Raw genomic sequence first — 126,822 nt, forward strand, 5'->3', positions numbered from 1 at the left:
TCTTATGCTGCTGGTGTGGGTAGCACTGTAAGATAGATGTCAATATTCCGTGAAATATGATCCCACAACAATACTAAAAATTCACAAAGGAAGCTAAGAATACCTCATGAGAATTTCTGGAGACAAGGAATTACTAGGAGAATTTTTCTTGCACGGAGGTTTTTAACTTTTTTTAAACATCAGGCATCTGAAAATTGGGGATGGAATAGCTCCATGAGATTGAATGTATCCCCACTGATGGAACTCAACTTCAAATTTCTTTACAGCTAGAATATGACAAAGTCTCAAATCTATATCTTCCAAAAGCAACAATGCCTCTGGAGTAGATTAATTTTAAGTAGAGCAGAACCATTTACAACTTTTGTCCAAATAGTAAAACTAAATATGTTTAGCAAGTAGGGTGTTTTCAGTGACACTGTAACTAAATGTGTGCTGAACAATTTTGAGGCATTGTTCAAATATGTGCATGTGTTTCACAGAAATGAACAGTGAGTGATGCATTCATGAGTGCTGGCCATTGAACATGAGCTGTGTATCAGCAATGAGTAAATTTCACAACAGATTCTCGCTGTTGTGAGCTCTGAGGCCTGGGCATCAGGGGCAAATAGATCTATTAGCAGCCATCATTTACAGTTATTTAAGGTCAAGTCACAAACTGCTTAACTGGTGAAGCAATCAAAGATACTGTCTCCAGGCTTAGCAGGCTTATTCAGGCTGTCAGCTGAACTCAGGGAGGCTTAATTCTGTACCACCAGAGCATGATCCCTTCAAATGAGGTCTGAACAGTACTGGAGAAAAATGGTGTGAAGCAAGTGGTGGAATTTTATAAATGACTATTCTCTGGACATTTCTGTAAGGTCTATCATTTATATGATTATCACAATATGATCACAATAAATATTCAGTCATAATTAATAATCAACCTTAACAATCATTACAATTAGGACCATATTTCTGAACTTTAAAATTCAGAAAGCTGCTGGCCTCAACACCTCAGGAAATAGACTGATAAGGAAAAATACTGTGCATTTTGCACACTATTCTCTGTATTGTACAAAAGATACACAGAGCTGAATAGCTTTAAGAGGAATTAGTTTTCTCTGTAAATGCAGGAGTAAATAAATGAAACTTGAATTAATTAGATATCACAGGCCTTAAAATCTTAGTGTATGAAGATATTTAACCATATCCTAATATGAATCACACAACCTATTCCTTGCCTGTACAAACTGAACTGATTCCTTCTGACGTAAACACATGAAGATGCTGGGATTCTGTTACCTTTTCCAACTGCACTCTGCAACAATCTGCTTATCCAATGCTAAGCTTCACTGCAGCTGGGGACCCTCTACTGGGTCAGTGCAGCCCTACTTCTGTACAGCTTGTCTGTGCTCAGGTGTTTTTCATGCTGTTTTTGCTGATACAAGTTTTATTCAGTAATAGCATCCACTAACTTAGAGATATATAAGCAGCATGATATTTTCTATTTCCCCAGATTTACAGGATTACACTTTACTGTTTATAAATGCCATTGTATTACTGGAATTAAATTACCGTATAATTATATAATGCAGAGTTTTTACAATATAAAATCACTCTAATGAGAGTTGCCAAAGGAACAAGACAAGCAAGATTTCTGGAAAGAAAAAAGAAGGCTGTATATATGTTTATTCATCTTTTGAACAGAAACCTGACCATAACACAGGAATCTAATAATAATAAATACGTGTAATTGTTAAAAAAAATAAAGGCAACAAGTAGAAGGGAAAGATGCTGGGAGTCATCTGAAGGGAAAGGTAGCAGACCAGTTCACTTTTAGATATCAGGTCTGCACAGAAAATTGGTCTTGACAAAAATTCATAGGAATCCAGAGTCTCTGTTCATACTATTCACTTATTTTTAATTGCTCTAGCTGGTCCTTAGAACTTATTTTTTTAAAGTGATTCACATTGTTACAAAATTTAAGCAATAAATTTCACCAGGGCACTCCCTTGGCAGGACTCAGAGTGCGTGAGGCTGTACAGGAAGTTCTTTTGTAGGCTCTATAAATACCTGGTCAAACAGACAGTAATCTCTCTCCCTCTTCTTCAGATTTCCACTGCACGCCTTGGATCCATGCTCCTAATCAGCTTATGAGCTTCCCTTGACCTACGCTGCTTTTCCTAATGCGTGTCTGACTATGGCTGTCCTCAAAGTCAAATTCACCAAAACCAAGAGGGACAAATTGGCTCAGATCTTATGGATCCTCAACTGGGTTTCTGTAGTGAGTGGGATCATTCTCTTCAGTCTTGGCCTCTTTCTGAAAATAGAGATCAAGAAGCGCAATGAAGTGATGGCAAAAGGGGACATTAACTCTGTCCCCAACATGCTGATCTCTGTAGGGGTCATAGCATGTATCATCAACTTTCTGGGTGGCAAAATCTGCTATGACTGCTCAGATGCAAACAAGTTCTCTCGCTGGAAACTAGTAATGCTGCCATACATCGTATGTACCTTCTGTTTTACCTTCTGCATCCTGGTGGGTGCTCTCATGTGCTATACCATGAGGAACGAGCTGGAAGAGTCTCTCTATCTGGGACTGAGGGATGCCATTAAGTTCTATAAAGACACAGACATACCTGGACGATGTTTCTTAAAGAAAACAGTGGATTTGTTACAAATTGGATTCCGTTGCTGTGGAAACAATGGCTTTAGAGACTGGTTTGAAATTCAGTGGGTCTCTCCTCGGTATCTGAATATGGCTTCCAAGGAGGTTCTGGAGTAAGTATTTATCAGTCACAGCAAAAAAATCTAGAAGAAAAACTCTTTTGGGACTGGAAAGCCCTTTTTTCTGGACCTTTGCATCATAATTTTAAAAAATGTAGAATGACTAGGTTACTCACAAAATATGCTAAATACATGCACAATCAAAAGCTGCCCTTTGCTAAGCCTTTAGGGATGCTAAACAAAGCAAAGATGTATTTCCTTTTTCAGTGTGGTGAATTAGCTACCTCAAATTTTGAATTTCATTTATAGTGAGCTGATAACAGTAAGAAAAAAAGGATTGTACTATCAGTACGTTGCACAGTCAATTCTAAGCACTGAAAGACCCCTCTTCTTCAAGGTATTAGACTTTGCAATCCCAAGTTCAAATCTGTACGTTCACATGTGAGAAACTGCCAAATACCACATACACTGCATAAAAAGCAGAAATCTCCCATTTCTTTCTGCTGGTGGTGCTTCACATGATGTAGCAACTGTGAAATTATATGCACAAAGAGTGGTAATACTTACAGAAAAGGTAAAAATCTAAAACTTACAAAAGTAAACAATCCAGTCTGTAATAATTCTTCTAAAGCTGAAAAAGGTCTTCACTGTCAAGAGAATAGTAGCTTCGTATTCCCAGGAAAGACAAATGGAAAGAGCTTGACTGGCATTTGTAAATGCTACATTTTGTTGAACTCAAAAATCAGTGACAATTTAAAGCCAGAGAAAGGGAGGCCAAAGGTCTTAATTTTACAGAATTTGCAATTTGAAACTGCCAGCATAAGCAAAGCATATATAGAGAGCTGCAAATATACCAGAGGGCAGGACCTAGGAGAATAGGAACAAGAGGGCATCAGTATACAGAAGACACTTGTCTGTGGAAATAAACCAATACAGGCATTCTCAAGAGAGAGAAGTTAGAAAGTGTCACACAGAACAGACTGACCAGAGCTGTTTCAAGTCTTGGGTCTATGCTGAAAAGCAACATGACAACAAAGACTATCCCTGGGAATTTAGGAGTAGTAGCTTAGTGTGAGGTCAAAAGTAAAATATACTTCCTTTTATTTCTGTGAGAGAGGCAGAAACAGTAATGTTTTACCCAGGGCTTTAATTAAGTTGTGTTTTATTCTGAAGGCTCCTCTGTGCTCTGCCATTGTTTTGAGAATACACTGTCAGTTAGGTTTTGCCCATTTAGGCAGAAGGTGGCAGTGAAATGTGTGTGAGGAAAGTAATTTGTAAATGTCTTTTGCTGTGGGTAGATTGCTTAATATTATCTTGAGTGGCAAAATCCAAGTTGGTACTGTATAACAAAACTATACCATGACTTCCAAAAATCTACTAGTGAAACATTTGATATGAAATACTTGGAAGCAAAGCCCAGCTGGTGATGTTCTGAAAGGATGGAGAAGGAACCAAGTCTTTCTTGGTTTCAACTTGTACTCTGTGTCAGTAGTTTGTAGATCAAGAGGCAAAGCAGGTGAGATCTGACATACTGTGAACTCACATGTAAGCTTTGCAAAACTGAACTTTTCACCTTCCTGCAAAACCCTCTTCTACAGATCTCTTGCCAACACCACAATTTAACAAGGCATGGAAACAGTCAGTGGGAATGGTAGCAACATGAGGTTACAGCAGTACAATGCTACCATTGCTTTGGTTGGGTAAAAACCATCTTTGCTCAAAAGCAAAGATTTGCTTTACAATACCATAATTACTTTGAATTGCAACAGCAAATAGCAGTGAATGTGTAGCTCCACCAATTCTTTTACTGAAGTCTTCCCTTCCAACAGTACCAAGACACAAATGAAATATTTTTTTAATTTGCCACTAGCAGAGGAAACACAGTGGCAGGAGGATATAACCCAAGTCTGAAAACTGCTACTGTTGGCAGTAGAAAGGACTCCTCTTTATACCACTCCCAGAACAAAAGAAAGTGTTTTAATTGATGCTTGAAATCAAAAGAGTTGAAGAGATTGTATGTCAAGCATCTTAAATGCTGTACTATATTGGGGTCATTAAATATATATAATACCTTGAAACATGGAGGGCCTTTTGCCATCCCAGGTAAGATCTTCCCTTTCACAATGTGCCAGTCTTCTCTCCTCTGTGAACTTTCTCTTCTCCTCCCACATTGGAGCCCTCTAGTTTGTGCCTCTCTGGCTCCCTTCCCTTCCAGTGCTTGGTTTTGCCTATGCCCACAACATGGCTCACACACTTCAGTCAGGGATATGGTGGCAACAAAATGAAAAGCTAGACTTGAAAATGGAGAAAAATTCATGCCTATCCCACTCCTTACTGGAGCAGGAAATGGCAGGTGAACTTCCTGGTTTACCTGGAAAGAACTTTGAGGAAAATGTTTTTGAGAGAATTTTAAGTAAAACAAAAAAACCCACTACAATCCAAATTAGAGGAAGAAAAGAAGAAGAAACAAAAAGGGAGGTTGTATTTAGTGGGCTCACAGCAATAAAACAAAAGCAATTTTTCTGCCATCATAGCACTGACACAAATACTGAGCTTCCTAGCAACTTGTGTTACATTTGAAGGTCCCAGATTCCAGGTCAAGACTGGACCACAGTGTTTCTGCTCTGTTTACCTAATGAGCTTCTTTTAATGATTTCCTTCCCTCTCATTTAGATCAGCTGTACTGGAACAGAAAAATATTATTTGCAAACATTAATAAATGAGTAAGTTTTGGAAAATACTAGAAAATTTACTATTGACAAATAGTGAATGCTGTATATCTAAGTGGAATTATCTATCCTGTATTCCGGTCCCCTTACAAAGGGTAAATGGCCTGGACTTGATAAATCAGAACATGGTTTTCACCCATAGGGCTGTCTCAGGAAATCAGCCTTTTCCACCAAGCATAAGAATAGATACATGCTTAGAGGCTGCTTCCCCAAGGTGTGAGTGTGTCTCTCACTCAGATACTGTCCAGTTTCTGGAAAATCTCTTTCTCGGAAGAAAACAGATGCTAAAGATTCATTTATCTTCCAGAAAATCTTGGTTAATTTGAGACTGTGTTCTCTGCCCATCCTATAATTTTTTTTCCTATTCCCCTTTATCTTTCTTCTTTCACCACTTGTTTTCCACCTGATCTTATAGAGGAGGGAAATGAGTATTTTTAGCAACAAATACATTTCTTAAATTTACAGAAAGTGAAGTTACAATAAGTAGAATTTTCCTTGTGAATTAGTCGCAAAACATGTGCTGGACCAGCCCTTGCAATGGGTACAGTGGCAAAAGGCCAGCAGATGATTTCCAGTGCTTCCTGTGGCATACAAAGTTGTTCTTGTATTAGGATCCCTCTCATGGAATGATTATGCTGAAATATTAATCCAGAAGTAGTGAAATACAGGATTTACAGGGATATAACTTCCATTAGATATCCACTAAGATGAACAAGTCCAAAAATTGTCTTTAGTATTCAGCACAAAGATACCTAAAAAGGCAACATCTCCTACACCACACTTGAATCCAATATTCAGTGTTCCTGCAGTAAACAACTTTGCCAGTTGAAAGCATATCCTCATTTTCCTTTTGTTATGTTGGAGAGGCCTACATTGCAACAGAGTTGTGTTATTCTAAAATCACAGGCACTGCCTGCTGCTGCCACCAGGTTTGTAACGCCCAGACTTTGTCCTGTTGCAGCCGTCTGAAGAGCAACGTTGACGGGAAGTTCTTGGTGGATGGAGTCCCCTTCAGCTGCTGCAATCCCAGCTCACCACGGCCCTGCATCCAGTACCAGCTGACAAACAACAGCGCTCACTACAACTACGATTTCCTCACAGAGGAGCTCAATATCTGGATGAAGGGGTGCAGACAGGCCCTGCTGGATTACTACACTGGTATCATGAGATCCATTGGCATTGCAGCATTGCTTATTTGGTTGTTCGAGGTAAGTCTCACAAAAAAATGGTCTTTATCGGATTAATAAGTCTTCTGTCTCTCCAGCATGAAAAACAATGACAGTGTAACACATGAGAAGTGCCTCAGCATCCAGTATAAAGGCCACAAGCACATCAGGAATGTTGAAGGATTTCTTTTAGCAAAGACAACTTTTCCAAAGTCCACAGAGTAGAAGGAAATCTTGTTGAGGACGAGAACTATCAGAAACCATGTATATAATTTATAAAGCTTTTTCAATAGAATATAGCATAATCCCTTCCCTGATGCATTTATGGGATCAGATACAGGATGATAAATGCAGTGACACAACTTCAAGGAAATTTGGTGAGAAGGTCTGAGTGCTGTTTTAAGAAATATATAAAATATGAGTAGGTCTTTGGCTCAATGCACTAATTTTGTTTATAATTAAAATTGAGCATTTTATTAATATCTCAAAGCCTCCTTTTCATATTACATAGTTTCACCATATAGACAGTACTTGCAGTAGTAGCATATCATCCCTTTAGAAGTAGATTGGGCTGCTGGTTATGCAATCAAAATAAGCACATCACAGGCAAGCTACATGCCTGCAAAGCTGCAGTGCTCCTGCTGACGTCTATAAGGCAGAGCTCTCTGGATGTTGTCATCTGCGGGTAAAGGACTCCCCAATGGCACAGGCTCCAATACAGTTTTCTTACCTTTTTAGCATGTTTTAGTTTTCTGACTATTGCTCTATTTATTACATAAATATTAACATTGTAATTTAAGTAGTTCACAACAGTTCTCAGGCAGTTCTAGGAGGGGCTGTGGTGGCAGAAATAACCTGAAGCATGTGAAAAGCTGTGAGGCAGCTCTCTGTGTTCCCTTAAATATTGACAAGCTGATCCTGATTCCAACAGAACAATGAAAGTGGAACTTTTTCCTAAGCTTAGACTTCAGCCTCTGCCATCCTTCTTAATTTTCATGCCTTGGCATGCTTGACACATATGGCTTACAAGGGAATGATTAAACCTCCTTGGAAGAAATATTGATTTAATCAATGTCAGTGGAAAAGAAAAAATCCACTGAAATTAACATACTACAATTTTTTCTTTCCTAGTGACTGATGGATCCATTAGTTGATCATCCATTTGACATCAGTTAGTTGCAGTCTCTGAGGCTACAAGGTTCACGAGTAATTCTAGGTATTTATATGCAAGGAGGATTGCTACCTGAAGAATGAAGAGAGAATCAATCCATCTCTCCCTGCTATCTTTCTTTTAAAATGTAATTAACTGGAAAAGTGGTTAGACATATTGTTAGGATAAAGAGTCTGTCTGCTTTACACAGTTATGAGGCCTGTAAACACACAAGTCAGAAAACTGAGCGATAGGACAGGCTGCAATTTCAGCTGTTTAACCATGAACTGTTTCTTACAGCTCTCTGTACTCATTGGTGTCCGGTACCTGCAGACAGCCATGAAGAATGTCCTCCTGCTAGGAGATCTGGAGGGTGAATCAGATGGTTGGTTACTAGAAAATAGTTTTGTGGAAACTGCCAAATACAACATCAACATCATTAAGAATCTCGGCAAAGCCAACCAGATCTCCACTGTCTCAGGCATGAACGACCCCAACATTAATGTTCAAAACACAGACTGTGACAAAACTAATATTACAACAAAATCTATCCCTGCAGCTAGGTAGGCAAATCTTCCAAGAAATGGCATCAAAAGTGTAGCTTTGCTCTATTACAGTCCTACAGTCACCAGATTTTATCTGGTGGGGAAAAAAAAGTAGAAAAACTAGTAAATTGAACAAACCAGACTGGTGACAGCTCCAAAAATGCTGATACTTCTTTGTATGGATGTGTTTTTACTTGTAAAATTCCTGATTCTCAACACTGCAAGAAATTTCTGGAATCTCCCCCACTTTCTCTACTTTACTTAGAGACTTCTATCATGGTCTGAATGCATCACAATAATCATTATGCACAAGCAAATATTTCAGACAAGGTGAGTCTACAAGTACAAACATACAGATTAGTTGACTAGGAACCAAAGATGTCATTACACCTATAAAATCTCAGGAGCAGGGAAATCCCAAAAGAAATTATTGCACTGGATAAAAAGCTTATTTATAAAAAAGAAGACAAAACCTGAAGTGAAGATTCTGCTGGTGCAAGTTAGGAAAGGGGAAATTTTAACAAAAATATACATATATGACAGCCTACAAGAATCCACCATGTATATGAAATTCAGGTGAAATCAATAAAAGTTACCACAAAAGTATTTCACTTGTTTTTCCCAAAATGTCTGAAGTACCTTTTCACTTTCCCCTCCAATAGTTTAGAGAATGCTAGTTGCCCCACTTCCCTGAAAGTCAGAGTACAACTGAGAGGAGTTCTCTGCTTAAGAAAACTGCTGGCTTGTGCAGGGGTATTTAAACTTCCAACTAGCACAAGTTTAAAATCAAGTAGATACTTTCTATGAAACAAAAGCTGATGATCCTAGATGCTTGAAAGCTCCTAGTTTCAAAAGTACTTAGCACACTGATCCAGGGGTGGGAAGGTAAGAGGTTTGTAATCAATGAAGGCAGACAGACTGACAGCTTGCACATCATGTCCCTGCTACAGTCCTCAGGAGCTCTGTCAATGCATGGAGTGAAAGCCTTCAATGCACAAAACACCTGAAGTTATAGGATGCCCTAGGACTGTAACTGATCATTAATAGTCAGCAGGAGAAAAGTACCAATAAAAAACAGAGGTGGAAAGACCAAATGAAATATTTTGCACGTTACTGCTGTGAGTGCATTCTTTACATAATCAAGTAAACAAAATTTTATCACTGAAATATTTTAAATAAAACCATTCCTGCTTTTGAAACTGTGCAAAATAACAGTAAAAATTTCTCTACCTAAATATTGTTGTATCCCATGAGAAAAAGCAAAAATTATACTATAAGGATATATTGTAAATAAATTGTGCAATGCAATAATCTGTAGTGTAATTCCAGGAGTCTATGTGCATGACCATAATTTCAACTGTAATTCCTTCACTGCCTAACATGATAGGCCTACACTTAAGTATGTTAAAACCCCTTCAAAGAACTAGATTTATAAACTGAGACTTCTTTCTACAAGAACTGTTAATTCTCCCCTTTGCACTGCACTTACCTGTATGCCTACTTCTTGTCTTCATTGCAATCACTTTGCCCAGTGGGTGATTAAAACTTAACTGGTGTGTAATTCCTTCAGCCATTTCTGGAAGCCAGAAGTACTTACCAGCAGCTCTATAATTAGCTGATGATACAGGCTGGAAAAGAATGAATGCAGAAAGTTGTGGTTCCTTGAGAGATCAGGGAAAAGACACTCCTTGAATTGCTAACTAATCAGATTTTGCATGTTTTTCTTTAAATGCAGTGTAATTTTTTTCAGATAAGTATGCCAAGTGTCATCTGTGTCAGTCAATAGCAGTCACTTCCTCAAGACAATTTTATTCTATTTTGGTACAACAGTCCTAGACCTCAATAACTAAAGCTTGTAGAATTATAAGAACCGTAAGCTTACTCATTTGATAGCTTTCTAGTTAATGGGTTTGTCAAGAGTCTGCTCTGAAAAAACAGATTTGGAAGGAAGAGTGAACTGATGAGCCAGCCTCAGCATCTCTGTCAAGACAAAAAAATGCCATCCAGCAGCAGCTGTAACACATTACCACAAAGAGCAGAGGTGTAAGTATCCAGCTATACATTTTCTCTAGCCCCCACATAGCTAATTTACTTGCATATGAACAAAACACATTTGACCGTAAAAGATTAAGCAGCATTTAGCACATTAAACTTTGTCTCTCAGCTAACTGCCCCAAACTGCAGCAGTGGAATGTGACTGGTTTTGAAATTAGCTTACTTTCAGCATACATCTCACAGGCAACAGTCTTCGTCTGACCTATTACCAGTAATCACTAAGTCATTAGACTGCTAATTTCTATCCTGTCTAGGCATTCAGAGTCTCCACCGATAGGGATACATTACAAAAAGATAATAGCTCACTTCACAGTATCAGGATAAAATTTACTTTTGTTAATAAATACTTTCTTCTTTATTTCCTCAGAACATGGAAGTGCTACACCCTACATATCCCAGCTTCCTTTCTAGCACCTGTCATGACCATTTAGGTTTCCTGTAGTATTTAACACCAGAGGCACTGGATCAAGGAAACAAACTCAGGCAGCAGCACAGACTCCATCTTTAACTCTCCGTAATTCATAAAGACAGAGATGGCATTAGTGAGCCAAGCCTTTAAGCCAGGGCATCTGCTCAGATACAGAAATAAATACGATTCAGGGGACACTTGTTATCCTATTTGTTACTAATGCCTAATCCAGCCAAAATTTATAACAATACAGAAAATTCCAGAGTAAGGAACTTACCTATGCATAAAACTGTCTTCTTTATCAAGTTATTAATTTAAAAAATAAAATAAACACTGTAATGTTCAGTTTCTGATGAAGGCACAATGAGAGTTTCTTTAGAAACTGCATGTACTATGCTCTTCCTTAAAAGCTTGCGCATTGCCACTGAAAACACTTGCTCTATGTTGATCACAGAGAAAAAATAGTAAGAAATATAAACATGCAGCACATCTAGGATTTTGTTAAAATGAACATAGTTCAAGCAGGACCTTGAATGAACTAGTTCAAGCAGATCTTCATCACCTTGGGATGAACATCTCAATTCTTGTACCCAAAGAGGCCAATATTAAATTTCAGGCACAATTAAGGAGGAGATAAAGTTCTGCAGTCTTCTGAGAAAGGCTAACAACACATCTTCACAAATACAGCAAGGACTTTGTTGTTTGACAACCTGTACTTATACAGCACAAACTATACTCCTTTTTGACACTGATCTCATGAACAGGAAAAACAAAAGTCAGGTCCCATTTCAATGTCTCATGTTTAACTCTGTACCTGGTCTCTTACTCATGGTTACACAAAACCACATATATATCACCTCTTGGAATTTCAGCTTGCTCTCCTTCAATGTAAATTTCCTTTACATAACTTCACTTTTGCGAACGATTTTGACTGTACTGAAACCAACTTCAGAGAAATGTAGCTAGGATTAGAAACAACTAGATTTGAGACACATGTAAGGAAGTCGATTTTCATTATTAGCCATTTTTTCCTGTATGAACCTTCCAATTTAGCCTACCTGGAAAACACTGATAAAAACAAAGAGAAGAGATTGTGCCACAGAAATTAAACTACTTCTATTTTTGATAAAATCTTTGAACACCTTGTCAAGTAATAGGTTAGAAGAATCTAAGTAACAGCATAGATGCTGTATTATGAATTTGAATAGTTTACATTGGAGATTATTCAAGGTTGTTGTCTAGAAAATAAGTGGATTTCAACCATAATGCAGAGCATATAATAGTGAAAATACTCCTCTACATAACTTTATATATTGAGATTTTTATTACACAAGAAATACTGCTGTGTCTTTTCTTTTTTCCCTTAATTAACAGGATTCCTCTTCTAATTTTCTTCAGAAAATTTTTGTTAGTAGACTTCAACCTATCTACCTCTACCTTTCACCTTTTCAGGAAATCAGTTCTTAAAAACCATTTACTGAGAATAAGCATAAAGAGCAACATCATTAACACCCAAATGGTGCCCAAAGCTTGAACAAAGCGGTGAGAACATGATGACAACCAGCAGCCTGTAACTTTAAGAGCAAGAAGTACTGGCCATATCTGTGTAAAAGATGTCTTGACTGCTTGCTTAGGTCTATAATAAGTCATTTTTTTTTTTAAAGTATGTATCACACAGCACATGAGGCCAGCACCATAAAGTTTCCCTTTCTAGAGACTAAGTATCTGCCAAACAGTACAGCCAGTTATTCAAGAAGATACAAAACCAGATGCACTCAACTAGATCAGTTTCAGGGCATATAAATATTAAATTCTGTACTTTTAACTTCTTTTAGAAATTTATGTAGACAGTGTAGGAATTTGCATCTGTAAAATACTAGGACAGGTTTCACGTGGAGCGTATCTTTACATAAGAAAAGGCATCCTATCATTCCTTACAGTATGACCAAGATACAGCCTACATGGATAACTGATAGTTTACCAACCATTTTCCAGCTCTTCTCCTTTCCCATACTGACAGACACCACTATAACACACTTGGTAAAATGAACTGTGCGGTGCCAAAGGTCCTCCAAATAAAAACTGAATAATCTACAAGAAGTTACTTTATTTCCTTTTTTTTTAAATATACATATACAAGATATTTTATTTCAAAAGCACAAGAACATTATACAAGTTTCAAATTTACATTTTTGCAATTTAAGATACCAGTATGTGCATTATCAAATAACTTCTGTCAGCTTGGATGGAACAGAAATAAGTGGCATAAGCATCTTGCAGTCACTAAATACAGATTATACTCACAGTGAACAAAACTGCATAGTAATTTATGAAATGAAAGATGACCACGCTAGTCAGTGAACTATAGGGGAGCCCATTTGCTAAATTAGTATGTGCAAATGTAGACTCAACTTTCCTCTCCCACTTCTTTAACTACAAAGAGATGTCCAGAGCTTTAAAGAAGCTCACTTGCTCTTATCAGCTCCTGTCCTTGTATACTACAGTTCAGACAGAAAACAAAATAAAGTGATCTCACTGTATACTGGATAATGGAAATTTTGTATCAGTGAAGTGCAAGATAACTGAAAGGTCGTGATAACTGAATATGTAAATATCAGAGGGAAACAGTAAGAGAATACAGGTTTGGTACCAATGAGGCATTTGCCAGTCTTAATTCAGTATTTTTGTTTGTAAGCAGTGTTTTGATGATATAAAAATCACCAGCGCATGCAAGTTTTCATGACAACTGTTCTAAACTCAGTATGTGTTTCAAACATGTTTTAGAGAAGACTAACAGCATTACCATTTGGCTTCTAAGAGTTTAATATTCAGGTTTAAAATCTGACAGAATCAAAATAAGGAGAACGGTCTTAATTTCAAGAAAGAGAATACCTGGAAAATATATCAAAGCCAACTTTTTATATCACTGGGGAAGGATTACAGCAGAAGTTTTTAAAAAGTATTTGAAACCAGAACAATGCTTGAGATCATTGGTATTCCATATTTAGATTCATTATGGTGCTGTGCAGTGCACTCATACATACATACTCAAAAAACATTTTTAAAAAACCCAGAAGAATGGTATTTAAATCTAAATCATTAATTGTGATTCTACTATCTCTCACGTAATTGTGGGGAAAGAAAACAAAAAAGAAATCACACAAAAACATTCAGACATTAATTTGAAAAAGTCCCCTTGAAAGCCTAATTTAAATGGCACCAAAGAATCTACAAATAGCAAAGGGGCAGGGAAATGAAGGATAGTGACAACTTCAAACTTTCTCAGGAGATGCCATTTCCATGTGAAAGAGTTTGTATCCATCACATTACAAATTCTCTCATGTATATTATGGCTGAAATTCAGAAAACAGAGCAACAAACATTTAGAACTGAAGCACAATCACATATCACTGAGAGAGAGTTCAATCACAATGTGCTATTAACTACTGAAGGGCAAAGAGACAGATTTAGCCACCTTTTCTTCCCTTTTCTGGTCTACCTGGCACTGAACCACTGAACATGCCTCCCAAAACACACAATTTCATTTATGCAGACTCCAAAACATGCTCAAACAACAGTGACAGAGGATAACGAGTGGAAAATCCCTTAGATAAGGGCAAACTTATTTCTGATTCTAAAACTTGCTGGTTTTGGGCCTTGATTTAAGTCCAGTGACAGCTTTGAAGGCTGTTTACTTCACTGAGGTCTCTGGCTCGGTAGCTTACAGAGCTACACCGCAACTACATACCTGCAGTATTTTCTCTTTCGATTCTTGGGGAAGGCCTCAGAAGATAAACTGTAAAAGAAGTAAAACTAACCATAACCTAGGCAAATGGTGAAGCCCCAGACCTCTTATGATATACACTAATGGAGGATAATTTCATTAGATAAAGTGCAGTTCTGGCAATGCAAAAAGCACAGACTTAATTTTTTGATGCAACAAGCAAGATGGTTATCCCTCCATGCACTTTCTATTCCACACTTTTAAAGAATTCATCAATGAAAACTCTTCATTAAATCCCAAGGTATATCTGAATACAAGCTTTTTCTGTAAAATTTATTTTTTATTTTGCCGGTTGCTGCAGGTGACTAAAGACCTTGCACCACTTCCACTCCAATATGATCTCGATCTATTTAAAGCTTCACTAAGCTTGGGAAAAGAACCCAGGAAGAAGGTAAAGGAGGCTTTTTCTTGGCAACACCATTTACATATGTTCTCAAGTCATGGAAGAGACAAGTGTGGTCTGTGCTCTGAAAAACAGCATTTGGGAACTGTCCTCATGAAAACACATAAAACAATCTGAACTTCTGAAAAAAATGGAAATATTTCTGGTTCAGTAATAATTACAGAATGTGATTTTCCTTTTTTTGGAAAGGAAAAAAGAGAAAAATATGTGATACGAGTTTCTGTTTCAATGAATCACTGTTATCAGTGATACATCCAACCTAGAGAATCCATCAATTAATTGTCTGAACTACAGAAACCACTTGAGTAGATATTTTTACTGCCACCTTCCTTTCCTTTTCCAAAGCATTGCCACAGGTCAGAGTTTTCCCTAAAATCAAGAGACTCAGAGCAGCTGCCAGTTGAATCCAAAGAAGATCTGATTTGTTTCTTGGCTCCTGGCAATCTCCTCTATGATGCAGTGCTGCTGCCACAGCAGATGGAGCTTCCGGTAACGCTCCTGACACAAGTGCAGGGGATTTCCTCTTCTTCAGAGGAAAAGAGAACAACCAGTTAGCATATCAGAATAGCAACTGACAAACTGTCCAATTAATAGGCTAACATTAACTCTAGACTAATTAAATACTAATTAAATTCCAAACAAGTCTATCGGAAATGCAAAAATATCTCTACTTGTGACAAGCAATGACTGCCATTTCTGTGATGATATTTCAGCAATGGCAGTTCTCATATGTTTCTGATGAAATGCATAAAAGCATTCTTGAGACAAGTAAGAAAGTTTAACAGTACTAAAAAAGTGTATTTTCTCATTATAAACTACCCACTTCTGACTGGAAACTGCCATCAGTTCCCCAGGTCAAGATATGCATTACATACAGTGTTGTACACACTAGCCAGAAGAATGTGTTGTCCAATGAGTATAAGAAGGAAAAAAAGATAAAAATGGAGAGGTAGGAAGTCAGGCATTTACTTACTTCAGACCTGGATCTGTTTCTCCATATTCATCCAAATAGGGTGCAGGATATAAGCAGCCCCTGGTTTTACCTTCAATGAGGACAACTTTGCATTCCCTGATTCTTAAAGAAAAGAATAGCTACATTTAAAATACAACTCCAATCAGGATCTTCCCTTTCCGGTGAGCTATAATTTATGTCAAAGTATTGTTTCTTTATCTCAGACAAAAAGAATCAAATGCTTTGACAATGTTGTGACTTCTGGCTACTTACTTGAGAAACATGCAGACTCCAGCTCCACATTGAAGAGCATGAGAAGTACAGGCTCCCAGCTCCTCCCCATTCACCAGCTCCTGACAGCAAGTGTTCTGGGAACACAGCATTGCCCCACAGAATAAACACAATACTGGGTGCTTTTGTTCATCATCAGAAGACCGTGGGCATCTAAAAGAAGCGTAACCAGCATGTCACAGCAGAAACCAAAACTTTAAAAGAAATTTTAACTAAAGGTTAATGTTCCTTAAGAAAACCCCAAAAAGACCTATCCAACCAATTTAAAACCCCAAATCACAATCAAACAAAAGCCTAAGACATATTGTATCACAACCAAATAACATATCTGCCTCCTCATGTTGTATTTTCACACTGTTTGAAATAATTATCTGCAAGATATCTCCTTTGAGTAGGAGATTGAACTAGATGATCAACAGAAGTCCCTTCTGACCTCAATTATCCTATGATTCACACTTCTTGGCAAAAAACAGTGCCATCATCTGAGCTTGTTGTGTCCAGTGCAAAAATAATTTTTGGGCTTATGGCCAAACCAAATGCACATTCTGCAGGAGAAAAGTGACCAGCAGACTAAGCTATAAAAATTTTATATGCTGCCTTATCAAACACAAGTGACTTCATTTAGCAAGCTGTTGTGTTTCACATTTAAAATGAATAGGTGCTAGTATAGGTCAGTATAACCATAACAATGCCCTCACTACAAAATAATTTCTGTATTCTTTCAATACCAGTTACAGTAACTGCAAGAATATAAAATTCACTAAAAGCGACAAAACACCTAAGAAAGCAACTAAATATGCCACATGTTACCTAAACTGAGAGGCTTGATTCAGAAGGCAACTGTAGTCTTCAGGAAGCTCTATTAAATGATTTCTTTTCCTAGGATACCTGGGTAAGTGGAATAGAAGTATTATGAGAATAATAAAGATCAAAGCAAACAATGGACTAAATAACCACAAACTCCTGCTAAGCTTTTGGTCATTTCTGCAAAAGTCTACAATTCTAGAGCAATTCTTCAGTCCCAGAATCCCAAATGAGATGCTCCACATGGGAGTTTCAACATTTCTACATTCCAGCAAAGGTGCTGAACTTAAATTTCACATATAACATACATGTATGAAGACATTTCCTATTTCATTTAGCTATTGGTCTTTCCTACAGCAGGACAGATTACTTGTCTAACAATGTTGTACAATCTCAATAAAGAGTCAATGTATGAGGAATAATAAACAAGAGATTTAAAGAGAAATGTACTTCTAGCAGTAGGGCAGAAGGAATAAAACATGAAGTCTCTGACTTGCCCACAATAAGCATTTCATTCTTTCAAGTGTTTTAAGTCAAAATCAGAAGAAAAAAACAACAACAAGCTTACCTTATTGCAATGCTTTTCCCTTTCAAACAACTTAACACCACTGGATCAGCACACCACCTATTTCAAACAAACATTTGCAGATTACAGTATTTGATAAAAATATACATTTAGGTTCATTAAATTAAACTAGTAAGTGATAAGCAAACACAAAACACTGATAAAAAGCACTGACAGCTCTACTTAAAACTTTGCAAGATAAAAACAGGGGTGTTTTTTAATAGTTTTCATCAGGAGAATGTTTTGCATACAGGAGGAAAAACCTATGTGAAAGAAGACTTAAAAATACTATCATGCACATAAAACCACTAGATTTACACAGAGTTAAACAACGCAAGTAGTCTTCAGACATATTCAGTTCCTCAAAGAGGGCTACAATACACAGCACCTTTTGAAATACATATGCTAGAAGATACAGCAGAAATAAATATTTGTGCATTCTAATAGAAAAATATTTGCTGCTTTTATTAAATAACCATCACCTAATGGCTATTTTACAATGGTTTATTACATAATTGCTTAGAATGGCCAAATGTGTCTATCAAAAAAATGGCAGGTAGTGGCCAGCTACAGAAGAGAGGAACTGATATGTTTAAGATGTCTTTTAAGTTATTTCTACAAAAAAAAAAAAAAGAGAAGGGAGAAAGAACTGCAGCAGATGGTCAATCTAGTATGCTTCATTTAACACATTTCTCAACAATCATCAAATTCAGCCTTCTGAAATAAGAATCTGTGAAAAAACATATGGGAACCTGCATGATGATCTGGCAACTGTTACTATTATGTTAAATACGCAGCCTCCTACTTGAAACCTCTTTTTCTGTAGCACAGTAACTATTTGCTAATCCTGCTTCTAGTGATCTTTCCCCATGTTCACAAGCATCATATTTTTTGTGTTCTCTTAGAAAAACTTCTATGTCATTAAGCAAATATGTAAGAATAAGTAAGAAAAAGTAATTTAATACTTTACTTGTAAAAACGAATCTATAAATTTATATGTAATAATATACACTACAAATGGAACTGATAATAATAAAACTGTATGTAGGGAACTGTTTAGGTCAGCTACATGGACTGTTGGAAATCAACAGTTCAAAATGTAATGTCCCTAAATTGAAGAAATCTAGACCACAAAGATGAAAACAACTAGAGGTTAAAAAACCCAACCAAACAACAATGAAGTAAAAGCTAATGTGAGTCAGAGAATTCTGCCAAGAACCAGGAATAATCATTATTGCCATCAGGTGCTCAAATGGTCATGTTAAACACACATTCTCCAACACAATATAGCTGCTCTAGTCTTAACTGAGGATGAGGTATGGTGTGTCCATTCATTTAATTTGAGGTTTTGAATGCAGAATTTAACCGATTCTTTCTTTACTGCTAAAGAAAATGTTTTCTTTACTGCTACTTTCACAAACTGAAAGAAGTGAAATTTAGGTTAGAAATCAGGAAGAAATTCTTTCCTCTGAGGATGGTAAGATACTGGAGCAGGTTGCCCAGAGAAGTTTTGGATGCCCCAATCCTGGAAGTGTTCAAGTCCAGCTTGAATAAGGCTTGGAGCAGCCTGCTTTAGTGGAAGGTGTCCCTGTCCATGGCAGGGTGCTGAGATCCAGATTGTCTTTAAGGTTCCTCCCAACCCTCTAACATTCTATGATTCCATGACTGCACATGGCAATGTACATAATGCTCAAATTGCACCTTTTAACCATTAAGCCAGTTTCAACATCCACCAGTCTATTTTGCAAATGTTGAGAAGAAATAATACAAAGCCTCACCCTGCCAGCTACATGATTTTCCACACTCTCATTTTATAGCTCGTGTAATCAGCACTTTTGCTGAGGACAGATTAAAAATAGGCAAATGAGCACTGAGTGCCATATCAAACACACAATGGTTTAAAATAACTTCTGTCTGTATGGTTTCATATGGGTCTGCAAGCACTAGTCCCTTAAACTATAATTAGTTAATATTGGAACTATCATAAAATAGAGAGTGCTTTATGTTTCTGAAGTGCTTTAAGAGATTTAGTGTACCTGTAGAAAATGTATACAACTTCAGTATGAGTTTGAGCTTAGTCATTCCCTAACAATTTTGGTCTAGAATTCCCACAGGGCCATCACAATAGAAGAACATGGCCTGTCCAGTCCCAGTTAGTACCTTTGAAGCAGTGGATTTACTGTGTCCCAATATTCATGGAAGAGCTGGAACAAATTTGTAGGTAGACAGAGGTAACTACAAAGTGCCTTGAATTGCCCTTCTTCAGAAACTGCAAAAGAAAACACGAATGAGTGCTCAAGTGTTTCAGCACTGCTGAATAATTCACTCAAAACTAGAAATCTCCTGATCCCTTTTCCATTGAATAGTCTGTATCCTGCAGCTTCATCATAGTGCCTACATCGTACAACTGGGTATTATTCTGCCAACTTAATCAGAGCTATCATTTGGATTAGTTGAGGATCTGTTTAAACAAATTTGACATATATAATTAAGTATTTTTAATACATAAGTTACTGTAATAAAAAAAATCCTTGCTTAAATTACTGCATAAAATGTCACACAAGTGCAGAAGATTTCTGTACTTGCATTTTATTTTTTCACTACCCTTACGATAGTCCTCAATGATATTAAATTTTGCTGTAATCAAGTCAGTGCTAACATTACATGACATTGGGCTAATTTTATAGTTTGCTGGGTGGTCATTTATTGTCTCTCCTACAGAAAATTACATTGTTAGTTCACCAGAAAGACTCCTCCCTACAGAATCAAAGATCCAGACCCCTGGTAAGGATAACGGCATATCCCAATGTGCAGAGATTTTGACTTGCATATTCTAATAAAATTCTAATTTAGTTCACAGTTTATAGAAATAATTTTTTCTTTTTTGTTGTTATATATGTGTTATATTTTGTCTCAGTTATTCATAAAAATTACTGCTCTTCTTTCCAAATAGTTGATGATTCTGTGTTTCACTGGATTTTGACACATAACAAAATATTTATTTTTGGGGTTAGTAACAGCAATGTATTAGGATCCTTCAAGGAAGAGGCTTAAATTTGTGCTTTGTACCTGTTTGGTTTTGTTTGGCTCAATCCCTGTATCTTTAGCATTTATCAACATTAGCACTACAAAAAACACTGGGCTTTCAAAATACATTTCAAGCAATGTAACCTAAATTCCTGAAATTATCTTTAAACTGCTGAATCTTTATCAACAAGTACTCACTATCAATACATCACTGACCATTCACATATTTGCATCTTCTGTGCAGGTCAGGACAACTCAGCTTCAAGTGCCTGTCCCTTCCTCTACGAATTAGTAATTCCTTTACCTTCCAAGTCTTACTTTCATGTATTGACTATTGTTAAATTATTGTGAACATCTAAAAATTCTTTCAAGACAGAGAAGGTCGTACATTTGTTTTCTCATATTTACCTTGTAATAGCTCCTCAGGTGGAGAAACTCCCAGCAAATAATGAAAAAATAAAGCAGCACAACGAAGGTAAGGCATGATGCCTTTTTTAACACAATCCCACACAAGCCAGCCTGGAATATCCTGACTGAAGCAACTGTAAAACAGAAATGAGAAAAAGCTGCAGTAGTTCATAGTGCAAATCATTCTAGCACTATCATATTTTGGCTAGCATTGGTAGAATGGTAGCTGTGTAGAAGCAAGCCTCATGTGTCCCAAATTCTGTGAAACACAGCCACCAGCGCTTGACTTCCAACCTCCCCTTTTCACAAGAAATGAGTACTGAGTTTATGAACCACACTTGTAATAAATCTTCAAATTAGACAGCTGTACCTGTCAGAAAAGTCTGAAAATGGGCACTAACACTCAAATAAGCCACAACGTTCAGCTTTACACTTATCCCCCTTTTGTAGTAGGACCATTTCCTTCTTTCTTGTTCCCATTTATAACACAAGAGATCTAAACCAAAATAATCAAAGCAAAGAAAAAATAAATACTGCAGCTGGATGTATTTCTCTCCACAATGGATACAGGTATTTTTTCATCCTCAGGCTAATGATTAACTCTGCTGTCCACAAAAAGCAGCCACTTTAACTAAAAGCATTTCTTTTACCACTTGCAGTGTTCAGGAGTGTGGGAAGAAAGCACAAGGCACTGTGCTACTCCCTATATGAAATGAGTAATTTTTTCCTGTCTTCTGTGTTGTCCTGGTCAATCCTGTGGATTGCTGTCTTTCCAAGAAAATTTAACAATACAATTGAACTGTTACTTACCCACTAGTGTATTGGCAAACCTCTCTACAGAAAGATTGTGCAGACTGTGCCTCCTCACTATTGTCAGATGAGTGAGCAGTAGGGGATTCTGCACACAAAAAGAAGAGTCCACTGTAAATGCACTACATCCTGACATACTTCTCTTTTACAAATACTAAAACCTTTTTTTTAAATTCAATTACAGAATTAATTCCACTTTAATTTGCCTAATTCTTTTCTATTTGCTGTTTTCTGTCTTAAAAATGTTCTCCCGAGACTTAATGCTGTAAGGAAGAATCAGGATTACACTCTCATTGGTCATCCTCAGTAAAGAATTGCTTCCTTCCCTTGAACTTCTGAAGTTGTTCTACATAGCTTAAGCTACAGAAATTTTTTTAAATGTCTGGATTTTTTTTAAAATTCCTATCATACTGAAGAAAAAACAAAGTACTAGCTAGAAAGTCTATAGGCAATTTTTAACTATGTTATGAAATAGAGAGAAAAATTTAATTCTCTCCTATCGGTTTACAGGATTCTGTATTTCGTATCTGGGTAATTACTAAGTTGAAGAGCAAAGAAAATTTTATTTCCCAAATCCATATGGATTATCACTGTGCAGCTCAGTGATGCTGGCAGAACTTTGATTCTCTTACGAGGAGTGAAGAAGGGAAAGTTACCCCTCTAAAATGACTGACTGGAGCAAGTACTGATATATCAGTAACTATTTTGGTTTCTTAGCCTAAGCACACAGAAGTGATATAATAAAATGCTCTGAACTTGATGTAATGCTACTTCATTTTTACCAGAAAACAGTTATTACTACTTAGGTCTAAGTGTCACCTCTTATGAGCACATTTATACCTGAAAGACACTAATGGTATCAATCCATTATTTTTAAGAAACTGTGCAAAAATGCCAGAAAAATGCAACACAAATATACACCTACCTGTTGCTGAAGAGATGACTATTTGCATTATGTGTGCCAGTGTTGTCAGATGGAAGAGGTAGAGGTGGTTATAGGCTGAACTAACTGATGAAGGTTGCAAGTCTACAGCATCTTCCCAGTATAAAGATGGAAAGGATAATACAGCTGCCACCTACAGTGAAGAGGAATAGACAAATATTAAAGCGCCAAAAATTTGGTAATAGATACAACGGTAGCAACTGTACTCTCACTATACATTTGTATTTTATTTCTGTATTCTGAGTATGTTAATCTATCTTACTAGTTTTAATGCAAAGTGTAGCAAAAACTCACTGGAAAATATCAGCCCTTTGAGCACTAAGGCATGTAGGAAACTCAGACAGAGTTGAATAGTAACTGTCAGTTTAGAGATATACCATGCCCAGTTCCTAAAAAGCTTGATTTCTGTTCTTTGACACAAGACAAAGCACATTGAAAAAAGTGGGAAGTGAGACCAAACATTAGATAGAAGGACAGCCAGGGCAAGACAGATTTTATTTGGTGAGTGGTTTTATTGGCCATTTTCTGCGTGCTTTGGATTTTTTGAACGGCAGAAAAATCTGTAACACAGATTTGTATTAAGAACAGAAAGAAGAGGCTAAGAAAAATACAGAAGGTAACGAGAGTCTATGTAAAGAAATCAGAGTATGAGATACTGATTGAGACAAAGGGAAAGTGAGGGAAAGAAACTGAGTGCGCTTCTTAAGTTGTTTTTTTTAATCCTTAGTAACAATGGAAGTGGAAAAAAGAAGATTGAGATTGCAAGAAGGAAATTTAATAAGAACAAGACAGCAAAGATTTGAAAGTTAGCAGAACTAAAAGTAAACGCAGCGGTCAAATGCAATCATTTGATGGTTGCTCATATATAATCATTTGACTCATGCAAGTGAACAGATACTATTTACAGAGTACAGTACACAAAAATTTGTGCTCAAAAGAAAGTATTAACATGAAGAATAAAATGAACCTGCTTACCAAAATGTGGAACATATCTACTTCTAAGAGTGATGGAGTGTCCTCCCCTTTATAGTTTGGTAGAAGAACTACAAAATAAAGGCATCAGTTAAATATTTAGCACGTATTTTCTTCTTTTGAGTTGAACTGTAGTATCAGAATCTGATTTTAGAGCCTCTATCATTTCTGTGTTTTCATCAAACAAAAGTCCAGATCCTTAAGTAAGGATCTGTTTAATTAACTGCTTACCACTGGTTTGATTGTGCATGTTTAGCTATTTCCACATGCACTAACAGTTAACAATTTTAATTAATATATCTTCAAAATTCTGAGACATAAATCTTTATTTCTCCACCTCTAATAAATCACACATAGTGTTAAAGGTGAAGGTCCTTAGGCCACCTCAACACTAGATGCCTCACAACCTTGCCCAATACAAAAGCCTAAGAACCCCATATAAGACTCTTAGACTAACCCAATCAATAAGAAACTATGGGGAAACTACATGCCTCAAACTAGCTCTCCCTGGGACTGAAATATCTTAAGCTAGGCTTCAAGCAGACTTTTGAAAGTACTGAAAGTCACAGAATTATAGAATGGTTTGCATTGAAAGGGAGCTTAAAGATGATCCAGTTCCATCTCCCCTGCCAAAGGCAGGAGTGTGACTCAGTACACCAGGCTGCCCAGAGCTCCCTCCAATCTGATCTTTAACACTTCCAGGGATGGGGCAACCACTTCTTTGAGCAGCCTGTTTTAGTGCCCCACCACCCCACAGCACAGAATTTCTATGTAATAGTTAACCTAAACCTAGTTTTTTTCAGTTTAAAACCATTCCACTTATGTCCTGCTCCTATCTACCTCTCTAATAAGTCCCTTTCTCTCCTTTTTATAAGCCCTCGTAGGATACTGGAAGGCTGCGACGAACCTCCCCAGAGCCTGCTCTTCTCCATGCTAAGAAGATGAGGTCTCACAATTAAGAAAAACCTATTTTGTGGCTTTATTAATCTGTTTAGAAGAGAATTTGAGTAATTCTGAACATTGCCAGAGACAGTTGTTCCCATCTTTTCCAGACTTGAGTATTTGTAGGTCTGGGTAACCCGGGGTGAGTTCCATCTACACCCCATGATTTCAGGCAACTGAAGTGAGCACTGCTGTCAAGTACTCCAGCCCTGGCCTCTGTGCTGCGCTAACCTGTGTGCCACTTTGCAACAGAAACTTCCACAACACAAAAGACAGGAAACAAAAGGACTACAGTACCTCCTAGAAGACGAATCAGGTGTTTCTGTATCAGAAGCTGTGGGGATGTTGTTCTCTGAGCAGCTGCAAACTGCACTAATGCTTTAAGGCCACTGTGCTAGAGCGCAAGAGAAAAGGGTTGAATGGGAAAAAAAGGCTAAATATAAGAGTGATATAGAACTGTAAAAACATATCTACTTCTACATAAACATAAAAGACATGCATAAATTAATTTAATATGAACATCCATATACAAGCAGATATTATTCTTTCAAAGTGCTCTTTATGCTATGAATCCAAACATTGAGAGATATCCCTCAACAGAGAATGATCTTGATCTTAACAGTTTTGACAGGTTTATAGATGCATGTATATTAGAAATACTTTTTTGTTTAAAATATATTGCATGTCTTACTCATCCATACCTGTCTATTTTGTAGGGATCCAAATAAAGGCTTGCCCTCTGTTTCCAAGAGGTTTTCTTAAAATTAAACACAGAAAAAATTAAGTTTTTTTTTTTTCTACACAACCTAATATTAATTTATTCTTATTATATACACTCCTTTTTAAAGCTCACCCAAATTGTTATAACAGAATTCTCTTGAAAAAAACCAAATCTGTCTTAAATGGCACTGATCATTTCCAAGATAAATTATTGCAATAAGCAATTTTAAAATTTTCAGTTTTCAGCCTTTGCAAACTAAGGATTTAAAGGAATGTTGCTTCACATGAATGATGATAAAACATTCATTCTATGGATTCAGATTTATTTTCAGTTACCCTTATGAAATGCTCAAATCCATCAAGTTACATTTACAGAGATGCTATGCAGCCATCTTACCCTCATATTTATCATAGAATGTTAAGGAGCTGAAATGGACCCTTCAAGTTCATCTAATTCCCACTCCCCTGCCATGGGCAGGAACACCCTCACTAGACTACACTGCTTAAGGCCTCATCCAACCTGACCTTCAACACTGCCAGGGATGGGGCAGCCACAATTTGCCTTGGCAACCTGGCAAAATTTGCACTACTGCATTTGACTCCAGTTTAACAGAAATACTTTGAAAACAAAACTCCCAAGTTGGAATACAGCTCATCTTTCCTCCCTAAGTGCTTTGGTTTTGAAGGAATAATCAGGAAAAAATAAGCCAATAAAAAAACAAGAAATCAAATTAACTCAATTGAGTAAAAAGGTATCAGTTCAAATGGTTTTGTACTTCAGTCGCTTTCCAGAGATGAAACAGTACACCTGGAATTTTTAAAATTTTATTTCATTGGGAGATTCTGGTTTGGAGGCTTTTTGTTGTGGGGTTTTGGTTCTGGCAGGTTTTGAGTTTGTTTCTTTTTTCAGGAGTCTGGCTTTTAGCAATGAGACCAATTCCCTTCCCTTAGGTCAATGATATTTTGAATCTCCTCTAGAGGTTCCTCTGAAGTTCCTTGTCTAGGCAGCTCAGCTATATGCCCATTAAATGGTTTCAATAATACACTATAACTAGACTCTTAGACCAGCATACTGAAACTATGCAGGCAGTTTTGCTTTACAATTCCACAAAAGTCTGCTCCATTTGCAAACAAAAACGATTCCAAGGAAGTGGTGTGGCCAAGTCAAACTGTCACAGTGATCCCTCTGGCTTTATACTCTTCTCCTCAAGAGTACCTGAATTTTCTTTTACTAACACAGGCCTTCAATATCAGACCTGTGACAACAGTTACTGCATTTATGCACTTGCTGGCTAACTCCTCCTTGACAGCCACAAATATCCTTTTTCATATATCAAACAAAACCAATCTGCACAGCGTTAAGTACAGTAATGTTAATAAAGTGGGTGACCAATTTCAACCTATTTGAAAATATAGAATCCATCACTAAAGACGCAATCAGTTCCATTTCTGCTTTATCAGAATATTCCCAATCCACCTAAAAACCTTCTGAACTCCTGATACTCCATTAGAGATTCGAGGTAGACTAAACTTGTACTTCTACATCTTCATCAAGAAATACTTGGTATAGTTGACAAATCACATGTATGGACACATACAATTATGTTCTCAATCCCTTCATCATGCATTTTAGACCTAGATCTTGCCTTTTTCCCTGTCTGGAAGCATCTACAGATTTATCCACAGCTTCATGTTCATTACACAAACTTAATTGTGTATGTAGTACAGAAACGAAATAAAATTATCCCACATAATGAAAATTTTTTTCTGCTAATTTTTTTGCCTTGAGAGATTCATGGCAGAGAATGTTTGGTAGTTTTTTTGGTGGGTTTTTTGTTTCTTTTTCTACCAGGTATCTACTTAGCAGTTTCAGAATACAAGGGACTTTCTTCTACAAATCCCATGAAAATTTTTTAAATAATATAGATAAAACCAAATACGGAGACAGAGTAGTATTTCACAGCTACTGGACATTTAGTGTAGGAGATGCCTGCAAGTCAATGATCTTTAACAACCTGAAAATATTAACCGAACATGCTTAGTGTTACAATTAGTAATGTGGAACATGATCACTAACTGCTGTCTCAAATTAAATTCAATGTTGGCATTCCATACCATATTTCATGAGCTACTATGTAAGAACAACATCCTACTATTTCTATTGGTTTATAGATAATAATTCTGCTATTACATATGTAATTACATATAATTTAATTTGCTATACTATTACATATGGCTTGTACTTATGTAGAACTATTATTTGTACAATCACATTGTATAAAATTAAACAATCAAGCTGTAACATTTTAAATTAACGAGAAGGAATAAGCTGAAATTACACTTTACCTATACACTGGATGGTAAAAGCACAAGTGCTCCAGGTCATCATAGGAATCCGGGAATCAGCTTCATTTGGAGCAACTTTGAGCCCAACTCTGTAAATGGTGGTGGCAAAGAGAATAAGCATCTCTTTGATACTGCTTGAGTACTTGGCTCTGCAAAACCAACATGAGAAAATTTCAGTCTCAATTATTAATAGTGATAACTACTTACTGGTTAATCAATCACTAGCAAAGTCTAAGTCCAAACCAGGACAGTTATTTATGAAAGAAATATTGAGAACAAAGACTCTTTGTCTGGACAGAGATAAAAAAAAATCCCTAGCTTTCAGTAGTAAATCAAGGACTTTGGCAAAAAAGACTTTACAAATTGAGAGATTAAGAGCTGCCAGGCTGGAAGATATTATTTCTGTGTATGACATTATAATTCACATTAAAAAAATGCAAACATTTTAAAGTAAAATACGATGAAAATAAACATTGTAAGAAACAGTAATTTTAAGTCCTGAAGTGAAAATAGTAAAGTGCTGAAAATGGAAGACCTTTCAAGTGTGTTTTTAAACACATTTTTTAGCACTTAAGCGCTTTCCTAATTACATCAGGTTAGTTTCTGTAAATGTAGTTTTATGTAAACAAGTGTTTAGCAGTTTTAATGGCTTGTGGGTTTTTTTTCAAGTCATACATAGGATTTTCTAATAGAACTATATGACATTCATAATAATTCTCTGTATCTCTATGGACAAAACAATTGTACCCAAAAATCTGGGGTTTAGCCAGGTTCACACTTAAACAACACTGTTTAACTTTAAACTACAGAATCTTTCCCATCAGTTATCAAGAAAAAATTTGATTCAGGTTTCTGACAACAGAACATTTTTTTATTTTTGTACAAATAAAAGATATACATGGATATTTTGCATAGCTTTGATGTCAGTCTGAAGTAGCAGAGTACTTACAGCATGATTTAAAATGAGATAAGGGACAGTTGAGCTCACTTGATAAGCATCTACCATTCATTCTGTTTTAGTGGGCAAATGCTTTTGCCCATGGGAATTGAACGTGCTTAGTGTTACAATTAGTAATGTGGAACATGATCACCAATTGCTGTCTCAAATAAACTCAATGTTGGCATTGAGTTTAATTTAGAATAGAAGAGAAACAGAACAAGACAAGAGCCCTATCCCTCTAAGTGATCCCCATCCCATTATCATGTCCAAAACCACCTGAAATCCATGCCCAAAACAGATGTATGGCAGAAAAATTAAGGCAGACAAACAATAAATAACATGCCTAGAGGCACAGCAAGTAACCCAAATCACTGGAATTGTAGATTAGAAGATTCCAGGCTTCTAGCTTTGTACCAAGAACATAAGAAGTACCAGACTGGACTTGACCAAAAGGTCCACCTAGCTCCTCACAGATTCAATATTCAGTGAATGCTTATGGAAAATAATGAGTAAGCCCCTAGTCAGACCAAACAAAGCACTGCTTTCCTTCAATACACATTCTGAAGTATACCTGGGATATTGAAGGGAAAATTAATATAATGCAGAGAACACTGCTAGTAACACTTACGACGACTGAACTCCAAAACTAAGGATGGAATGGAATTCCAAAGCTGAGCTCCCAGTTCCCTTGTTGGTGAAAGGTGGAAGACTTTGTTTCTCTCCTAACAGGAAAAAAAAAATACATCTGCATTAAAAAGCAAAGAAGCTGCTACAGTTTTTTAAGCAGTCGAAAAAAAGGGAGTAGTGTTTTTATTTGAAACTGATTTCAAAATAATTGCAAACATACCTCACAAGCTAGACTATATTCCATGATTCCTCCTTTAAGTAACTTTTGCCTCTATTCCACAAAACACTAGACTCTCTGTGCCTCCTGTTTTCTAAATACTCATACCTACTTTCATTTTGTCCTTTATAATTTAGTTGTTCTATTTTTAACTACCTCACAGTCCACATAAAAGTTTATTAACCATGAGCATTAGTCTGTCGGCATCCTCTCCAAGTGCGCCTTTTTTTCCAAAGGAAAGATGGAAAATAATTAACAAAAGCCAGAAAATTGGTGAGGGGACTGAAATCAAGATATCAACTCAGAAAGGGCAATAATTTTTATCCCCAGCTTTATTTGATACTGTCTTGATTGAGAGCAAAACTCAATTCTTTATTTGAAGTTTTCTACTGGTACTAGTTAAGACATACACTGATGTCTATCCCACAGAATAGCTTAAAAATTAAGATAACAAACCTTTAGCATTTTTCACACTGTAGCCTGATATCCTGACTGTGACAATCTCCAGCCACCTAGCTAGGGACAGGATTTGAGCTACTGCGTCTGCATCCTCACTGAAAAAAAAAAAAATAGAAAGCAGGTTTTACTTTAACATTTAAAGAACCACCTTAACTTAAAAAGTAGAGGACACAATTAGATCCAAACACATCCAAACAGTATTAGCTCAGTTTTACTGCCTTCAGAAATTTTGAGCAAACAGTACAAAATTAAGCACAAGGCTAAATACTAGGTCTAGGTACTTTCTCATTTGATTTCAACTTCAAAAAGTAGGCAACCCAAAAATGTTTTATAAAAAATAAAGTATTTACTGCCAAAAGACGTATATTTGGCTAAGCAATCAATAAGAAGATATGCAGTATTTTATACAGATGAGTTTTTTGAAGTTTTTCTTCCAAAAATTTGAAAAGCTGATCAGCCCTAAAGTAATATTTCCTTTTTTTTTTTTTTTTTAAGTAGAGGTTAACCAATCTGGTATTTCACCTGTTTATTTTTTGAGCCCGCAGTGGAACAATAGGAATCACAGTATTGCACAGAGATTTGCAAAGGGGACAAAGATATTCTCCATTCTCCAGGTCAAATATCTGTTCGACGTGCAGACGTTGTCGGAAGTTCAGCTGTATTGCTTCAAAGTATCTACAACATTAAAAAGGAAAGGAGAACGTGCAATGGCTCAAAAGCAACATGAACACAAAGGTTCAAGCATAATTGTACAGCAAACATTTATCCAAGGCAACAAAGGAGTCTTTTCCTTTGATTTGTAACTCTTCTACATGCCTGGATGGGAAAATAATAAAACCTTTGAGCACACAGATGAATTCATGCAAAAAGGCATGGTGTATCCCTACTGGGAAAATGATGGCAAGTTTCCCTCACTTATATTACCCTTACAAATTTCATTAAGATTTTGCAGACAAGCAGTCCTTACATTTTTCTACTCTTCCCTCTTATCTTCAACATAATGAAATACTGCATCTAGTAACTCTCATATGCAACTTACTATAGGAAATTTGAAACAGGTATTGAACATATGGTTATTTAATTTTAGGAAACACTACTGGTAACATTTCACGAATGATTAATCAGCTATTCATTGCAATTACTGGGCATCATGACTAGATAGTGGAACTGTAGCCTTCTTCTAACAGGGAGAGAGAATAATATATATTAGAATATAATATTTCAACTATTTTAAACAAAAAGGAAGTAAGAAACAACTATGATCTTTTTACAGGCTTCATTATAATTTTTGCCCCCTCAGTGGATGCAAGCAAGCTTTCAAATGTCATTATTGTCTCGTTGGTATTTATGGGAACAAAAAGATCAAACATTTAAATCTTCTTCTCTGGATACAAATTCAGTCTTAATGTTCAGATCAAGTAAGTAGGATCTTAGAGAGAAATATGAAATTTTCTAACTTCCACACCAAGGAAATAACTAGATTTTTTTTTTTTTTTGCTTTAAACACGTATCTTAAATAAAATAAAATTCCATTTATGTGAGAAGAGAAAATGTATGTGCACCGGCATCTGCAGAAATTCTAATGAATATAGAATATTTGGAAAGTATTTTGTTATAAATGAAAACCCATACATTGATTTTCCCCACATTCACACAACTATGTTTTTGCAAGCAACTCCTCTTGCTCATACATGGCAACTACAAGGATATTCCACTCATTTTGACTTATTCTGTTTTAGAGGATTTCCAGCACTGTAGGCTGCACATAGAAAGGTATGGCAGGCATAGTTAGGAGGAATATTAGTAAGTTAGAATGTCTGTTATGTACTAAATAAAAGACTATACTCAAACCTTCTGTGCCATACTGTATGTGAAAAGCCTGTTGTTCATTTTAATCCCATTAACCCATACAGCAAGCCATCTTCTCTTAAAAAGAGTAAAGGAACTGAGCTCCAATGTTGCACAACTTAGATCTATGCAGATGTAGATGGATCTGCCAAGAGCAGATGTGTTATACCCAAGGAACACACCTGAGTTTCATTTTAAGTGTGTGCACCTACTTATTCTGTACTGATGTTTTATTGTAAAAAACAGCAGTATACACACATATTGAATGTAAAAAGTGAATGGTAAACACTAGAAGTTTAGTAAGATTTTTTTAAAGTAAAATGGTGCAAGTACAAACAACAAACCTCAAGAGAGTGTTTATAACATATGTCATATGTATAAAGAGACAATTACAAGATTAGCTTGTGATTGCATGATCCACCTCTTATCTGTTGATAATACTTCAGTGGGATTATTTCTAATATTACCTCACACTGCTTACATAGTTTAGACTTGCCAGACCTATGTGGAGTGAAACGTAGGATGATTGTATCCCACAAGCCAGGAACCTTGGTCTTTTAATGTCCAGGTTCCATTCAAATCCAAAACACTTGGTCTGAATTGTGGGTCCCTCAAACAACAGAAATCCAATCAAGTCTACAGCAATTGCATCAATTCTACACCCTTACTTTTTATTAAGAGTTTCTTCACTGATATGGGAGGAGTCACAAGATTTAACCACTGATATTCCTCATATTCTGTTCTAGATGCTAGAATCTCTTCTAAACACACACTAGAATAGATCAGTTTCACCCTTGAAGTATTGACCTGGAGAGAAACTTGTAGAGTACTGTTGCTAAAAGTAAACCTTCTCAATATAGTTTCTTACACTTGACCAATTTTACTCCATTGTTTATATTTGCATAAATTAATACGTCCTTAGAAATTCTTCTCTGCGTCATAAAAGGCCCTAAAACTTTTGACAATGATTATCTTCATCAAGTCAAAACATCTCTTGTTCCATATTTCATTTTTAGACGAGTATAAAAAATTTTGATCCCTTAATTAAATATCCACTTACTGTACCTTGTTTTCAGTGTACTCTTAAGGTGATTTGGAAAATAGATTAATTAAAAACCATTAAAAGGCAGCAAAGACACATCCTTACTTCTGCCAGCAGGCCGCATGCATTACATGACCACAGCTCCCTGTGTGGGTCCCACAAGGTAAGTCAGGGTGCATGAAGAGAGGATCTAGTGTATCTAGAAACACACAGCAGAAAAATTATGGAATGAACAGTAATGTAACTTCCCATCAGTATGAACAGAAATCAACAATATAAACAGAACATGAACCTTCAGATCTTATTTTCCTACAGTTTGCACAGTCATACTAAAGCTTCACTTGGCTAACTTTTCCAGACCAATCATGCAGCAGAGCAATGACAAGAAATACCCATTTAAACTACTGAAGGTTCTCCATATAAAGAAAAAGATGTTAAATTTCAAATTGGTTAGGAAGAAAAAAGGGTACTTCTGTACTGGAACAGATCTGCGGCTGGATTCACTGTCACTGAAGCTTTTACTTTATTTTTAAATGAAAATGAAACTACTAAGGACAAGTAGGATGAATAATTTATCCAACTAATCCCACATATTTTCAAAACACTAACACAAAAAGCACTGCTGAATAACAAAAATCAAGTCTGTCTTTTACTAATCTTGCACAATCCTAAACAATAGAAATATTATGAGAATATACTGATGTCTTTGTGTTGTATGTGCACCCAAAGTGGGATCCCACTTTCACTTTCTAAATAATACTGAACAACAGCAGTCCTTCATGCCTCATCTGGGGGACTGTTCATGATTTTGAGCAAACACACTTGTATCTAACAAACTGAAAGATAAAAAGAACCTAACGTGCACTGAAAATAAGATAACCTAACTTGCACTGTCTGTTTGGCAGCAGCTGAAGTTGCCCTAAGTTAAATGGAGACTGAAATAAGAAAGTAAACCTCGGCATAACACTGAATTGCCACTATCTGCACTTCTGCTGGCGGAACAAGCATTTTTACATTTATTTAGATCTTGAAAGAAAAAAGCCCTTAGAGGATTCCTGGTAACTGATCAGCAGCAGAGGACCGTGCATTATAAATACTATAAACAATGCCCAAAAACAGCCTCAGAAAAAGGAACTCCATTCCCTTCTTTTTTCAATTATTTCAATAGCTCAACATGCCACTACAGAAAATATACAAGTGTATCTTGTAGGACTTAATCTGTACTTCAGAGTACCACAGAAAAAAGAAATGTATTTAGTATATGACCTAGATAAAAAAAATCTATACAACTGTCTCAAAAATGCCATTACCAGTAGTTTGCTGATAAAGAAAAATGGATGAAGCAGGATTCTGAAGGAGTTTGTTCTAGGCCTATGACAATTCAGTACTTTTTAATGACCCAGAGGAAAAAAACCAAAATATCTTATTAGTGAAACAGCTTGGAAAACGTTTACAAGCATGATAAAAAATAGGGTAATACCATGGAGAAATATGAAAAATATTATGAACTTTCCTCTGGTAACAATCAAGAGTTTGATTGCTTCTGAACTAAAGCAGGAATAATGAACTGCACAAACATAATTTAAAGCTATTTTCTACATATTAGTGTCAATTAAAAAAAATAGGACATAGCATTCATTTTGATCTATAAGCTGACCACAAACCACAAAAAACCACCCCCACATCTGACAATAAGAAGGAATTTAATTTACAAGTTGTGACAGCATCTTTCTTGAAACATTACTAACGTCCCTTTTCAAAAAGAGAACAAAAATGTCAGTGAATGCTTAGGTTCTCCCATATCCTTGTATTTATTTTCTTCTTTCCCTTAAGTAGTAACAGACCAAAATTTCCATCATGTTTAGTCAGCTGCTACTTACAAAAGAAATTCTGCTGGGCTTTGTGTTCCCTGCTACCAATATGCTATTACACAAATGTAACTCTCGTGATTGCATAACTTTCTTGTATTCAATTTTTTGTTCACTCATCAGATGATATCATGTGATCCTTGCTTAGATTTTTATCATTCTTTATACTGTTGTTTTTATTATTTCCTGGACTTATAAGAGGAAAACATACCCAAACCAAACCAAACACCCTAACCCTTTTCAGGTTGGCATACTGGCCTCTGATAACATTCATTTATTTCCTCCATATTGGGAAAATTTGCACTTGTACTTGAATAAACAGAACTGTAAACAGTCTTAGCTTTTCTCCAAACTAACTACTCCCACTAAATCTACATGTTTTATTAAGTCTTGTGAGATCAAAGCATTTTCTGATTTCCCTCACCAACAAACCTAAATCTTCATATACTTCTCACTTAAATTTGACATGAATTTTAAAGCAATTTAGAAGTTTGCATCCATTTTTCTTAAGTACAATAAGCCCATTAGCAACCTGATCAAAGAAAAGAGTTTAGTTGTTGAAGGAGTTTGAGCTCCAGGTACAGAAGTGCTTTTACTATAAGAGAAGAAAAAATCTCATACCTCCTGAGAGTTCAAGAATTCTGCTCCTATTCTGAGTTAAGGCAGTTGACTTCTGCACACAGGCAGATAATACCATGGCAGCACTTTCAAACTTTACTTCCTGTTCCTCCTGACAAAGAATACAGGTCAAAACTTCCTTCTCAATGACAGATGGACCTCGTTTGGGACCCAAAGCAATTCTGGAGTAATCAATTGCTGAAGAGGTGCTGTAAGACCAGAAGGGACAAAGATATAAAATAACCAGCTGGATTTTCTAAATGAACTGAGTTCTTCCTGACATCTAACAAGGTCATAGACTACAAGTAAGTCTGTTTTCTCTTACCTTTCTTCTTCCATAATAGCATCATCTTTCCCCTGGGCCTCCAGTGTGTTTTCATACAGGAGCTTGTGGGTTTCAATGAAATTCCTCTGCAGGGCAGACATCTGGGCCATTATCTTCTGACGGTGCAACCTCGCTGCTTCCGCCTTCCTCTTCCGCTCAGCTTTCTCTTTATCCTGAGTGCTCTGTGTCTTACAGTAAGAGAATAAAGAAATCACAGGCAACTAAGAACATCAAAAAATGAGAAGACTCTTTCCCCAGTATACGCATTTTAACCACCGACATCAAATTCTCTTAACTGACAACACTTTAATGAGGGGAAAAAAGTTAACTGCTATCTGAAACAGAAATGAACAGAACTCAAATCTTTACATGTTGACTGGACAGACTCTTGGGGTCTAGAAGAGGTCACTACTACAATCCCTAGTCCAAAGATAAGATCAAAAATCTCTGAGTCATTTCAGTTAGGTACTTGTCTGTTCTTAAGAAATTTTAGTGAGGTGTACATCAAAGTTTTCTCCAGAGTTCTGTTATTCTCCCCATAAGTGAAACCCTACTGAGTATTCAGTATCTTCCTTACAGAAATTGAAGAAAATTTCATCATGAACTGCCTATCCATGACACAACAAAATGTGTCAGCATTTTATACATCTGTCTATTGTATTTTTATTATTCTTTATGGTACACTGGAAAGCTATTGTTCTTCCAACATTTACTCTTGCATCATATTTTCAGAAACCATAAAAAAAAATTTCCATGCTTTAGAAATCCAGAATTCAAAAAACACAGATAGACTTTATTAAAACATATAGAACCGAACTCTTCCTATCCAATTACTTAAGGGACAAATGTAACGTTATACACAAGGTTTCCATTCACAGTACCATGACTTTTCCAGGAAATCAAACAACTTGCTCCACAAGTAGAACTGAAAGAGATTAATTTCTTATGGACTACTGTATTTTGTTTGGTACCTTACCAAATCCCATATGACACCTGCCTGAAAACAGAGACACGGCATATGCTGTGTGGTAAGTTTAGAACTAGGCATGCAATGACCAGCCAAGAGATTGCTTGGCAGCAAACTAAGGCCAAACAAAACGTCTAAGAGCAAACCAGTCTGTCTTCACCTACTGCCTAAGGGTAATCAGATTCTTCTTTTCTGTTCAAATGTCAATTGAAAACACAGCCACTCCTTAGGACTGAAGTCATCTTTGAAATCTCCATTTCATTGTGTCATTTGACCACAAGATTCAGAAGTTATTTTGAGGGAAGGGCAAAGAAACTGACAGTCAGAATAATTGCTTAAGGCTCATGCATTTATACAATCAGGACAAAGGACATTAACCTCTTGACAGATAACATAAACTACAAGACATCATCTAAAGTGGATTTGCATTTCTAATTATTGTGCAGTGACAGTATAAAAAAAAGGTGGTCAATTCACAAAGACAAGAAATGGAAAGATGAGCACAAATTATTTCCTTCGGCCCCGTCAATTGCTTCATTTAACTCAGAAGTACAGCCTCTCACAATAGCTGCTAATAATTCCATGAAACATGTTTAGCACAAATTTCATGTACTAAAAATATTAATCTTGGAAACTAAATCCTATCTGTACACAACATATCACAGATCAGTTTTTTGAAAAATTATCATTTTAGGCAACAATAAATTTAGACACATCACTGAAAATAGCTATTCAAAACATTTAAATACAAGGCTTCTACCGAAGCTTTATTTTTATCATTACCTCATCACCTTTTGTAGCTTCTGAGCCTGATGTAGCTCCTACTGTTGCCAAACTAGACTTTTCTCTCAATCTCTTCACCATGTCAAACATCTAAAAACAGAAACTCAGATGTTAAAAATAAAACACAATTTGGCTCTTATAACAATGTAAATTAATACATTTCCAATGTTACTGCAACAGGCTGCCCAGAGAATTTGTGGATGCTGGAAGTGTTCAAGTTCTGCCTGGACTTGTAGGCACTCTGGTCTATTGGAAGGTGTCCCTACCCATGGCGGAGGCTTTGAGCTACATTACTTTTAAGGTCCCTTCCAACTCAATCCATTCTATGATGGACAGGATTAAAACTTTTGGTATTTCGTTTCATGTTATTTTCAGATTTTCAAATGGATTCAACCACTCAAAACTCCTAAATAACAGAAAAACCCAAGACTCTATGTGCGCTCCCAGAACACTGCCTTACTCATTATTTGCTGTTATTGGGCAACAGATATATGAGGAATGTGCGTAAAAATGACATTACTGGAATGAGTTACCTGAGCAAAAATTGATCCAATACTTCATAGTACAAGCAGCAAGTACAATGCTGCAACAGATTAAACTTCTCAAGAAATCACTGCAGCTGTAAACGGATTATATGTAGGAACTGTATATAGGAATCATAACATCTTTCACATTAACTTTCTACGCAACTGAAATCAGCTTGTACTTATATCTCCTTTGTGTACCTGCAGTATCCAATTGACTGTGTCCTTCTGTGCCTCTAACTGGGGAACTCTCTTCAATTTCTCCACAAGCATTAACACATTCACAGCATTCAAGGCTGAGCTTCCCATTCCTTTACAAAGTGAAAAATAGAAAAGGGCATTCAGGGAAAAAAAAGGCCTAACATTTTAATGTACTTACAGCCATGGACATGCCTTTAAATATTGCTGACTATACAATATACATACATGAACACAACCTGTGTAGTTACATTTTGGTTACAGTTTCATCTGTTTATTCCAGTTATGTATAGTATAATTTATCCCCTTGTAGATCAATTATTTCTGCTTTAGAAAATCTTTGCTTAATATCTGCTTAAAAAAGAATCGCCTTTCACTTCAGGAGGAAGCAGTAAAGCTCTTTAGAGCTTACCTATGTTTGCTAACAGCTTAGTGTGTACACGTTCACTTCTAATCACAAAAGCTATTGTAATTACAGTAATTATTTTCTTCCTCACAACTCAGTGAGAGTCCATAGTATTCTAGGCTCTTCTCTAACAAAAGAATGCTTTAAAATGGAGACCATTCTGTTCAATGATATTTCTTCTGCAGCACTTACCATAAAGAATTAATTTTAAATTTGTAGTAGGGAGACAAATACATTGCTAAAGAAACTATCTTTTAATGAATTGTGTCTCGATAAGAGCTTTGTTACAAAAATACTGATTATTTTTGCATCCCTTTCATGTAAATCAGGATTTCATTTTTCTGGTTGTGCAAAACTAAAGCTAGCAAAGCATTCTCTAGCATCTCAGTTATAATTATTACTTCTGACATGAAGCTTCTTAACACTTTCAGTATGATGACACTTCTTTCTCAACAATAAGAAAAAATTAAAAATAAAGTGCATTGGGAGTGCTTTTCAAACACAAAATTTTTAAAGAACTAAATAAAGGGACTTCAGTAGTTTTATGTATTTATTCTTGTAGAAGGTATTTGAAATATACATAGATATGATGTTTAGGAACATGGTTTAGTGGTGCACTTGGCAGTGCTGACTTAACATTTGGACTCAATGATCTTGGAGGTCTTTTCCAATATGAACAATTCTATGATTCTATGACTTCACAATTCTTATCTCTGTTGCATCTCACAAATGACAGTTATGTTTAGCTTGATAACGGATTTTTTAAATTTATTTTTACACAGTGAAGCAGAAACTCTAGAGAAGATGGAAGATTATTTAGAAAATGCAGATTCCAACTCCCACAGAGTAGTCCTGAATGTAATATTAAGAAATGCTCAATAGAGAGGAAAGGCTACAATCCAGAGCCACTACATTCTGTTTCTATTTTCATTACCATAGTAAAAGACTAACTTCCAAGCAAATCACTAATTGTACAGCTCGAGAGAACCAAAGATGGACACAGTTCACTTAAATCCACTGCCATTTTTCAAAGAGTTCTTAAGTTTCCATTTCAATGCAGTTCTTGTGAAGGAAAAACCACTTTCAATTATGTAACACTAGAACTACTTTTCATTTCTTTCCCAGGAAGAGAAGCACATATCCTCTTCAACCCACCTGACAACTGGGAACAGAGGAAGCTACTCCAAACCTGGTTTCCTAATTATTAAAAAAGTTAAATTACCAAGTTTTAATTATATAGCATAAAATAAAACCTTTCTGACTAAATCACTGAATGATTTCTTCTAGTTTATTTGAGTCCTTACAAGATCAAGTTAGTCTAATTTACTCTGTGGTTTAAAGAAAATGAAACATACGTGTTGCTTTGTGATAAAAATCAAAGGTTACTTCTTCTTCAGGAGACTTCTGTAACTGCTGCTTCTCTTCTAGTAACCCTAAAGAAAGAAGATGAAGAACCTGAAAAAAGAGAAAAATAGTAAGTCTCATTCAATGTTTAAGATATGGAAAACTGGCATAAAAGATAAGGATGCTTAATACGGTTCTGTATTACATAATGATGAAACACATGAAAATACAGAGATCATACATGGAAAGTGAAATAAAAAAACTACAATGCAAATTTACTGCATATTAGTTGCACTAAAATTCATCAGCTTGCACATGCTTTTATATTAGTAATATGTGAAATCTTGTCCGTCTGCTGATACAAAATCTGTACTTGGCAAATTCCATAATCCAAAGATTAGCAGGATTGGCAAGGCAATTAAACAATCTATACATTCTAGCAAAACTGATTAATTCAGACTGTCTATAATGTCAGGTCCTAATTCTATAAATGTTAAAAAAAAACCCTGCTAAAATAAACAAACAAAAAATCGCCTCCAAAGAACATCTCAACAATGTTTTAAAAGACTCAAGCCACTGCAGTAAAATTAAATGTTTAAATACTTACAAAAATTCTATTATTTCATGACTGAGGCCCCAAAGAGGCCTCATGTATTTGGAGACTCTGCAGCTCAAAAAATGAAGGAATTCCAATTATCAAACAGTTACTCATTAAGTTGCAGTAAAAATATGAGGCAGGGAGGATTACATATTTAAACAGCTTCCGCAATGAGGCCACACAGGGAGGAAAGTAAAATAGAAAGCTTTAATACTGTTATGCATCATGTTTCTATTTTACAGAAGAGATAGATAATTAATAATAAAAATATTTTCTTTGCCAGTAACATTTATAAAAACAGGTTTGGGGACAAAATCATTCCAAGTTAATCTTTACATATTTTGGTCTTCTCATAAGCAGTCAGCACAGGAGAGACCATGGGAAGATGACCAAGGCTAACCCTACCATTTGGACCATTGCCTCAGTCCACAAGTGGGTTTCCAGCTCCACTGCCCTCTGCAGGAGGGTGCGCAGGATGTGCATCATGACATCGCAGTTCAGAATCCTCACCACGTTGCTGAATGCAGGACTGAAGTCTGGAGGAGGAGGTGGTGGCAATGCTAGGAAACAGGTGTGCAAACATATCAATGAACTGACATCCCACCCAGAAGTAGAGAGCACAAACATATTAATTTCAGTGAAAGAAAAACTGGACCTTTAAATGAGTAAAACCATGCTCAAACACGATTGTGTGCCTAAGTCAACTTTCACCTTTGGCAAAACTAGAGTACTTTTAGTAAGTCCTTACATAAAAAACATGTACAAGCTAAGTTAATCGATCACAAGTATTAGTTACATCTGTAAACACAAATTTTTAACACTCTGAACTGCCTGATTTATGTCTCACTATTAAATATACAGTTTGTGCTTTGCATCAGATAAAAGGTTTTCAAGTAAACAAAACTGAGGAGTGAAGTTTCCAGACTGTAGTGTCCCACACCACAATATTACATCCATGGAGCTCTAAATTTTTTCTGCTACTGGCATTCCAGTCATTTCTGGTTATGTACATTTGCTGACTTAATACTGGAACTCTGATGTGGAATCTTGGCATCTACTGACAGCACCTCATTTAATGCCACAGCCTCTCCCTACCAGGAAACACTGACTCCAGTCTTCTTCAGGTACCTGGATGACTATTTTCAGATTGCCTTTTTTCAGAGGACTTCTGTGAATGCAGTGTTTCTGAAACCACCATTCTTTAGACAATTTTGGCTGAATGAAGTTACTGACAAAGACAACATAGCCACATAAAAGAATACACAGGAAGTACCTGCAACAATAAATGCAGCCTCAGGAGAACACAAATCAGGATAAACAGATACCTTGGTATTTTGGAACCGTACTGTCCAATCACATGAGTCTCTGACAATTACATCTAAATAACCACATTTTTTTAAATTTCCACAAAATAATTCCCCTGATAACATTTTAAGCTGCCAGATTGAAAGGGGAAGGAGCAAAGTTGAGTTTATTAAATTGTTCACTGTATTTGTTTGTTCAGCTTATCATGTCTTCCTCAAATCAACTCAATTAAATGCTTGTGACTTGAATGGGTAAATGTAAACGCAAAAGGGAATTAATATTTGTATTACAATAGAAACAGAGGGGTTCATTGTTTTATGTATTCATAGCTTATAAAAAATTATTTCTAAAAGTTAAGTCTCATTCTCCTATTACAGAATGGATATGAGCATTATTTCCTGTGGCAACCTTCTCTACATGCCACTATTATGTCTCAATATTGTCTAAAGAAACTGCTCACAAAAAACACCACAACTTTTGCCTCTTAGTTACTCCACCATAAAATTTCCAAGTTCATGGGTTTGTCAATAGGTACAGTGCCATGTCTATTTCCCTAAACGTAAACTAAAAATTCCAGAATTCCTGTCCATGATAAAGAAAAAAACAAAAGAAATGCCAGGTGCTAAATAATGACAATTACTACAAATCACAACAAATTTAATGTGAACCTATCCACTGTGAAGTCACAAGACATCTCCCAAAGCTCAGTATATATATACAACTACATATACTATCAATTAGCACATTTGTTGAATCATTAATTTTAGAATTTTACCTTCATCTCTGTTTTCTTGTTTTCTTCTTTTCTTTTGTGTATGTTCAGCCTACAGAAAAAGGAGTGTTGCTGTATCAGTACCTCTACAGAAGTACACAATCATGAGATTAATGAAATTATGAGAAACCCTACAATAGAAATATGATGAGATAGATAGAGATACCAGTAAATTCCTGGTTTTGAACTAGAATTTTGTCTGAAACATGTTTAACGTTATGTTTTGAATTTAAATTTGTAATAAAGATAAATAATTGGACATATTTGCTTCCTCAGTAAGAGTTATAAAAACAAAATTTGGGGGTTCCCAGTACAAAGGTAATTCCTATCACATTTTGATCTCAGCATAGAGAGTTAACAGAGTAAATACACAAGGTGCCAAAAAGGAAACACAAATGAAAACCACACCATGTGGATTTGCATTGAAAACTTTAATTTCATGGAACATTTAGTTTCAAGGGTAGCTGCAGACACTCTTTACTGAACCAATTTCTTTAGATTGCATTAATTCAGCAAAATTCTTTAAATACTGGTAAGTATGTACTATTTTTTTAACCTTTTAGAGTGAATCTTACACTGCTTACCTTGCTGTGCTGGGTCTTAGTGTAGTGATAAAAGAACACATTGAATTCCTTCAAACATTCATCTTTCAGTTCATAAACTCCATGACCAGAGACACCCGGTTTCCTTACAGAGAAATATTTCATAATATACAGATTATTAATATACATTCAGCACATCTTTAAAGGCAAACACATTTTGTTTTCTACAGAAGCAGGAATTATAATGGCTACTCATTAATTTATTAAAAGCAGAGAGTGAGCACAGTTAGGACCCTTAAATTTTCAATACAGGATTTACAGGAGTAAACAATTCAGCAGCAAAATATTTCTAGTCTATACCATCTAAAGCACACCGAATAGCCTCTGAAAATTCTTTTTAACTGCGTGGCTTAGAATTTCAGACATTGGACATTGCTGCATAAAATTCAATCCTTTCTTTAACCAAAGTATAAAACAAGTACTACTTGCTGCTTTCCAGCCAGTGAGATTTTTTTAACTGTTCATATAACTCCCCAAGTAAGATTCCCAGGTACACTTACAGTTGCTCTTAACTGAACATGAACAAGCAAACCACATGAAATTTAAAATAAGGTATACTAAAATAAGACATTTTTCTCCCAAAAGTAGCAGACATTTGCACTGGTTTTGTTCAACTACAATCTATTGTTCTATACTTGCATACACACAAACATATATATTTATATATTAAATTAATTTCCAGAAAAAAGGGTAAGTTGCAGAAAATTAGCAACTAAGTAACATAACAGTTACTAGATAGTGATTGTCAAAGGTACAATGACTTCTTAAATTTCTATCTTAGGAAAAAAAATGAACTTTCAAAGATTCTCCCACTTGGACTTGAGATTACTGAACTCCCAAGACTCCTCAACCCAAATTTGAAGAAAGAGGGTGGCAAAGGGAAAGAAACAGCAGCAGTGTAGGATATTCACACACTGTTCTTTCCTAAGCATATTTGCAAATATATTTACTTCAAGATAGCAAAATATAAGCTGAACAGAGACTCTTGTTCATACTGTTTAACCCACATGTATTTAAGAAATTTTATTTCACTTTCAAGCTATTTATAAAACAACATTAAGAACTTACTTGAACGTAGCCACTTTATCAATTACATTCTCCAAGCCAGTTTCATTGTTCTCCTGGTAAAAAATTTAGTTTGGGATAAACATATAATGATTCAAGTATCTTCAGTATTATGCTATGTGTAACAAAAATAGACAAATTTAGATAATTCCCTAATTCATGAACTATTATCTTTTGCCCGCTGTTAATCAGAAAGCAGATATTCATAACTGGCATTTTCCAAGGAAGTATCAAAGAGACATCATACTTTCACTTAATCATGTAGAACCTCATTAATAACAGAGCTGATCTCTAGAAACAGGTCATTGCTTACCCAGCCTTAACAAAGGGAATAAAAGAGGTTTGGATATTTTAAACAGTGACTGTGGATACTATGATAATAATTAAGGCTATTTCATTTACAACAAAAATTTAGGGTTTTTGCATTGATTGCTGGCCCTGAACACTTCCAGACTATAAAATCTAATCTACATCCCTTGCCTTTGCTTCAATCTTCCACAATTGTAATGGGATGTCAAGAAGTCTTTGTTTTCAAATAGACATGAACAATACTTGACTTCAAATGGATCTGCATAGGTTTAAGTCATCAAAATTACAGGCTTAAATTTATCAGTGGTATGCAGGCCAGAATGGAATCCAGCTCCATCACCCTACAGGGCCAAACCAGAAAATTTCACGTTTATTTTTGAACCTAGGAGAACTACAGTTGAATATTCTACAAAAAATTCACCTCTTAAACAAAAAGTCTAATTCCCATACAAGTCTTTCCAGATCAGCCCATACTTGAATCTATTACATTTACCTTTACATCAGTAAGGTGTGTAAGCCTCTTTGGCATGCCATTTTGTAATTCTCAAACCAACATTTAGGCTTTATATTAGAAATGCTTCCATATAAGGATATGAAAGCTAAAGAAGAAAGACATAAAACAAGAAAAAGTTAATCAGGGAAAAAAAGTAAATAAATCAGGACTCACGTTTTCAGGCAAGGACTTGGTAATTGCACTGTGAGCCATTGGTTCAATGCACAACAGATGGATGATTTCTCTCATTATTACATCCTCTTTTGTCACATTACTGATTCCAGGCACGTATCTTTCCCCTGTCAGAACGAACCAAAAGGAGAGGAATGGCAAATATGACAGGTATGAAGTGAAATTGAATTTTTCACCATAATGGTATTGCTGGGATGTTTCATTGTATAAGCTTGCATTTGTCAGAAGCCTGTCCCAAGTGTCTGAGTAAAAATGATTCTCAGCCTAGATTCCTAACAACATGGGTCAAGATGGACTCTCTTCATATTCTACTTTAACATCAATTATGAAGCTATCTAACAGCTTTTTTCACTGTCCGACTCCTATTGTTTCCATCTCACAAACAGTTGTGATACTGCATCATCTATTTAAAAGAGATATTCCTCAGTATCCTCTCTATACTATGTCTAACAAAATCATCAAGCCTGCTATGTCAAAGCAATCCTCCATTACTACAACAACACAGAGAAATGAAACTTACCCACAACATAGATGAGAATCTGTAACATCTCTTCTATTAAAACATTATATTGCTTAATCAAATCCTGCAAGAATGAGAGAAATCAGGTTAAAAAAACAAAAACAGAAGTGCAAGAAAATCCATCCACCAAATGACACTGAGCTCAGCCTTCATACTTACTATACTGATAAAACACTGTACTTTAGGAAGAAATTTCCATTCTAACAAGCTGGAAGAAGTGTCTGCTCTGGCGAAAGAGATATTATACAGCAACTGAAGTGCAAAATTCACACGCAAGAAAAGAAACAGATAAAAAATGTATCCCAAATGAAGGGTTATATCAAAGTTCAAGCCACAAGAAGAAGCATAACAACCCCAGAAACTTCCAACCAAAATAAAAGCACAGAACATGGCTTAAGAGAATAGAAATGCCATAGCAAAGTCATTTTATATGGATTTTGGTAGATGCCCTGTGGAGACAAGTCTCTATAGGTCCAAAATAAAGGTCCAAAAGGGGCAAAACTTGCTTGCTAATTTTGAGGAAGCCTCCACAAATTCCACAATATTTACCTAACCACAAGCTCCTGTGTTTACTGACTTCTAGTGTGGCCTTAAAAATGCAGTTATCAACAGTAGCTAGTTTTTCTTACTGATGTTTCATATACTCAAAGCTGACAAATTAAACAGCAGAAAAATTTGCTACTTACCTGATCTTTGGTGGGTTTGATCTTTTTGAAAGCATCAGCAAGCTCATATCTCTGCAGTATCAGCAGGAGAAACTGGTTTGGATCCATAAGAGATGCACCTATCTATCAAAAAACCCAAATTAATATGAACATCACTTGCTATTTCAAAATCAATGAAAATTAAACTGAACTTTTTAAAATGACAAGTAAGCAGTGATTCAGAACATTGTACCTGGAGCATGATGATGTCTTTATCATACATCTCTTCTCTGCATTTAACATCTTGATAATAGAATACCTAAGAAACGCAAAAACAAATGAGAGCTATAAAGTAATGTACATCAGTTAATCTCTGAGGCCTTTCAAACTGTACCACATCTTTACTGAGTTAAAGAAAGTCCACATTTCTTTCAAAATAAATATGTACTTTAATGGAAGTGAAAAATGTTCTTTCACTTCTCCAGAAAAAGTCTATGCCATACTTCACACCCCCTTCCAAGAGGACATAACTCCAATGGCTGCTTCTGAATTAAGTCAAAACATCCTCCTTCTCCTACCCCAGTTCTCAGAAAGACAATTCTGCAGGGGGTTACCAAGATTTACTTTGATTTCATCAAAGGGTCTTGTGCAAGGTTAGCAGAGAACTTCTGTCATCAAAGGGAATAAAAACAAACAAAAAAACCCCAAACAAACAAAAAAACCCCCACCCAAAACCAAACAACCAATAAAACCAGACAACAAAATCAAAACCACCCCAAAGTGAAGCCAAAGGAAGTAAATGCAAAGGCAGACTCTTCCCTTTACCTTTACTCTTGCAACAGAAGTAACAAGTATTAGAAAATGTTTGTATGTTTAGCTATAGGGTTGTCAAATGTTTAGTGTGAGACTAATAGTTTCACTTCTGTATATAATAATGTCCATACACCATGAGGAACTTCTAACTTTTTAGGCTATAAGCAAGAGTTCAACAAGTACTTTGGCAGTGATTATGGGATCTGAAAGTAGCTTACAAGTAGACATCACCACCATTATACTATTTGACAGAGTAGAATAAAGAGTCACAGCAGAGATGAAAATACTCCTCTAAGACAAGGAGGTAAGCTATTGCTGAAGATAGAAATAAAACCATGTGACCTAAATTTCCACTCAGAAACTTTCTAGTTACTGTAGGAGTGACCCCATGACCTCTCTCTGCACTGGATGAACCCCTGGCAGCATTACTGAGCAACCCTTGCAAACACTTAGCACTGAACACTGCAGGGAGTACCTGGCTTATCAGGGAGAGCCCATTCCTCCTCCACATCTCTGCAGCAACCTGTGCAACCAGGACAAGACACCGCAAAGGATATTCTACTAGCAGCTCCACTTGAAATTCTTCCTAGAATTTCAAAAAGGAAAAATAAACAAAAAAACCACCTCAGAATAAATCTGCCAGTGGTTTTAAAAGTGTAAGTCCTAAAGAACAGATGTATTGACAGCTGAAAAATAACTTGTATGCGTTTCATGAAGGTTAGAGCATATAGATTGAGGCTTTTTTCTTTCCAGAGTATAAATCATAAAAGCATTTGGAGAAAAAAAAGAAGTATCTTACAGGAGAAACAAACTCGTGCAATCTTGAGATGGCTCCGGTCTTGCTTAATCGTACATGAAGACCTACAAAACCAAGGAAGAAAAATCAGAAAATAAATCAAAATCAGTGAAGGTTCTCCAACCCCTTCTAAATGTCAGCTAAATCATTTACAATTCAGAGAATTATAGAAAAAAAAGTCTAAGTTTGTTTAGGAAAGACTTCATACTTTCCTTTTTTTAATCACAACAGGTCTTACTAGGCTTACAAACCATTATTTTATTAACAAATTTATACTAAATGAATGAGTGAACCCCATCCAAATTGAGATGCTATATAATATACAATAAATAAAATTTTTATTTCATATTTGAACCATATTATCAGTAGTAAATTAATTTCAAGACTACAAGGATTAACAGATGGTATCCTGGTATCCAATGATGTGATAAAGAATCTACAGCTTAATAATAGCATATGATTTCATTTGTATTCTATAGAAAGCAGTGATTGTATTCTGACTGGAAGCCTGTCCTGGCGTTGTGCAAAATATGTCTTTCAGGGGGAACATTTTAACCATCCTAGGATATATATGGCTGGAAACTAAATTCAAGATAAACAATAATGGACATTCGTTTCAATAAAGGAGATAGAAACAGAATAAGAAACACTTCAGAGAAAACTAAGGATCTCATTAACAAGGATTTTTTTTCCTTCTTGACTGACTTCTCTGTCTTTCATTTAAAAAGACATCCTCCAACCTCCATGATAATGTTGTTTTGAGAAAAACTTTCCATTAGTGGCACATATGGGGAACGTGTCTTCCTGATCATGAGAATGTCACTAAGTCAGAGACCAACTCATCTGTGAAGCACTTAACCCAAATGTTTTCTGGAGTAAAGAAACAGAGATGGATGACAAGCATGGTTTAAACAGCAATCAAAACACATCACTTACCAGCAAGAGTCCTAGACAGTGGCAAATGTATGCTGACAGGATCTGCAGACACTCTGTAAGGTCTGCTCTCCAGGGTATGGCCACATAAGTGAAACACTGTTTTCTCCCGAGAGCGGCCGTTTGTGCTGCACCTCATCACAGCTTTATGGCATTCTCTGTAAGACCTGAGCAGCAGCTCTTCCTAGAATTAAAAATACATGCAGAATAAAAAAAAATCCTACAGTCCTTCCTTTCTCTCTTTGTCACACCCAGATTAATTCCTTCAGACCAATTTTTTTGTGGAAAGCAATATTGAACAATTGTGAGCTTTTCTAAAAGCTGCTATTTCAAAAGCTGTCAGGAAGATTCCAAAAAGGTATACAGGCAAGAATCACAGAAAATTTATATACTTACATCACAGGCACACCACTCCTGAAACATCAACAGAATGTTCTTGAGCTGCATCTGTATGGCAATAGCTGCTTCCCAGTCAGGGTCTACCTCAATGTGCTGACCAATCTGTCTTTTTATCTCCTCCATTCCCTGAAATAGAAATCCCACAAAATACTTTGCCTAAATCAGTGATCACAGGCTTAATACAACAGAAAATTCCACAGTCAAAAGATAAAACATATGTAACTAAATCTGATGAGTATTACTTGTATAAACAGGTCTTCTTCACCCACCCAAAACAGGGACTGAAGAATTCAACAGTGTAATTGCATGTTTACATCCATTATAATATTATGGGAAAAAGAGGAGCTGTGATCACTTTACAACAGGATATCAGAAAGAAATTATTTAAATATATTGTACCTGCATGCAAGTTAGAATCCTTAGGAAAGAAACAAATCCTTCTAAAAAACGCTCCCTCAGATGGTCTGTCCATACTGCAGGTTTGCTGACTAAGATATACCTGTCCCAAAAAAAAAAAAAAAGAAAAAATTTTCATACTTTGCTCAGACTTCTCTTATGCTTGTACGCCAAGAGTTGTTGAAATTCAATTGTTTTAATATCATCAATTACATAATCAAATTTCATCACCCTCCTCATCTTAAAGTACTCAGAAAATTTTCCCAAATACTAGAACTACTAATACCTTGCTGTGACTCCATCATTGGAAATTAACAGGTTTTTTTTTTAATTCCAAGGTGTTTGGGGTGTAATAAACGGAGTAATAAACATTACTCACTTTATTAGAGCAATTTGGTACCAGTAAAATAGAAAACCCTATGCAGATAAGGATTATACAGCTTTCCCAGAATAGCAGCAAATGAGAGATAAATTTCCCATACTGTCTTAAGAGTAGATACATTTTATTTATTAATGTAAATATTATATACAATTTGATAATTGAAAATAAAAAATGTTTTTACAGAATGTAATTTCAGTATTTTAAAATTTTAAATTTCCATTGAAAAGAAAACGTTAAGATATTATGTATGTTTTTTTGAGGGGTTTGGCTTTGGTTTTAAAGCAGTTTAATCATCAGACTCTGCACTGAAACACCTCATCATGCTACCAGTATTTTTGAGCTGCTGTAGCTTCTCAGCCTTACACTTACCTGAGGTCAAATATTACTGAATATACCCTGTTCAGTTTGTCCTGACTGTAGCCTTGGAAGTTGAACTTGTCATTTTTGTCTAGGTACTCTGGAAGCACTTCTAGGAGTGTCTCTGTAATGATGGTGATTACATTTCGCTCTTCAATTAGATGTCGGGCCTGCAAGAACAAAGTGAAATATTTTTCTTCCTGTTTTTGTTAATGTTATCATCAAAGTATTTTTCCTTTGAATCCCTCTCTTCCTCATTAAAAATTCTTTGAAGCATTTGCAAAGAGCACAAGATAAAAAAACTCCCACAGTATTTATTGCACAGGAACACAACTGCTATCAACTACAAAGTTTGTTCAACAACTATGTATGTTTGTTCAATTCTGACAGCATCTATATAATGGATATGCCATTTTTTTCCTAGAAAGATCATGTAGAAAAGAATTTTTGCATTAGTACTTCAGCTAAGAAACATATAACTTTTAAAAGTTATAGATATACTTCCTCCCCATATTTCACCCCCACAAGAAGACACTTAACCATTTTTTACCCCCTTGCCCTGTTTTGAAAGTCACATAGACAGGTAAATGTGAGCAGTAAATAAATACACAAAGTTAATGCAGAGTACAATGTGCCAGGAACTTACACTTACTTGCACTCCCTCTATGTTCTGTAATGAATTTTCACATCAACTCAAGCTCCTGCTTTCATATTGGCTTTCACAAATCTCAAAATCATTCATATTCAACTCAGCAGTGCTAAAGTTTCCCTGCCAAACACAACAATCTGCAGAGGTGGTACTACTAGCAACTCTCCAACTTATTTTACACCTCCAGCAGAGCCAAGCTGTACATACCAGAGTAGGTACAGTGAACATTTGAACTGAGAGCGCTGTCACAGAGAGAACTCTGTCATGATCATCACTGATGTATTCCTTTTGCAATGCCTTGTAATACTAGAAGAAGAGAGTATTGGGGACGTTAAACAAATGCTAGCAAAAATGTTTACTTTTTTATTCACAAGAATTACATCTCAGTGTGTCTCTCCCACCTAATAGAAACAGATCCAAGAAAAACAGCACAATATCCTCAATGCACCAAAGCAAGTCAGTATGGCCCCCACTGCCTTAATACTGAAGATAAGCACAAATATAACTGATTTGTCAGATTGCAAACAGAATTATTTCTTGCAATGAACTGCATGGATAGTTGTTCAACAACTGTCTGTAAAAGACATGTGCAATGGGTAATGCAAGTCTTTGTTTGCTTTGTTTCAGTCCAGAGAAAATCAAAAAGTATCAATCATCTTTATCAGAATTAAAAAGTATCACCCTAAAACAAAACACACTTTGTTTTATGTTTTGTATATTTCTTAATTATTGTATTAAATTTTCAAAAAGAAAGGCCAATTTCAGTTGCAGTTCATCTGGCATTTCAAAATATACACAATAATAACAATATGGCAATCAAACAAGCATATCCTAAGGAATAAACCAGTGATATGGGAATTAATTAACTGCACTCCAATAAAGGCTGAGACAGTTATTGAGGTTGTGCTTGTTTAAAATTCCCTATTTATACTGAAACAATTTTCATTTTGGGGGGAATTTCATAAAGTTAGTACAAATTCATAGCATAAAAATCAAACCATTTACCTTCACAAATTCAACAGCAAAAAGTTTTTTGTATTCCATTTCCATGAAAAAACTACTGAAGATAAGCTCATGAAGAACCTTCCTCGCCCCTGCGAAGAGCCAATACAATGCATGTCACATTGTTGTACGAAGATGCAGATTTTGTGGAAAAACAGGAACCAATTACTAAACTATGATTAAAAAAAATCATTGAAAGTCTTCAAATGGTTATGAAGCATACGAACAAAGTTATTAATTACTTTTGGGTTTTGACATTTATTGGTATGTATTTAAAACATCAAGTAATCAAGTCACTCAGGGTCAGGTTGCATTTTGTAAAAAGATTTTTCAAGATACATAAAGCAGGACAAATTGAGGCGGCAAATATATATCCCAAATATAAGTTAACTCAGCTGTAAAAATTGAAGCTGTATAAAAACTGTAATAAAAAAAAAGAACTGTAATTCTACATGCATAGCACTCACATTTATCTATATGTTACACATGTGAAAAATTAATTTGACAAATCTTTCGTTTTTAGCAACATGGATAAACAAACCTTTATGAAGCCTTGCATCCCATAGCATCAACTTGCTTATAAAGCAGGGTTTTTCAGATCCAGCTTCTTCCTTGAGACATATTTGACAAAAGATCTGGCGAAAGTCACCTGTAGGGATGAAACCACTCATTTGTACAAGAACGTTTCAATAATTAATTATATGACACGAGAAATCTACAATTACATAATTCTATTAGTTAAAAGAAAAAAAGAAGGCACTTAAGTAAGAATTACTTTTAACATTTTTTCTCAATGAATATACTTCCATATACGCTTTGCCTCACTAATTTTTTCCTATTATTCTTGCCTACCTAATTTAATAAATCCTGTGATGCAGAAGAGTATTTTAAAATGAAAATAACTGAGACAGCTTTGCAAAGCAGATCCACAAGAAGCCTTTACTATGTCAGCATAGAAATGCTCAGGACTAGGCAAGTTTCTGCTGGTCACTGCCTCAGGCCTTGAAAGTCAGTCTTTTGTAGAATTTCAGAAATTCTTTAGTATTTTCTTGCACCTATCAGTAGATACAGTACTTGAAGCAGTTTTGGAGATCAACATATCGCAGTCAACCTCGGGTTTTTAATGTTCCAAAATGAGGCCTTATGTTACTAATTTGAAAAGTGAAGAGTCATGAATCAAATTCCTGACAACTTGGAAATAAACATTATTAAATGTTTCTTGATCCATGTTCTACCACTTGAAACAAAACCATGAGAAGAACAGGAACCACCTGACCATGCAAAGGTTCCAGCTGAGTATGGAACATCAGGCTCATAAAGCCTCTGTGTATATAATCCAGAAGGACAGGAATGTTTGACTTCAATCTTTGTACTTAGAGACTCTTCTAAAACATAAAAGTATCTGTTAACTGACCTCAGTAAAAATCAAACTTTCACTAGAAACTTTGAAATAATCCACACTCAAAAAACTTGCACCAACTGGAAGAACTGTCTGAAGAACTCAGAACAGCAAGAAAATACTGTTGGCAAAATAAATACAAACTTGAAAAGAACAGAACACTAAAACTTGTAAAACACTGTAAAGAATTACAAAAAAAGTACAGTTCTGATCTGTGTATTTCAAGCAAGCATTCAAAAAACCTTAGAAGACATTCACTTCATTGAATCTTACAAAGGGGCTAAAGCAGACCACCAGATTAACCTATCAAGGAGGAGGGTAAGAAGTTATTAGAGTTTAATCTATTCATATTTGTATTGTGTGGAGAAATTTTATAATGGCTTTAGTGTGGCAAGACAGAGGTATGGAAAAAACCAGTAATAAATCAAAAGTACATTGATTCAGGAATCTTTAAAACTATAAGCATCATCAAACACCAGCACAGTGTTTGAAAGCTTCAAATAGACTTTCCAGTACTGGAAAAAAATTAATTAAGATTTTAATATTTTTTTATTGACACTTTCTAATCACAGCTATCAAATCTGAAGCAGAAATTCATGTAAGCAGAGGATGTATGTTTCCACTGACAGAGATGCTCTGTGGGTTTCCACCAGCACTGAGGAGGGAAGCTTTTAAGTAAAGGAGTCACACACTGAGTGCATGTGATGCTAAAAGTGAAAATAATAAAATTTTGAGATAGTGTTCCATCAGGGAAACAAACACATTTATTTCAACAAGAAGAAAAGTACTGCTATTCATAACCTTGCTAACGGATATTATCACCCATGCTACTGCACTAATAATTTCCTAATTAGAAACAACATCAAAGTATTTTAATTAAGGGAATATCATATATAACACTGCTTAATTTATTCAAATACTGGTATGGCATTATTTTAACAAAACCCAGCAATGCTTACTTGAATAGCTCATGAGTTTGTTCAGCCAAGAACCAAGGCGCAAGGCAAACTTCTGGTGTGCCATAACATCAGCATGCAGAACCTCCACGTGAAGAGGCCGTTGAGAAACATTTTCAGAATGCCTCTAGGAGTCAGGTAAATATTAGTGCATATAAAATAAAATAAATTATTTAATTATTTATTTTCACTCCCCACCATCTCTCCCAAGCAAAACAAAGAAAACAGTTTGATGATCTATTTCTGAAGACATCTATCTCAAATGTGGTACTGTAAATTCAATTCCAAAAAGTTCACAGGCAAATTATCAAACCATGGACGTACTAAGCTAAAGACTGTATGGCAGACAATCAGTGTCAATACTAATTAGGCTGGTATGGGGTGTTTTTTTGTGAAAATTACTTTAGGAAGTTACCTTAATTTCTTCTTTTGCTTCCTGACAAGAGGCATAATGTCCTGCCTTAACAGCTCTACGACCCTGTTCAAGAAAATAGTGAGCATGAGACCAATACAAAGCAAACCTAAAGCATCACAAGTCTGATCCTTGCTATGTTTTTAATACATAATAGGAAAAACAGGGCCCAACACCACTCACAGTGCTATTAAACACCAAGAAGCAAATAAAAATTAACATCATTGTCTGTAAGAAAAACACTAAAATCAACAACACAACAACCAAGTAAACTCTGGATATCTTAAGGAAAATTCATATATACATTAAAAAGATGAAAGAGATTTCTGCACAATACTTTAAACACAAACCATATCAACTTTCCTCCTGGCACAAAGTACATGAAATAGCAGAATATAACCAGAGATACGTGCTTCCTAAACAAGTTCTCCACACCTGGGGAACAAGTGCTGACTAAGAGTTGCTCAGCCATGTGCCTTTCCTTCCTCAAGCTCCAGCAACCAGAAACAAAGATTCTATAACCAAGTGACTATAGTAGTAACTCTTAATGACTAGAAGGTGACTCTCTGATATCCCAAATGCACTAACCTCTTTATCTATAGCAGTTGTATGCAACTGGGCTTCACCAAGTTCACAGCCAAGTGCCCTTTGCAGGCTGTAGATGACATGATCATAAGAATGGTGCTCATCATTGAAAAGGACACAGTAGTAGCTGTCTACCTTCTCTCTGCTGGGAAAAAGGTAACATATCACACAAATGAAAGTAAAATTGCAAATAGTGTCCTTTCAAATACAGCTTAATTGATAGCTTGAGATGAATGCCAAATACAATTTTAAAAGTTATTCAAATAAATCAAGCATATTCTTCATGCTAATGACATCCCCCACCATCTGTGCCAGAAAAAGCCATAGAAATTATCAAGTACAAAAGAGAAGTTTTGAAGTTCTTTGATATTCTATTATAATTTCCTTTCTTTGCTGTTTTATGAACCCATTTGTTTTTTAAAGTGATACACAGCCTTTTTCCATTTTCACAGAATCACAGAATGGTTGAGTTGGAGGGGACCTTTAAAATTCATCTAGTCCAGCCCCCCTGCAATGAGCAGGGACATTTTCAACTAGATCAGGTTGCTCAGAGTCCCATCCGACATGACCTTGAATGTTTCCAGGGATGGTGCATCCACCAACCCTCTGGGCAACCAGTTCCAGTGCTTCACCGCCCTTATTGCAAAAAATTTCTTCCTGTATTTATCCTAAATCTACCCTCTTAGAGTTTCAAACCATTAGCCATTGTCCTACTACAACAGCCCTTGCTAATAGGTTTGTCCACATCTTTCTCTCAAGCACTGTGGAAAGTATCCTTGAAAACCTGCCAGCTCAGTTCTGCTCCCCTGCCCCTTAGCACCCCATCAGCGTCTCCCAAAACAGTCAATGGCACCTGGTGGTTCTCTCCACTGCACTAAGACCTGCCATTTCACTATAGATCAGGCTGGCTCAGGAGCAATTCCCTTCAGTGACTGAGGGAGGACAGTCACACACTGCTTTTCCCATCAAGTATTAAAAGCTTTTCTCTTCATAACTCTAGGTATTATATATGCCACAGTGCTGTTTACAGGGATTTCAGCACTAATGTCTGCATGAGTATGAGACTATTTCAGGCAACATTATAATCCAAGTTGCTAATGAATTGAAAAGAAAGTTGGAAATACTCCCTACCTAATGGTGAGCTCCATAGGCAGTTCCTCCTCTTCCTCCCAGATAAGCATATCTACAATGTATTTTATCACAGAGGGAAACACTCTTCTAGAATGCTCCATAATTTCTTCATTCAAGTGACATTCAGAATTCTGTAAAACATGAGATAATATTAATATGGAAAAGAATCTAAAAAAATTAAATGGGGCTTGATATAGTACCTTATTAATATTGTAGGAAATTATACTATCATATATACATATATACTGTAAATTATATATACATCCATGTACTACAATCAGGAAATAATCCTGTTCACAATTTTCAAGCAAATTAACCTCACCTAATTTCTTCTTTACAAAGTTATTTCATCGCAAGGGCTCTCAGTAGTGCTCCAACAGTTTCATATACCTGTCTTTATGCATCCATGTTTTATCCAGGCCTAGAATATGAAAGGCCTCTTCAAATGTGTTAGTTTCTTTTCTAAAAATACTTCTTTAATTTTTTTTTAATTTTTATAATTTTGTTAGTGGTTTTTTTTTTTTAATTTGAATTCAAAAAAGCTGTTAAAGGCTTTCTGCATTCCCACAGATATTAAAAGTTTCCAGTGCAGACCAAGCAACAAGCTCCCCTGGTAAACAAATCACTCCTTATTGCAGCTTCAACCATTTTTATCTCTGAAATCCATTAACTTTCTTCAAAAAGAAGGCCAAAAAAGTGAAGGAAAACTTTGTCTCATTTTTCTGTAAGGCCAGTGCTTTTTATTCCTTTTCCATTCAACTTTTGGACTGGAACATCAATAACAGTATGTCTGCTACAAAACCATCAGGGATTTGGGGTCTGCTTACAATGACAAATGCTGAGGTTTTTTTCATCCTAAATTATCTCAGAATGAAGGACTCGGAAAAAACCCCCAAATTTTACCTGAAGCAGCTGATTTTTCTACATTGTCTTTAAGAATTCCTTGTAAGATGGCATATTTTTGTTAATATGCTCTTTTACCAGGTACAATAACCATGAGACATCCTAGCAAAAAAGGTTAGTTTAAAGGCACAGAACATTCTTTTTAGTCATAGTGACAGATCACACACCAGAAGTAACTGACAAATTCAATTGGTCAGTAATGCAGAAAAAAATAAAATCAAACTTCTAAGCATTTGCTAACTGCTGGGAAACCAATTATTTGTAAATAAGAACTAATATACTTTGCAAGGAAAAGAACAAGAGACTGTACTTTCAATTCCAAACGAAAGACTCAAGCACACAAGATAGGTAGATGAAACTGCCTGCAAACAAAAAGCAAAAAGTTCAAAGGATGTTTAATATACATGTTTGAACCCAAACACCTTGACCAAGGAAATCCTGATTCAACTTGACTGAACTTGTTACGTGAGTTATACAAGACATATACAGAAATAAGCACTTTTTAAAATAAGAAAGTAACATTTACAAAATTTTTTATTTCACTTTAAGCAATGTTCTTACTTCTTTTGGAGAACTTGATGCTCCAGGCTCATGTTTACTACACAGTGGTCCAGCCTTCCATGCCTCTGTATCCCCACAGTCACAAAATCCACCTCCAGTGGAGCTATGCATCTGGAAAAACCATGTATTTCAGTCATGAAATATGGCCATAAAAAGCAAGAGGAAAAAAGCATTGTGAATTATTTAAATCAACCACAAATATAAATATCTACTTAAAAACAGAAGAGTCTTACCATAACTTATTTTAGATAAAAGGAAACTTTTTAGCTGTTAAAAGTTTATCTTTTACCCCTCGCAAAGGAGAAGGGGGGTAAAAGATAAACTTTTTTAGCAGAAAATGAAGAAATAAATAAATTGCTGCTACAGAAAGCTATGCAAGTCCAAAATAAATTTAACTTGAAAGTAAGTGAAAAAGCCTATAACCGATGAGTGTTCTTATTTATAAATGGCAAAATATTTCTGGGTTTATTCACAAAATAATAGCAAAGCTATGCCTTCTTTAAAATTGCTTCACCAAGTTAGAAAATAATATAAAAAAACAATGTGCACATTAAACAGACAGTTAGTAGTAGTTCTAACCAAAGAAAAGATGACACAATCAGCATCTAAATACATTTTTATAACTTTAACTTTGCATTGCACTTTCAGAAGAGTACAAATTCTGAGCCTCCATTTTGGCAAAAAGTTCAGACAAAACTCAGGCAAAACCAATTATCCTTAGCTTCCTCCAAATCCCCAGTCTTGTAATAACTCTAAAAAAACTCCAACCCAATAAAAAGACATTCAAAAATCTGTTATTTACCTGAAACATTTTAAAATAAGCTGATCTAATTAGACATGCTTTGAGCAGGAGGCTGGACTAGGTGACCTCCCCTGCCAACATAAATTATTCTATGAATCTATAAAGGGCACATTCTCTATTCTTTAGATGAAAATGCTACAAATCTGCTCCCATCTAACTACCTACTTCCATAGCTGATGTTCTGCCTGAAGAATTTACTGAAAAACACAAAAATGACAACAGTTTCTCAGCCCAGCTGTGGCTCCAAAGCGCTCTGTAATCATTACTGTCTGTTTCCCTGGGTTTTCACCTTACTTATATCCCAACATAACTGACTAGGACTTAGGACACAATGGCCATTTTCAGCCACAGCTCTTTGCTCTGACCTACACTTCCATGAAATTGCCAAAGAGAATTATGCTGTATGCATTAATAAACACTCCTTTGTTTCTTCAATTAGCAAGCTGCTGTTCTGAGAAGAAGCTTTACATAGCTAAAAACACAAGAGAGAGAGATTAATTCATAAATTCCAGAATTTATTTTTTCAATAGTAAAATTACTAATGGTTTATATGCAGTTCATTATAGCCTCTGAAGCTACAAGTACCACTTCTTAAACGAAGATTTTCCTACCTTGTACCGGTGGTTCTTGTGAATGCTATTCTGGAAGCAGTCAATACAGAGCACACAAGTTGGATCAACTGCACAGTCTCTGCAACAGAAATGATAAGTGGAAAACTTTCTAAAACAAACACCTGAAATTTTCATGCACAAAAGAATATGTTGTTAAAAAAAAAAAATATGAGATTAAAAACAGATTCAAATTATAAAAACATTGATTTTCATCATCCTTCTGTGACATGGAATAACCAGTCTTGTTAAGTTTGAACCATGTGCTGCAATCTCTTGCATTAAATTCTGTCAAAAACTTGCTCAATTTCAACTTTCAAAACTTGCTTAGCAAAACCTTTTCTGGTTTTGCTAAGAATAAGCAGCTAGGAAAACCAGTGAGGACTCTGAATTAACCTTTATTATTGTTTCCAACATCAGTCAGTAGTCAGTTTGCCCATTAAACTTTTGCTATACCTCTACAAGATTATGTTTCTAACTTTTAAAACAGAAGTTAAAGTCTGAAAAGAATTCCTTACTAAATAAGCTAGGAATGCATACTTTGAAATGTAACTTGTAAAGTTTCACTCGTGCATTTCAATAACCTGAAAATAGGGAATTACACTCATGGGCAATCTAATTCCATTTTATCCTCTGTTTCACATATATAGTTTTATACATTGCCTTTTTCCTTAAAACATGGACATTTTTTTACTTTAAATGCATCTTTATTCTAGGCAAAATGTGGATGACAGGTGCTAAATGACAACATATCAAATTTTTTACTCTAAACCATTGTTCAACATTTAGTTCAAGCCTCATTTACAACTAAAACATCAAGGTAATTCTGATTACAGAAATAGCTTCCTTCCAAACCTTCAGATTATAATAATTGTTACAATAATTTAATACTTCTGTAACATTAATTTATTACCATAACTCTACTGAAAGATTAATCAAAGTAAACAGAAGATAGAAGTGCCTGCTAGATCTGAAATTCAAGACATTCAGATTTTGAACCTGCAGAGTATCTGATTTTTATATTTTAGAAGCCTAAAGCAAACAGACACCCAGCTTCAGTTGCAGTAATACAATACAGTACCTTGTAGAAATACTACCACATTTTTGCAAGACTGCAACTCAAAAAAATAAGAAAGAGACCAACTCAGACATTTAGCTTTGTCTTTTTGCCTGCTACCATACATGAACTCTGGAGAGGTAGGAAGAGAATTATTCTTGTTCTAACAGCACTAAACTGCCTTGTCCTGCTTTTTCCTTCATGCAGCTGTCCCTATACGCTTTCTAGTACACACAGCAGGACTTCTTCAAAGACCATTCTCCTTTCATGCACAACACTAGCCTATTTCTAGAAAAGGCTGAAGAGTATGTGATTGATTAAAACTTTACTGTCGGATTTGGGGCTGTTTAGATGGTCTGGAAAAAGCCCAAAGATGGCCTTGGGCCGCCTGGGTTCGAAAGGACGAGAAGAAACTTCAGATCTGTTCTCGGTCTTGGTGTTTATTAATTGCTTATCTAAAAGATTTTCTCTTGGCCTGACAGAGTTCTGCTCAGCAGTCAGCCATGGGCACACACTGAGAGCCCCTGGGGCGGTCACCTATCTTTATACCCGGAGTTACGTATACAATATTTATCATTTTTCTCCAATACCCTCTACCCTTATTAACCAGTGTTCCCCTAGTAAGGTCCAATCCCGGAGTGCCAACATCACCACAGAAGATGGAGGCCTAGAGGAAGAAGAAGAAGGAGAAGGACACGCCCCAATTCCTCCATCTTACTTCTCTAGACCCCCCTGTACAGAAATCTTAAATCCTGTATCTCACACTCTAATTAACTTATCCCTTCACCATTCACCCCGGTGAAATCCTCCTATCCTCATACTGATGTCATCTCCCCTGTGGGATCAAAGTCCAGCCACCAGACATTTCTGGCAACATTCCAGGACTCCCGAGCCCCCCAGGGGTGGTCTTGTTCACCCTGCACCCCAATTCTGAGAGGCTGAGATCCCACACTTTACAGGGAAATTCATAAATAAAGTATATAGAGAGCTTTTATTTTGACACTTCCTAAATTCTAAGGAATGAATTTTTTACTGATCGTGCTTTTAATCCTTAATAATATTCTCTTACTATTTCTAATTAAATCTTCTAAGCTCTTAAAATAAACTGAAAATTAGAATAAACTATGGCAATAACATCATATTAATGCTCACCAATTGCCAGAACTGTTGCAATCTTTACATTCACCACAAAAACTGTTAGCTTTTTAATAATAATATATTTTATTCATGATACTCATTAATATATTTGTATTAACAGGAATTAATAAAATTAATTCTATCAATTCAATGAGCTGCCACCTTTAATATACTGCAGGATGAGAAAAAAAGGTGAAAAATTACCATTGTTCACACGGCTATTCCCAAAGCAAAGGACTGATGATGCTCAGAAATGCTGGATTCTTTTTCAGACTTTGAAAGGGTGAGTGAGTACTGTATCCCTCAATTCAGGCACAGACTCCCTATTCATATATTATCATCCAACACTTTTAACAAACAGCTTTCAGTACTTTTAGTAACTTTTCCATTTCCCTCCCCATTTCTCCGCCAAAGCCTCTTTTCATACACAATTTTCCTCACTCTAAAGTGGCTTGAAATGGGAAACAAATGCCAACATTAGTTAAGCAAAGAAGTCCCATGACACAAGCAATGTCTAGTTAGCAGCACAACTGATTTTATTAAAGCACTTTGCTGCATTACCTCAGATGGGAACACTGATAAAAACACACCCTCATCCTCACCTGCAGGAGTACGTTGTCTCCCCTCCTTTGAACACCTTTCCACACAGCTGGGAGGTTCCACTCTGCTGTAGTTTCTCCAGGAACATATCTGGGTCCTCCCCAAACAAATAACATTCCAGGGGGTATAATATTGCTGCCTGGACCATTTCTTCTTGTTTCTCCACCAAGGGGTCCATTTCAGCTGAGTAAATATTTGGCACATGTTTTGCCAAGCACTGTAAAAATGTAGCTTGGAAGTCGAATCTTTCATCACACCACTGCAACAAAAAGTACACCCAAGGATAAACAAACAAACAAATAAGGAAATATAAAGAAAATAGGATTACACACTTCTACTGTGAATTCAGAATTCTTTCCTACATCAGAAGTCAGTTCTTTGAGCAACAAAATCCAAGAAACCATGGATTTCCAATGATTTCTCTGCTATTTTCCACCACCTCTGTTCCTTTGAAGTCTTCTACTAAAAACACTCTAAGGCAAGAGCTGGCAAGTGCAATGTTACAGTGTTAGAGAAACCCATGCACTAAATAATTTTCAACTACACTCTTCCCCCACAGGCCAACCAATACACAAAGCTCGATGTCTGTTCAGCTGCTGACAAATGGAAGTAATTGCCACAGCTGGGAAAAGTTTGGGATTCACTCCTTTGCCTGCTGACAGTCACAAAACGTCTTCTGAAAGCCTTGTTGGACTGATCATCAGAGGTCAATAGCTGCTGAGGAAGAAAGAGCCCAAATGATCATGGAAGCTTAGTATCATTGAGAAACCAGGCTAAAATGCAATTTCTTTTTTGTAAGACAATTAATGAAAGTACTTGTATTTTGACTTGAGGTTCTTAGTCCATAACTTCACTTCCAACTTCTTTACTTCTCCAAACAGTTCTCTCCAATTGTCCTATTTCTGCCTTTCAATTTGGAATCGTATTTTTTTCATATTATTCCCATGATTTAGAGATAACTTTTGGTTCTTCCGATTGCAAATCAGTCAAGGCTCTAAAAGAGAACATCCTTTCAAACACAACCTTGGTTAAAATCCACATATCATAGAATATCCTAAGTTGGAACAGACTCACAAGAATCTTTAAGTCCAAAACAGGACAGTCCCAAAAACCACAGTGTGTGCCTAAGAGCACTGTCCAAATGCTTCTGGAACTCTGGCAAGATTGGAGCCACAACCACTTCTGCAGGAAGCTTGTTCCAGTACCAAGCCACCCTTCGGTGGAAAAACTTTTGCGTAATCTCTCCTGATGCAATCTCATGCTGTTCCCTCAGGCCCTGTCACTCGTCACCACAGGGAAGAGATGAGTGCCTGCCCCTGCTCCTCCCCTCACCAGGCAGCTGCAGATTGCAGTGAGGTCTCCCCTCAGTCTCCTCCAGGCTGAATGGACCAAGTGACCCCAGCTGCTCTTCATATAGCGTCCCCCTCTAGGCCCTTTGCCATCCTTGCTGCCCTCCAATAGGTTTGAATCGTTCTTATATTGTGGGGCCCAAAACGGCACAAAAGATTGAAGATGAGCGCAAGAAAAAAAATACATATGTAAATTCATAAAGCTCTAAAGGGTATTTTTTCCAGGCCAGCAAGAAGGGAACGAGCAAAGCAACCACCAAAGGGTTCAGACTGAAAGAAGGGTCAAAGAAGTAGATGACATAACTTTTTTATGTGAAAAGCAAAAAATCCTCAATCCTTTATTTATTTATTTATTTGGCTATTAATCTTCCTCAGCATTACCCTTAGGTAGCCCATTACCTCATTTATCATGGTGAAAATGCACAGCAGAAGCTGATGAAAAAGATAAGCCATGGATAATGTGGTCAAGCAGAACAGCAGATTTGCCCACAATCATATTAGAATATTCTTATTTTGTAAGTGCAGCAGCTTGATCAGTCTAATCAGATTCCTTGAACCACAAAGCATTCAAACCTATCCCTTATTATCTGAAATGAAGACCCATCCATTAATTGAAAGGAGCCAGTTATTTTAATTCCAATGCTAACAAATAAATCTGGTTTTGTTCCAGAATTTCACCTGAGCAGTAAGCACCACAGAAATTGCTGTATCGGTCATAAAAGCTGTAGCTTACACACAGACATAATATATATGCAATCTGTATATATATACACATACATGCACTCAAATATATAGATATGCATTTATTTTCACATATTCAGATCTGAGGAACAAAAAGAAAATGAAACAAATTAAATGCGTGCCTTTTTATTTTAATTAAGTTATTCAAATTTTTCAACTACCTAGCAACACTTTTATTAAATAAAAGTGATGCTTACCCAGGGCATAAAGACACCAAATTGCAAAAAAGACCTAGAAATTAAATCCAAATTTATCAGATACTTGCATATTAACACTGAAAAAACAAAACAAACAAAAAAATCACACACAGCTGATGGCTCTGAGAAAGATATTCAATGGTAAGAGATAGCTGAAAACTGAATTATCTGATCATGTGTTTATTTTTTTATGCATCTGATTTAAATGAGTGGAAATGAATTATTCTTATCATAATTAAACTTCATAATTTAATGTTTCTGCTTAAACATGTTTCCTCCTGTAACTACTTTTTGTTTTATCTTACCTATACTGCATCATGCCTTCTTCAAAGCCCCCTCCCAATTTGGACACTGTATTTTTTAAATGCAGGAGGGTGGGATGTGGGCCCTGTAGCACACTCTGGGCTACACAGAGAGCACAAGAGAATCCCAATGTCTCCCCTTCTGGCTCAACGACCCAGGTTCCCAGGAGATGGTGCAAGTTTAGCTTCTGTGCTGTTGGTCCAGAGCATGTCATAGCATCAAGAAACACAAGGCTAAGCTTCCCTGAAAATCTGCCAGAAGTATAAAATGGGTTCTCGCACAGTCAAAGTCACAAGCATTTCAAGCATTCTTGTGCAAAGCTTTTAATTCTATTTAAATGCTGTTCCAAGAAGAGAGGACAGGAAGTAGGAAAGAAGAGGGAAGAAGGGAAGCAAGAGAACTTTCTCAAGCAGGCTGTCTGCCTTCTGGTAAGAACACTAAAATATATGTTCAGCCTGTACATCACCCAGGAAATATCCATTATACTCACAAGAGAAACAAGAACATTATTTTTCTTATTTCTAAAAACTGCACCAGGCTAAACTTCAGACCTATCCCATACCCTCTGTGCCTCCTATGAAAAATAATTTATTCCTTTCATCAAAAATTTTTTACTGTATTATGTTCAAAAGTATAAAATTACATACAAAACTTTTAACAATACAAAATCTGCCAAATAAAACACCCCCTAGATTAAACCTGATTCTTCAGCTTGACTCTCTTTGTCCCCTTGTGCCCACATATTGAAACTCAACAGTTTCAGAAGTCCCACTTTCCCTCTGCTCAATCACTCCCTTACCTGAGCTCATACCAGCCAAGTGCTCAATTGCTACAGATATTAAAAACACATATGAATTGATAGGTTTTTTTGTTTTTATTGACAGGATGAGCTGGAAGTCTAGAAAAGCCAAATTGATGCACAAGACAGCCGCAAGCCGAGATGGGGCTCACACTGCAGCTTTCTGCTCAGCCCTGGACAGGCAGCCCCGAGAGGCTGTGGAAATGCCATCCTTTGACACATTCAAAAGCCAGCTGGGCACAGTCCCAGGAAACCTGTTCTAGGTGACCCTGCTGGAGCAAGGAGTTTGAACAGAATGACCTGCAGAGGTGCCTCAATCACTGTGTGATTCAAATGCTACGTAAGGAAAAGTATTGTTTCTTCATCAATCTCCATTAATGTTCTAATTTCTGCTACTAGTAAGCTCTAGAGAAAAGTTATTTTCCAGATTTGATCCCACTCAAGAGTAAATTTGAAATACAGTACTGAAAGAGACAGAAGCCATGAAATAATACAATTAAGGAAGAAACATCCCACTGGAAAATATTTTTGGACTGTAAACTTAAAATTATTGATTTTAGGAAAAAGAACCGCTTTCACATTTGGAGCACACTAGAGCTTCATCTAAAATCTGAATTCTGAAATTGCTCAGTTTTCAAATATTTGTATTAGTGACCTTAGCAGAGTTCTTTCAATGGTTTCTTGGTCATTTTCTCACTTTTAATTAAAGTTTGCCAAAGAAACAGCCCTGTAACCACATGGCCCATGTGGACATATACATGGCCCTGAAATAAAACCCCCACAAACAGTGACCAGAATGAGCTAAGGGAGTTCTCATTGCAGCAGCACACCACAACCTTTCCTGCAGAGGGAAAGTAACATCCACATCACGTGGGTGGGCATTCACAGGTATTGGAAACAGCAGGCAAAGGTGACACTCGTGAAGAGTGTACATCAAAGATACACACTGTCTCCTAGCCCTGCTTTTCTACTTTATATCTCTAACCTGCTCCAGACCCATCTCTTTTCCTACTTCAATCACACATTCCTGTCACATTCACCTTTTTTAAGATTAGGATAATTCTCAAACTGCATGAAAGAAGAAGAAGGGAGGCAGGAGGAGTTGCAAAGCTGTGTTTCTCAAGTGCTAGCTGTCAGGACCCAGGACATCCCTCTGGCTGTCCTGAGCAGCCAAGTCCCCCGCCAGGGGTCTCAGAGACCCTGGCACAGAGCCCAAAATGCCTGTGGTTTTGATTATGACCTGTGGAGCAAATTACCAACCTTCTATGAAGATCACCAAGCCACAACAGTTTAAGTAGAATATTAGTGAAGTTATCACAGGGTGGAAAAGTAGATTTCAGGGTTTTTGGTATGGGGGTTCAGGAGGCAAGATGGAGGGAACTGGGTGCATCCAGCCTTTCTCCTTCTTCTTCTTGGCCTCCATCTTCTGCTGTGATGTTGGCACTTAGAGATTGGTTTAGAGTAGAAGCTCACTGTCTAACATAGGTGATGGGTATTGGAAAGTAATTGTAAACATTGTATTTGTAGTTTGTAGTATAAAGACATAACACCGCCCTGTGGGCAGGCAGAGTGCCTCGGACTGTCTTGGTGAGCTGACCTCGGCAGGGCAGGAGAAAATTTTCATAGATAAGATAAAATGAACAACCTTGAGACCGAGAAATGAAGAGCCCTGATTCCTTCTTTAGGCGCCAGGCTGGGAAAACAGACTTTCAAACTTTTCTTGGGGTGACTCTGACAAGCTAATGATCCCGACAGCTAGCAGTTTTGTCAGAAGAGCAGACACACAAACCATTTTGTCTATCACATTTGATTTGTGCATTATATATATATATTATATAACAAAAGCAGTAATTTGTCATCTTTATTGACACTTCAGAAGAATACTGTGACACAAGCACTGCTTCACAATACCACTTGAGAGCAAACCATTAGGAAACAATTTCTTGTCTTACATGGGAATCATATTCTCCTCTGTGGGATCAAACTAATATTTCTTCCCATGTGTAACCACATAGAGCTTTTCCCAAATGTCAATTTCAACCAAACATGCATATTTATCCTACATGTAAAAGGACTGTCTGTAGCTTTTTCCAAAGCCTTTAAATAAGCCTCATGCCAAAAGGTCAGAGGTAGAGAAATTCTAATTGCCTACAAAAACTGCTATAAAATACGCAAAATATCTGTCATGGACATAGCAAATATAGCCATATCCAATTTTGTCTTTCACAAACACATTCCATTTAAGAATACTATCAATAATAACAGGAACAAGAAAGAAAGAAACGTGTAAGAAAAAAAGGGGAGGAAAAGTTAACAACACTCTCAATTCACTTTTCACCTGCTGACCAAGCATCAAATGAGATTTCTCACCCCTATGACAAAATTTCCTTATCATTGCTGAGGTTTATTATGTACACTAATTCAGGAGCTGTTTCTTCCACGACAATTTTTGAACTACCTTCTAAGCACAGTTCTCTTGGAACTCTGAAGTCTTTTCCAAGTAACAGCTTGCACGAGGCAATATTACAAAAAGCAGCTGTACTTTAACTGCATTGATTGACAAGCTGATCTTTTAGTGCAAAAGTGATTGCCTAAATTTCAAGACTATATTTAGATCTATAAATTAATCAGTGAAAAGGAATATTAATATTTATGAACATAAAATAAGAAATTATGAAGGAACAGATACTACCAGTAGCATGAGCTAAAACCTGTATCTGGTCCAGCATTCCAGTTAAAAGGAATAATAAAATCCTTTGTTATGTATAGCAAATATGTATCAGGCACCAGATGACAATACCAGCTGCCTGTAAAAGCAGCTAGAAAAAGCAGGCTTTTTAAAGTAAATATTTCAAATGCTGAGGGCATACTGATTTCAAGCAGTGCCATGCAACATAAATACCAAAAGCAAAAGGCAGCTTTACTTTAAGGCACAGAACACTTGTACAAGTTAAATAGCGATTAGCAGAACAGCATCTCAGAAAACTTTTATTCTGATATTACCTAACTGAGGAAACATATGACATTTTAAAAGGATAAATATGCACAAGTTCTTTGAGAAGTAGGCAGAATACTTAAAATTTCTTTGAAAAGGAAAGTTCAAAGGATTCTTGAACTAACATTTTCATATATGGGTCCTGCTTTCAACATTTTGGCTCAATTTTTCCTTCTTATTATTTTGGTTTAAAATTGCCAGTTTTCTAATGCACTGAAAATAAGATTCAACTAGAGTACAGAACACCTAGGCATTATTTTTAGTAAAAATGACATGAAGACAAGGCAATCCATTTCAGCCTCAAACATATATATACCAAAAAGAAGAGAATTCAAAAATAAACACTAGAAATTTACATATTTCTTCTTCCTTGCCTTAAATCAAGGTGTTTGTTTTTTTTAGGAGTATAAATTCTATCTCTGGAAGGGCACAATTCAGGGAGTTAAAACGGAAACTTAATTTGTTTTGTCACAGGAATTATGTTGTTTCACATTCTCCAACAAATCACAGCCAATGTTTTAGTAGAGAATCTAAGTTGTAAAAATTACTCTTTAGAACTCAAATACAAAATATCTGTTTTCTGATGCATCTGTCATCTCACTTTAGTATCCAGTCTGCTCTGCATGTCAGTAATTACACTAAAAGAAGGAACTTAGGTTTCTAAAGTATTTTTCCCTTGGCACAACACGAGTAACGTTCAAGACTGTCTAACGTTGTCCTAACAAAACATCAACTTCGACCTGAAGACATAAAAGAACTTTTTGATCTTTTCAGTCATTTAACTTTGGCCCCTGAGCCAAAGCAGGCTGCCAATTCATGCCTAAAGATGCTTTAATGATGCAGGTGTTTGCCCTCTTGGAATGAGACTCAAAACCAGCACAGATTACTAAAGCTTTGTCTAGAGCACAACCTACCTCGATTCCAGCAGCCACCAGCGCTGAGCTGAGCCAGAGCAAATGGGTGACCACCAGAGAAGGACAAGCAACCACCAGCACCATCTGCTACTGTTTCAGCTGCTGGACAGCTAAAACTAAGGTCTTCTTCAGAGTAAACAACACACAGACCTAAGCTGCTCAACTTCTTGGAAACTACAGGTCACTTTTAAATCACAGGCACCTTCAAAACCCAAGAGCACAGCTGCAGCTCATGGGAGGAAGCACCTGAAAGCAATCTGCTGCCCAAGGAGACAACTGGAGTCAAATCATGGCTTGTAGCTCACTCCACCGTGCTGGAGGTATCTCTATTGTACCTCCCTACCAAATGGATACTCCAGCCTAAATATGCTGCAAAATTAGCAGGATACTACTACTAAGTAGTTTCAACAGGAAAAATAGCCAGGAAACCTGGAACTAATTTTTAAGTCTTTGGGACATGCAATCTAATCACCTTTTTATGTTCCAAGTTTTTTTGTGAAACCTGCATTTGATAGATAGCAACATACAATTAACACCAGAGGAAGCAGAAATTTAGTACCACACCATAAGCCAAAACAATATGCAAAATATTTTGGGGGACAAGTTATTCTCCCTCTAAAAATAACAAAATCATCTTTCCAGAGTTACTTATTTTGTGAGACTTTGAAATTGAATTTGAAGTTCTGACTACTTATTTGACATAATTTTAATTTTGTTTCTAGAGAAACAAAGGAAATACTTTTATTCTTTCTTTGATCCTTAACATCCATCCTGTGGTCTCCTACATTTGAAGGAACAACATCCATGAAACGTTTCAGCAAGCACCAGGCTGCACTTCAAAACGCACAACTACAGTGAATATTTACAAAGAAGTAATTCATTGATGGAAGGATTGAGGGGTGCAGGGGGTAGAAAACAACACCACTGCTTTTTTTTAATTCTCTGTGTATTCACACTTATTTTCCATTTACCATCATTTTTAAGGTCCACTGCACACACTAATTCTGCAGTGAAGGAATGTGCAGAAATATTCAGGTGATTCTATCCATATTTAGCACTCACTCACCATCCCTCAAACACTTTCCCTTATACAAGAACCTGTTTATTCCCAACTTCTCTGCTGCTGTGACATCTAGGAGACACTGAAACAGTTACATGCTATCAGGAATATCCACTGCTTTCTCCTGAAGCCACATACCTCTCACAACTGCAATACTGTAATGGGACTAGAGCAACCATATGTTGTGCACTTTATGTGGATTCAAGCAAAGATAACAGATACCACCCTTACAATCAGTTCACCCCTGCAGTAACAAAAGTCACAAACATTACCAAGTGTAAGTAGACAGGAAAGAAAAAACCACAGCACTACCAGATGCTGTAACAATGTGAAAGAACTTCAGTAAACATATAGGGATGCAAACAGGACCTGGGCCATGCTCCAGTTACCTGCTGCAACTTTCACAGCTCCACTCCTTGGATACTGACACAAGTGTACAGTAAACACTGTTCTGCCAATATGCTGCACGGCTCTAAATACAGCAGCTTTGACCATGTGCATTTCAGGGCTTAGATAAAGGATATGATGGCTTACCTAAAACAAAGTTTTAAACAAATTTGGCTTAGCAAAGTAAAATTATATGGACATGTCATCTGGTCTAAGCAGGTTAATTCAGTTTAGAAGACACTGCAACTCCAAATAAGAGGCCTGACTCAGATTTCACTAATTTCAAGAAACAACCTGCACATGAATATGAATATCCCCTCCATATTACTGCTTGATTAGGACACATCCAGGGTAGCAGGAGTCCTCATATACATTTTCTCAACTATCTAACAGTACTGAATGACACAAGAGATCTGAAATACATTAAAATGCACAAGTGCCTATATCGTGATTTACATTATGAAACTGAAATTTGGAATTTTCCTGTCTTTAAAGGAAATATCCTAATAGATAAAGCTTTTCTCTTCTTGTGCACCACTTACATCTCACCTTTTGTTACGAGTTCTGACTGATGGCAAAAGAAAGAACCTTTTAAAAAAACCCCTTTTCTTTGCAAATATTACTGAGAAGGTACACGCACATGAACATTTGAGGATTCAGTGTAAATTTAAAATCCTTCAAATAGCTTAATATCAAGGCTCTGCTCCAGGTAGCAGACACAAAAGCAGGCAGGAGTCAAACCAGAATTTGTTTAGAATACAAATGGACAACCAACCAAGGGCAAGATCCAGCCTGCAAAGCAGGCTTTTGTCAAGCCACCAGCAATGCCTGCTAGCCAACTACTGGACAAGCCAAGTCCAGCCCATCAGCCATCTAAACTGTGGATGCTGTTGGGAAAGGAAAGAAAGTAAACCCAAGTTTGGTAGACAAGAGTAACTACTTAATTAGCATTAAATTCAGCCCACTTTCCTCCAGGGCAGCTCAGAAAGCAATACAGCCACTATGGAGAAGCAGAAGCCCAGACAGGACCTGAATTCCAACTAAAGCAGTGAAACACCAAGTTAAGTATTTTCACCCACAGTCACCCAACCTGAAGTGCTGGAGGCAAATGCAGAGAAGACACCACTGACTCGGGCTGGGTGCAGAAGAGTTTACTACCCGAGCCATCACCATCCATTCCAGAATCAGGCTGGCTTCTGCAGAATCATTCAGGTAATCCTGCATCATGCACCCAGCATTCTGGGAAGGCTTGCAGCCACACGTGGTGCTGCACTGCAGCCAACAGCACCCAAAGCCAGAGATGAACAGAGGAGCCAGAGTCTGTCTGACTGCTCAGACATTCAGACAGATTTGACAAGTTCAGTTTGACAAGCCAAAACTCACTCTATTTAACCAGTTCTTTCCACTCCACACCACTGTCCAATTCTAGCACCACAGTGACTTTCAGAACAGTTCTGTACAGGGAAAGCACAAGTCAGGCAGGATATATTAGTTCTAGCTGCTTAGCACCATCTTTAGGACAGCAATAAATTGGGGATACTGCTTCCAGATTACAGCAGTCTCCAGCATCACTATAGCCAGGTTTGCTATCTGACATCACAAACACTCTCAGACACAACCTAAGTACCCATCTCAGGCTCTTCTTCTCCCTTTTTATAACATACCCTCAGCCCCTGCTCCCTGTCAAATCCCTGCATTTTGCTTGGATGTATGGCAGGCAACACAGTCTGGATGGCCAGCTACCTTCATTGGAATGATAATTCTGGTCCAGACATTTTCAACTGGCTGAAATCACATAAAAAGTAAGACAACTTAGTGCACCAGCATCACCTTTGAGCAGCTAAGGATCGCTTCAACAACTCTCTCCTCGTTTTTCCAAATACCACTATTACCAGCTGTATGGATTGCTTGGGCTAACTCAGCCTCTGATGTCCCCAATTAATGAAGGTTGATTGCATTACTTTGCTGCTGATTGCCTCTGCTACCCTCAGTACCACTGACTTTAGGCACAGCTCACAAGCTTAAGAACTCGCCTGTCTTAGGCTGCAATTTTTGACACTATGCAGTCAAATCACATTTTTCCGAGTTTAAAATTAAGTTGTTCCTGATTTACAAAAAAAAAAAAAAAATCCACACATAGGCCTGTTTCAGTTACAGAAATATCCAGCACTTCAGAATGAAGTCTGTGACTAAAGGGCCATTTCTAATGATTCGCAGATACTTAAAATTCTGAGAAGGGTACAGGGAATAATGGTTGTTGGCTTAGTGCTGCCATATGTAAGACAAGTTCCATGAGCAAACAGCTTTCTACTTTTATTAGTGGTGTGTAGCATCATAAAAAGTAGCCATTCTACAGGCTTGCCAGCACCCAACTTTTGAACACCAGCAGTCAACAGTTTCAAAACTATACTATGTGTGCAGACTGTTACAGAAAATAAAACACAAAATATAAAGTGCCTCATACACATCCATCTGCCTACCTTTCTTAAGTTCTCAGCCTTTGGGTTTTAAACTCCTTCTGATAAAGTATTTCAAACATAGTAATCACTACACAAGTTTGTGGAGGAAACCACAGAAGGCACTTATGTGCTACCACTAGACAGAGTCAACAGCAAATTGTGTTCAATAACAAAGTACGAAATCCATATACAATTATTTCGCAGAACGAAAAAAGAAGCAATATTTCTGTTCAACAAACAGCTGTTTCCTATGTTCTTTCTAAATTATACTATTTGTTGCTCCACACAATAATTTGTCATTCAGCCTTTTTTGTTCCACAGTGGAGTCACCTTTAATTAAGAAAGGTAAAGGACTATGGTTAAAATGCGCATATACACTACAAGGTTTAAAGGACAGTCTCTGAAGCTTTCCAAAGTTTGATCTCATTCAATTCCGCCATTAAGCGCAACTGAAGACCCGGGACAGGGGCTGAGAGATGCAGCGGGGAACTGAGCCAAACCGCGTCCCCGTGGGCCCGTGACAGCTGGCTCCCCGTTCCCGGGGCAGAGGCGGCGAGCCCCGGAGCCGCAGCCAGCGCAGGCCGCCGGGAGCGGGTGCGCAGCCGCGCCCGCCGCCGGCACGGGGGCACCGGGCCGCCCGCTCCGGCCCCAACGCCCAAGCCGTGCCCGGCTGGAGCCGCCCCCTCCCGCTGGCTCCGGCGGTGCGGAGCGGCGCGTCCCGGCCCTCCATGGCGCAACTCGGCAGCCGCGGAGAGCCAGCCCGGGTCGGCCGAGCGGCGGGGCGGCAGCGCGGGGAGGGCACGGGCTTCTCCCGAGGGCGGGCAAAGGGAACCGCGGCGCGGCGCCGGTCTGCAGCCTCACCATAGCTCGCTCCGGGGCTTGCGCGGGGGCCCGGCCGCCCGCCGCTCTCGCCACGGGACTTCTGTCGGCTCCGTCCGCCATTTTGAGAGCGAGGGACGCGGCCGGCGGCGCCGTCACGGCCCGGAAGGAGCCGGCGCCGTCACCGGGCGCTGCGCCCGCAGCCCAGGGCCCGCCCCGCGCGCAGCCGCCGCCGCGCGGGGCCTCGGTAGCGCCTCCTGCGGGAGGCCCAGCAGGGCCTGGCCGGCGCCGCGCGGAATGGCCGGCGCGCGAAGCTCCTGTGGGGGCTGTGCGCTGAGCTACGCGGTGGGGCTCCTGTGCAGGCCCTTGAACTGTACCGTCTGCGTGTGCACTTCGCGCCCTGCATCACGGAGTCACAGAGTCACAGAATCGATTAGGTTGGAAAAGACCATTGAGATCATCGAATCCAAGCTACGACCGATCACCACCTCATCATCCAGCCCGTGTTACTGGGTGTCACGTCCACTTTTTCCTTAACCATTTCCAGGGACACTGACTCCACCTCCCTGGACAGCCCATTCCAATGTTTAATCACTGTTTCGGTGAAGAAATTCTTTGCAATGTCTAACCTAAACCTCCCGTGGTGCAGGGGACTATGTCCCCTCATCTTATTGCTAGCAAGATAATAGCACAAGTAATTTCATCTACACAGGTGCAAAGTCACACCACTTCCATGTGGCTCCCATATGGGCTAAGCAAAGGGAAAATTTTATTAACTTGGTGTAGGAGGCAACAGTAGCTTTAGGCAAATGCCTAAAGACCAAAAGATCTCCAAGATCAAAATTTTTCCTCCGCACCTCCTTCCAACAGCATATCATAACTGTTCTGGGTGTTTAGCAGATTTGGCAGATTAGGGCATTTAGGATCTCGATTGATAGGTGACAAACACGGCCTATGCATTGCTGGAAGTTTTCCAGATTGTTGCAGTCCAGTTCCACAATTCCCTATGTTTGCACCTTCCTAAGGCCGAGGAAATAGACAAATAGCCATAGCATTGGATCTTGAGGTCCATATCAAATGCCTGATATCTTGGGTATTGGGAAGACTGCCTCTTCCCACTGTAGTCTTTCTGTTTCAAGCCTCCAAGCAGTTTTGCGACTTTCTTTAGTTATCAGTATGGATGGGATAAAGTTTACAGGTAACCTTTTTCAGGTATATTCAATAATTTTTTGCACTGCACACAGCTACAGGTACTCTCAAAGTTCTTCTCTTATATCTTCAGAACATCTGAATGTAGTTCCTCTGCCATAGCTACCAGTCATCTTCATATTAAGAAGTCCTGCAAACTTTTTTATATTACTGAAATCTGTCACTTAAAATCACCATCACTGAGACAGGTTTAAGTATGAGGTGTAAAAAATACTAAGTGAATTTTGCCATGAGATAATTAACAATTTCATCTTGTTCTGACTGTCTGTATTGCTGATCTGTACCCACTTCTTTTCAGTAGCATGGCTGCCTGCTAACCAGAAGTGTTGTTTGCACAACAACCTTGTTTGGACTGTAATTACTGGAGTCCTCCACCTGTTTTGGCTTCAACACTAGCAATTTATAATCCAGCTTCCAAGGTAGTCGAGCAAGAGAAGCAAGGAAGAATTCCAGGACAGCTACAAACCCAGTCAGGCAGCAGGAGGGCTCCCTGCAGCCCCCCGTGCTGCAAGGCAAGCAGCTTGCCTGGCCACCTCTTTTAGCTAACTGTCAGTGTGGGTTTGCTTTACTGTGGGTCTTTTAGAAGTTATGCTAATGTAAATCAACTGCTTAAATTGAACAAGACTTACTGTTAGATGTTTTTTTAAAAATTATTATTAAAAAAAAATTGGAACCTACATGCACTGAGAGCAAAGAAAGTGTCAGCAAACGTCTTAAAAAACCAAACTGGCCAGGCAGAAATGGTACAAAACAACAAGATCTCCATGGATACTACAGTAATAGAGGAAAGAAGAAGAACAAAACAGGAATTCAGATCAATTTTAATACAGACAAAATGCTTGACAGCCTTGCTAGAGCTAAAATAAAATGGTGGAGATAAAATAAATGGAAGACAGTGAGCAAGCCCCAGTTCTCAAGATTACTCTTGAAGATTACCAGGGTTGCTGATTGATGTTTATTTACAAATATTTCTTCAGGGTGTTTTTTTGGAGGGAAGAGTACACAAGCAAGATGAAAGGCAGCTGAAAAAAACCAAAGCAAACATACATGAAGTCCTGCAAAAGAGTAACTAAATTATGAAGAACATCTAAAAAGATGTGTCTTATATTAATGCAGTCTAATTGATCTGAAAAATGTTTTTCTTGATCAATCAAAACTAATAATTATCAATGCTAAAAATTAAATCTTTGTCCTATGACAAATTATATGAGAAAATATAATTACAACTAAACAACATTGAATTAGAAACTTCTACTACCTGAAGTTGTTTGAGAATATTATGTTAAATAACAAAGAGTGATGTAAAGTGACAGAAGCTTTTTCACTTAAACTCATACTTAAGATGGGAAGAAAAAATCTCAACAGTAAATGGGCAGCAGTTAGTAAACTGACTTGATAGCAAAGAATAGCAATTATGAAACTGTGCACTTGCTATAGAAAGGTTTAAAATTGTTGTACATATATATAAAAAAATATTCAAAATACCATAAAAAGACTTGTGTCAGGAGCAAAATAGGTCAACTGCCTAGATTTCCGAGCAGGCAGAATAATAATACCGTAAGGAGAAAAAGCGAAAGTTTTCATGCTGTATTTGTAAGGAAGCAGGATGAGACGCGGATCTCTTCGTACGCCTGGGTTTCGTTCTGCTTTAAGCTAGGCATTTCCAGGCACCCTGCGGCCGGAGGGAAAAGCGGGAGCGCTCAGGGCCCAGGCAGCGGGGGCAGAGCCGGGATCCCCCGGCCTCGCCGGACAAAACCTCCAGCACAAGGGGAGCGCCCACCCCTGGCGCCGCCGGCATCGGTCCTCCGAGCCGAGCGCGGCCGAGCGCGGCCGAGCGCGGCCCGGCCCGGCCGCTGGGGAGGTGGACGCGGAAGTGCCGGGGCTGGCGGCGCGGGGCTCGCCCGGGGCGGGCGCGGTGGCGGCGCGGCGCACGATGCTGGGGCTGGCGGCGGGGCTGCTGGCGGCGGCCGCCGTGGCGCTGCTGCTGGACTGGTACGGGCCGCCGGGGGCGCCGCCGGCCCCGGGGCAGCGCCACCGCTGGGCCCCGCAGCCCGCGCCAGGGGCGGCCGCCGCCAGCCTGCTCTGGGTCGTGCAGGTGAGCGGGGCCGGGGGGCCAGGGGCCGCCGAGCGCGGGCACGGCGGAGGCGCGCAGCCAAGCCCAGGTTACAGGCGTTTGGCCACGCTGCCCCAAAGGTCGCGGGCACTGAACATATTGAAGAATATGTTCGGTGCCGGTAGCTCGATGTGCAGCTGCAGGGCTGGCTACAGGCTGAGCTCCGGGGGGCGGGAGCCCGAGGCGAAAGGCCGGGACCTGCCCGACCCTTTACGCGGCAGAGGGCGCCGGGCACGGGGACCTGTGGCCCGGCCAGGACACTCAGAGACAGCAGGAGCCCATGACTCCCAGACTGTGACGGTATAAAAGCCTGGAGATTCCTTTCTTTGGGGCACCTTCTCAGAGGTACCCAAGTCAAACTGTTATTTTGTTAATTACTGCACCAAGATTAAATTATTTTAATGATCCCGAAGTCTGAGACCCTGCTATGGGAAACCTAGGGCACAGCTGGCAAGGAAACCTGGTCTGACTGTGAGTGTGGGGGGTGTAGCTGTGAAGGGGCCTCGGTCAAAGGTGGTGTGAGTGACTGCCGCTGTGGCTCCTCGATGGTTGCCCAGAGAAGTTTCCTTATCACACAGATGTGTGTAGTGGAAGTTGGTAATTAAAAATCACCTAATTATTACACTACCCTATATATTGCATCAGTACCTGATGTGGTATTATCTAATATCCTGGGGAGGGAGAAATGCAGGCTCTGCCTGTCCCTTTCCCTATCCCAAAACTCAGAAAAGTTGTGTGCCTAAGGAAATAGCTTTACTGATTTATAGCAGTAGAAGGTACTGTGCCAGTATTCAGAAGGTTAAATATACACTGCTTTTTTTCCAGGTTAAACATAAAATCCAGGTTGACCTGGCATTGTCCTGGAAGCAAATTGTCTCGTCTTGGGGTTTCTGTGGCTTCTTCTGACTCTTCTCCCCACAGTATTCCCAAAGCACTTGGTGTACAACTAGCCACAAAGATGTTTACGTATTCGTAGTTCAGCTGTGGCTGAAATGTCCCAGGGATTGCTGTGCATTTCCTTCCAACAAATAGCTGCTTTTACTGTTTTGTTTTCATTCTCAAGCTCAAGAACACTTTGCCTGACTTTATTAGCTGCAGGTAGTGCTCTTAGTGGACAAGCTGGCATATGTTTGGTCCTTTGGTTCTCTCTAATTGGTGGTGTAATTTTTTTTCCAGTAATTTTTCCTTAAGTGACTTAAGGCTTATTTTTACTTCAGAGTACAAGTATTAAGAGATATGCTTGAAATAATGTAAGGAAAGCCCCTGTCCTGAGCTGCTGTCTTGTGTGAAGAGTCAGATAGAGCAGCGTATAGCAGCTGCAGAGCTATACTGACAAGCAGCATGCACAGGCCCATGTTTCTCTTGCTGTGTTCTCTCTGGTTGTGTCACTTCAAGTGGAGTTCTCCCAAGGATAGGTCACAGCACAGCTAATTTGAGACTTGGCTTTACTTTCAAGTGGTTATGTTCTCTTTCAGACGTGCCCTTTAAACAGCTGCTTTATCATTGACCTAACTTGGAAACTAATCAAGCACCAAATCCAGCCTTGTGCCTGATGATGTTATGGGAACCAGGCTTCAGGCTCCCTGGTGATTCCATAGGTCTAGCCTAGGTCACTGAATAGAGCTCAAGATGGTCAGTTCTGCCCCCAGCAGTTCCTGCCTTGTTTTTCTTCCCAAACACAAGACTATCTCTTCTTAAAGGAACTAAATCACAGTCTTTCTACTTTAATCTTCTATTAATGGCTCATCCATCTTTATTGTAGCAGAATTTCCTTTCTTACCCACTGCCAAATAGACACTCTAGTTCAGTATTTGACAAGCATATAATTATTTCTCCATTTCTCTCAGCTGAAAGCATTCTACTGTTGCTCTAACCTTATAATTCTCCTTTGTTAACACCTACATTTCCTGAACCACATCTTTGCTAGAGATAAGGAATGTTGACGGTGATTTCTCCTCATCCCTCAATCTCTTCCAACCCATTTTAATGAAAGTAACTGCCTATGAAGCAATGAGAGGCCAAGTATCCATATCAGTCAGAGGGGGGGAAGGAGCAGCAAATGGGCTTTCACCTACATTTTGGAAAGTAAATAAGAGCATTTCAAGCTTTTCATCTTGCCCACTGTGTTTTTATCTTTATCCACTGGGATATCACTGAAATGAATTCAAAATAAAAAAAAAAAAAAGGAAGAAGCTCCACTTCTGAGATCTTCATATGTCATGGCTGTTAATGATGAAAGAAACTTAGTCCCAGCTCTCAGAAGTCCCAAGACACTGTAACTCTTAGAAATTACAAGTTGAACCCTTTTAAGAACCTTAAACTCATTGGGAAGAAAAGTGGCAAGGTCACTGTAGGAAATTAGGCTTCCGAACCACTCTCTGCTGTAAGGTTGGAAATTTACATTTGCTGTAGCTACTGTTAGAGCATGGCTAAGGTTTTTTTTAAGACTGTTTTTTCTCAAGAATGAAAACTGTAGAAGTTTTGATTTTCTGTGTTTGATTGCTGAGATAAATTAATTGCAAATCCATAGGCTGAAAAGAAGCAAAACAAATTGTATTGTTGTCCATGATTAAATGAGGTTTGATGTACCGAGGTAGTTTTGCTGTGCTCTTTGCCTCACACTAGTTTGAATACATCAATGAAAGTGAAGACAAAGTTATATCTAAAAGTGTTTGCTTTTTTTAGCATGCAGTTCTGATCTAGGCAAAAATTCCATGTCATTCTGAATGGGGAGTTTTCCTAAGCAGAATTTAAAAACTGTGTTCAAGTAATATTTTCTTCATATACAGATGACTGAATAAGTAGAAGTAAATCGTTTTTCTCCAAGATATTTTATCTGGACTTTTCAAAAACTACAAGCTTTATGAGAACAGGTTTATTAAACTGAATGGAAAAGTTAATGTTTTTCTTTCCAAGTGATACTGTCAGATGAGCATTTGCTTACTGCTTTTTGAGCATCAAATACCATTTGTTCAAACCAAGGAGGACAATTAATTAATTGACTGAAGTAGAATGGAAAGTGGAATTGAAGCAATACATAAGGGTTTTTTTTTTTTTTGTACAGTACCGAAAAGCCACAAATGTAAAAAAATAGAAAAAATCTTACATTTCTTACTCTCCCCAAATGTCTCTTCTGATGTGAGGGCTTTCACTGATTCAGAAATGAACAGCATCTTCTACAGTTACATACAAATCATATCATCATTTCTTAGGCAATATTTGCCTTCTTGAAGGCACATGGAATGAGATCTAAACACACTTGTTTGATCCATTAAAATGCTTGGATAGAATGTTAAAAGTCCTTTCACTCAGCTGCTGGAAATGTCACACCAGGTACAAAATAAATTTTCAGTACATTTCAAGTTCTAGGTAGCTTTAACCTATTGCTTTGCAGAACTGCTTTGTATTCTTACTTGCAGCAGGACCACTGTATTGCACAGAAACTGCCAGAATTTGAAAGGCAACAGGCCACTTGCAGCCATCACAATTTACTGTGGATACCTACGTATTTACTCATACTTTTGTATGCGCCTAGTTTTAAGGAAATTTTCTTGATGTAAATGTGATTTTAGGGGTTAGAGTTGCAATATCATTTGCTTGTTCTGCTTTCCTTCTCCCCTAGTCATCCACTTTTGTTTCTCCCTGTATCCCTTACACTGACACGAATCACTGTGACTGCTCTTATGTTGCATTCTAATGTATACTTGGCTTTGCAGAACAGCCTGGGTAGCAATAACCCTTTTACTTGGGGCAGTGTTTCAGTCTTCTCTTTTGCAGGTGTCAGATATTCATATCAGCAAATTTCGGGATCCCAAACGAGCTCCTGACTTTGAGAAATTTTGTTCAGAAACAATTGATGTAATTCAGCCAGCACTTGTTCTAGCAACAGGTAAGCAGTTGAAAAGTGTAAATTTCCTGTTGAGTGGACTGTCAAAGGTGCAGCAAATAGGCAAAATTGTAGGATCTCAAGAGAGAACTTTAAACATATCTTAAGTAATAGAAATTGAATTGCAGCTGAAGGGACACTGCTAGAAGCTGGAAAAAATAACTTCTCAACAAGGGAATTATTATTATTTTATTGAGCATTCAGTTTCTTCAGTGAGTTTAGTGTGTTCTATACATAACACACACAATCACACAAGATAGCTAATGTTTTCCCAGTAGGTGTTGCTGCATCATAGCCCTTGCTGTCAGCTACCCTCCCTCTTGCTCTGGTCATGATTCTGTATTCTTTATGTTTGAAATTACAGAAGTGAGCAATGTCTGTAGTTAGCCACTAAGATACAGTTCCCCCCTCAGAACAATCCCAGTTCATTTGTATGAAATTCACCTGTGAATTAATGTAGGATTTTATTGCTGGTTTCCATTTGAACATATCATACCAAGAGAGGTGAAATAAGCCTTGCCACTTCATATGACAGCTTGCTATTGAAATAGATGAAGTTTTGACAAGATAATTGAAAAAACTTTAAGCCGTTGCTGTGTGCAAGGTTTTAGAATCTTAATGCTAGACCTGGAGTTTTGCTTCTATAGAAAGTTATTATCTAATTAGTGAAAGTGCTGCAGTGATGTGGTCAATAGATGTCTGGTGAGGTTGCTGCATCTGCATTAGAAGGCATTTACGCTGATCATGTGGACCAGATACAGAAATAAGCAGATTGCACCCAGGCCTGCAGCCACTTAGACTTGGAGGCAGGGATGGCATGCTTGTCTAGTTACAGTATTTGTATAAGCTGTGTAGGCCTCTAGTTATATCTCACCTTTGTACACTCTCAGGTGATCTGACAGATGCTAAGACAAGAGATAAACTGGGATCTGAGCAGGTAGAAGATGAGTGGAAAACTTATCAGTCAATCCTGAAGAGATCAAGGGTCATGGAAAAAACCAAGTGGATAGACATCAAAGGGAATCATGGTAAGAAGAAAATGAAACATTTCTGTGTTTCCTGTGATTGCAGATCACAGAATATAGAGGTAAAATGTTAGTACTCACTAGTGTGTTAGTATTCATGAATTAGGAGAAGGACTTACTATCCACGTCTACTGGGGACACACTTTGTTTACAAGCTCTTACTGGAGTGAGTTTTAGTACCAGAGAGGTAAGAGTCTTTTACCTGGCAAGTGGTAGAACTTCAGAGGTTAGTTTCCACATCATTATTTTATATACCACATTATTTAATGGAGGGGCAAACTGTAATCTTACCATACTGAAGAAATGGTTTCAATTTACTTTTCATAGACTTCCCCCTCACAGGTTTAAGTTTAAAGGGTGTCACATGTCCAGCAGCTAAAGGAAATTTGGTTTCTTTTGAATAGAAGGGAGTCATGGGAGTTTAGATCCATCAGCTGTTGCCACACTGTAGGCATTCAAACACAAGCTGACAGTCGTGTAGGCTGTATAAACAGGCTGTACAGGAAGCTGCCCTGGGAGGGGGGAAAGTGCATGCTTTGTCTTACAGACTCATTTTCCTGTTAGGCTTCTGTCACCAGCATTTATTAGGAGAAGTGGAGCTGTTGCAGTACAGACCTCCCCAAGCTGATGTCTGTTCTACACATGCTGTTCTCTAGATGAGATGCTCCTTATTTTCCATGAAAGAATTAAGTCTTACTTACAGAGCATGCACCCAGTCCAGAAAAGCTCTTGAAAGGTTCTGTGGTCAAAATGGAGACAGGTTTAGTTTTTGGCTGCTAAATAACAATTTATATTCCCACAATGCCTTTATTTTTAAATTGAAACTTGAATGAGAAAACTATCGCCATTTAACTGCATTGAGTACATAATGTCTCCTCTGCACAGTTAGTCTGCTTGTCAATCATGCATTTTTTAAAAAGTAGCTCTTCAGCACCTGCTGAGACTGCTTTATCTCAACATTACCTTGTTAGATACAAGGGCCAATGATCAATCTGATCTGAAAATTTCCTTATTTCCTTTTTTACTCCCTTACAGATTCATTCAACATTCCACGCCTGGACAGTGTTCAGAATTATTACAGGTACTTTTATTTACCATACAGATGCAGCTATATCCAAGGTCAAATTCACTAAACAATACTCTGTTTTCAGTTATTACATATATGCTTTTTCACTGACTTTCTTCTAGCCCAGGATCATATCTACTATTCCCTCTGTTTTTTGCATTGTCAGTTAGTAAAGCAGAATCGATTGAGAAAATAGGGAATTCTTTGTGCAGATTTCTTATCTCTTACCTTTCTGTGTTTTGTAATTGAGTATGTTAAATCTGTCAATGTCTACAAAATTTTCAGTCACACTCTAGGAGAAAGAAGATGGAAGAGTGAAATGGAGTTGTTTTTTCAATATATAAAAAGATAAATATATTTTAAAATATTAAAACTACAAAAATTTTTTGCAGAAATAAAAATAGAAGCTAGGAAGAACAGTTATTCAATACCACATTCTGGTGTTCATTATGCATTAAAGAGGGCAATGGGTTGTATTGAAATACAATATTTTTACACAAAAACATAGGTTCCTATTATATGTTCTCAGCATTAGCAGAGGATTAATCAACTGTTATACATACTCAAAGTGGGACTAAATGAAGAAATTTTATTGAAGTTGATTATGTTCATTAAGATACTGCTAACTTAAAAAAATATTTTGAAAGGGGTTATATAGCATTAGAAGCATTGAAAACTTGGTTTTAATATATTGGCTTGTATTGTATTCAGGTCAACATTTCTAGCAGTTTTATTGTTCTGATTGGTGGAGGAACATGAACTGATTTCTGGATGGCTGTGCTCAAATTATACTCATCATCTGAACTCAGGAATGTTTTAGTTTCCACAAATCATGCAAGGAGTAAAACAAAACTAAAACAACTTTAAAAGCCCCAAATGCACACAAAAGGCCCACTTCAAAACACCTAAATAAATAAATAAATAAATAAACCCAACCTAAATTTAATGAATTTTAGTGATTCTCAAATTAACTCACAATCATTTTAGTTACAGAATTGCGATTTAGGTGGTACTATTAGTTGAAATGTCATGTCTTTGCCAGTGGAAGATATGTACAATTCCCATCTAGCATAAAGTATCAAAAGCACTCCCAATTTGTTAATTAGAAATAGTGAAATTTGCTGTTGTCAATGGAAAGAGAGAAAGCAATGCATGTTTGTCATGGGTACAAGCTTTCCTAACAGCAGTATTTCCATCTTGTTTTGTTAGGAAATACTCTGCCTGGCATAAAGATGGCTCTTTCCATTACATCCACACTACCTCTTTTGGGAACTATTCATTCATCTGCGTGGATGCCACACTCAGCCCAGGCCCTAAAAGACCCTATAATTTTTTTGGGATTTTAAACATGGTATTGTATAAGTCTTTGCATTCCATTTTGCTGGCTGTTTTATTTCTGTAGTGGTTTGTTTGGAGGTTTGGGTTTTTTTAAATATAGAAAAATTATTTGAAAGATTTATGTTCCTCTATAAGTGTGTTTACATTTTTAAGTTATAATGCATGTGAGACATTTATTTAGCAAAATGGATTTGTCACCTGCCTGTTTCAGAATCAAATGGCAGAGCTGTCTTTGATGGCAACAGAAAGTCTACACAGCAACCATACTATCTGGTTTGGCCACTACCCCACCTCCACAATCATCTCCCCATCCCCTGGAATACGAACACTAATGAGGTAAGGTCTTCTTGCCCTCTATGTTTTCAGCATGAAGTACATTTCTTGTCTGTCTTCACATGCTCATCTCTCACTTTTCAGGTTTTCTGCAGTGATATTTCCTTCCTACCCAAATAATCACAATTCTTATTAGTTCTGCCACAGCCTATTTATGTGGACATCTCCATACAATGGGTGGGCTGATGCCAGTCTTGCACAGTCAACACCGTGGTGGCACTCTGGAACTTGAATTGGGAGACTGGATGGATAACAGGAGGTAAGAAAAGCCCATATGAGCAAATTATTATATGAAACCTATCTGCTGTATTGTGATTCTCTTTTATGCTCTGTGGTGCACTTGAAAGAAGCATGAGATCAGCCTGACTGGTTATTATTATTATTAGTGCTTTTGAAAAAAGGGCCTTGTGTGTATGTTTGGGATTTTTCCCCATATCAACAGTATGCTAATAAATTAAATATTTTTTATTAATTCTTGATATTTAAAAACTAAAAAGGGGACATCTAAATGTGTATCCAGATAGTATGTATTTAGTATTACATGTAGACAAATATATTGTTGTAAAATTCAGCATCACTACTTCTCTCACTAATTCAGCATCTCTCTTCTCTACATGCTCTGCAATAGCTATTAGAATTCTTGACACAGAAATAGTCCTCCTGAGAAATGTTACCTTACTTGCATATCCAAAAGTGTCTGGTGCTATGTGGAGTGGATAGTTGTATATTAGCTTTTATTCTGCAGTAATCCAAAGAAAGATACAGGTATGAATACAGGGGAGGAGCACACTGGGGTCATTGTCCTGAACTAGAGTACCTACACAGACACTATGGAAATGTACATTATATTTGAGTTCTTTAATGTAATGTTCATCTGTCTGGTTCATGTGCAAAATTCCATAGATCTTCACACTTGGAACTTTGAGTACTGCTTCCATGATTTATAATAAAATTAACCTCATCAGAGGTAAGCAACTGTACAGTTAATATAGCAGAGTTGGAGAATGTAAGATCAACTACAGAAGAGAATAAATAGAAAATAAAGCCAGGTTCTTTAGGAACTTGAGGAGCTGGAAATCAGCTGTTCACAGAGCAGTTTGTATTAACAAAATTTTTTTCCTTTCATTATAGATACAGGATCCTTGCGTTTGATCATGACCTCCTCAGCTTCGCAGATCTCAACTTTGAAGAGTGGCCTGTAGTTCTCATCACCAATCCCAAATCCTTCCTTTACAGCAGTTCTACTCATGAACCACTAGTCAAAATTCTTTATTCCACTCATATCAGGTACCCTGTAATGTCTTGATTTCACAATATTTAATTATATTTATATGTATATAGACAAAACCTTTTTTTAATATATGTGTCTACTGTTCTCAGAATTAATTTTTCTCTGGAAGATCATTCCAGAGAGCTTGCTTTGTATCATATCTGTGATAAAAAGTTTGGGTAGTAGTAATTCATGGTTTTGTTAAATTATGCAGTTATTTCCCCTAAAGTCAAACGAACTTTATGTAACCAAAGTTGATCAATTAATATATAATTAAAATAGATTAATATGTAATCAATATGCATAGATTGTTATGTAATCTGTGTTATTTATCTCACATGTTCACATCAACTCTGCTAATTTCAGAATTTTGTCTATGTATTTTTCTAAATGTTTTCTCTATTCACTTCAGACTTCTTAGCTTTGTCTTTTCAATTCTACATCCTTTATATACTAAAACATGAGAAGCATCTGCCAATTTTCATATTCATTTTAAATCTCTCAATCTTTTAATCTATTTATCTATTTAATTTTTACATTTATATTTCAGATTTTTAGGCCCTTTTCAGCATTTTATATTTGCTGTAACACTAATCTGCTTGAAATACTGCATACACAGGGTTACAGTAAAAAGAAGTTTGACAAACTTTTCAGTTAGGGAGCAGTATCCTACTAGATGTCCTAATTACTTTCCAGTTTCCCATTCAGAACCTTATCTGAACAATCTTATGATTATACTAAATATAGGAACTGGTAGATTTATTCACCCTAACTGTATGAAACACCTTCATTTGACTAAAACATGCTCTGTAATGCCATTCATATTACCAGAAATGAAAGGAATTGTACTTACAATATTTTTGAGTCTGTATTAGTATCACTGTTTCTGTGAATATAAGCACTACTGCCAGGTGGCAATACATTTGTTGGTATCTGAGATCTGGCATTCCACTCCATTTGTCCTAAATGGACAGTAACAAACTCTGAGAGGTTATATTCTGACTAGCAAAAAGAAAAAAAGGGGGAAAAAAGAAGGGAAAAAACCCCACTCCAACAACAAAGGACTTTAGAGAGACAGCCTGGCAATTTTTTATGAAGACATCTGCAAATCTTTGGCTATGTGTCTATGTGTGCTGGAGGATGCATCCCACTTCTGTTAGCAGATGTTTTGAAGCTAGAGTTCTAAAATTATTTCTGTCAAGGCCTTACAACTTCTGCCACCTTTTGATCTGTTCCACATCCAGTTTTCTATCCTGTTCTTTTGTGTAGTGCCATACAGAACTACTTTGTCTTTAACTGTAGGAAAAACCTACCATGTTACCATTAGCCTACAGATATTTCACTGTTGTAATTTCTAAATCTTTTGAACTCTTTACTACAAGGCAGCTTTACCTTTAGGGACTTCTTCTTAAGGAAGTCATTACATACCTGCAAGTCCAGTAACAAATCTGTTTCTTTTGCTCTTTATTTACTCCTTAGAATTCTGGCATTCTCTCCTTCTGTCATTATCTCTGTCAAAGTCTACATAGATGGAGTTCACCTGGGGAATGCACATCAGGTGTCTGGCCCTCTCTATGTGCTGAAATGGAGCCCACAAAACTACAGTGAAGGGTTCCATCACATAGATGTGACTGTCCAGGTAAGGTACCTGTTGGCATTCTTTGTATTGATTTTTTTTTTTTCTCATCATGGCTTCTCTGTCACCCTCCTGCCTCACATAACTAGGAACAAAATACATGATAACAGACTTACTTTCATATTTGTCTGATTACAAAACCCAAAGGATTTAATAAAGGAATAAACATAGACTGCTAAGCACCAAAATATTCATAAAGCTGCTGGAATAAAGAAAGAAATATTATTTTTCATAGGAAGTAGAATAAGACATGACAGAAGTGCAAACTTGAAACTGGCCAGAGATGTCAAAAATTACAAGAAATGGTTCTAAAGGTGTATAAACAGCAAGCAGCAACAGAAGGAAAATACTGGCCAGGTGTTAAACAGCAGAAGTGAATTAGTCCAGAACCAACAGCTCTGACAAGGCAGAGGTTCTCAGCACTTTCTTCACCTCTGTCTTCACCAGCAGTGTTGGGCCTCAGGCTTTGGAAGCAAGGATCAAGGCTGATGCAAACAGAGACCCACTGTCAATGAAAAAAGAGTTGGAGTGAGACCTGGCACAGGAGCTTGATCCTACAGATCAATGGGCCCTGACAGTTTCCGCTCCAGAGTGTTGAGAAACCTGGTTGACATCTTTGTGAGGCCACTCTCCATAGTCCTGGAGAAGTTGTGGAGATCAGGGGGCATCCCAGAAGACTGGCAGAAGGCTGACTCTCCTGTGTATAGGAAGGCATGAAGGGAGGATCCAGGAAATTATAGGCCCCTTAGTCTTATTTCAGTCTCTGGGAAAATCAGGAAATAAATCCTTGTGGGGGGCTTTCTGAAGTCAGATGAAGCACATCACTGGGAAGACCCAGTACAGATTAATCAAGGGCAAATTGTGGGCCAAGAAGAACATTATGAAGTTCATGAAGGAAAAGTGTAAGCACTTGAACCTGGGAAAACATAATCCAGGAGTGCAGCACAGGCTGTGATCGGCCTGGCTGGGGAGCAGCTCTGTGAAAAGGGACCTCAGTGTCCTGGTCGACCACAAGCTTAGTGTGAATGAACAGTGTGCTGGTGCAGCAGAGAAAATCTACTGGATGCTGGGGTGCATCCACAAGGGCATCAGCAGCCAAGACAAGTCACTATCCTGCTCTACTGAGTGCTTGCCAGGCCACATCTGGAACACTGTGCTCAAAGTGTTGAATAAATGACAAAAAACAATAAACAAATGTTTGTTTATGTATATGGGTTTATGACAATACACCAGAAATGAAGCACAACAAAATTTGAAAATATTTTAATATGGGCTATTACCTAGAATTGAACTTTCTGAAAACAATTGTGGGGAGGGGCATAAACAGTCACAGTATTCCCTAAGTTGCTGAATCTCTGACAGGCTCTACTTCAATGTAGCACTTTCAGATTATGATTTTATAATCACCAATTTACTTGAAACTGCAGAATTGACTGTAAGTAACCCTTCGTTGGTGGAATTTAATACAGCACTATGCAGAGAAGCATACATCAATTGTATCTTTCTAGAAAAGCTGCAATGATAATTATTAACTTTACTTGACAGTTTTTTGTACCACTGCTATGTAATTGCTCTCATTTTATGTCAATCTAGGATGCTTCAGGAAGAATTGGCACACGGGGCCATTTATTTGGTATGGAAGAAAACCTCTCTCTTAGATTTGACTTTTGGTCATCTGTTATTCTTCTCACTGACCACTATGTCCTAGTAAGTACTTTCAGCAAAACAGCTGTTACTTCATGTTGGTTTCCCAATCTGCAGTAGGGTTTTTCATAATTCCTGAAGAATTCGTAGACTTGAATGCATTTACTTTTTCCAGAAATGATTCTTTTGGAATTCCAAAACATTTAAAGTTTCTCAAGTTGCACACTTCAACCACAAATGTGCAACGATGGTTTATACAAACAGTTGACATCCTGGATTTAGTCCCAATTATCCATTTTTGGGCATAAGTGTACAAACATTTTGTACAAGCAAGAAATTGAAAAAGAGCTACTGGAGATAGTAGAAAAAGGAAACATTAAATTGAAGAGAAATTCACTGTGAACTGTTGCCATATGTTTTCTGGAAAAAATGCTGCAAATATTCTCATTGTCAGCTGCTGCCATTATAACTAGCTGAAGTGAAGTGGAGGGCAAAATCCCCATTGACTCTAGTGAGTGCCAGGTCATATCCAGATGTGTTACAGCTCAGTACATGCAAAGAAGGATGTCATGTCTTAGCAGCCTAGGTGCACGTCTAGAACTGCATAAGAAAGTCCACATGACGGTAGTTCTTATCATAATTGGTTCAAAATTATTCTTAGGTTTGTTAATCAGTCACACATTTTACACCATGTCTTGAACTGCATTTCTCTTCAGAACACTGCTCAGACAATGTTTTGCCTTGGAAGTGTAACTACACTTTTTCAATGGATGTGTTTACAAACTCTATTTTTAAAGATTCGGGTCTATTGCTTTCAGATATTGAGCAGAATTCAAGTCAGTACAATACAAATTTTAGAAACTTTTCCGTTTCCTTTTTTACTCTTCAGTTCAGTGACACCATCAAGCTTTGAATATGTGTTTCAAAGAGGATCTTTGTACCATTCTCTCAGTGTCCATAAGGCATGCTCCAAGGCTGCAATTATTCCTGGGCTGGCTTATAGTCAAAACTGTCTTTTCAGGCCCGAGTGCTCTTTGGACTGACTGTGCTGATTCAGATTACCTTACTTGTTGTTTTCCGACACCTCCAAAAGCCAGCACTCAAAGGTATCAACTGACATTTACCTGTGGTTTTTTGTAGTTCTGTTTTCCCCTAAACTTTTTACTGTTGACCTGTGTGCTAACAATATGTAAGTAACTGTGCTGTTAATCACCATATGCATTTTACATCTGCTACTGTGGGGTTTGATTGGTTTCTCAGAAGCTGTTGTTTCGCTTTTAAGGGAAGCTGGAAAACCTCCAATATATCAAATAAAGTAAACTAGAAACTTGAGCAGGTATCTTTGTTTAAACAAAAGTTGAGTTGATTGAAGTCCAAGGTTTCATTTTAATTTTCTCACTGAAGAATCCAATACATAGGGAATGTTTTGTTTTGTATTAGTTGTGCATGTGTGCTTGTTTCACTACAGTTGTCACAGAATTCTCTCTTGCCTGAGTGGAGAAACAGATTTCCTTTTGTAAAGATAGTATTTGTTAACTTTTGCAAAGAACACTAACAGGATTGGGTCTTTCTCAAAATAAGATTAAGGCCATTTCTGTCATAACTTGATACTTTGTTTGTGATACATCTAGTAAATTAAAATCATTACTATTAAGCTCATGGTATTTATCCTTTAAACAGTCATTTGAACCACACCTTACTAATGAGATTTTTCTGGAAGCCACCTCCCTTCCTATTCATGTCAGTGTTTGTACCTTCCTGTATACTCCTAATTGTGTAGCATCCTGAGGTAACTACAGCGACTGCTTACATAGAAAAGAATCAGATTTTCAGTTGCCTTTATGGAACTCAGTAGCTAAATATTAAAAAAGCTGACTCTGTGGTCATCTAGGTCCATGTGGACCATGATAAATGTTTGACATCTTAGTGAACAAATTTGTTAAAGCTGTTGATTTCCAAAGGTGAAGCTTGCCCTCTAGGGGTTAATTCTTTGTGAGAAGGCCACATAATAGATGTAAGTCTACAAGCTAACTTTTTAGGGAGGTTCTCTTGATCTGTGAATTGCCTGCTTCATTTAGAGAGCTACTACTGCTTTTTTCTGTTAACACCACACACTTGTCAGAATAATGTCATTTTAATGCCAAGACTTAATTTTGAGCTGCTGTCAGATCTCAGTAAAGTAGATTTAATCAAAGGAAGTCCAACAAATCTAGTCCACGCTGACCCACCTTTCTGGGTTTGCAAAGTTACTGTTTTGATTATCTAATTTTTAATTTAATACATACTTTCTCATGTTTTTCATTCTAGCTAACTTCATTTTCTGGGTATAGAATGGTTGTTCAGTATTATTTACATACAGTAAGTGTATTCCTTTAGAATGACAGGTTCCTCTGCTGTTTTTGATATAGATTGTTATACTTATTGGTTCTTGACTTTCAGTTATCACAGTAATAGTAATGCATTCCTCTGCATTTTTCTGTAGATGTACCAAATATAATTTTTATATTCCTTATTTAAAATAATGAGTAAATAATATGCAGACTTGTTTCAGAAAGACCAGTATTATACATACATATATATCTGGGGAAGGTGTTGCAAACTGAATTGTGTTTTTCTTAAATGTTGTCTCTGTTTAGGAAAGCTGGGATTACTTACTCTGACTTCATATTCTCTTCATGTCTTCAGTAAAACAAACACCTTCTATTACTCAATTCTGGTCCTGAATTTATACACCATTCTGGGTAAGTAGCCTAGAGTACTGGAGGACATAAATTGGTATTTTGAAATTACACATTAGATCCTGATGAAAATTTAAGAATTCTAACATCTTAAAGAATGGGGAAAATCTACTTAAGTTAAAAAAGCTATGTGGAACTTTAAAAGTTAATGTCCAAGAGACTAAAGGCTTATTTGTAAGAGCCTAACTTAGAAGCCCTGAATTAATTAAACACTTAGATTGTTAAATTACTCTAAAAGCAAAGTGATTATTTTTAAATTCAGTTTGGTTTTCACTTATTTTTTGATTGTTAGCATCAGAGCTAACAATCTGAGCTTATTCTCCTCTGATAACATGTTACTGAAATAGCTATTTTCTTGTTAGTCTGTGTAGTATGTATAACACAGAGCAGCCTGCCTGTTTTGATTCCTATGCTGAGCCAGGCTGGAATTGTTTGTGACCACATTTTTCATGTATCTTACTGCAATTCTGGGAAAAAGCTACCCTTTTCACCTCTCTCATAAGGAAGGTATTATGTGTGGTGTTGAAAATTGTCACAGAGATGAAACTAATTCAAAAGTATTTTCATTGCATGCCACAACCCTGTCAAACTGTGGTATTTTCACACCAGACTGCTGTTTGCTGCATATGAAAACATGAGGCTGATTACTCTGGACAAGCAATAGGGAAGTCTCAGGGTACAAAAGGCTGTGTGGGAAAGGGCTGTGTCTCTGTTCTGTTTCCTGATGGTGATGTTTGGTTTCCTCTCTTCAGGACCATGGTTTGTAGGTGAACTGATAGATGGCCAGATGGGGGCCTGTTTTTCCTTTGGAGTGTTTGTTGGTGGTTCCTTCTTACAGGGCAGTATGACATTTGTGGTTGGGATTTTACAGGTGAGTATTTATAAAATAAAGGCTAAAAAACAGCGCTTTTTTTCTCAGGGGCTTTTTTCCATTTTTAAAATAAATTTAAAGAAAGAAGTCTTGGAAGTAAAGAGATTATTGACCATGCCTGACTACAGTGGTCTTTCTTACCTTTCTGCAGATTTAAAGAAAGGAAGGAGGTTGTGCATTATTTTCACAAACTTCTCTTTTTCTCTAATAAAATGATGTTGCTTTGGACTCCCTGGATATCTGGATTAGAGGCTGCCTCTACAGATGTGTAACTCTACATTTTCAATGAATTTTCTGGTTTTGCCCTTGGCTCACACAATGTAAGCAAAAAACTGAATAGCCAGGGTAGCCCTTGCAGTGTTAATAACTCTTCAGATCAGTAGGTGTCACTCTCTAAGCACGCATGAGTCCAGTTTTCCCAGGAGTGTTTTCCCCATTAATCTGAAAGACAAAGTGTCAGTCCTTGGCATTTAAGACGGAGGATCAAAGCAGCATTGCCTCCTTCTTCATGGTGTCTCCTTTGTACCAGTGGGACACTGCAGTGGGCTGGGTCAGAGTTAAGCTGACATACAGACTGTCTGGTTTTGCCATGTTAATATTTTGCTAAGTCTGGCTCCCTGAATCATTTCCAGGAAATGTCAGATGTGTGTTAGTGCCTCTTACTGCAAGGGAATGGGCAGGAATGCTTGGCCTGGGACTCAGGCCCAGGCAGTCCCAGCTTTATCAGCTGCAGTCGTGGAGATGCATCCTGAGATTCCATCTCTGGGAATTGTACTCAGCCCTTAGAATGGGACAGCTTTATCTGCGCATACATTTTTAAGCCTTCATAGATGTTACCCAGAACCCTTGGCTTCCTCATTGTCTTATTTTTCTTCACTCTTCCTTTCAGATGATGTTTTTCAACCTGCCATTGATGGCCTATCTGTGCTGGTGCCTGCTGCTGCGCTGCCATGGCCACAGCTTCCGTTCCCACCTCCGTCACGCGCGCCGCCTCGTGGCTGTGCCCGTTCACCTGGCAATGGTCCTGCTCCTGGCCTGGCAGGTCTACTCCTGCTATTTCCTGCAACGCACTTACGGCACCTTGGCCTTCTTCCTGTCCCCAATGAGAACGTGGCTGGTGCTACTGACCGCGGCTCTCATTTATAAAACCTGGACACTGAAATCATCACAGCTCAGAACTTACATAACAGAGATAAAAAACTGTCAAAGCTCCTGAAGTACAATATAAGTACTCCAAATTCTGTCTTAAAAACTCTCAAGGTACAACCTTATCATTTTGTGATGCTGGAATTCCATACACCCCACCGTTAAGTGGTAAGACCCAAAGCTGCACCTGCACTGCTACAGAACTGTATTAAATAGTTAATGTACAATATGTTATACACACTTTCCTTCTATTATACAACATACTGTATAATACATGTTACATAATACAGTTATGGATTATACATCAGTACAGTCAACTTTGGAATAATCTCATCAATGGGGTTTTTTTAGTGATACAAAGATAGATACGTCCATATGGATCACAAATGGAAATGTTTGCCTATTACTACTGTGAATAGAAAAATAATTAATTATTGATTTTTATAATGCTGCAAAATATGAGCATAGGACCTGATGAGCTTCTAGATTTGTGATTCTTTGATTTTTATTTCAGAGTTGACATGTGTTTTTACAAGACTAGACCAGATGTCTTTATGAAGTAATAGTGATTGCAAAGGTGCTGTAGTGGTCTTCACAGCCAGAGTCCTATGCCCAAAGATGTTTTCAGTTCATAATGCTGTATACAAGCAGATCATAGGTGTGTGTATGTATTTGTGTTCATGTTTACCTGAGCTGTGGCCTATAGCTCTTGCCCTGGGAGTGCTGGCTAACTAACAGGCTGACTCTCTGGAAGGAAGGAGTTTCATTTTGCACTACTAAGGCTGCCAGTCCTCCCACCCATGACTGGTGAAAGGACAGTGAATTATCAGTGGTGCTGGGGTTTTCAGCTTCAAAGCAAAGAATAGAAACAATAGCCTCAGGATGGGAGAGACTGTAGGAATACTATGGTCTGATGCCTATAAAGTCTGTAATTTCTGTTTTTCTGGGTCTTGGCCAAATGCACCAAAGAGTGACCTAAGAAAACTTATTTCTTTGTTTTCACTTTTTTCCTAAGTACAAAAATTATAGAACAGTTAGTTACAATAATGAAGAATGCAATGATCCAGAGCCAAGAAAGCTGAGGTGCCTTGATCTGTAAAGAACACTGCGTTGCTTCACAAAAGACCAGCTGTGAGTGGAACATTTAAAATACTTTAGGTAATTTTACAGTAACTTACTTATGGCTTCTCAAGAAAAAAGAGGGCTAATTTATTTATGGTCCCTTTGGAAAAAAACAGCAGTGACTGTAGTAGAACACAGAAAAATAAATCAGAAGAAAATATTGATTACAACAAGGACTTTTGTTATTTCTAACAGGCGACAGTTTTCCTGTTCCTTCATTTCTGTTCCTCAATGATATAGGAAAATAGTAATGTAATACTATTAATAATGTAATGTCTTCAATGTAATATGAAAAAGAGCAAGCACCCATTTACATGAGGTAAATATACTGTTAAGAGAATAAAGAATTTAATTTGTTGCTACAAAAGTTTGTTTTGCAAAGCTGTTAAAAAATCAGAGATGGCACAAAATTTATTTGTGAGATACAATACTGAAAAATTGATAATAAAATGACATTTCACAATTAAATTACTTTTATGTGATTAGAGATAACAGGAAGTGGCAATAATATACTTCATATCTTTTGACTTGTTACCATTGTTAAATATAACATTACCCAATACTTTTACCCTTAGGCTGGTCTCTCCAATAGTGTCTGCACTGCACACACTTGAACCCACTGTTTGATTAACCCCCCACACTGAGCATTCATGCATGGCTTGTGTGGAGGCTGATTTTTTAAAAATTTTTTTAAGAAGAGAAACAAAAGTGCACTTACCAGTCTACAAAATTCTGGGGGTCCAGGAAAGCTGACACACAACCTCCTTTGGCTTCCTCTTCACTTTTGTAACAACAGCTACTATAAACTGCAGTAAGAATCATTTATGTCTGGGCTGGAAAGGTCTTTTCATGGTGTTGGTGACATTTTGCATGAAATCCTGACATGTAACTGTACGATTCAGCACTAAGCACTAATAGAAGCTCTTACGAAAAACTCCATGTTTTTCTCATTGTCAATGAAGAAGACAAAAAGGAGGACAAGAAACAAGATCAACTAAAAAAAAGCAAAACTAAACCAACCCAACCAAAAAAAAAAACCAACCCAAAAACAACCAGGAAAGGGATGAAAATGGAAGGGAAAAAAGCAGAAGGGAAGAAAATGAAATATAGGGCAGACAACAGCAATACTTCAAGGTACAAAGGGAAATGAGATGGAAATGGAAATGCACAAGACTAATAAATAAAAAGCAGAAGATTGGCTTAACCAAAACTAAGGAAAAAAGGTGTCTCTGCCCAATACTGTTTACATTTTATTATCCTTTGTAAATAGTTATTTATAAAGATTGTGGCTGAACTGCCTTACTGTGGTCCTGTGGTCACAATGTCACATGAAGACAGACATGCATAAAAGTTCACAAAAAGCCCTAACAGCTCTAGGTCTGTTTTGAAACCATAACAATGGGGGCTGGAGTAATAGAGCAGTGAAGAGTTCTCAGGAATAGAGTGCTATGTGAAGAGGCCCCAGGAACAGAATACTATAAATCCTTATTTAGTTAACAACCAATTTTTCAGAGAGGCTCAAGCAGAAACTGTAACAGAATACAAGTTAAATAGCAATTTGTTAGCTGTTAGAAGGAAAATGTAACTTAGAATTACCTTTGATGACTGTAATACTCAGAGACATCTCCCCCCCACCCCGGAAAATTTAAATTTGTCTGTGTAAATGATAATATAATGCACTGCACCCAGATTTGCACATGTGCTTGCACTGCGCCCAGATTTGCACATGTGCATTAGGAATTTTGTCATAGGCATCAGTAATTAAGCATGAGTGACTATTAGTCAGTATTTATATGACTCTTCCCTTAACACCTTTTTGAATAAAAGACTGTACTTGTTTCCAGAAATTGTGCCAGGGCGCTGTGAGTTACAGGAGCTGCTGTTCCGTGTACATGGAAAAACCTCTACTGATCTCTTTAGGTCATCTTGACTTTCTGGCATCAGAAAGTCAAGATGACCTAAAGAGATCAGTAGAGGAACAAAGAAACAAGGACCCCAGCCAATAGGTTCTAAGGGGCCCATCTTAAATCAAGAAGGTAAACAAGATGGTGAACTGCTTTGGCTCAGAAATGGTGTTCTTAGAGAAAAAGTAAATCTGGAAGTGCAAGCTCATGACCAGGGACTCAAGAAACCGACAGACTCAAAAGATGAACAGTTATGCACACACAGACCTTGTTAGCAAATATGATGCCAGTCAATTATGAGTAAAAATGAGTATGCATTAGAGAGAGAGGCAAATGGACACGTTTCAAGATGGCTTTGTGGAATTAATACCTAGCACCCAAACATGAAATAAACCAAGTATCTTGGCTCTGGGCCAGATACTGGTTTTACACTGCAGGTACTGAATCCTGTTTGAGGAACAGCACCAGCTGTGTTGATGGAGATAAGAAACAGATGTATGGGTGTGTTTTTGGGAAAAGGAGAACAGCTTGACCTAAAAAACACGGAATGCAATAAAGGGAAACTAAGACAATGAGATAAAAGGGAAGAGACTGATTATGATGCTGACATCTCAAGAGACAGAAATAATTAACCATTTGCCCAGAGAGTTACAGGTCTTGCCTTATTGTTGTAAAATGTGAATTATGTAAAAATTCGCGTAAGAAAGGATGTTATTTGATATTTGATATTTATACCTTTTCAAGCCTAATTAACAAGAAAGAAGATACAACCCACAAAGCAGGTAGCAGCTAACAAGCAAGCTGTAAGTGATGCCCAGGTGTTAAAGACAAAGTACTTGTTGGCCTCCTTAAAGTTCAGGGCTTGACGTGCTTGATCTCAGGCCTAGTGGGAGGTTAGCAAAGCTTGGGAAGAATGTAGTACTGACAGAGGACACAAAGAATGCAGAGTTTATAGGCCATAAGGACATCTGGAAGAACTCCCATGATAAGGAAGAAACTAATAAAGAACTCAGCAACTGTGCTGAAATTGGCTCTGACTGGATAAAGGTAATTCTGACACAGGCAGATCACAACCACCGAGTCAAGAAACCCACCAACACAAAAGAAGTGAAAGACTGGGCATGTGGACTGATTACCATGAGAAGCAACCTCCAAAGCATACTGGATTTTTCTTACCAGTTATTTGTCACCCTTTGTTAAATGACACCTCTCACAGTATAAAATATATAATAGCTGAAGAACTACATTATTACAAATATTAAGAAATTAGGACAAGATGAAAAAAATAGTAGTTTCTATAACTGATGGCACTTAATTTAAAGAATTTTCTCCTTTTGGCTTTTTATTCTTAAGATGTGACATGAACCAGGATTCACAAGTAAAGGAATACTTCTATGAGAATAGTAAACACTGGGGTTATCAGGGTGAGGTTTACTTTCACTGTCCCTATCTCTCTGTCTTAAAGCCATTTTGACTAATGTTGCTAGAGCCTGTACTGCCCTCCCCAGCTTACCTAACTACCAGAATGCTACTGCAATCAAGCTGCCCTTATTATGGTAAGGAATCAGTATCTCAGCATGATCTCACTCTGAATCACCCCTCACATCATAGCTCTTAATAGACTGCTGACTTATGTGGATTACTAAGCAATTCCTATAAAATTAAGACTGCTGGGAATATTATAATTTTATCATATTTTGTTCCAGTTGTGAAAAATAACCATCTAGAGGACAATTACTCATGAAAGGTATGTCAACTCATGGTGCCAGAGATGAACTCACTCTCGAGTAGCTCTTCAGCAAATATTGTGATATTTACTTCCTCAAGATTTGAATCAAAATTTGCAGGTTTTTTGTTGTTAATCAGTACCTATAGCTAGGCAGTTATGATTAAGCAATTGCAAGGTGAAACTTGTAGGCATGGCTAATCCTTTGTTTTAAGGAAAAGGGAACACAATCCCAAAATAATTGGGCTGTCTGGATAAGAGCCCTTGGAGTGATGTCAGCAGGACTGAGCAGTAACTGGGGGAAAGGTAGTCCTGGCAGGGGATAGAAACCACCAACCCCTGTCCACCAAGTTAAAACAGACTGCCAAATAGAATGGGGAGAAGAAGTGCACATGTGAAATAATTAGCATGAGAAGCAAGAGATAGAACTGGCAAATAAGGGTCTGAGTACTAATTAATGAAAAAGCTATATCAGTTGTAACCAATGAATGCTGATGGCTTTGTTTGCTAAAATGTGCAAATGGTGTGAAGTTTTGATGGTGGTTGTTGGAATCGGCGGGAGAAATGCGGCATGGAATATGAGTGATCAGCAAATCTCAAACTTTATTGATAGGCACACATCTTTGTGTTGCTGTTAATGAGGCTCATACATATTGCAAAGGCGAGCTCACTATTGGTTAGTTACTTATCAGCCAACTATGCCTACTTCTGCATTCTTGTGGATATTTTATTGAAACTTTTCTCCATATTTCTGCCAAAGATGTTCTCCCCTATCCTGCTGTTGCACCAAGGGCACAATGTCCTTGCCTGTTATTGGACACTGACTACTGACTCCTATACTTGTCCCCTTCAAGCTTAACCAGTGGCATCATGTCGACGTGACCTTTCTCAGCTAACCAACTGTCCACAAAGCTCTCCACAGGTGATGAGCCAGACTTTTGTGAGTTGCCCCCCAGTTTCCTAGTTTGTACAGAATACAATAAAGAAATAGGAATTCCTCACCTTGGTGTGTCAAGTGCTGTCACACACCAACCAGGTGATAAGCCTATGCTTGGGACAACACAGAATGTTCTTTTAAACCACACCCATTAAATATTTGCAACTGTGGGTGGCAACTGTCAAAATCATGCCAAGAACGTATTATTCGAGTATCAATTATTGCATTGCTGTTTCCAGTTCAATTTAATTTATTAGCATCCCAAAATCTCTGCTTTCAGTACATACAGAACAACTTAATGGTTTATTTAAGAAATGGAAATTAGTATAAGTAAAAACTTGCCCACTGTTAGAGACCGAATGCAATTATTTTTCTCGAACCAATGACTTTTACTTCGAAATTGAGACGATCTGTTTTCCAATATTGCCTCCATTCATCATGGACTGGAAAGCAGCTTCAAGAGAAATAATGAAGTAAGTTTATGCCAAGCAAAACAAGCCAAGTAGCTTCCAAAAAAGAAACCAAAAATGGTAGAAGCAAATGTATTAAGCAGCTCCCAAAAAAGGAGACATACCACTTAGGACCGAATCATATTTATCCTTAATTATGTGTTAAATTATGAAGGAGATGGAAAAAAAAAAAGCTAGCCTGTAATAAACTGCTAAGGGCAGCTTTGTGTAACAATTTAAAAAGAATTATTTGTAAGCAACAGTTTGATGCTCCATAAGACATGATTGGACAGCTCACAAGTGCTGTGGGTCACAAACATATATGAGAGAAAATGTTTATAAATATTGTACAGTAGTGGGAGAAGCTGGTACAAAAGAATCTATCTCTGAGTAAACAAAGTATGAAAGTATGATATGTGACTGATATATTTGACCAAGTTACTTCAAAATACATATGTATACCAGTAAGGAGGAATTAGCAATGACTAGAATAAATTGAAATCTAGGAGATTTAGTTATTACTTAATTCTACTAGTTTTCAATCTTGTGGGACTAATGGCTAAAGGGACTAATCACACTCTTCCCTCTTCCTTGAGGGGGACACATTTTTAATACGCATCACATGGTTCATATTACCAGATTCCCTTCACTTCTGTATTTCCTTTGTTACAGATACTTTGAACAAACTACAGAACATTTTGTTCTGTTAAAAGAAATTAATTTTTACTTTCTTTAGTAAGATGCTTTGCCCTTTCTTCTGTATACTTTTAATTTTTTTTTATATACTTCTGTTAGATATTGTGTTTTTAAAGTACAAATTCAAGGATTTAAAAAACCATTTCCTTATACACTAGTTCAAAGAAAGGGGCAGCACTTTAAACCTCTAAGATTAGGATGATTATCACCAGCTGCTAAGATAGCAGTCTAAGAATAAATTCTCCTCAGTACTAAAACAACAACAATAAAATCTAAATTTATATCAAATTATTTTTAAATATACAATAATTCTCTTACAGAACATTTTAATAATAAGTGAAAAATTATTGTAACAAAAATAATGTTTTTGATAAAATACAAAAATCTAAACTGACAAATGGAACAAAGTTAACCTCTGTCATTGTATATAATCAGGTCATTATTCTTCAAAAATGATGTAAATATCTTACCACCCATGCTTGCTAAGCCTTCTACCACAGTCTCTCTGACCTGTCAATGCAAACAAGAGGAGCATTTCACATTTCTTAGAAACATGCCAAGAAACTGCCATAGAAACCACCCAAATCTAAAGACTTCTCTCACTACACTGGACAGGGCTCTGTTTGGACCAGATTCTTTCATCAAGAGAGGCGTGAATATTTTCTGATAAATTTGCAAGTGGGTTTATTCTTCAATCAGATCCCTGCCCCTACCAAAATTTAATGTCTTGCTATTTTTCCTGGAAAATTACTGATCACTTGAAGAACCAAAAACTAATTCAGACAGACCTCACAGGGAAGGCACAGTTAAGCATATGCTCATTACAAAGTAATAAATGCTGATTATAAAGCTTGAAGTAAAATTTCCAATGAGATTCTCAAAAGCTTTCAGGACACTTAACTTAGCAGGTATTTAAAAGTACTTTTTTAAAATATTTTTGGAAGTCTGAATCTTTAAGTAAAAAAGCACTTCCACCCTATGCTGAAATAAAGAACACAGACACAAGCAGCATGTAATCAGAGAAGTCAGTTATACTACAGTCAGACCATTCTCAGCAAGTACCTTTTAAAAAACAGGGCTACCTAATAAGCTTTCAATTATACTTACACATTTTTTAAAGGTCTGTTCAATCCTGAGGCACAGTAAGAGAGCCAGAGACAACGAAATTAGTCCTCTTGTAGAAGGAGATAGTATCAAAGGCCATAGACTAAACCTAGAAGTTCTCACCTTCAGTTTACCCTCTTGGATCCACTGGCAGAGTTGTAATACACTAGCTTCTTGTTTGTCCATGTAGTTCAACACCAAGAATCTTTCCCTGTGAAAGAAAAGAATGAGCTTTAGTTTAAGAAGCTTTGATCAATGTCCTTGAAAATCTTTTCAGAAAACAGCCTTGATGAAACTGAAGGGTTATGAGCACAAATTATAAAGAAATGTAGCTCAGGGCCTTGCTAGTTTGTTGTGACAACTTCCTGCAGTGGGAGCTTGACAGTAACATCAGTCTTAGGAAGATTTCTTCAAGTATAGATAGAAGAGTAATAAAAATTAAGTAGTAAAGTAGTATCACCAGAGTAAGTAAATATCCATAAAATGTGAGCAAATTACTATTATTTTCTACATTTTCTTTTTCTTTTTTTCAGTGGTAGGGAGAATAATTAGTGAACCTGCAACCAGATGGTGAGACTAACTTAACTTTCAGGTTCCCCACAATTTTGCATATCCTGTTGTCATGGCTTTCCATAGCAATTGAGAAATGGAAATTATCATCAAAAATGATAATTACTTGTAGGGACCTATTGACTAAATTTTCCCTGCATTCTACTACGCATGGTGTATTTTACTAATTTTATCCATTGTTTTACAAGGGCAGACAACTGTAACAGGGACAAGGAAAGATTTTAATTAGGAGAGATTAATTGATTTGCACAGAAATCAAGTCTCCCAAATGTCCTGCAATGAAAAAATCCAAGACTCTCCTCCTAATCTCTGCCTTAGCGCCATCTGAACCCTAGAGGAAATTCAGCAATTCCCAGAGTCAGAACATCATAAAAATGTTCTACCCATATATATCTGTCACAGCTACAGTTCCATTATCTAATAAACCCCCAAATACTAAAAATGTAACTTTAGTAAAATCACTGCATCAGCTGCATCCTTATGCCTGAACTACAACATTTTGAGAGAAGGCACTTTGCAAAACTTCTGAGAACAGAACTATGGCAACACCTTCCCTTGTCCTAAAGAATTGTCAGGGATTAAAGGACTGAATCAAGCAACCTCAAACAAAATGTAACAAATTATATCTATGATTCTATATAAAAACATCCTTTCCCATTTTTTATGCTGATAAAGACAAATGTAAGAGAAAAGATCTAATGATACCATGATTATATTTTCCTTTCTAGGCATGGCAACATTCTGTTCCAATTACAAATAGCTACTGCAGATTACAGACTACTGTCCAAACACCATATGAACAATCTACCTGGAACCTGGTCACAAGTTCTGGAGGAGAACTGTACCTTGTGATGTTCCTTTCTTTCTGTATTTTTTCTGTGTCAGGAGGCAGTGGAGGGGGATAAGGCACGTCTTTGTTATACTGAGAAATCTGTCCACACAGGATGATATGACTGTTCTGATTCATCTGTTTGGGACAGCATAAAGTGAGAAAAATGGCATTCCTCAGTCTCAGAAACTAAATTTTTCAGATGCAATAGATGTTATTGCAAAATTTTCATTAGCCACATTTCCTGTAAGAGTGGGAGAGTTGCATGCAGTCCCATAGAATCTATGACAACATTAAAATAGATAAAAATGCAAGGTAATAGTGGGTAAATAACTGCTATTCAGGCTAGTGTAATTTAAAAAGGCACAAAATAGAAGGAATATAGGAAATTATTATCTTGCTGTGGGCCCCCAGAATCAGCACCTGAAGTGGATTACTGAAGTGGAAAGCTGTGCTGTATTACAGGCTGGACTCCAGTATGAGTTCATTGAAAGCTGGGCCTGCAGACATTGGAGAATAACTAGAATAAACCTGACAGCTGGAATAATCACCTGACTTATAACTGTATCACTGATGTCACCACCAACATTGTCAAAGTAAACATCCACACCATCTGGGCAGAGTTCACGTAGCTGTTTTGCCACATCCCCCTTCTTGTAATTGATAGCAGCATCAAACCCCATTTCTTGGACCAAAATGGAGCACTTTTCATCTGTGCCAGCAATCCCCACGACTCTAGAGCAGCCCTCCAGACGGCCAATCTGCAGGCACACAGTTAAAAAAAAACAAATCAAACAAACCAACCAAAAACCCCAAACACAAATTGTATCATCCATGTGCATAAAAGTACAGTGGAAGAAAGGGGGTCCTAAGGGGTGTTACAGTTATTCCCATCCCACTAAACCCCAGGCAGCAAACACTCCCATCTCATGTGACACAACCACTTCTTGTCACTCCCTCCTCACAACTACACACAGGGCACAATCAAAATTTACCATCTTTTCAAACCCACTGAGTGCAGACTATGTTTGGGGAATCAAAAATGACTGCCAGTACTGGAGAACCAAATATAGTAGAAAATGACCATCTGCCAAGTACCATAACATAACTAATAAAAGGAAAAAAAATTAGACAATAATTGATTTAAATACAACCTTCATAGATTTGCTCATGCATTGTTTCTTCATAGCTTCTCTTTATTAGTAGGTCTAAAGTTTGCTTAATATCAATTTTGTTTGTGTATGTATATATATCTAGAGAGATATTTGTAGATAAGCACATACACACCACAAACAGGTTCTGCAAAGCAGAGGAGGATAAAAGGACTGTAAATCTCAAAACACAAAGGATGTCATGGAACACAGTACAAAGGGTTTACCACATTACTATTTTCTAATAGAGAAAAAAATGAAAGTCCCCAGTCAATACAGTGTTGGGATGGCAGGCTACCATATAAATGTATAATAACTACATGTATATATACACCATCTATTTTACTTGCGCTAGCAACAAGTAATCACCATCTGTGTTCTCCTCTCCCTATTTCATGAAACTTGATTTTCACACGTCAAGTCTTTCACACTGAGAGCGTGTGCCAAATCTGTGAAACTGGCCGTTCCCACAGGATGATATCTGCTCACGTTTACAAAGATTTTATCTGTATATTTAATAAGCAGCATGTTTTAGAAGAGCAAACTTGCTAACAGAGTATGTTTGCATGCCCTAAGCTGCACCCACCTGGCCGGCCAAAGAGCCGCAGGCACCGGCCGCCCCGCTCACCACCATGGTCTGGTTTGCACCCGCAGCCACATGTCCCTTCTCCCTGATTCCCAACAGGGCCGTCAGTCCCGTGATGCCAGCAGCACCCAGAAAGTAGGAAAGGCGTCCATTTACAAGCTGTGGCTCCAGCTAGAGAACAGAAAGTAGGTAGGAGGTCATTTGTTTCTAAGGTGAGGTTCTGCTCTTAAGATTGCCTGAGGGTAGAAAACGAATTCAGGATATTTACCAGGCAAGGTAAAACTGGTAGGGATGAGCTATCTCTAAACAAGTCTGTACAAAAATGTTATGTCTCTGTGGTTTTAGAAAAAGTTTTTAAGCAAAGTAACTCACAAAAACTGAAATTATGGAAGTGTTAAAAAACATTTGGGAGATATGAAGTTTCCAACAATGGTGAACTATCCCCATGCTAGCATAAAAGGATAAAAATGCACCATTTTATCAAATATGGTGCTTGCAGATCAGTAACAGAGGGTCCTAGAGGAAGGAGTTTATTGGAAAGTATAAATTCTCAAACTACAGTAATTTTCTGTTATGAGAGAACAATCAACACAATATCCCTAACACAATGAAACTTCTCCACTTCCAAATTAATACTAAATACCCTTTCTTATGTGAATGTAAAACCTGAGGTAAAAGCTTTTACTAACATAAGTTAAAAAATAGATTAAATATACCTAAAGCCTTTCATGTGTTACAGTTACACTCTCATGAAGAAGTTCTATTAGAATTAAAATAATTAAGAGAATTATTTATTGGAGTAGCTTCAGGGATTTTTTTTTAAAAAACAACAATTAAAATAATACTGGCCTTAATATATTAAGGTTAATATATCAACTGGCAAAATTGTTATTAAAAAAAAATATAAATCTTGGCACCTATGAGTTGATCAGCCTTTTGACAACTGATTGCTTCAATAAGTATGTTTCTTTTGCACAAAAAAAAAAGCATCATTAGCAGCTATTTAGGGGGAAAAAATAGAAGTTTGGGGGGGAAAAAAAGGATTTAGGAAAAAAACAGTCACACACAACCTGGGCTTTGCATTTCTATTACCTTTTGCAGTGAGTCTCCATCAAGAATTGCTGCTGTCTGCCAGGGCCAAGTGAAGGAGGTTACAAAGTCTCCTTTAGCAAGGTTATGGTGCTGGCTCTCCTCCACCACCCCGATGCCCCCACCATCAGCAACTTCAGACAGCTGCCAGGGCCGCAGGTAATCTGAGCCCGTGTCCTCATTCATTCGGCAGCGCTGAAAGACAAGGCTCTAATGAAAGGCTCTGGTGGAACATAGCTGCTTTACCAGTTCAAGCTGGGTGGGGGACAAAAATGGGTTCTGAACTTCAAACACAAAGGGCTACTCAAAAATCTCTCAATAAGCCCCAAGTATTCATAATATTTTCTTAGACCCCTCTTTCCCATTGTTTGCTCAGTACAAAAGGAGGATGGACCATCCTGATCTCCATCAGTGTTACCAAAGCAAACACATTCTACAGATGGTGGCTCAAAAGCACCAGCACAACTGACAATGACTGGCTTGGGTCTGATGAGAACCCTACAAATGCCATTCCTCTGCTGAAGGAATCCTAGAAATGCAGGATTGAAAAAGAATGCCCACAAGTCATTTAGTCTACGCCTGTGCACTGAAGAGTAGTCAAGTATATGTAGACCACCCCTGACAGAGATCTGTTTAATGAAACATCTTGAAATGGGACACATTTTCTTTCTAGTTTCCCATGTAGCTACAGCCAGTATTTCAAGATTCTTAAACTTTTTCTTAATTCTCAAGCTAAATGTACTTTCTTGAAATCTAGACTGGTTTTTTTTTCTACTATCACCATCTATGGGGGAATAAATCATCAGAATTCTCTTTATAGCAGAATTTTACAGACTGTATCTATCTGGTTCTTCCTCTACCTTCACTTCCATTTCAACCCACAATTCTCTCAACCACATGATTTCTGTAATTTTGCATGACGGGAAAAAAAAGAATACAAAAAAGGCGAAATTCAGAAAAAAATGATACAAACAAATCTGTAATGGTTTACAGTCTCTTCCTGGTCCAATGAAGTAATATTCATATATATATATATATATGTATATATATTCCAAACATATTAATGCCAAATTCTTTCCCAATAGAACTCCATCAGAATGAATACAATTACTATGTTACACTACATATATATTTGTTCTGTAATGGGTAACTTTGGTGTTAAACCTCATGACAGGTAAAGAGTTGAAGGTACTTAAAAGAACAATTTCTGGCTTAGCTCTGAGTCCATCACCTACCATGTAGGGGTCCACTGAGAGATAGAGAGTTTTAACACGCACTTGTCCCGCTTGGACTGTGTCTGCTATTGTACTTTGCTCCAGTCGGAAGTTTTCAGCCACTGGCACTCCATTCTTACCTAGAGTTATATTAGAATTTAACAAATAAATGAATCAATGTAGAACTTTCCTTAACCAACAGAGGAAGGCCTTTTTTTAAGGTAGCCTTTTTTAGGATAAATTAGGATGAATATTTACTCAGGTGTAAAACTAGAACCAACTACTCTCACCCTTCTGCCTCTTCCGACTCAAGTGAGACTGAGGGAATAGACTGAAGCCACTACACATGCACATTCTGCAAGGGCATCCCTTCATAGAGACTTCCTTACATTAAAGCTTCCTAGAAACATCCATAAAATTGTGGCAAGGATCCCAGAACTGGAGGCTTTATCCTCAGGTTGGTACCACATGCAGCAGGTCAATCAGCCAACTGGAACCACCAGTGCTGAGACAGCCAGACAGCCCTGCCTATTTTAGGTCAGAGTGACTGCACAGCTAGAGCAGGCTCCTGCTGCACCATTTGAAAGACTTAATTGCAGGTCATACAATAGTTCTTAACACTTGAAACTATTTTAGCATTAAGCAGCATACAATACTCCCTCCAAAACTTAATGTCTTCTACACCAGATTTATGAACTCACTACTCAAAATACTGTGCTGATCCATAACAAGGCAAATGTGTAAACAAGAGAGTAAACAAAACCTCAACAGTGTAAACTTAAACACCAAACCCTTTGAAACATGAGAGGAGCAAAAGATTCAATATTTACTACAAGGAAACAAAAATTAATAGTAACCAAATATTTTAGACACCTCTTACAATGCAAAAAGAATAAATGTGAGAACTAAAAAGTTATGTGCCCTAATCTTTCTTCACTTTCAGCCTCCACACTTAGAGTTTCCTCATATATTACATGTAAACCCTTTTTTCCTCACACAATTGTTTAGAAATCTGCAGACTAAACAACAAATGCAGTTTGAATATATGTTACATATTCAGTAGAAATGTATCTATACTAACACAATTTACATTTATTAATAAATGCAAATTTATTACAAATATATGTGTTTATATTAATGGAAATCAATACATTTATATATAAATAAATAAACTTTAAATAAACTTTATTGCTGCATACAATATTAAGATATATAAATGTCAATATCTCAAATTAGTGTCTGTTTCTACCCTCACCATTCTGGAGCATTAGGCAATCAGAACAAACACATTGCTTTTGTAGTGGAGAGAAATACATACCAGGCCGTGAATTCAGCACTACTCTTTGTATAATCATCTCTGCTTTTGCAGCAATTTCACACTGGATTTCTACAAAAGAAAATGTTGTTTGAAGGCCTGAAATATATATTAAAAAAAAAAAAAAGGATATGAGGCCAAGTACTCAGTAATTTGGAAACTGGGGATGAAATACAGACCTCCCCAACTTCAGGATCCACGCCCAAGGAAGATATAAAGAATCATATAAACCAGCCTCAAGCATAACATAAACAAACATGTGAAGAAGGAGTTTCCCTGTTTATCTTATTAAAGCTCTGATTTATACAATGTCACAGTAGCAACTATTGGAAAGAAGGAAAACTGTAATGCACCATGTTCCTTGTAGGACCATCACCAGCCCCTACCAGGCAGAATGAGAGGTGTCTGATTAGCTGTCCTGTGCTGACTGAGAACAGCACTCTGTTCCCACCTATCAGACACAGAGGCACCTTTGCACACAAAGTCAGGTGCCACTCAATAAAAGGCAGGCAGGCAGAGCAGAATAGCAGTCTGCAGGTACATGATAAAAAGATATTGTTGTGTAAGATGTTTTGTAAGAAAAGGCAATTCTTTCTATTAGCAGTGCTCCAAGGTGAGAAAGAATGAGATCATCACTCAATCTGTTCTACAGAAAGATTTGTCCCTGAATTTCAACAGTTTTAAAAGAGGATTGCAAATCTGTGATTTTGCACCTGTAAGACCCAAAGTTATTAAGAGGAAATTACCCTGATTTAACAGGAGAAGAAATATGATCTCACATGCTTTCAGATCTAATACAAAATAAAAATGTAACTACTATTTTCAGCCAAAAGCCATTAATAACCAACCTCCATACGAACAAAGGACATTAAAGAATGAAACATGATAGCCAACATCTTTGTCATAATGTTTATTTTGCTGACAAGAACAGCAAATTGGAGTAAATCTAAAAGATGAGCCTAGAAAGAGTACATCATCACCACTTATCTGACATCTTTGTTCTTTGAACACTGCAAAATACAGAACCTTCTGTCTGTACTGCTACAGTGCTTACATAACAGCACTCACAAACCATCAAGAACTACAGTCTGGAATGCTACAAAACAACTAAAAAGTTATTAGGAGAAAAGGTGCATATCCCTGGCCATCCCTCCCGTTTAAAACACACAGCTGACTCAGAACACAAGTATCTTGTTAAAGAAACAGATCAAGCTTTAATATTTTATTGTGTTTGCACTTGAAAACTACTTATTTGGGAAAAGTTACTAAAAAGTGAACTTCTTTCCAGTATTTCAACACCTAAGGATGCTACAAGGAATGAATCTCAAGTGTGTCTTTACAGGACCACAAAATGCTGAAAAAGAAGTGACCTGCAGAGTTCTTTGGACAAAACAGTGTAAAACAATAGTCTACAACAAAAGGAAAAACCTCCACACTTTTATGAAATTACTACTTACTGTTTATAAACAAAAATGAGCATTGAAAATTAAGGACTTAACAACTGAAAAGTGAAAGAGAAATCCATCTTTATACCCACAGCTGATATAATCTCTAGAACATGAATAATGTAACACTCTAACATGAAGGATGGATTAAGAGAAAGTTTGGTAGGTTCAGCTATAGACTTCCTGTGTGATCATGGGCCCATCTCTGTATTTATTTTACAGAATATTTTTCAGAACAAAACTGCAAATTCTTCCTGATAACATCTGCCCAAAAAAATTACATTCAAGTAGCACAACTATTATTCCCAGAGCAATTGATTTAGCATCTGAGAATTTCTGCTAATACAAGGAGCATTTCATAAACTGTCAGATGTGCCCAGCGCAGTTTAAAAGGACAAGTCCACTCTAGTAAATGATTAGCACACATTTGCAACTCAGCTGAAGTTTATTACCACTGATCAAACTGCTCTGTGCACAAATAATGAGTTAAGAATGCAGTGAATATAAGCCAACAGCATCTGACATGAAATCTGGGCACATCACTCCTCGATACATAGCATCCACACCCAGGGCTGAGGGTTTGAGCCTCTGTTTTTAAACCACACAGAGCAGGCAGAATTGCTGTACAGCTCACACCTTACAGAGCAGTCCACTGTCAAACCTCCATTTTTGTTAGCCTAAAACGAAATATGTGTATTATGCAAACACAAAACCCCAATCTGAACAAGAGAGGATGAAGATAATTTTTATTGTGACTAACATACTCCTGAAATATCTGCTTTCTATGATTATACGGAGGGGGAAAAACCCAGTTATATAAAGAAAAAAAAATTCCAAGATATTAACATACTAAAAGGAAGACAAAGCAATACAGAGCAGCATAGATAGATATGAGCAGAAAAATTATCCAATGTAAGTTTAGACTACTTCTCTGAATGCCTGACATTTTGAAGGAACAAAAACACTGTTTATTTCCCAGTTTGTTTTCACAGCTTTTGTTTGAGGAGCCTGTGTACTGATTCAATTTGAAGATCTTCCAGATACTATGAGTGGGTGGACAAAAAGTGAAACTGGCAACTGAATTGTCTCCAATTCTGTGACAGCTGCCACAGCACACAACACTGCAGATGGACATTCACTTCTGAACAGGACTGCACCTACAGCGGAAGTCAGCAGCACCATTACACAAGCAAATGGTCACAGTAACATCATAACACAGTAAGAATCAAACTTTCCTCACACTGAAAACAATACAGAGGTGGCTAAAGAAAACAAGTAGAGGCACCATCTTTTAGCACTGTACAGTGAAGAAAACTTTTGGAAAAAGAGAACAGATTTTCTATAAAAAGTGAAATAAAGGCGATTTGTATCATATACACAACTCCTTTCAACACACACATAGTGCCAGTGTGCACGATGTTTTTGACTATTTTTTAAAAAGACAACACAATTATTATTTTTTAGCTTGTCCAGAAAAAAATCAATCTGAGTTGGTTTAACTCCTTAAATCAAATAGAGTAAAAATTCCAAGTTTTAATATCATTGTGCTATGCCAATCACCTGATCCACCCTAGGAGTAGATCAGGAGCATTAACCAGCACAACAGCAGCATCTTCAGGGGAGTCTCAAGCACGTTTCAGCCCAGTTTTACTTCTCCCCTTGCCTTTCTTTCCCCACTGTTTCAGAGACACGTGCCAACTCCTTTCAAAAAGTTAAATAAATTTCTCAGTGCTAAAATGCTCCAGTTTGTTTGCCCTGGGCTTGGTTCCCAGAACTTCTTGTTTCTGTGACTGCCTATACTCTTTGCCAAAACAAGTCACCTGCTTCCAAGTTATTACAGCCCATGCCAGATGCAGTTCAGTTAAAAAGCAAAAGGAAGAACAGGTAGTCCTATATCAGGCCCCAGAAACAAGGAGGAAGAAGGCAAGCATCTAAACAGAGAAAAAGATCTGGAAGTCCTCTGAAACTGTGATGTCAAAATGGCTGGAGCAAGGATCCTCAAAGGAAACTCAAGGAAAGAAATTTCAAGAATGACTCTGAAGGAAGAACATGCAGGAAGAAAAGATGGGAAGAGCTGGGACTAGAAATCAGTAAGAACAGAGGAACATGACAAGAACAGTAACTTAATGGCCAGTAAAACAGAGAAGGGCAAAACAGAACGGGGAGAGAGAACTGAAGCAAATGGGAACAATGAATGAGACAACCAAGCAAACTGAGGTGGGAATGACTGGTTAAAAAACAAGAAGAGACAACTGTAACTGGCAAGGTGAGGTAAATGGAAATGGAAAAGCAAATGTAATGGATTAAGTATCAAAGTTTCCACCAGCTCCACTAAGGAGTCCTACATTTGATGAATGCTAATTAATGGTAAGCCAGAATCAATACCAACTGTCATGAATGGAGAAAAATACATGCCATAAAAAGCTAAGTACTTTTATGAATTGAACCAATGAACTTAGATTTCCTAATGTTACATGTTTCATCATTGAATTTTCTGATGGGAAATCTCTCTCATAGTGTTTTCTTCATGTGGATTTTCTTACACAGTATAAGTGTTGAGGGCAGGCTCCAATCTTTCCTCCAAGAAGCAGATGAGAAAGAAAGACAATAGTATTAGGATCTTGATCCAGGCATCTCTTTTTTTTATATCCCCAAGAAGCCTAATATCTTTCAGCTTTTTATCAGATTTCACTGACCTACAAATCAAAAGTTCCAGTAAGCATACTCATTAATATCTACATACAATAGGACTGTATAAACTTTACTTTTTCAGATTCAGGTGCGAAAAAAACCCTAAAAGCTTTTAGGTACCATATCTTGAACTTTTTTTTTTCTCCACAAAGTAGTTGCACTGTGTTAGAGTTGCTGAAAACTGTTTAAAATACCATATCTGTATATGGTCTATATACAAAAGGCCTATTCCTTCTTGGCAAAATTTCACGTAAGGAATGCAGATTGCTCCCACGGTGGCAGGAGCATCACCCGATGGGTTTTTTGAGAAGGCGATAATGCCGTTTGCAGGCTCCCACGTGAGAGCCCCTCAGAGAGCCTAGTGACTACCCAGGCTGTCAGGTACGCCCAAAGACCAAGGCAGAAAGCAGCGCTGCCAGAGGTGGAAGAGCCCTGGAGAGAGCCCTGCAGACGGGTCATTACCAGATTCAGAAGCCGCAGACAGAGCAGCCCAGGAGAGAACCCAGAGAGGCAGCACAGGGAGCTCAGTCCTGTAAGGCGGCTCAGTCCTACAGGCTGGTCCGGGGCTGCAGGGGCTCCTCTCCCCAGGAACGGCTCCACCGCCCCGGGACGCGCTGTGATCAGGGGGCTCAGTAAAGGTCAATTCCAGCTCGCGTTCCAGGGACCGGGCAATGCTAGCAGCCTCTCCCGACCTCTTCCGCACCTGTGCTCCCACCTGCCCCGCAGCGAGAAGGTACTAATGCCTGAGGATACGACTCCTGGGAAGGGGAGTACGAGCTCTACCAAGCACCCGCCTCCCTGGCCGAACTGCGGCTCGCCCCCGGCACCGCTGCATCCCCTCAGCGCCCGCAGCCCCCGCTCACCTTGAGCCGACCCGAGCGCCCCAGAGACCGCCCCAGAGACCGCCCGGCCCGGCCCGGCCCGGCCCCGCGCGCACGCGCGCCGACCTTAAACAGGGAAACGCCGGGGAGGCCCAGCCTTAAAGCGGCGATGGCCGTAGCCCGGCTATGGCGGTGTGAGGCGCTGTGGGAGGATGTCCCCTGAATCGCACAATCACACAGAATCATTAAGGTTGGAAAAGGCCTCCAAGAGCATCGAGACCAACCTTTCACTGAACACCCTGTCTACTAGATAGGACACTAAGTGCCACATACGGTTCATTGAACACCTTCAGGGAATGCAAGTCCACCCTTTCCCCAGGCAGCCAGATTCCAGTTAATGCTTAATAAACCATTCAGTGAAGAAATTCTTCACAATGTCCAACCTGAACCTCTTCTGGCATAGCTTGAGGCCATCTCCTCTTGTCCTGTTTCTAGCTGCCTGGGAGAAGAGACCAATCCTCATGCAACTACAATCTCCTTCAAGGTAATTGTAGAGAGCAATAAAGTTCTCCACCCACCAAGTCTGCTTTTCCTCAGGATAAAATCCCCCAGCTCCCTCAGCCACTCATCACACTTGTGCTCCAGACCCTTCACCACCTCCATGGCCCTTCTCTGGATCTCTGGTTCCAGCATCTCAAAGTCTTTTTTGTTGTGACGAGCCCAAAACTGGGCACAGGACTCAAGGTGCGGCATTGCCAGTGCTAAGTGCAGGGGGACAATCCCTGCCCTGCTCCTGCTGGCCACACTGCTGCCGATGCACACCAGGATGCCACTGGCCTCCCTGGCCAGCTGGGCACACAGTGGCTGATGTTCCTTCCACTGCCAACCAGCATCCCCAGGTCCTTTTCCTCCAGGCAGCTTTCCAGTCACTCTTCCCCAGGCCTGTAGTGCTGCATGGGGTTGCTGTAATCCAAGTGCAGGACTCGACACTTGGCCTTTGTGAAAAGTGCATGTTATATGGCTCTACACAGATATTTACTATATGTATTTTGTTGTAATGATTTGTAGCGCTGCATTAACATTTTAATAGTATGGTAAATGTAGTTTTGTAGTTAAAAGGTAACTTTTGTAGTTAAAATAGGAACTATGTAAGTGGGATATTTTTTTAAGAAAGGAATGAGGTACTTGCACCAGATACCAGCTACAGGACACCTAAATCTTTCAGAGAAAAAGAATTTATTGTTCTCTTATCAGAAGAAACTAACTTATTCCTGCCTTGCTCAGGACCGAAGAGCCGTTAGGATTAAGAGGAAGAAACTGACGATGACCAGACCGAATCCTTTGTTTGAATGGAATTTATGCATCATGTATGAGATGTATGAATATTCAACGGGCTATTGCTTTTAAGGGTTAATCCTCTGTTAATGGGTGTCCTTTTTCAGGCTTATGCTGCCCAGAAAAAGGTACTAGGATGTCCGTAACTCTTTGTTTCTATTATCTCATATTGTCCTAATTCAAATTGTCCAAATGATTATTACTCTGATTGCATTACTATTTTTACAACCATTTTATTCCTATCAAACTTTTAAAATTTTAAAAACAAGTGATTAGTGTTTTTCACAGCCTTGTTAAACTGAGGTACTGGGAGAAGGCATTTACAGTTTATGAGGGCACAGTTTCTTCGTGTAACACTGAGAGACTTTTGCTCCTCACATGTTCCAGTGGATGAGATTTTGTTCATTGCTGCGATACAGGGTTGTTTGATAGCTATTCCTAAAATTCCACTGAAGTTGCTGTTGTGTGCAGTATAATGTATTTACTATATGTGTGCTATTTCTGTGCTTGAATAGAGATGAAGATGTTTTTTTCCTTAGAAAACATGTTGTAGCAAGACCCAAAGCTTTCCTGGGATGAGGCTTAGGTCGTCGTACTGCCTGACATGATTACTCTGTGTACTCGCCCTATGTTGTAGTGATTCACTGTGCTATAAGGACAGACAGGTCTTCGAAGTGGCCACTGAGTTGGTGGCAATTACTGTGAAGTGATTGCTTCAACCTGGAAAAACTCTTCCAAACTGATGATGCTGATGACTTCGTACTCTGCCTCTCACATAAAGGCAGGCAAAACCTTTCTGTTGTAGCTTGACCCATAGCACTGTAATATCTTATATTTGTTCCACCATAATATACAAAACTTTGCATTTCACATTAGTTGAAATAACATCATTGGAACTGGAATAGTCTAGAGAGGGAAGAACTATGTATGTTAATAAGGGGATTTATACTTCCATATGTTTTTTCCCCCAACTTGTATCATCTGACCTCGTTACAGGTGCAGTGATTGCGGGTGTAATGCACTGAAAGCAAGTCATCAGGGTTGAAATCATCTTCAGAGTTTCAAATGGGCACATCTTGTGTGTAGGAGGCCTGTGTTCAAGAGAATGAGCACTGACTTGCCTCCTACTTGTGCAAGAAAAGAGCAGCACAATTACAAAAATAATTCATTTAGAAAACAATGTCACAGATCACTACATGAGCAAATAGGAACACATTATGTAATGTATTACTGGAGAACTTCCTGTTCATTTAGAAGTCATGTATCTCAATGACTAGTAATAATTAAAAGGAAAGTGAGGGAAGACAAAAATATGTTGTATATTGGCACATGTACAAATATTTTTACACCCGTATTATATAGTATAATGACAATACAACATCTGGTGTTTGATAAAAGTATGGAAAAAACCCCAAGGCCCTTAACCCAAACACATAAAACAGTATTTCAAAATCTCTGTACAACCCTGTTTTCTCTTGCTTGGCACAGGGTGGCTGTGTTTCCTCTACAAACAAGGTTATCCTGGAGGTAGTTGCAGCAATCATCTGTAGTCTGCTGTTTAACTTTTATGGTCATGCACACACACACACACACACACACACATATCCCTCCTGTCTCTTTTGTTAAGTACTTGTTAAGTGAAGGTGTTGTGAAATAAACTTAGGTGTGAATTTAAAGTTCAAAAGCTATTCTGCACTGACTTGGCTTGTGGACACTTTTTCTACTCTAAAAATGTTTTTTTTTGGGTTTAGCTTGATTTACCTCAGACTCAACTAAGCTGCACAAAGTCACCCCACATGTGAAATAAAACCGTCTATGCAAGCTGGCCATTGTGGAATAGTTGTTACAGAAGAGATATTAACAGCTGCTACCACTTATAAACAAGTCTAAACGGACACTGATGTGATAATTTTACAGTCAGTCAGAGATGGGGCAGAGATTAAATGGAGGATGTGTCTGAGTTGGAAGATGGTTGTGGTGATGGACAACAACTCACTGCTGCCTACCCAAACAGGGAATGTCATTCAGGGGAGCCTTACATCACTGAACAGATCCTCAAGGTACCCTCTGACCAACTTCAGGCAAATTTGAGAAAGCCAAAACATTTCTTAACCACATGGTGAGATAAAAATATTCCCATTTGATCCTTTTAAAACAAAGCGGGGGGGGGGGGGGGGGGGGGGTTGAGGTTCATGGATAAAAAGTCATTGGGTCCCAAAATCATGTGTGAGCTTGGACAAAGTGTAAAAGTGAAACAGCTGTCTTGTTAAGAGTAGTTAAAATCATATTGCCATCAATTTCAGTGCAGCCAAAGCTAATAGTTAAAACAGAACTCAAAGTCTGGAGGCTTTCTTCTTTTTCCCTCTCCTTTAAGATTAACTGACTGTGTCTGACTCCAAACCACCTATTTGTTCGTGTTTACCTGCTCTTAATATAGAAGCAACAAACTTACATATTCTGCCTACACTGTGAGGCTTAGATGTTTTTAAAGTACAAAGTAATCTAAATTCCAGGATTTGATGGGCTGATGGGTCATATTTATGAGTGTAAGCCATAATAATTCTCCTTTTACACATTGCCATATTCATGGGTAGGTCATTCTTGGCAGATATGTGCCTTTTCTTTATTATTTTTAATTAATGTCACCATAATAAGTAGTTTTTAAATCTCTGTAGATGAATAATGCAGATGTTGCTTATGTAACTGAAGTGCAGGTGTGTTTTGACTGTAAAAATTCCCTGGGGTGTGCATGAGCTCAAAGTGACAGCAGATTCTTTAGCACGTGTGTGTAGGGAGCAGAGTGGTCTATAAGATCTCTCAAGGAACATCCCTCATGGAGTCTGTGAATAGAAATGCTCAGCACAGTTTAAATCTTTATTTTTGATGTGTTATGTTTCTTACATGATGGGAAAGAAAGATGCCATCTTCTGCTGGGGGGAAGCATTTTTCTAAGGATACAGAAAGTTAGGGAAACATTTTTAATCTATTCTTCAGAGAAGTGAGGTATCTTGAGAAAAGGTGTGTTTCTCCACTGATGAAGAGGCCTTGTGGAAGAACCCCGTGTTCTTGGGTAACAAAACCAGTTCACTTATCCTACAAATTCTAAAGCACCATTTCAGGCTGCAGTAAGAAAAATTACTGCAAAGTCATTTCTGGTAGATTAGATGTTTCTGGGTTTCTAAACTATTAGTTTATTAGACTTCAATTAAGTTTCTTGCTCTTGTTACTGAGCTAGGAGACCAGAAAATGAGAAACCTCCCCTGTTCACTCCATGCAATGTCAGCCAAGAGCACGGAGTGCTATTGAGTGTAACTTGAGCTAATCCACCACGCACCTTTGCATGAAATAGCTTAGGAGTTTGCAGATGATTTGTTCTGGCAGCAAAGTTGTGGAGGCAGTAACTTCAGGAGAGGACAGTAACACCTTGGGTCATTACAGCTGTGTGCAGTGACTCTGAATCAGTGTAAGTGATGCAATACACGAATAAAAAATTTTAGCTTGAGACAGCTGCTGAGGTTGAACTGAGCTATTCAGCTGATTTCATGTCAGAGTGACATTCCATGCTGTGGAGCCAGTTTAAAGGTGATTTGTGACCAGCTCAACTCCCTGTTGGCTGAAGATTTTAGAAAGGGTAGAGAGCTGGGGAGAGCAAATTATCATCCAACTCAAGTTATGTCATACACTTCTGAGTTGATTCTGTTTTTGCAATTTTTATTTATGCAGCTCCTCTTTTGTAAAAAGAAATTAACTCCACAATGTATCACTTATGGACTGAGCATTAGCTTGAAGCAGGGATATTTGTGGGGGAGTTTTGCAGGTGACACTAAGATGTCATATGAGACTAATGCCTTCTGATGTTAATTGCTGCCTAATCACAAAGTGGGCTTCATCTGTACAGGTAAGTATACAGATAAGAAACAATTGCTATTTTTAGTGGTAACTCGGTTTCCTGATGTTTCATGCTTGGAAATGTCTCAACCCATCTTTCTTTGTCATCATTTCAAAACCTTCATCTGTGTTCTGAGAGGCCGAAGGGCATAGGAAGGATTTGGATTTGCTCTGTCATTAACAATTTTTGTGACAGTAAGGAAGCTTTGCTCTATAAACATACTTTGCTAGTCAAAACTACTGATTTTGACATAGGTTTACACAGAAGACTATCTGTAAGACACATCTTGAAGAATCACATTCATTTTAAGATAAAAATGCTTCTTTAGTAAATTAAGAAAAATATCCTATGACAATAACGCACCTTGAGATGTGAGTTCTGTAAAGAAAACACAGGCACAAAAGTATTTCCCATGAATGTTGGGCCTGATCTTTAACCATTTGGTATTTTAGAAAAACTTCTAATACCGTAAAAAGTGACTACAATGTGTTATCAGTTTAATCTGATACTAATTACTACTATTTGATCATCATAAACTTTTATTCATGATTTTGGTTCATTATCAGTCTGTGCCTATTCTTCACCCTTAAGGGAAGAAAGAAAATACTGAAATGTTTGCTGCAGAGAATGATCTCCCTGTTGTCTTCATTTTGATAGTTACAGTTTCTTAAATCTCTTTTGGTGTAAATACTTTTTTTTTTTTTATAAATGACCCAAGCATTATGTAGATGAAAATTATCTTGTTGCTGGGCAGCATCATGTCAGAATCACATCTTTCATTTTCTACTGCAGCACACTTGGGAAAATTAAGAACTTCTATTTTAGAACCACACCGCTAGATAAGCATCCTACGTCTGTGTAGGAGGTTTCTTTCTTTATTGCCTTGTGTACCATCTCCATTTAATGATATCTCCCAGTTACTCATTATAAAAAAAAAGGTTCTACTAGTACTCTTTCTGAAATCTGCAACCAGTGAATATTAATATAAGTATGGTTTCTCTGTCATACTCTAAGATGTCTGTTCCACAACAAGAAGACCTTGAATTTTCCCAATATAGTATAAAACATCACCACTGAAAAGTTAAAATTGAAATGTTGTTGTTATGGCCTGTAGTTGTTGTATATGCTTTGTAGTGCAAAATTGTAATTCAAACCAGGAAAAATTGAAGGCATTTTAAATGAAAAATACTGATAAGCTTGAAAGTATTTCTTCTTACTGCTGGCTTTTCCAGTTTCTTTAAAATATGTTGCTAAATTTGAAAAAAGATATTAAATGCAAGCTATCCCTTATTTTTATTTGTTTCACAACCTATGTGCATGGAAATTTGCAACATTTTGTGAAAAGAAAACTAAATTTGTCATTTAGAAATAACTGAACTTGTTATAAACTAAGCTGCATTATGTGAGATTACAACATAATAGACATCCTGAAAAATGTGGTGAAGGAAGAAATGTGATCACAAAAGCTCAAATGAATTATTCAGAACACAAAATGATCCTTGTACAATCAAACTTGAACTGTGCTAAGTTTCTTTAGTTTCAAATTGCTGACACCAAATGGTCAAGACAAGTGTTTCTGTCTGAATCAAGGACAGAAAACATATGAGCACCATTTGTTGAAAATGCTACTGATTGCTGCATCCAACCAAGAGGCAGCCGTGGGTGACAGTCTGGGCTGCATAGTGAAATCCTAATATTAACAGATCACTTCATAGTATTTGTATTCTTTTTCATAACTGAAGTTCAAATTAATTGGAAAACTGCTCTGTATTTTTAATTAATGTACCCTAATGCTAGAAGAACTAATGCTAATGGCTTATAGAAGTATAAAAATAAATGGGTCTTCTAAAATCAGAAAAAAATTGTTCATATGAGGGATGTGTGTAGGGCTGTGGGAAGTCATACACAGTATATGTAGTGTGGCTTCCTTGTAAGACTCCTTGGTATGCTAATCCTTGATCAAATAGAATTGATAAATCCATGCTGTGGGTTTCAACCTAACTGGAAAAACACTTTTGGGACATAGATAAAGATGCAAGCTGATGAAAGGAGAATAAATGTAGGTGTAAACAAGGAGGAAAATGAATGAGGAGGAAGCTGCCTCTGAAGGAACTTTTCTTGCACTAGCATCATGTTTCTGCAGTGCTATTTCTGAAAAGCAAGTACTGGTTTGTCAAAGCGAACTATGTAGATTTGCAAAGTCTCAAGATAACCAAAGGCATATTTTTGGAACTTTGTGTAGGGCATATTTCAGGGCTGCTGGATATTAGTAGAAAGCTTCTCATCCATTCAGTATGTGAACATTCTGGAAATTTACAGCACTTGGTTGTTATCAGTCAATTATTAGTGACTATGATATCAGTAAATCAGCTGTTGTATTCTGCTGGCCTAGGAATGAGCATTTACAGATACATTCAGCTGTTTCCTCTCAGGAAAAGAAGAGGGATCACTAAACACAACTGGCCTGAACAGAATTAATGGTGCCAGCTACTCTGTTCTAGGAGACTGTACTTGCCCTTCTTATCATGGGTGATAAAGTATTTTATTGAACATGTGAAACTTAGACAACAACTCTTCTCACTCTGCTGAACAGCTGCAGGACAACTGTGAGAGCTGTCTTTTAGGGAGTGATCAACAACTGGTAACTGGAAGGGCTGAGGCAGCTCAGCAAAACTGGCTCAGATTATCACTGTGCTCTGTGTCCTACCCAGAACAGCTGGTAGGCAGTAAGAGGCTTTCTGCCATTCCTGAATGACAGCCTCTCAAGGCATTTTGAGGATATTGTTTCTACATCTACTGAGGAAATGAGAGCTTGTTTGGATGCCTTTCTTTCTGTTTTTTGTGCAGCTTTCTGTGGTGTGCCATGCAAGATAGTACTTACAGTACACACCTCTAGATCAGTTAATGGATACTGGCTTTGCAAGCACTGCAAGTCACATTAATTTTAAATATAATCATGAATGATAATTGACAGGAATAAATAGGCTATATCTTAGTTCTGGCAAAAATGTTGAGTATTTTAATTATAGCAATACATGACTAGTTGGAGATACCAGGTCTACAAATCAAGGAGCTTTTGATAGGTGAAGTTGTCCAAGTGAACTTGTGAAATTATTTCTACAAATAGACTTTTCTCACTGTTTCAAGCACTACAATTGGGAGGCTGAAATGACCTGACAGAATTTTGTTTGGATGTCAGAGAAATGAAGTCTGGATGCTGTTCTCTGGAACAAACTGAGAGAATTGTAGCTGAGGGTCTGCTGGCAATATTTGAATGAGGGCTGATGAATCTAAGACTGAAGTACATGCAGTAGGAGAGAGCTGTAATTTTTAATAACAATACTCTCCAGAAATATGCTCCTGTTTAACTCCATTACCTAATTTTTTATGTCCATGTCGATTTCTATGTGTGCTTCCTGCACAGCAAAGCTCCACTCTGCAATTAGAAAATCAGATTTCATAATCAATTGTGGCAGTGTTTTGTTGTTATGAAGTTCTCTTTGTTGTCTTCTGTGTTGCTTTGGACTTCTGATGTCTTCTGCTCCTCCGCCAATATACATCTTTTCAAGAGCTTCCACTAATCTTTCACCAAAAGGAAAAACATCCAACTGTTCTAGTTGCCTGAAATGAACAGCAGTAACATTTGTTTTCTTAGTGGTACAAATGTTAAGAATAATGATTCCATGACTTGGTAATTTTTCTCACTATTCATAGTTTCAAGATAAGAGGAGGTTTGGGGGTTGTCTGTGTGGTTTGATGTTTTGTGCAGTTTTTTGGGAAGGGTTCTTTTGCTTTTTTTCTTAGTTGGGCAGTTTTTTCCTCCTGCAGTTTTTGGATGCAAATTTCCTGAACCACTTCCCATTCTTGAGAAACTCCAGAAGTTTTCTCCATCTTTTCTGTGATGTACATTGATATGTGAAGCCCAATGTCATGATTCTATGGTGATTGTTAGTGCACAGTGGATTTGTTATTCCCTGCCTTGAGCACAGTGGATTTCTGCTTTTTCTTGTTAGCAGACAACAAAGACAACATATTCAGAACACTTCTTGTGGGGAAGAGATTCTCCTGAGAAAACAACAGTGATTGATTTTTTTTTATTGCTTGAAGCAGTAGTGGTATTGGAGGATGCTTCTCTCATACATATGAGAAAAGAGTGCAGAAACTAAAAAGTACATATAAACAGACACTATGGTAAATCCAGCCGAGACAGAATACTTGAGCTTGGGATTTGAATACTTTCTCCATGGTTGCCTTCACGGATCATGTGTATTCCTAGCTCTTCTACTGCAGATCTTGGTTATATTAGTCTCCTCCAGATAATATCTTTTTCTTTCTCAGGGCACTGTGGTTTCAAGGAGCTGGAGAAATCTCTGCAGGAGCAGGGGTCGAGGGAGATGAGGGAGGAGCATGAATTTGCAAGGGAGGAAACATCCTCCTTAGTGTGTAGGAGGGGAGGGTTTTGAGAGTACTTGCAAAATGTCCAAGATGCACTGATAAAAAACTTCATTGCTTCCTGTTGGAATTGCTGCATTTCTTTCAGGCTGGCAGTCCTGTGGCAGCCATGAAGATATATATTTCTGTTGGCTAACAGAAAACATAAATAACACTGAAATGGTCTGTGGACCATGTATATAATATAACCAAATCCATATTTGGGAAGCATTCCTGCCTTGGAGTACCACGTTCTAGGTAGGGCTGTTGCTATGAAACTGTGGTTTATGCCCTATGTAAAAATGAAAAAAAAATTGTTGTAGATTGTACTACAAGTACAAGCCTTTTAAGGTTCCCATTGACAAGAAAAAAACCCTGTAAATTTTGTATTAAAAAATGATAAAAGGAGGAAAAAAGAACAAACTCCATAATGAGATTTGTACTAATAAACATAAAGAGAGTAACTGAATTAATTTTCCTTATAATGGAATATGCAATGTACTTTATGCAAAAAAATAAGGAATATTCAGAGATCACAGAGATAAACAGACCAGCTGGTTGGGATAGGTCACAACTTGGTATTGGAAGGAATCATGGAGGACTGCCAAAATACTACTGGATTCCAGGTATGGAAATCAGAATGATGCAACTTGGTTGTGAATCTGAGAAGAATAAAAACTGCACAGCAATTCACCAAAAATGCAGCAGTGTAATGGTGGTGACAGAAGAAGCTGCAGCCTGGCGTGCACCAATGCAAACTGCCAGCAGAGGCAAGCACAGAGTGACAGAAAAGAAGAATTAAGGAATAGAAGGACAGATAAGGTCATCAAGGTGCATAATTATGTGGTTGCAGATTATCCTCTGTATTTGGTACCTGCCTGTCACATATGTCTTATTTATACATGTTGCTGTCTCCCACTGTGGTTTATGTTCTCTTGCTGTTCTGTAATTTATTTATGTGATGGAATAGGGATGAATCCTCATGAGAGAGTACCATGGGCTACCAATGTAACCTGGAGTTAGCAAATGCTAACTTTCTGATTCTCCTGATGGCCCTAGATTTATGCAGCATATGTTTGAATTTAAATTGTAATTGTTCTGAGTCATTGTCACCAAAACCTGTTTAGGCTGAAAGTTCCTTGAATGACTGTAAGTGTCAAATGATTTGAAATGGGCTTCGAGATTGCTGCTTGTAATATATGAGCTACTGAAGCTCAGAAGGATTTCCTAGCTGATGTTCTCTGTAAGAGATGACTTTGAGGATGTTCTTCTATATATGCACATACATACATAGATATATAAATCTTGCACATATAAATAATACATAACACAATTATTCCAGAATCCTGCAAATATTTACACACAATGCACCATTAGTTATTACCAGTTACTTGATGTCAATGAGGCAGATCTTATTTTTCTTTTATTAAATAACCTATTGATAGAATTAAATAACTTCTGCATGCTTCAATAAGAAATTGGTCCACTCAGAGTATTAAAGAAACAGCCTGTATTATTGTCTGTAATACTAATTCCTAGTAAATAACATCAATGTTATACAAAGAGAGAAAAAAAATCACATCTTATTGTTTTGAATTCCAGCCTTTATTTCTGTTATTACATTAAATTCAACCAAGCTGTGAATATTACTTTACAGTACATGCTGTCACTATGTCTTTTCTTGTTCATTTGTTGTTGTTAGGACTCTGAGTGCCTCTGCGTGGGCTTGAAGCCAGCTTAAAGAAAGCACAGCTGGTTATCTTGGGGAAGGAGAGACAGAAGAAGCTTTGGTGGAAGGTACTTGCCAAAAGAGCTATGTTGCAGCTGCACTGCAGTCATTCCTGTTCCCAGCACTTGATCTTCGCCCCAAACTGTGAACTTTTCTACCCCTTAACTTCAGCCTGACTTCATCCCATGAACTGATTATAGCATTTAAAAAAAAAAAAGTATTAGGATTAAAAATTTACATATGCCTACCAGTTCTTGATATTTCTTGCCTACCATGTTTTTCAGGAGTATTTCCACTGATCTGAAGTATTCTTGATCTTGTTGAGAGCTACTAGACCATGGACTTTTCCAAGGTAGTAGCATTATTATTTATGTCACCTAAATTATGATGATAAATAGTTAAATAAAGCTAAAGAATTTATGGTGCTTTACATTTTCAGAGTTCTAATATACATATATTCATCAGTTCATTTTCTAATTACTCCTTTCACACAGTATGTAAGACAATACAATCAATAAATATTTTAAAAAGAATCTGAGGCAGCTTTTTAAAAAGTCTTTTTGTTGTTGTTAGTTTTTTTTTAATATCATCCTCCTTAAGGTAACTTGAACCCAATTTTCAGAAGGACTTGTGTCACTTTTCAATTGAGCAGCAAGAAGCACTTGGTGTCCTATTGTTGTATGTGTAGATTGGTGACACTTTGGTGATGGAGCATGTTGAAATTTAGTACCATCTGCATATTGAGCTCCTAAAATACAGGAACAGTATAGTGTGACAGAAGAGTTTACATGTGGACTTGAGCATTTGGAACTAACCAGAGCCCAGCTATTCAACCTCCATGTGGCCTTCAGCTCACCACTTAGCTTCTTCAAATACTGTATTTTTCTCAATTTTAGTGAACAATGTTACCACAGACTACTGTTTGTAAAACAAACAAACAAATAATGTGGCATTCTGGGAAAAGTGAGAGTAAATGCAGAAAGACTACAAAGTCTTTTTAAAGCTACACAAACTAGCAAAATTAGGAAGAAAGGGTCAACAGTCCTGGTTTTCAGGTTGCCATAAAATTTGGTACTTCATAGATTCCCACACTGTCTTTCCCACCATGGCATCTGAGCTTCTTTCAGTAGTGTTTAAGCAATGTGAATAACTTTGTTTTACATGTGGTTTCTTCTCTAAACCACAGGGTCCCTCCCTTTCCCTCATGTAACAAGGTTTCC

General features: G+C 37.6%; 4 protein-coding genes across 15 annotated transcripts; 2 read left to right on the forward strand and 2 right to left on the reverse strand.

The window, feature by feature from the left end:
• Window positions 1-2,016: 2,016 nt before the first annotated feature.
• On the forward strand, window positions 2,017-8,453 carry LOC128936828 (photoreceptor outer segment membrane glycoprotein 2). Its single transcript, XM_054276063.1, has 3 exons — window positions 2,017-2,760; window positions 6,397-6,643; window positions 8,052-8,453. Exons 1-3 carry the CDS (start codon window positions 2,180-2,182, stop codon window positions 8,316-8,318), a joined length of 1,095 nt encoding a protein of 364 aa, XP_054132038.1. The 5' UTR covers window positions 2,017-2,179; the 3' UTR covers window positions 8,319-8,453.
• Window positions 8,454-15,194: 6,741 nt separating this feature from the next.
• Window positions 15,195-74,436, reverse strand: UBR1 (ubiquitin protein ligase E3 component n-recognin 1). 4 transcript variants are annotated; one of them, XM_054275394.1, is made up of 47 exons: window positions 74,337-74,436; window positions 62,274-62,530; window positions 59,481-59,559; window positions 58,068-58,178; window positions 56,604-56,734; window positions 55,476-55,614; window positions 54,891-54,953; window positions 54,479-54,602; window positions 52,662-52,769; window positions 52,124-52,212; window positions 51,326-51,424; window positions 50,482-50,639; window positions 49,734-49,833; window positions 49,332-49,460; window positions 48,939-49,119; window positions 48,006-48,067; window positions 47,682-47,792; window positions 46,647-46,712; window positions 46,436-46,537; window positions 45,750-45,813; window positions 45,212-45,336; window positions 44,239-44,291; window positions 43,153-43,255; window positions 42,572-42,620; window positions 40,897-41,051; window positions 39,905-40,004; window positions 38,147-38,256; window positions 37,422-37,511; window positions 35,672-35,853; window positions 35,350-35,555; window positions 32,966-33,059; window positions 30,493-30,645; window positions 29,968-30,065; window positions 29,296-29,389; window positions 27,728-27,876; window positions 25,363-25,418; window positions 24,959-25,055; window positions 23,723-23,790; window positions 22,730-22,880; window positions 21,805-21,892; window positions 20,995-21,128; window positions 19,720-19,828; window positions 17,563-17,619; window positions 17,001-17,078; window positions 16,173-16,343; window positions 15,921-16,022; window positions 15,195-15,473 (listed from the first exon to the last, which is right to left on the reverse strand). In XM_054275394.1, the coding sequence occupies exons 1-47, from the start codon at window positions 74,415-74,417 to the stop codon at window positions 15,332-15,334; spliced, it is 5,268 nt and encodes a 1,755-aa protein (XP_054131369.1). In that variant the 5' UTR covers window positions 74,418-74,436; the 3' UTR covers window positions 15,195-15,331. The 4 variants fall into 4 exon arrangements, with proteins under 4 accessions (XP_054131369.1, XP_054131367.1, XP_054131368.1 ...); XM_054275392.1 differs by having other exon boundaries at window positions 35,672-35,859; XM_054275393.1 differs by having other exon boundaries at window positions 55,476-55,617.
• A 3,075-nt stretch (window positions 74,437-77,511) lies between these two features.
• Window positions 77,512-95,517, forward strand: TMEM62 (transmembrane protein 62). 3 transcript variants are annotated; one of them, XM_054276333.1, is made up of 14 exons: window positions 77,512-77,598; window positions 81,394-81,505; window positions 82,393-82,530; window positions 83,563-83,608; window positions 84,803-84,944; window positions 85,143-85,267; window positions 85,401-85,523; window positions 86,396-86,551; window positions 88,014-88,173; window positions 89,764-89,877; window positions 90,836-90,920; window positions 92,451-92,555; window positions 93,305-93,423; window positions 94,313-95,517. In XM_054276333.1, the coding sequence occupies exons 3-14, from the start codon at window positions 82,491-82,493 to the stop codon at window positions 94,637-94,639; spliced, it is 1,542 nt and encodes a 513-aa protein (XP_054132308.1). In that variant the 5' UTR covers window positions 77,512-77,598; window positions 81,394-81,505; window positions 82,393-82,490; the 3' UTR covers window positions 94,640-95,517. The 3 variants fall into 3 exon arrangements, with proteins under 3 accessions (XP_054132308.1, XP_054132309.1, XP_054132310.1); XM_054276334.1 differs by lacking the exon at window positions 77,512-77,598 and having other exon boundaries at window positions 80,707-81,505; XM_054276335.1 differs by lacking the exons at window positions 77,512-77,598; window positions 93,305-93,423; window positions 94,313-95,517 and adding an exon at window positions 92,122-92,172 and having other exon boundaries at window positions 80,707-81,505; window positions 92,451-92,531.
• Window positions 88,214-114,325, reverse strand: PTGR2 (prostaglandin reductase 2). Of its 7 annotated transcripts, none has more exons than XM_054276336.1 (11): window positions 114,261-114,325; window positions 109,265-109,360; window positions 107,968-108,086; window positions 106,736-106,927; window positions 105,644-105,814; window positions 104,458-104,667; window positions 103,923-104,044; window positions 102,631-102,718; window positions 101,874-101,913; window positions 96,410-96,497; window positions 88,214-88,675 (listed from the first exon to the last, which is right to left on the reverse strand). In XM_054276336.1, the coding sequence occupies exons 2-11, from the start codon at window positions 109,299-109,301 to the stop codon at window positions 88,630-88,632; spliced, it is 1,113 nt and encodes a 370-aa protein (XP_054132311.1). In that variant the 5' UTR covers window positions 109,302-109,360; window positions 114,261-114,325; the 3' UTR covers window positions 88,214-88,629. The 7 variants fall into 7 exon arrangements, 6 of the variants coding, with proteins under 6 accessions (XP_054132311.1, XP_054132312.1, XP_054132314.1 ...); XM_054276337.1 differs by having other exon boundaries at window positions 109,265-109,333; window positions 114,261-114,287; XM_054276339.1 differs by lacking the exon at window positions 114,261-114,325 and adding an exon at window positions 114,113-114,236 and having other exon boundaries at window positions 109,265-109,333.
• Between the last annotated feature and the right edge of the window lie 12,497 nt (window positions 114,326-126,822).

The sequence above is a fragment of the Melozone crissalis genome, unplaced genomic scaffold, assembly GCF_028551555.1.
Source record: "Melozone crissalis strain CALT ecotype California unplaced genomic scaffold, PUWL_Pcris_2 ptg000018l_1, whole genome shotgun sequence".
Classification (NCBI taxonomy): domain Eukaryota; kingdom Metazoa; phylum Chordata; class Aves; order Passeriformes; family Passerellidae; genus Melozone; species Melozone crissalis.

Excerpts from the sequence above, each read along its gene's own strand:
- LOC128936828 (XM_054276063.1), top strand. The coding sequence starts at position 2,180 with ATGGCTGTCCTCAAAGTCAAATTCACCAAAACCAAGAGGGACAAATTG. Across the intron at positions 2,761-6,396 it reads GCTTCCAAGGAGGTTCTGGA|CCGTCTGAAGAGCAACGTTG; the intron begins GTAAGTATTTAT and ends GTCCTGTTGCAG. Across the intron at positions 6,644-8,051 it reads TGCTTATTTGGTTGTTCGAG|CTCTCTGTACTCATTGGTGT; the intron begins GTAAGTCTCACA and ends TGTTTCTTACAG.
- PTGR2 (XM_054276336.1), bottom strand. The coding sequence starts at position 109,301 with ATGATTATACAAAGAGTAGTGCTGAATTCACGGCCTG. Across the intron at positions 106,928-107,967 it reads TCTCAGTGGACCCCTACATG|CGCTGCCGAATGAATGAGGA; the intron begins GTAGGTGATGGA and ends CTTGTCTTTCAG. Across the intron at positions 105,815-106,735 it reads ATGGAGACTCACTGCAAAAG|CTGGAGCCACAGCTTGTAAA; the intron begins GTAATAGAAATG and ends TCTGTTCTCTAG.
- UBR1 (XM_054275391.1), bottom strand. The coding sequence starts at position 74,417 with ATGGCGGACGGAGCCGACAGAAGTCCCGTGGCGAGAGCGGCGGGCGGC. Across the intron at positions 49,461-49,733 it reads GGATTCTAACTTGCATGCAG|GGAATGGAGGAGATAAAAAG; the intron begins GTACAATATATT and ends TTTCTATTTCAG. Across the intron at positions 37,512-38,146 it reads CAGTCAATTGGATACTGCAG|ATGTTTGACATGGTGAAGAG; the intron begins GTACACAAAGGA and ends TTCTGTTTTTAG.
- TMEM62 (XM_054276334.1), top strand. The coding sequence starts at position 81,313 with ATGTATACTTGGCTTTGCAGAACAGCCTGGGTAGCAATAACCCTTTTA. Across the intron at positions 84,945-85,142 it reads TTTTTGGGATTTTAAACATG|AATCAAATGGCAGAGCTGTC; the intron begins GTATTGTATAAG and ends TGCCTGTTTCAG. Across the intron at positions 93,424-94,312 it reads TTGTGGTTGGGATTTTACAG|ATGATGTTTTTCAACCTGCC; the intron begins GTGAGTATTTAT and ends TCTTCCTTTCAG.